Here is a 113,101-nt window from a genome sequence, read left to right on the forward strand (position 1 = left end):
TTAAGAAACAAAAAAGGCAGGACTCTAGTGTTGTGTGTGTGTGTGTGTGTGTGTGTGTGTGTGTTTTAATCCCCACCCAAAGACATGATGTGTGTGTGTTTAATTGATTTGAGAAAGAGAGGAAGAGGGAAAGAGAGAAACATCAATGGGAGACATGTCCATCAGAAACATCCATGGGTTGCCTCCCTGGTAAGCGCCCTGACCAGAGATGAATCCACAACCTAGGTATGCTCCCTGAATGAGTATTGAACCTGCAACCTTTTTGATGAACCACAACAGCCAACTGAATCACCCAGCCAAGGCTGGTCCGTTTTTATATTTCATAGTATTCCCTGGATTTGGCACACCATGACACTCATATATGGCTAAATGATAGAGGGATGGTGAATAAACTACAGTATATCCATACTATGGAATACTATCAAGAGTTAGAATGATGTAGAACTACAAATTCTAATGAAAAGATCTCCAAGATACAATTAGTGGAAAAAGCCAAATAATGACAGTACTGTAAAGTAATATAAAAGTGTAGATTTCCCCGGGTGTATGTGTAAATGCTCAAGAACTTTGAAGTAGAATCTGTAATAGTGATAGTTAGTGGTTACCTGTTTAACCTGTATGGAGAGAGGAGGGAGCCTTCCCAGAGAGTGAAGGAACCTGGTTTGGGAGTGGTAGTCAAAAGAGAGCTTTATCTGTACTTTAAAAATCCACTTTATTAAGCCCTGCCAGCATGGCCCAGTGGTTGACCTATGATACAGGAAGTCACGGTTTGATTCCCGGTCGGGGCATATGCCTGGGTTGCAGGCTCGATCCCCAGTGTGGGGCCTGCAGGAGGCAGTTGGTCAATGATTCTCTCATCATTGATGTTTCTATCTCTCTCCCTTCCTCTCTGAAATCAATACAGATTAAAAAATAAAAGTGGGTACTTTTTAAAAATCTCTATAAAATTTACATGCAATGAAGTTCACCTATTTTAAATATACAATTTGATAAACTTTAACAAATGTATATAGTAGTGTAGCCAACACCAGAATCATATCAATCATATCTATTGTCCCCAAAAGTCCCTTCATACTCCTTTGTAAGTCATCCTCACAGCCCCTAGCCCACCATTGATCTGCTAACACTATAGCTTTGCCCTTTCCAAAATTTCATATAAATGAAATCATATGGTATGTAGTCTTTTGTGTGTGGCTTTTCTCCTAGCATAATGATTTTGAGATTAATCCAAGTTATATCATGCATCAATAGTTTTTTCTTTTTTATTGCTGAGTAGTATTCCATTGTGTGGAGATACCAAATTTTTCTATTCATTCACCAGTTGATGAGCGTTGGATTGTTTAAAGTTTTGGGCTTTTGTGAATAAAACTTTTTGGACATTTTGGTACAGTGTTTATGCATCTATTTAAACTTGTTTTTATAAGATGAATTTATCCATGCACTACATATATAATGTAAAAAGTAATCTTCAAATTTGATGAATGAGTTAATCAGTGTTTGACATATATTCTTCCAGATTTTCCTCTCTGAAATACTAACATCTTTATATAAATGTTAATGGGATTTTACAGTATGAAGTAACTCCTTTTTCGATTTAATAATATACTGTGGACATTTAAAAATATCAATACTTTACATTTAACTCATTATTTTTAAGGGCTGCATTCCATTATGCCTGTAAGGTAACTTATTTAAGTTATCTGTGAAATTGTGAAACATGTATACTCTTTGATTCAAAAATTCCACTTCCAGGAATTTGTCATAATGAAAATTTCCCTCAAGTTTGCTATGTGTTACTTGTAAGAAGTTCATTACAGAATTGTTTGTAATGAAGAAAACTGGAAACATCAATCTTTTTTAAAAAGAAATATTTAAATCTCCCTTTGTTTCCCTCACTGATCACTAGCCCAGTTAGTCCAATTTTACTTTTGCTTTGCTACATTTTATAAATTCACAATGATAAATTAGGAGAGAAATTAGACCCATTGCCAGGATAAAGATTTAATCTTTTTTCCTAATAGTGCCATCCTAGGTGTTCTGTAGTTGCTTGTTCAAACTGGTGCATTCTGCAAAATGGGGTTGAATAAGAAAAACCTGCAAAGTTCAAAAAGAGTACACTGTTTTGTATTGTTGACAGACTGTTGAGTAAAGCTCCATTTGGTAGGACTACCCTTCAGAAACTCATTTCTCAGTAGTGACCCTGGGCAGTCCAGAGCAAAAACTTCTTTATTCAGGTGCATAAGGTAAAGCTATTTGGACTCTACAATGAGTTTATCCTGCCTTTTAAAAAACTTTTCAAAAATTAAATGTAATTAAATATACAACATTTAAAGAACACCACCAAGAAAATTCAAAGGGAAAGCAATTTGTTTTCTGCACTCATACTTTTAAACTGTTTAAGCAACTTAACAGAAATGTTTATTAATTTCTGGGGTGAAGCAAAATACTATTTTAATTTTGTAGTAACTTAAAGTCTTGCAATTACCTGAGAGAACCACACATTTCCCTAGTTAATCTTTTTTTTTTTTTTTTAACTTAAATGCAATTAAAGACTGTCTCCCTTGAGAAGAACCTTCCTTTGTACTGGAGATACATGTGAAGAGTTGCTTAACAGCTGAGTAACTTAAAATTGCATTTTGGAACCTTGCTAGATTTAAAAATAAATATGTAGTCTTTAAGTAGCCTTTATGTTTTCAGTTTTATATAGAAGTCCTTAAAATAATTTTTTCAGTTTTATATAGAATTCTTTAAAACAATTTCAAACTGACTCTACTTTTCTCAAGACAAATGAAAATGAATCTCCTTCTTCTAAATTTTAATTTGTTTTCTCTTTACTTAAGTAAAATAGATGGAAAAAACTCTGATCTCCACCTCTAGCCTCCAAATTCTAAACCAAAAATAAAAAGAAGATAAAATAATTTTTCAGATTTCCATTTAAAAGGTGCTACTTATCAAGTGGCCAATGTAAGTTATAAGACAGGATGTTAATGGCCAACTAAAATGTCTCTACGGTAAAGTAAACATAGGGAAAGTCAGGGTCAGAGAGGTTAAGTAACCTGCCCAAGGTCTCAGATAATAAGCAGAACTGAGATGGGAAATCATATCTTCTGATGTGAATACTCTTAACCATTATACTTAATAATGCTTTCTTATTTTTTAAAATAAGAAAATTGAGCCCCAGCCCTAACCGGTTTGGCTCAGTGGATGGAGCGTCGGCGTTCGGACTGAAGGGTCCCAGGTTCGATTCCAGTCAAGGGCATGTACCTTGGTTGCGGGCACATCCGCAGTGGGGAGTGTGCAGGAGGCAGTTGATCGATGTTTCTCTCTCATCGATGTTTCTAACTCTCTATCCCTCTCCCTTCCTCTCTGTAAAAAATCAATAAATATATTTTTTTTAAAAAGAAAGTTGAGCCACAGAAGGAGGAAAATGCTATTGTTTATAAATCACTTATCATGTACCAAGTCCTATACTTCATTTAATCCTAACAAATTTGAGGAAAATGTTATGTTAAGGCATGTCCTCATAAATAACACACTACACTAGGGATGTTTTCATCATCCAATTTTTTAAATCTTTGTTGAAAGTGTAACAGATGTTCCCTCTCTTCCCCCATTAACCCCTCCCCCACACACACCCAGCCTCTACCACACTATTGTCGTGTCCATGGGTTATGCATATATGTATATATAAGTTCTTTGGTTAATCTCTTCCCACTGCCCCTCTACCCCCTGATCTCTGAGATTTGTCAGTCTGTTCCATGTCTCTGGATCTATTTTATATATCAGTTCATTTTGTTAATTAGATTCCACATACTCTCCAGCTCCGTCCATGCTGTCTCAAAGGGTAAGAGATCCTTCTTTTTTACATCCGCATAGTATTCCATTGTGTAAATGTACCACATCTTTTGTATATTTATGTTCCAGTCCTTTAAATTTAATAATGTAATATTTTTGTTGATTGTTTATGTCCCATTCAAATTAGACCTTGAGCAGCTTCTTAAGGAAACTGTATAACTTCCTTTGATATTTTCAAAGCACTTGAGAGTATGTGCTCTATAATAGTGCTAATATTTAATAGCAACAATAAACGTTATTGAGCACTTACTATTTGCCAAGCATTGTACTTATATCCCATTTAATCATCTAAACAATTTAATCCATGTCATTTCCTTTGTTCTCTGCAAGAATTACTCAGCTGTTTCTAGTCCACTTGTTGTATAATAGTGTAATTCTTGCCCTTATTCCCCACCCCACCCCAACCTCTGTAAACTCCATTTTTATCTCATTATCTGACAACTCATCACTGAACTTGTTTAAAGTTCACGTTCTCTGGACATTGTTATTTACCTGCAATAGTGAAAGAGTATCTGTGCTTCTATGAAGAGTTTTATCCACCCATTTTCTCTCTCGGGAGGGGAGTGGTATGTGAATTCCCTGAGTCTTCGGTTTTGCCCAATCTGTTAATTTCTCAGCCACTCAAGCCTCTGCCATGAGGTTAAGACCTGCCCCTAGTTTCAGTGCCTTTTACTAGTTCTTTATTTTAAAAGTTTTATTTATTCCATTTGATATTGTGGGAAAGTCTGTATAACTGGATCTATGCCCTTGTCGTTCCTAGGAGTAAGCGTTGTATTTGCTTTTTAATAATTTGGGTAAACACTGCTAACGTGGAAGAGTATAAAGTCTGCCTGACTTGACTAAGTCAACATTCACCTACTTCCCTAATTTAAAATATTCCCCGTTTTGTTTCATAAAGGTGGCATAAATTTTATACATGTCTTAATCTGTTTTAGTTTCTGGCAGGAAACTTTTTAAAAATAAGGAATATAACTCCTTGACTAGTTTCCTTCAAAGGATTCACGGCAATCGCATTCCTAACTTCCAGAAGAACTGGTACTGTTTTTTTCTGAATCCTTTAAAGCAGAATGATTTTATAATGGGAATATATCTTGAGGCCACTAATTCTACTAAGATTTGTGTTTACCATCTAACATTTATAATAGTTTCATGGCTAGAGAAATCATTAGATAGGTTAAAGCTAAAAGACCACTTTGTACCATAGCCATGTTAATGAAATAAGGTTATTTTACAAACTCTTCCTCTCCTTGCCCAAATCTCCATCTGTATACATATTTGAAATGTCTTACAGTAATTGAAATGTTTGACATATTTTCAATGCTACAAAACATAGGAATGAGAATATATGAACAAAAGTGGTTTTTTTTCCTCCAAAAATTAGATTTACTGACTCATATAATCCTGTCTTCATGGCAAATGATTTATAATGTTAGTGAAGAATCACCTAACATTAAATTTATATATCTATATGGTTCTTAAACTTTAACATGTATCAGAATTACGTGGAGGGCTTGTTAAAATCAGATTGCTGGGCTTTTTGCTTCTAGTCAAGATCAAGTTACATTGATCAGATTTACCTTCTCACATAAAATGAAAACAAAACAAAACAAATAAAATAAAAGAAACAATGATTTTTTTTAAGACAGTGAACACCAGGCAGTGCAGGGCAATGATTCCTAAAGACAGAAAACAAATGCATTGAGCCCTTAGCCTGAGATTGCCCGTTTACTGCCCCAAGAAGGTTTCTAGGCCACAGCATAGAAAGAAGGAGCAAGAGGGGGAGCTTGGTAAAGTCTGGGGAAACCAAACTTTAGGAGAGAATTATAAAGAGGAGAATAGCATAGAAAGAAAAAGCCCCTGTACAGAAAGAAATCTGCAGAGGGTTCCCCTAAAATATTCAGCAGAGTACTGGTTAGTACAGGCATATGAGGAAACTACCCAAAGCACAGAACCATAAGAAAGGATCAGATGGAACAGTGCCCAGGCTTGGTTCGGAACAATGCCTATTCCCACCAGCCAGACTGCAAAAAACTCATAATTCATGGGGCAGTGGGTAGAGTACTCAAGAAGATCTTGCCTCAGTAGTAAAGAATAATTAATTCTAGTCTGAGCACTGTTTCGGGCCTGACAAAATTAACTGCAGTCTAGAACAAAGCTCAAGAAGATGTATAAGAATACAAAAATATCCAACATCCAACAAGGTAAAAGTCTGGCATCTAACCTAAGATAAGGCATGCAAAGAGGCAGGAACACATGGCCCATAATAATGAGATAATCAATCGAAACCAACTCAGAACCGACACAGATATTATCTCAAGCAGAAATGTCTGAAATGAAAAATAACAGATGGAATTAATGGCAGACTAGACAATACAGAAGGAAAGATAAATGAACTTAAAGGCATAGCAATAGAAACTCTCGAAAATTAAATAAAAAGAGTAAATAAGAAATATGAAGAGCATCAGTGAGCTGTAGAACCTCAAGCAGCCTAATACATGAGTAACTGAAAGAAGGGACGGAGGAAGAACAGAAAAAATACCTGAAAAAATAATGGCCAAAAAATTTCCAACTTTAATGACAACTATAAAACTTGATCCAAGAAGATCAAGAAACCCAGTTAGTTAAAAGCCTAAGAAACATGAACAAAACTATACCAAAGCATATTATCAAATAACTCAAAATTAGTGATAAAGAGAAAATCTTAAAAGAGCCAGAGAAAAATACGACTTATTAACTACCTAGGAACCAGGATAATATGACATACTTCTTTCTGGAAATATACAAGTAAAAAGACAGTGGAGCAACATTTTAAAATACAGTGGGGCCTTGACTTACGAGTGTCCTGACTAATGAGTTTTTCGAGATACGAGCTGTCTCTCGGCCAATTTTTTGCTTTGAGTTGCGAGCTAAAATTCGGGTTATGAGCCAGCTTCAGATACCCCACCGCTAGTTGGCGCAGCAAACGTCACAGAGAACACCACAACATCAGCCCAGCATCATGTGTCTCACTCATTCGCTTTATGATTTGACATACGAGTAATTTGAGTTACGAGCTCCGTCATGGAACGAATTAAACTCGTAAGTCAAGGCCCCACTGTACAGAAAAAAGGGGGACAGCCTAGAAATCTATACTCAGCAAAAATATATTTGAAAAAGAAGGCAAAATATATTTTCAGACCACAAAAGTTGAAAGAATACATTGACAGCAAATCTGAACTACAAAATATGTTAAAAGGAAGTTCTTCAGCTCTAAGGAAAACTATACCATATTGATCTATGCAGAGAAATATAAAACACTAAAAAGGTTCAACATAAGAGTTTATATGCAAGAATTTTTCTTACTATTTAAAACTTTAAAAAATTGACTAAACAAAATGTATTATGGAATTTATAACATGTAAAATTCATGAACAATAATATAAAGGCTGGAAAGAAACAGAAGTACACTATTGTACATTCTTATTCTATACATGAAATGGCATACTATCACTAGAGGTAAACCGGTAAGTTAAAAATGTATACTGTACTACAAACCTTAAAATAATAAAGTGTTATAGCTAATAATCTCACAAAGGAGATATGACATCATAAAAATATTCTATTGATTCAAAATAAGTCAGATAAAAAGGAAAAGGGAAATAAACAGAAGATAGGACAAATAGAAAACATAGCAAGATAATAGATTCAAATCTAACCATATCAATGATATTCATTGTAAATTAAAAGGCAAATTTTGTCTGATTGGATAAGAAAGCAAGAACTATATGCTATCTACAAGAAAAGTTTTTAAATATAAAGACACAAATAGGTTAAGAGTAAAGCAATGAAAAAGCTATACCATGCTAACACTAGTCAAAAGAAAGCTGGAGTTCTATTAATATCACACAAAGTAGATTTCAGAGCAAAGTATATACAAATCTGCAATTATAATCAAGAGATTTTACTAACCTTTAGTTAGAACAAGTAGGCAGAAAATCAGCAAGGGCAGCCTTAGCCAGTTTGGTTCAGTGGATAGTGTGTCAGCCTGCAGATTGAGGGATCCCGGGTTTGATTCCAGTCAAGGGCACAAGGCCCGGGTTGCGGGATCAACCCCCAGTAGGGGGCATGCAGGAGGCAGCCAATCAATGATTCTCTCTCATCATTGATGTTTTATCTCTCTCTCCCTCTCCATTCCTCTCTGAAATAAAAATATATTAAAGAAGAAAAAAAGAAAATCAGCAAGGACATAAGCAATACTGTCAACAAACTTGACCTAACCCTTATAAAACATTCCACCCAACACCAGCAAAATATATATTATTCACAAGTGTACCCAGAATATTTACCAAGATAAACCATACTCTGGGCCATAAAACAAATCTTCATAAATTTACAAGGATTCAAATCATAACAAGTATGTTCTCAAGCCACCAAGTAATAAAATTAGAAATCAATAACAAAAAAATTTTGGCGCCTGGCTGGTGTGGCTCAGTGGTTGAGCACCGACCTATGAACTAAGAGGTCACGGTTCAATTCCTGGTCAGGGCACATGCCTGGGGTTGTGGGCTTGATCCCCAGTGGGTGGTATGCAGGAGGCATTCTCTCTCATCACTGATGTTTCTATCTCTCTTTCCCTCTCCCGTCCTCTTTGAAATCAATAAAAATAAAAATTATTTAAAATGTTTTTTAAAAAATTAAAATATGTACAACTGTTTGGATAAGTAAATAACATTTCTAAATAACCCATGGATCAAGGAAATCCAAAATGAAATAAGGTATTTTGAACTGAATGAAAAGAAATATAAAACATCAGAATTTAAGGCATGCCACTAAAACAGAACTTAGTGGGAAATACTGCAATATACAAGATCAGTATATAAATATCAACTATATACTAGTATTTTGAACTGAATATTTGAATGAAAAATTGAAAGCTGAAGTTTTTAAAAATGGTATCATTTACAGCATCAAAAATATGATAGGCTTAGGGATAAATTTGACAGATGTGAAAGATTTGTATCCTGAAAACTACAAAATATTGCTGAAACTAAAGAAGACTTAAAATAAATGGAGAGACATACTTTGTTCATGCATCAGAGGACAACATTAAGATGTCACCCCAATTTATCTATAGGTTTAATACAATCACAATCAAAAGCCAAGCAGAAATTTGTGCAGAAATTCATAAACTTCTTCAAAAGACACATGAAACTGAAAAAACTCACAAGTGGGAAAAATCTTTGCAAACTATATATCTGAAAAGGAACTTGATACATAGAAAATTCTCTAAACTCAACCTTTAGGAATTAACTCAATTTTTTAAATGAGCAAAATATATTAACACTTTACCAAAGAACATAAACAGGTGACTAATAAGCTCATGCAAAGATGTTCAACATCACAGGTCATTAGAAAAATGCAAATTAAAATCTCAGTGAGATAGCATTATAAGCCTATTAGAATAGTTAAAATTGAAAAGGCTGACCATACCAAGTGTTGGCTAAGATGTACAGAAACTGGAACTTTCTCATACTCAGCTGGTGGAAACAAATTAGTACAAACACTTTGAAAAAATAGTTTGGCAGTTTCTTTAAAAGTTAAACATTTACCTACCATATGATCTAGCCATCCCACTCATATCACTCTAGGGATTTATCCAAGATAAGAGGATATATATGGTCCATACAAAGACTTGTACAAAAGTATTCACAGTAGCTTTATTTGTAAGAGCCAAAAACTAGAAACAACCCAAATATCTATCAACAGGTGAGTTGATTATATATCCTATCTAATAATAGAGAAAATGGTAATTAACTGTAACTTTGCTACCCTTCCCATTGGCTAATCAGCAGGATATGCAAATTAACTGCCAATCAAGATGGCAGCCCGCAGCTACGCAGCTGAAGTGAACAGGAGGCTTGCATGCTCCAGTGATGGAGGAAGCTAAGGTTCCCCGCCTGCTGCACTCAGCTCTGAGCTCCGAGCTCCGGATGCAACAATGTTGCAATTATAAAAGCTAAACAAACTACAGATACCTGCTTTCAGCCAGCAGCGGGCTCAGAGCTTAGAGCGCCAGTGATGGTAACAGAGTTTCAATTATAGAAGCTAAACAAACTCAGATACCTTCTTTCAGCCAGCCGCAGCCTCAAAGCTGGAGCCGGCTCTCAGCTCCAGTGACAGCTATAGAAGGTAAATAAATCCCAGAAAAAAAAGAAAAAGTGGAAAAAAAAGAGGCTGGGAGCTTCAGTCACCTACCAGCCTGAAAACGGCCCTCAGCCCCTCACCCAGACTGGCCAGGCACCCCAGTGGGGACCCCCACACTGAAGGGGGTGTGACCAGCTGCAAACAGCCATCATCCCCTCATCCAGACTGGCCAGGCATACCAGTGGGGACCCCCACCCTGAAGGGCGTGTGACCAGCTGCAAACAGCCATCAGCCCATCATCCAGGCTGGCCAGGCACCCCAGTGGGGACCCCCACCCTGAAGGGGGTGTGACCAGCTGCAAACAGCCATCATCCCCTCATCCAGACTGGCCAGGCATACCAGTGGGGACCCCCACCTTGAAGGGCGTGTGACCAGCTGCAAACAGCCATCATTCCATCATCCAGGCTGGCCAGGCACCCCAGTGGGACCCCCACCCTGAAGGGGGTGTGACCAGCTTCAAACAGCCATCAGCCAGTCATCCAGGCTGGCCAGGCACCCAAGCAGGACCCCCACCCTGATCCGGATCACACTTCAGGGCAAACCAGCCGGCCCCCACCCGTGCACCAGACCTCTATCCTATATAGTAAAAGGGTAATATGCAAACTGACCCTAACAGCAGAAAGACTGGAAATGACTGGTCACTATGACACACACTGACCACCAAGGGGCAGACACTCAATGCAGGAGCTGCCCTCTGGTGGTCAGTCGCTCTCACAGCAGGGAGCTCTGCTCAGCCACAAGCCAGGCTGACAGCTGCCAGTACAGCAGTGGTGGTGGGAGCCTCTCCTGCCTCCTCAGCAGTGCTAAGGATGTCCGACTGCAGCTTAGGTCTGCTCCCTGCTGGCAAGTGGGCATCCCCCAAAGGCTGCTGGGCTGCCAGAGGGATTTCTGATTGCCAACTTAGGCCCAATCTCCCAGGGAGAAGGCCTAAGCCAGCAAGTGGTCACCCCCGAGGGGTCCCAGACTGCGAGAAGACACAGGCTGGGCTGAGGGACCCCCTACCCCCGAGTGCACAAATTTTTGTGCACTGGGCCTCTAGTATATATATGCCTAATATGCTAAGTGTCCAACCGTTCGGTCAACCACTCGACCAGTCTCTATTATGCTCACTGACCACCAGGGGGCAGATGCTCCAATTGGTAGGTTAGCTTGCTGCTGGGGTCTGGCCGATTGGGACTGGGCGAGATGGGCCAGACATGCCCTGGAGCCAACCTCCCACGGTCCCTCCCAGGCCTCTAAAATATTTCTTCTAATCAATTTCCTTTCAATGTGTATGAATTCGTGCACCAGGCCTCTAGTAGCCATATAATAGCAATAAAAAGAATGAATTATTGATATATGCAACATGAATGAATCTCAAAATCATTATGCTGAGTGAAAAAAGACTGCTCTCTGCATTGAGAGCAGCTCTCCTGCCACAGCCCTTCATTCCCTGAAAATGTACTCTGTATCAAATTCATCTCCACCCCATCCCTGGTCAGAAGCACTTCTCAGCTGCTGAGCCAACCACTCTGCAGCAGTGCTGAAATGATCTGAGACACTAATAGATGAGAACCACAGGAGTTTGGCAGCCTCATATCTCCTGACCTCACTTTCCCCACGTATCCCTAGCCATAACTTCCAGACCAGCGGCATTGCAAAGGACCTTGACACAGCAGCCAAGTTCACTAGGACTGCAGCTGCCACAGTAGGAGTGGCAGGCTCTGGGGCTGGGGCTGGAACTGTGTTTGGGAGCCTCATCATTGGTTCTGCCAGGAACTCTTCTCTGGAGCAACAGCTTTTCTCCTACACCATTCTGGGCTTTGTCATCTTCTAGACCAGTGATGGCGAACCTATGACACACGTGTCAGAAGTGACACGCGAACTCATTTTTTTGGTTGATTTTTCTTTGTTAAATGGCATTTAAATATATAAAATAAATATCAAAAATATAAGTCTTTGTTTTACTATGGTTGCAAATATCAAAAAATTTCTATATGTAACAGGGCACCAGACTTAAGTTAGGGTTTCTCAAAATGCTGACACGCTGAGCTCAAAAGGTTCGCCATCACTGTTCTAGACTCTAGAAGACGTAAATGGGGCTGTTTTTCCTGACGGTAGTCTTTTCCATCCTCTTTGCCATGTTAAGAAGCCCTCTGCACCTCCCATAGTTTTTTATCCCAAGTTTCATGTGCCCTGTATGTTCCTTTTCCTATCATCCCATAGGCAGCATAGGAAAAACAGATGGCTCTGGATTTGACAGAAGGAAAAAATGAAATATTGTATTATCAAGAAGGGGGAGGAAGCCATAGCTGGTTTGGCTTAGTGGATAGAGCATTTGCCTGTGGACCAAAGGGTCCTGAGTTTGATTCCGCTCAAGGGCATTTACCTTGATTGCAGGCTCCTCCCCAGCCCAGGCCCTGGTCAGGGCACATGCAGGAGGCAACCAATCAATGTTTCTCTCTCACATCAATGTTTCTGTCTTTCCCTCTTTCTTCCACTCTCCCTGAAAAAAAAAAAATCAATGGAAAAATATTCTCAGGTGAGGATTAATCAAACAAAACAAAGTGGGAGGAAGAGCCAGACCAAAAAAGAAGTACTGCATGATTCCATTTATGTGAAACTCTAGAAATGACAAACTAATCTAGAGAAACAGAACGTAGATCAGTGGTTTTGGAGGGAATTTTTGAGGGGTGACAAATATGTTCTTATCTTGACTGTGGTGATGGTTTTATGGGTGTATTTAAAAGTTAAAACATCAAATTGTGCACTTGAAGTATGTTCAGTTTATTGTATGTCAATTATACTTCAATAAAACTAGTTTTTAAAAACACAAATTTCTGGGTTCTACCACCAGAGCCTCTAGCTAAAAAATATTTACCCAGCCCTAACCAGCTTGGCTCAGTGGACAGAGCGTCAGCCTGCGGACTCAAGGGTCCCAGGTTCGATTCCAGTCAAGGGCATGTCCCTTGGTTGCGAGCACATCCCCATAAGGTAGTGTGCAGGAGGCAGCTGATCGATGTTTCTCTCTCATCGATGTTTCTAACTCTCTATCCCTTTCCCTTCCTCTCTGTAAAAAAATCAATAAAACATATTTAAAAAAATATTTACCCATTACATTAGATCAAAACCAATCATTTCAATAGCTTCCTAATGAAGTCTAAAATTAAATTCACTTAATAGTAAGTATGACAACTCTGGAATATAAAGTTATTATTTTTCAAAAAGTATCTCAATCAATCTGAAGCAATTTATATTACAATGTATTCAGACTGATGGCTATGAAAAAACATGAGACAGGAAATAAGATGAAGGATTCACAAAGTTTAGCTTTCTAATGGCTAAGCTGAAATGGTATCATGACCAAAAAAAAATGAGAAGGCAATAAACAGAAGAACCAAGCCTAGTGATGACACTAGTAAAATGGAATGAAACCTATGATTACTAGACAACACTAACCTTAATTTGGAGAAAGTCATTCAAGTAATGGGTAGCAGAGAAATGTTGCTATTCAAAGAAAATAGCACTGGAAAATAGGATACATCAGAATTCTACTGCCATCTTTTCTCCCCCTCAATATTTGTGTATCCCTTAAGAAGCCCGTGATAGGCAATGTTATCACTGCAAAATAAATGTCATAAACCTATTTTATTAACCAATCATCGAGTTAAAACTTGCTTTTCTAAAATTGGTTAAATTTTAGGCATCATGCCCAGGTAGCATGACTCAGCGGTTGACGTCCACCTATGAACCAGGAGGTCACGGTTCGATTCCTGGTTAGGGCACATACCCAGGTTGCAGGCTTGATTGATCCCCAGTGTGGGCGTGCAGGAGGCAGCCAATCAATGATTCTCTCTCATCACTGATGTTTCTTTATCTCTCTCCCTCTCCCTTCTTCTCTGCAATCAATAAAAATATTTTTTAAGAAAATTTTAGGAATCATGATTCTGTATCTTGTATCAAATAGCTTTAGCTATTTCAAACAAACAGGAAAGTGTAATTAGAAAATTTTTCTAGATGTTGTTTTATTAACAAATGCTAATTTCTATTTGTATAATAAATACCAAAATTCAACCAAGTTGTAAATGGCATATAAATATTATATCTTAGATATATGAAGCATTATCAAATTACTCAAAATTTAGTCATTATTGAGTTAATATATTTTGTTATTTAAATAACAGTTATTCATACTTAGAGAAGCTTTCTGTCTTCCTCAACTGTTTTTAGAGGACTAATATCTGCAAGTTAGTAAAATTTTGGTGTATAAAAACAAATGAATTGGTATGAGCAAGAGAAAACTAAAGGACAATATTTTAATGACATCTCTTCTAAATATACGAAAACATTTTATAGTATCCTTTGAAGGATATTACCCAGTAACTTAAAAAGGAGTGATATCCAATATATTTTATTATTTTTAAATATGTTTTTATTGATTTTTAGAGAGAGGAAGGGAGAAGGATAGAGACATGGGAACTTTGAAGAAAGAGGAGCATCATCATTGGGCTATCTCCTGCAAAAGCCCCACTGGGGATCGAGCTCACAACCTGGGCATGTGCCCTGACTGGGAATTAAACTGGCAACCTCCTGGTTCCTGGGACAACATTCAGCTGCTGAGCCACATCGGCCATGACAATATATTTTATTATTAATAAATAAATTAAAATCCAAAGAACAGTATCATGTACTTGCAACTTTTAGAAAGGAAGAAATAAAAGTAATTTGAGATTTAAAGTTAGAAAAGAAAAGGTGGCAAACAAAGGACAATCTAATAATACCTAGATTATTAAGCTAAAAGTTTTTCATCAGGACATTTCATAATCAATACATTGATAAGAAGACTCTGAGATCACTTAGTTGATCTGTTTGTTATTAAACTGGACTATTCACCTGTTCATAGTGAAGTGAACAAAAAGAAGGTTTTCATTTGAATTTAAACAAGTACTTTAGAAAGTAAAAGGAATCACATAATACACATTGCATTTACAGTGCATTTTTTCAAGCATTCCAACCTTACTCAGAAATAACACAAGATATTCAAGTGTTTTAAAATCAAAGGCCTTTAATTCAGTTTTCAGTAATGACCATAAATGCCTTCACAAAACATTTTTATCACTGAAAACAGAAGGCACTAGGCATTACTTAACACCCTGAAGCAGTGATTTCTTCTGATGCTGGTGGAGATAAACATTAAATGGCAGATTTTAGATCTTAACAGTGTCTCCTAAAAAAAACAAAAAACGGGGGGGGGGGGGGGGGGGGGCGGGGAGGCAACTCTGAAAACCACACAAAAAATGAAATTACCAGTCAGTCTTTCTCAGGTTCCCAATGCAATTTTAAATTGTTTTTTACAAGTAATTTGAAATTAATAGATAAACCAGGTTAAGTATCATAGGATTTTCAACATTTGTTTGGTTTTAGTTAAATACAGTAAATATAAAGATAATTATTATGCTAACTGGCAGCCTTTGATACTCTTTCGCTATGCAAATTAAACTTGAAATGATACATCTGTAGTGGTATAATTTAAAAGATCCTTGATATGACACTAACAACTTTCAAATTCTAGTCACAAACTGCATATAAATTGTGAAATTATTAAAATACACTTTTTGAAAAATAAGATGACCATTTATACCTAAATAAGGTTTCCCAGAAAGATATGAAATTTAAAAGTAGTTGCCTTTTCCATAAGGATAACTGTTGTTTCACAAAATAACTCACATGATCTGAGCCAAATGATTTCAAATGCTATATTCTCTCTATGACTTTGAGGTATGCTTCAAGAGACTGTATAAGACCACAGTTACAAACACAAAGAGCCTTTCTTGGATGGGGAGTGCACTTAATAGTTATAGTAACAGAAAAGGATAGCTTCTGAAGCCATTTCTTCTACAAACACAGTTTGGATACTTAGAAGGTAATTCAAGATGCAGCTATTTACATATGTGCTATGTCATGTGTGCCTTAAAATAGTGGCTTTTGCAGAACACTCCTATTCAAACACAAACCAAACAAATTTGGTAGAGTAAACCAAACCATGATCTTCTATTTTTGGCAAGGTAGTATAAACAAAACAGAACAGAAACAAACAACAACAAAATAGCTATAACAGTGATTCAGGCAAAAGTTCCCATGTGAGACACAGTAGAGAAAGTGTTCTGAGAAATATAAATTCAAGGGGGAAAAACCTTAACAAACAAATAATGCTGAAAAATCAATCTTATAGTCACTCAATTAACTACCACATAAAAGGTTTTTGAATGCCTTTAAAATAAGCTCAGTTTAAAAAACAGCTGATTATGAGGTTTATTATTAGAATGTCTTTGAAAAACACCCAAGCTAATTAACTTAAACAGAAACCAATTAGTAAAGGATAAGAGGAAATGAACTCTTCCATAATTAATATTAAATGCCTTCTTGCCTTTGGAGAAACTAATAAAATTAAGTTGGAAAACATATAGAAAGTAATGAAACGATACCTATATGACAATGGGGGGTGGGGGGAAGAGGAAGGATACCATGCCACTACTAAACATGATGGGAGGCAAGAAACATGTTTTTAAGCAATTATTATGCAAAAGTATGTCTTATATAATTACATATCATAATTAAGTTAAGAAAAAGCTTCAAGACTAGCAGCCGGGTTTTGTGAAACATGTAGGACAACGGAAGGCACTACAAAAGCATTAGTTACTTCTAACTACAGTCAGACAGTTCAGTCCTTTCCTTCTTCTTAAGAAGGTAACCAGTGTGAATGTTATTTTTATATCCCCCTGAGTTTTAACATGATTGGGCAAAACAGCACCAATTTAAAAAAAATATCTGCAATGCCAGCACTGCAGTTTAGAATCACTTATACTGATGGTCCCACAGGTCTCTCATAAGAGCACTTTAGAACATGATTAAAAATATAGAAATGCCTTTCGGTGTTTCAGTATTAAAGTGGAACCATCACAGATATCCATTTTTTAAAATAATGCACTAAAAAAGTCAGTACAGTCTTTCTACCCTGTAGCTAGCATTTACGGCTATTTTCCACTCCAGGAGATCTCCTTTGTGAGTCCAGTTGAAATGTCAGTAATGCTTCATGATGCACACACAGTCCTTTCTGGTTGGAAAATCCTGGCAAATATCATGTCATGCTCGTTTTGAGCAGGATGCTTTGTAGGTCCTCTGGCAATGCTAAGATAATTGCGTCTATGTGTCCCCGTAACTTTTCCATAGTTTCAGGTTTCACAGGTAAATGCTCTCGATCAGCCTGCAACTATATAAGAAACATTTGGAAGCATTTAAGTTATCCTCTGAGTCTGTATTAATACATTATATTTTCTAAATAAACATTTTAATGGTCTAATGATTTGTACACTTCAATCAGAATTTACAGAAACTGTAAAAAAAAAGCAAAGAATGTGCCATTTAAACAATATATTGTTTGAGCTTAATAAAAAACTCCCATGTAATTTGATAATACTTAATGCATATCATGTGGTATTAAATATAAGTGGCAATGATTTTGTAGAGCACATTAGACTCCATGTAAATACTTTTAAAATATAGGTGACAGTCCATGATGTGTCACAGATGTAACCTTTTTATTTTTTATTTTAAATTTATTTATTTACTTTAGAGAAACAGCAATTTGTTGTTCCACTTATTTATGCTTTCCTTGGTTGATTCTTTTCATTTTTTTCCCCATATGTTTTTATTGGTTTCAGAGAGAGGAAGGAAGAGAGAGATAGAAACATCAAAGATGAGAGAGAACCATCTCAGGCAGAAGGGTATCATTATGATCTGCTTGAGAGACAAAGTATTTTCAATCAGGTCTACTATCAATCTCAAGTCCTCTCATTTAAAAAGATTACGTCTGTGCTCTGGCCAGGCAGCTCAGGTGGTTAGAGCATCATCCTGATACATAAAGGTTGCAGGTTTGATTTCCGATCAGGGCACATTCAAGAATCAACCAATCGCATGGCTGGTGTGGCTCAGTGGCTGAGTGTCTAGTCATAAACCAGGATGTCACAGTTCGATTCTGGGTCAGGGCACATACCCAGGTTGTGGGCTTGATTCCCAGTAGGGGGTGTGCAGGAGGCAACCAATGGATGATTCTCTCTCATCATTGATGTTTCTATATCTCTCTCCCTCTTCCTTCCTCTTTCTGAAATCAGTCCTATATAATAAAGAGGCAATATGCCAATTGACCCTCACACCATCACAAGAAGGCAGCGTGCACAGCGGGGCCAGGGGTGGTGGCTGCTCTGCGCAGCTTCCACTGGGGTTCCTACAGCCCTGCGGGGGTACAGGGGTCCCAGCGTCCACTTTGCACGGCTTCTGCCAGGGTTTCCGCGGCCCCGCATGCGCACCACAGGGGCAGGGCCCAACAGCCGCTGTGTGGGGCCCGGAGGCAGGGCACCAGGGCGGCACTCCAGGACTCAGGGCCATCCCATGGCACACCGGCCATGTGGGGCGGGACTCTGGGACTCAGGGCGGTCCCATGGCATGGGGGAGGGGGGGGCGGTCCCAGGCCTCACGTGATTTTGCGCAACGGGTCACTAGTAAAAACATATGGGGGGAAAATTTAAAAGAATCAACCAATGAAAGCATAAATAAGTGGGACAACAAGTCTATGTTTGTCTAAAGTAAATAAATTAATTAAAAATTAAAAATAAATAAAAAGGTTACATCTGTGATGCATCATGGACTGTCACCTCAAATGAGAAGAAAATATCTTCACAGATCTTTGGCTGTTTTGGCTACATACCAGCTTACTTTTTAGCTTCAATACAAGGTCTACTGTTTCTACTTCTGTGTGTTTCTGGGTCCAGAGAAGTAAGTCCTAGAACAAACAAATCCCAAATCAGTTAAGTGCTCAAAATCATTTTCAAATTGCTCTATTTCAAAAGATAAAACTCCTGAGAAGGACAAAAACAAAAAGGAGAACAGGGTATTTAACCAAGATACAGCATGACAGCACAAAAATAATTCTGTACATGATATTCTAACAACGTTAATTAGATAATTTTCAACATTAGCCAGAACAATTATTGAATATTTGTCAGTAAAAGAAAATGTAAGAACCTTCTTTCTAAGGTAGCCCTTTTAGATCAATCACGAAAAAACAAAATTGCAATTCAAAGTACAATCAGTACTACCTACCCCCACTAAGTAGTGAGTATTTTAATTTATGAGGAACATTGGCTAACAAATGAAGATAACTGTGAACATGAATATAATACTGGATGTAAACTTTGCATCTTCAAATAAGCTCTTACTGGACTTATTTGTGGTTGTCTTCATCGTACTCCTTCTCTTAATCACAATCACTGTGAGTTTATGATTAGAAAGTTAACACTGAGGCTAGCCCACCTCAAACTAAATACAAATGAAAATGAGACTATCCTTTGTATTTTCACTTAACTTAAAATAGTCTGGTAACATATTGTAGAATATAAAAACGTCAGTCCAAATACAGGGAAAAATTATTAATAGTAACTCCAAGAGGTTAATAAGGCATGCTGGAAAAAATCTGAGTTAGACTATTTGAATCTGAATTCTGACTCCATCCAGTGGTATGCTGGAAAATATTTAACAACCAGAAAAAGTCTCTGGTTTGTAGCATTTGCCAATTTCTGTGGTGTAATGCTCCCACTGTAGCCAATTTTAAACTACTAACCTAAGATCACTGAATGCAGAGCAGGGAAGAGATGTATAGTCAGCTCTTATGAGCCAAAGCAAGTGGGCCCTGGCTCCCTACTAGCTCCCCTACTTAGCAGTAATGTGGTCTGAAGCAAGTCACTTAACTTACAATCCTCAGGTGTCCCATATTGCAGATCATAACACACCTACTTCAATGAACTGTTGTAAAATTAAAAGAGATTTTCCACATAGAGCACCTTGCACAGTCCTTGGCATATAGCACATGATCTAGAAGAGTTAGCTATTACTAGTTTTATCCTTCCAGCCTCTACGGATAACTTTTACCTTTTCCCCCCAATAAATGTTAAGATCACACAAACATGCAGTTCTCTAACCTCTTTACAAAGAGCTTCTAGATGGAGTGCCTCCAATTTCTGGGTCATTTCCTTCCGCCGGGTCTTGAACCAACCATCAAAATTTGGGGATTTTAGAAAATGCCTATAAAAATCAATTTTAAAACAGCAAAGTTTGATTATGACTTACTTCCTCTCCTCAATACCTTTCCTACCTATAGCTGGAAGAACCATGTGAAACAATGCAATTTTGAATAAAAGATTATAAGTTCAAGTCCAGCTTTTTTTTTTTTTCCTTCTCAAAAACAAAGCTGTACAGATGGGTAAAAAAGAAAGAAAGCTAACCGGTAAAGTCCAATCCAATCGCCTTTTATTCTAGAGGTCAACTGAGGTCCTGTTTTCTCAAGTGTTTTCATAAATTCTTCTGGAAGGAATTGTCTTAATTGGGGTGAACTCTATAAAAAAAGGACATACTATATTTAAAAATTAGAAATGCATGTGTTCAAAGAAATTAATTACAGTGAGAGAACTCAAATAGGAATTTAATTTAATATATTTATACCTTCCATGGAGAAATACTTTTCTGCAAAGGCATTAAGCTTGCCACATATCTTTCCTAAAACCAAGAAAAAAAATGTCAATCAAGTTAGTTTTTCCAGAGAGTCTTCAAAAACGTTTATTAAATAGATCAACTTAAAAGAAATGGGTTTCCAAGTTTTTCATCATATAGTCTTTCAATGGCTATCAACAACACCATCATTCCCCATAGTGGTAAAGTTCAGAATGAATTAAGAAGTCAGGCTTTCAATAAAAATGTAAATTTTAGATAATCCAAGGAACTACACTTTTTTAAAAAACATTTTTTATTGATAGATTTAGAGAGAGGAAGAGGAAGAGAAAAGAGAGGGAAAGTGAAACATTGATTTGTTGTTACACTTATTTATGCATTTACTGGTGGCTTCTTATATGTGCCTTGAATGGGGATCGAACCCACACTCTTGGTATATTGGGATGATGGTCTAATAAACTCAGCTACCCTACTTGCCCAGGCCAGGACTACACTTTTAATGATAATAATTAATCTTATTCAATAACTATGTTCTGAAAAATACACTCAACATTTTAAATGTATAATCTCTTTCCATCCTTGCAACCCTATTATGTGGCAGGTATTATTGGGAATCTATGGCTTCAAAGACCTGCCCAAGTGGAATTAACCACATTTTACAAATTAAATAATTGAGGGTAAAAAAAAAAGAAAGTGATTTCCCAAAGTTACACAGTTATAACAAGAATAGAGAATCCAGGTTTTTTGTAAAGGGCTCAATTTTTTAAATATGTTTTTTATTGATTTTAGAGAGAGAGGAAGGGAGAAGAATAGAGAGAGAGAGAGAAACATCAATTGGCTGCCTCCTGCATGCCCCCTACCAGGGATCAAGGCTGTAACCTGGGCATGTGCCCTGAATCAGTGACTTCTTGGTTCACAGGTTGATGCTCAACCACTGAACAACACTGGCTGGGCTAAAGGTCTCTTTGTTTTTTATTATTAAATTTATTGGGGTAACATTGGTCAACATGAACATATAGGTTTCAGGTGTGGGTTTCTGTGTTATAAGATATGTATATTACACTGTGTACCCACCACCCAAGTCACATTTTCTCATCACCATATATTAGGACCTCTTTCTCCCCCCACCCCCTTCCCTCTGGCAACCACCATGCTGCTGTTTATGTTCACAAGTTTCAGTTTTATATCCCACATATGAGTGAAATCACACGGTTCTTACCTTTTTCTTTTCTTTTAATTGTTGACAGGATTACAGGTATTTCCCATTCCCCCACCCCCTTTGTCCCATTCCTCCCAGGTTCTTAGCTTTTTCTGACTTATTTCATTTAGCATAATGTTCTCAAGGTCCATCCATGTTGTTGCAAATGGCACTATTTCACCCCTTCTTATGGCTGAGTAGTACTCCATTGTGTATATGTACCAAATCTTCTTTATCCATTCCTCTATCACAGGGCACTTTGGTTGTTTTCATGTCTTGGCCACCGTGAATAATGCTGGAATGAATATAAGGGTGCATATATCTTTGAAAATACATGATATTGAGGTTTTTGGGAGGGAAACCCAGGAGAGGGATTGCTGGGTCATATGGTAGCTCTATTCTCAATTTTTTGAGGAATTGCCAGACGGCTTTCTATAGTGGTTGTGCCAGTCTACGTTCCCACCAGCAGTGAATGAGGGTTCCCTTTTTCCCACAATCTCTCCAATACTTGTTATTGCTTGTCTTGTTGATACTGGCCCCTCTAATAGCTGTGAGGTGGTATCTCATTGTAGTTTTGATTTGCATTTCCCTAATTGCCAGTGAGGTTGAACAGCTTTTCATATATCTATTGGCTGCTCATACGTCGTCTTGGGAGAGGTGTGTTTTCAGGTCCTATGCCTACTTTTTGATTGGGTTGTTTGATGTTGAGTTTTATGAGTTCTTTATATATTTTGGAAATTACTAGTAAACCTTTGTCGGAGCTATTGTTTGCAAATATCATCTCCCATCTGGTTGGCTGCTTCTTTGTTTTTTTGTCAGTTTCTTTTGCTGTGCAGAAGCTTTTTAGTTTGATATAGTTCCATTCATTTATTTTGCCTTTACTTCCCTTGCCTTTGGGGTCAAATTCATAAAATGTTCTCTATGACGAAGGTCCATAAATTTGGTACTTATATTTTCTTTTATGTAACTTACTGTTTTGGGTCTTATATTTAGTTATTTGGTCCATTTTAAATTAATTTTTGTACATGGGGACAAACTATAATCCAGTTTCATTCGTTTGCATGTGGCTTTCCAGTTGTCCCAGCACCATTTATTGAAGAGCCTATCTTTACTCCATTGTGTTTTTGGCTCCTTTGTAAAAAATTATCTGTCCATGTACCTGTGGTTTTATAGCTGGACTTTCTATTCTGTTCCATTGATCTGTGTGTCTATTTCTCTGCCAATACCATGCTGTTTTGATTATTGTAGCTCTGTAGTATAATCTGAAGTCAGGTAGCATGATACCTATAGCTTCGTTCTTTTTTCTCAGGATTGCTTTGGCTATTCAGGGTCTTTTGTGGTTTCATACAAATCTGATGATTTCTTGTTTTATTTCTTTAAAAATTGACATTGGGATTTTGATGGGGATTGCATTAAATCTGTATATAGCTTTGGGTAATATGGCCATTTTAACTATGATGATTCTTCCAATCCATGAACACGAAATATTTTTCCATTTTGTTGTGTCTTTTTCATCCTCTTTTAATAAGGCTTTGTAATTTTCAGTATATAGGTCTTTCACATTCTTTGTTAAGTTTATTCCTAAGTATTTTATTCTTTTGGTTGCAATTGCAAAAGGAGTTTTGTTTTTTTTTCATTTCTTTTTCTGATGTTTTGTTGTTAGTATACAGAAAGGCAACGGATTATTGCACATTGATTTTGTATCCTACAACTTGACTATTTATCGTTTTGAATAGTTTTTTTGGTGGAGTCTTTAGGGTTTTCTATATACAGAATCGTGTTGTCTTCAAAGAGTGACAGTTTGACTTCTTCCTTTCCTATTGGAATGCCTTTTATTTTTCTCTCTTGCCTTACTGCTCTGGCTATGATTTCCAGCACTATGTTGAATAAGAGTGGTAAAAGTAGACATCCTTGTCTTATCCCTGTTCTTAGAGGAAAAGCATTGAGTGTGCTATTAACTGAGGGTTTATAATACATGGCCTTTATCATGTTGAGGTACTTTCCTTCTATTCCTATTTTGTGTATTTTAATCATAAATGGATGCTGTATCTCATCAAATGCTTTTTCTGCATCTACTGATAAGATCATATGATCTTTATTCTTCCTTTTGTTAATATGGTGTATTACACTGATAGATTTGCATTATGCTGAACCATCCTTGTGCCCCTGGAATGAACCCCACTTGATGGTGATATATTATTTTTTGGATGTACTATTGTATTCCATTTGCTAGTATTTTGTTTAGAATTGTTGCATCTGTGTTCATCAGAGATATTGGTCTGTATTTTTCTTTTTTTGTGTTATCTTTGTCAGGTTTTGGTACCAGGGTCATAGTAGTCTCACAAAATGTGTTAGGAAATATTGCTTCTTCAGTTTTTTAGAAGAGTTTTAGAAGGATAGCTTTTAAATCTTCTTTGATCGTTTGGTAGAATTCACTGGTGAAGCCATCTGGTTGTGGACTTTTATTTTGGGGGCGGTTTTTAATGGTTGTTTCAATTTCCTCACTACTGATTGGTCTATTTAGATTTTCCAATTCTTCATGATTTAATCTAGGAAGGTTATATAATTCTAGGAACATATCCATTTCTCTTAGGTTATTGAATTTGGTGGCATATACTCTTTCACAATATTCTAGTATGATCCTTTGTACTAGTATATCTATGATGTCTGTAGTGACTTCTTCTCTCTCATTTCTCATTTTGTTTATATTGGTCTTTTTCTTTTTTTTTCCTTAGTGAGTCTAGCCAGGGGACTGTCAATTTTATTAATCTTTTCAAAGAACCAGCTCTTTATTTTACTAATTTTTTGTATAATCTTTGTTCTTTATTTCATTCAATTTTGTTCTAATTTTTATTTCCTTTCTTCTGCTGACTTTGGGTTGCTTTGTTCTTCTTTTTCTAGTTCTTTAAGATGTAATGTTAGGTTGTTTAAGATTTCTCTTGTTTATTGAGAAACGCCTATAACAATATAAACTTCCCTCTTATTACTGCTTTTGCTTTATCCCAGAAGTTTTGATATGTTGTAATGTCATTCTCATTTGTCTCTATATATCTTTTGATCTCTTTCTTCTTTGACACAGTCATTTTTTAGTAGTATGTTATTTAATCTCCACGAATTTGTAGGTTTCTTTACTTCCTCTTTGCAGTTTATTTCTAATTTCAAGACATCATGGTCAAAGAATATGCTTGATATAATTTCAATCTCCTTAAATTTGTTGATGCTAGTTTTGTGACCCAACATATGGTCTATCCTTGAGAATGGTTCATGTACACTGGAGAAGAATGTAGAGTCTGATATTCTGGGATGAAAGGTTCTGTAAATGTCAATATGTCCATTTGGTCTACTGTTTTATTTAAGGCTGATATTTCTTTATTGATTTTCTGTTTGGTTGATCTGTTTAGAGCTTTCAGTGGAAAGTTAAGATCCCCAACAATGACTGTGTTTTGATCTGTTTCGTCCTTTAGTTCTGTGAGGAGTTGTTTTAAATATTTTGGTGCTCCCTGGCTGGGGGAATATATTATGTTTTCTTGATGTAGAGTCTCCTTTATCATTATAAAGTGTCCATCTTTGTCTCTCGTTATCTTGAAATCTATTTTGTCAGATATAAGTAGCTTGTCTGTGGATGTTATTTACTTGGAGAATCATTTTCCACCTAAAGGGCTCTATTTTTTTAAAAATAATCTTTATTGTTGAGATTATTACAGATGTCCCTCTTTTTCCCCCCATAGCTCCCTTCCACAAAGGGCTCTATTTTTAATCACTAAACACATGAGCAGACAAAGCACAAACCTTAAGATAAGGTTTTGGTGGATGGGAAAATCATTTATATCCCCTTCAACAAATCATTAAATTAAGCAAATGTATTTATTAACTTACTAATGGAATGATGAAGCTTTGTGTCAGCTCCAAGAAATAACGTCGCAGAATAACACTCTGAGCCTCAGAAGGACGTTTCTGTTGTACACCCTTAAAAGAGAAAACAATAAGAACCTATAGTTTGGTATCAGAGAATATAAAATAATGGATATAGAGTTCAACTAATGCATGAAAAAATATACATATATATGGTATCTATATATATAAAAGCCCGGCAACTGGAACGACCAAAACAACCGGTGGCTACGACGCACACTATGGCAGCCAACTGGCCTGATCTGGACTCTGATCACCCCTCTCCTGGTCAGCCTGGCCCCCAACACCCCAATTAGGGGCAGGGCCGGCCGGGCAACTGCCTGCAACCCCTCTCCCTGGTTGGCCCCACCCCCAATCAGCCCCCCTTACCCCAATTGGGGGCGGGGCTGGCTAGCCAACTAACCGCAGATCCCCCACCCCCCTCCAGCCCAGCCCAATGGGACCCCATTGGGGCAGGCTGGCTGGACCCCAACCATGCACGAATTCGTGCACTGGGCCTCTAGTGTATATGTATATATATATATATATATATATATATATATATATATATATATATATATATAACAAACCCTATAACTTCACCTTGAAGTAATTTAATCTGAAATTCATTATACAATATACTGTGAAAAAAATCCTTAGAAAAAAACATGAACTATTCACCCCATACTTAAAAATATCAGTTCACAACAAAGACTGTATTTATTTCATAATTGCTGTATCAATATTATTTACATTTTCCAAAAAAGGCTAACTATAGTGCATTAGATGCTAAGCTACCTCATGGCACAATCCACTTTTTCACTATAACTTCCAAGTATCTGGCACTAGTTTGTAGCTGCACCTCCCTATTTTAAGCCCATTAATTGCTGCTACTTTCGTCTCCTGATTTTTAGGACGCATTGGTTCAAAAGAGAGAGCTCATTTCACATTATTATACATAAAGCACACATTGCCTAGTTATATATTGCATAACTGAATAAGGAAATTTAGTAATATGAGCAAATAATTACCTTCTGTAATTGCTTTATGATCTCTTCATCTCTATTTAGATATGGCTTATAAGAAGTATAAACTCCTAAGAAGTAAAGAAAACAAGGTAAGCAGTAAGTTTTTATTTTTTAACAAGTGCCCAATATGCATATATTTTTAAATTAATAAAAGTTAATACCAGGTTTAGAATCCAGAGTCTTTAGGTTCTTCAATTTTTTCACTTTAACCTGCTTAGGAATTTCACCTGAAAGATACATTAGAAAGATTCTTAGAATTATTCAAATTTCACATCACAAAACTGGAATTTTATAAGATTAATAATCTGCTGACTATTCTTAGTCAGGGATATTATAGCTAATATATTCTTCCTAACATCAATTAATATTCAAAAGTTTGCCCTCGCTGGTTTGGCTCAGTGGCTAGACCGTCAGCCCATGGACTGCAGGGTCATGGGTTCAATTCTAGTCAAGAGCACATACTTCAGTTGCAGGCTTGACCCCTGGCACCTTTTGGGGCATGTGCAGAAGGCAACCAATTGATGTGTCTCTCTCACATAGATATTTCTCTCTTTGTCTCTCCCCCTCCCTTCTACTCTCTCTAAAAAAAAAAAATCAATGGAAAAATATCCTCAGGTAAGATTTAATAACAACAAAATATATATATTCAAGAGTTTATTACTGGTACTTTAAAACTGGCTAAAAACAATACTGGATTATTACAGCATTACAGAAACAATTTGTGTAAATTACATATAATAGGTACTTGATCTTTCATTAATATCTTTCATTAATATCTATAAAGGGAATAAAATGTTCCCTTTTTGTCATTCAACTTGTAATTGAAAATATTTGTATGAAGTACATAATATTGAAAATTCACTTTATTTTTTGCACTGATTGTACCTTTATTATTTATGTGCCAAATACACATAAGATACCCTTTAAGAGTAAATGGAATTAAAATAACTCCTAAATTAGAATGCAAAGTATTTAAAGGTTCCCCCACTCCCCACCCCAACACACACACCTCTGCTTTTGCATTGCAGGAACTTACACTGCCACCAGGTGGTGATAGCATATGCCACAACCCCAGGTCTGATTCACAGGTGAACAGGACTCCTGAGCAGGGCTGCTGTGAACAAACTACTCCTGCAGCATATGCAGAGGGGTTCTAGTTTTGAGGTCTAGAGAAGCTACAATCTAAAGCACCCTTTTAACTGGCAAAAAAATACCTCAAGATAAACACTTAAGTGTCATATGCATATGAAACAGAACAGGCTTTCTTTCTCTTTTCCTTTCTCTAGCCTTTCGTCCCCCGGCTCCCCCCGACTTAGTCCTAGGTCTTTTAAATTGGCAACTTCACCTGCCTGAAAAGATTTCTCAGATCAGCAAGAATATTAGCTGGCAAGGTATCATAACAAAATGAAAAATCCAGGAATGTCCAATGAGGAATGTCAGAGGTACCATTAAGTTATCTAAAGTTATAAAACTTCCAACCTCAGAATTCATGTATTCACTTAAAAACACCTTTAAAACAGCTACCCTGGCTCCTTCCACCATCTTAGACTGGCGGAGACCTGCTGGGAACCGGACTTCTAAAACGACAAGTATGTCTGGAAGGCTGTGGTCCAAGGCCATTACTGCTGGATATAAGCAGGCTCTCTGGAACCAGAGAGAGCATACTGTTTTCTTAAAATTAAAGGTTTTATGCTCAAAATGAAACTGAATTCTATCTAGGCAAGAGATATGTTTTTACATGTACAAAACCAAGAACAACATAGTGACTCCTGGTGGCAAACTGAGTAATCTGGGGAAAGGTAACTCGGGCTTATGGAAATAGTGGCATGGTTCGTGCCAAATTTGGAAGCAATCTTCTTGCTAAGGCCACTAGACACAGAATCTATGTAATGCTGTACTCCTAGAGGATTTAAATTTATTGAAAAGAAACAAGTAGGTAGGGGAGGCCAGGGGATTGTCAAGGGCGGGGGGGAAAAAAGGACACATATGTAATACCCTTTGTAATACTTTAAGCAATAAAACAATAAAAAAAAAAACAAGTGGATTTGTTATCTTATTTAAAAAAAAAAAAAAGCCACCATGAGCAAGGTAGATATATCTTATTTCTTAAGGAAAGCACACCTTTTGATTACTTCTTTAATCAATACCAGCATCACAGAAATGTATAATACTTAGTCAAGTGTTGGAAATCCCTTTTTAATTGGGCTATTTACAAAAAGTAGCTCGTTTTTGAGGTTTCATTTAGCTATAATTCATTCCATGTTTATAACACTAAGTATGTTTTTTGGTAGGAGGAATGATGGGTTATACCTGCATATTTTAGTGAGAAGTTATGCTCTTCTCCAAAGGCCCTTATTCAGGTTGCCTCAAAGAAGACTGCCATTAACATAATTAAAAAGTAACCAAAAAGTAAAAACAAAGGGGAAGAAATAAACCTGCTCAGCCACATTATACACTAAAAAGCAGAACACCAAGTTTATACTTTACCTGCTGGCTTAAGGTCTCCTATTCGAATAATGTGTGGCCAGTGCTGAAGTGTTTTTGCAAAAAAGGGGTTGGTTACTCCTAATATGACTGAGGGCCTACATAAAAACAAAACAAAAATGAGGTGAGAGAAAGATGAATGTTCCATCAGTGAAGAATAGTTTACAATTTCTTTTGAGTGAACCATAAATAGATTATGTTTTCCTTCATTCAATGGATTCCATATAAAGTATATGCCAGACACCATGTTTAGCACTAAGCATATAAAGATGAAAAGACATAGTCCTTCTAAAGCACACAGTTAAAAGGGATACATACTGAATTATGATGCCAGAAATGATAAAACAGTGAAAGTGGTATAAAATGTACAATAAATTACAAAGGAGACACTATGTCTACCATGGGATCAAAGAGATGACATTTGCACAAAGATATGAAAGATGAGTAAGAGTTCTCTGCCAAATAGATAAGAGTGGTAAAGGTGATGCAGGAGAATGAATAGTATGTGCAAAGCAATGAAGTGAGATCATGATCTGTTTGTGGAACTACAAATAGTTCAGCATTTCTAGAGCACAAAGTACAAATAAAAATAGTTGGGCAGATGCTGGCCAGATCATTAAGTACCAAGTTAATATGCTAAGAAGTTTAGATGTTATCTTGTAGGCAAATGAAAGCTTCTAGAAAACTGAGTAGAGCAATGTCACATGAATGAAAATGTACTTATTAGAAAGGCTACTCTACGGAAAATTTAGAAGATATCCTATAAGGAGGGGAAGAGGTTTGAGAAAAAGCAACAGCCCATATGAAAAGAGACAGGAGGACTGGGAAGAGAGCTTTGGAAAGATTAGGACAGTGATGGCGAACCTTTTGAGCTCGGCGTGTCAGCATGTTGAAAAACCCTAACTTAACTCTGGTGCCGTGTCACATATAGAAATTTTTTGATATGTGCAACCATAGTAAAACAAAGATTTATATTTTTGATATTTATTTTATATATTTAAATGCCATTTAACAAAGAAAAATCAACCAAAAAAATGAGTTCGCGTGTCACCTCTGACACGCGTGTCATAGGTTCGCCATCACTGGATTAGGATGTTGAATTGACAGAATTTGGTAAAACTTGATGTGCACCCTATTAAGGAGAAATTTACGACAATTTAGGTTTTGATAACTAAGCAAAAAGTAATAGCATTCATGAAAATACTAAGAGGCTTGGGATAAGGGGGGAAAAAAGAGGAACCAAAAAGAATTAAGTTTGAACATGTTTTGTTTTAGGTGACATTAGATGTCCAAGTAGCAAACATGGTTAAAAAAAATAATAAATTTGGATATATAGGTCTGGACCTTATAAAGATTTTGACTAGGAAGATAAACTTCAGTCACCAGTATACAGGTGTTAACAGAAGTCGTGAGTACAGATAAGATTGTACAGAAAGAATTATCAGTATGAAATCAGAATCAAGAACACAACACTGAAGAATACCAACATCTAAGGGGTTGGCAGAGAAAGAAAAGTCTGCACAGGAGAGTGAGATGCACCACCAGCCAGCCAGGTAAGAGCGGTATCAAGGATTAAAATATTTTCAAGGTCAACAGCTCAAATGTTATAAGAAAGGGAAAATGGGGCAATATAGTACCCACTGGGTCAAGCAGTGAGAAGGGCCTTACTGACTTGGGCAAGAACAACTTCAGTTGAGATGGAGAAATCAACATGCAATGAACTGAGAAGCAGCCAGGAAACCAAGAAAAGGAGATAGTAAGTAGAGGTTTTTATTGTTATTCTAGAAACTTAGCTATGAAAGGAAGATGAGTAATAGAGCAGGAGCTAAAAGGGAAAGCATAAGATAATTTTCCCCCTTTTACAGACTAGAAAGAATTTTCATGTTTATATGCAAATTCAATGAAGAGGAAGAAGAAAAAGGAAATTATAGAGCAAGAAGAGATAACTGATACTACAAGAGGTCCTGAAGTATGAAAAGAAGATAGAACTGACAGTACAGTTGGGATGGCTATTAATGACAGTATAGCTCCCACTAATAAAATGAATCATTCAAAGAAAATAAGATGCTGACTCTGGAAATGTGAACCAGCAGCTCCTTAAACCTTACTTTATAAAATCAATCTGCCAATAAGTTCAAAATTTAAACTTTTAAATTATTACCAAAAATGATTCTGCAGTTTATAAAGGTAATAATTGGTTAATAAAAGTTGCTTTGTTTACTTACGGGGCTTGCGTACGAGTAGTATATTCTTTGAATTCACTATCATGAATAGTGAAATAAGGTCGGAAATCACTGAAGTACTTCAATGGAGAAATACAGCTGTGGAGCGAGAACATGTAAAACAAAGGACACAGAAATTAAAGGCCCTGCTCAATAAGCATAAAACATCCATATACACAGTATACCCCTAATGGGATAATGTATCTATTTCAATAAATGGCAAACTCATTTCAGGAAACTAGAAATCAAATGGAAATACATAATGTGAAAGGGCATATTGAAAGAACATTGGACTTGGGGCAGAAAATAAGGTGAAATTCTGATTCTGTCAGATGCCTTTTAATGACACTGATCATTCACATACCTAATATTTTTCAGGTGTCAACTTTGTGTATGTCAGGGATTTTTCAACCTTTTTCATCTCATGCACACATAAACTAATTACTAAAATTCCACGGCATACCAAAAAAATATATTTTTGCTGCTCTGACAAAAATAAAAAGGTACATATTTTTTTCAAGTTATAAGAGAAAGTTTATTTAGAAGGTTACAGAGGTAGCAGAAGTGAGCCAGCTGGGCTGCAGAGGCTCAGGAAACAAGTTACAGAGGCAAATAAGGGACCTTGAAGGTTAGGAGAGGGAAAGGCAAAGGTAACGCACCTGGGGGGAAGGGGAGAGGAATGGGTGGGCGTGCTCCTGAAAGGAAGAGGACTGGTATAATTTTGATTCATTCACATCGAAAGGCTATAGGTGTGTTGGCTGTTGTCATTTTTTAATTTGACAATCTAAGGGTAAAGCGGTCAGTGCCCCTGACTAAACAGTCAGGTACTGCCTGTTTTGGCACACAGGTTGGAAATCACTGGTGTAAGTAAATGAATGTGCTTGTTGCTCAGAAAAACAAGAACATGGTTCCAGCCTTCATGAAGCCTGATTAATTTTGTCATCCATAAATTGGTGGTATAATGAGCACTAACTTCTTTGTGTGGATCAATGCAATGAGTGTACAAGCAAATAACAGATGGGAAAGTGCTGCAACTATCACCATTATGAACGAATGTACTCACTTAACAAGTGCCAATACAGTCTCCGAAGACTCTGAAGGTGATGGTGCCATGACCACAAGGGGCTCCCCCAACAGCACCAGTTCCCAAAGCATCTGACTATGAAAGAAAACTGGGAAAAAACACCTGAAAGGTGTTTACATAGTAGGAACATTGTTATTTATCCAACTTGTTAAGTTCCCATGTAATCATTCTAAACACTTCGCATTGAGTCCTGGCTGGTGTGGCTCGGTTGGTTGGGTGTGTCCCTGCACTGAAAGGTTGCCAATTTGATTGGGTTGCGGGCTAGATTGGGCACATGCTTGGGTTGCAGGTTAGATCCCCAGTAGTGGGCATGCAGGAGGCAGCCGATCAATATTAGGCTCTCACGTCAATATTTCACTCTCTCCTCCCTCTCCCTTTCTCTCTCTCTCAAAATAAAATCAATCAAATCTTTTAAAAAAAGGCCTGATTTTTATAGTTTTTCCTTTTCCAGAATATTATATAAATGGAATCATTCAGTAAGTAGCTCTTTATACTAAATCTAGCTCATTTCACTAAATATAATGCTTCTGAAAGTCATCCATAATATATCGATAGTTCATTCTTAATCGCTGGGTAGTATTCCATGCACATATCTCATTTTGTTTATCCATTTACCAGTTGATGGACATTTGCATTATTTCCAGTGTTAGGCTAGTATGTAAAGCTGCTATAAACATGTGCATACAGGTCTTTGTGTAGGTATGTTTTCATTTTTATTGCATAAATACCTAAAAGTAGGGTTAGTGGGCTGTGCCAGGTCCAGTACATAAAACAAATCTAGCATATAAAACTAATAATCTTTGAAGCAGTATGCCATGCAGGTCACACACACACACACAAAACCCATATACACATAAAAAAAAAAGCAAACCAAAACTCACTGTCTTTCACATGACTTCTGATTATATGTATTAATATTTAGTAATTGTTCATTTATAACAATGGTTTCTCAAGCTAAGCTCCACATGAGAACCACCAGGGAGATGGAACTTAGGCACCAATTCAAAGATTCTTACTTAGCTGCTCTGTGTAAAGTACACTGGTACTTTTTCCTTCTTTCTTTTTTAAGTGCTAGATTATCTGCACTTAATTTTTAGTTTTGCATTTTAAAAAGTTTCAAACATACAGAGAAATAAAGATAATAGTGTAAGAACTCCCTTATATATATTATCTAGTGTTAACAATATTTTTCTATTTTTGCTTCATTTACTTTTTTTTATTGAAGTATTTTAAAATAAAACACAAACCTCATGACATTTCACCTCAAAATACTTAAAAGTGCATCGCTAAAAAAATAAGTGCATTTAAAAAAATTTAATCCTCATTGGGGGATATGTTTGAGTTTAGAGAGAGGGAAGGGGGGGAAGGAAGGAAAGTGAGAGAGGAAGATTGATCGGTTGCCTCCTGTACATGCCCCAAATGGGGATCAAACCCCGCAACCTAGATATGCGCTCTGACCAGGAGTCCAACCCACAACCTTTTGGTGTAAGGATGATGCTCCAACCAACTGAGCCACACAGGCCAGGGAATGAGTGCATTTTTTTTAATATCATTACAATACCAAAGCTTGTAACATGCAGTCAAGATGAAGCATAATGATTATTTTCCAGTATTTTTCTAAATTTCATATACAAACATTCATTTTCTAAAGAAATTCAACATCAAAAAGCAAAAGCAGTTAAAATTTTTTACTCTATACCTGAAAAGATCCACTTCATGAACAGTAGATAAAACAACAGATATGTGTGTGTCTGCCTAAGAGATAGAAAAGAAACAGAGATGTCATTAAAATGTACAGAAATTGATTTTTTAAATATACCTATTTATCTCATGATCAAAAAACATATTGCTCTGTCTATCTTTAAGTTTCTCTTCATCTAGGGAAAGCTACAGAAAATGGGTCTGACCCATCTCCCCTAAACAGCAGAAGATCAAGGAAACATTACATGGTTAAAGCATTAATTTAATAGCCAGATGAATTCACGACTGTATGAAATACTACCATAATACTATATGATATATATAACAGACAAAATTAGCTTTCCGACTGCTCTACATTTTTATTCAATTCAAAGAACAATGGAAGTGCTAAGATACTAGTTAAAATGTCTCAGATGAAAAAATTCAACTCCACCCTAGAACAGATGTAGCTTTGAGAAAAATGAAAGCCAATCATAACTACAGAATCCTTTTGCTTGAGTTTGCTAAAACCAGAAGTCTGTTGACCACTCTATAAGAGGCTTTTTAGAATTAAATCTTGCTGAAAAAAATATTTACTTTCCCCTTGTCCTCACAATTACAGTATAAATTCTGAGTTCTCAACAGTATCTACCAGAGAAAGAACAAGAAAAATATCTGAGAAACATTAGAAAGTTTACTATCAATTCATTAACATATTATTTCATATGATATTTCAGTACTATTCAGAATTGTATCATAAACCCAAGACTGCATTTGCTAGTTTAAAATGCCTGTTAAAGAGACTCTCTGTGCTGGTTTATTCTACCACAGTACCACACTACCTGCACTATTTGAGTTGTCCCAGGTTTGTCATGACATGTGGGAATCCGTACCTTAAAGAGAAAGGAGAAATTAACTTTGGTAACAAAAGAATGTCCTTTATATAATTTGCCAGTCCCACCACAGAGGGATCAGAAATGCTCTATCCTGCTGCTAAAAAGGTACACTTAGCACTACCTAAAAAGCCATAAAAACAAAGTATTTATGTCAGATTAAAAAACTGAGGTCATATTTATTTTCAGTCACAGCAAAAGGTAAATGCACCAAGGTCTCCATATTCCCACACACACAGAAATCACTAAACCAATGAGAAGCAAATGTGCTGAAAAACAGAAAAGGGACATCAACTTCATACTGCTTCCAGTTTATTGTTCCAATCTTTGCTTCATTAATATACACACACCCAAACACACCCTTCCAAGCTTGCCAAACTATGGGATAAATCCCATAGGAAACCATGAAAACTCTCAACCCAGGACTACAAGTACTACTTTTGATGATTTCCCAGGGAAAAAAACAAAACACAGAAAAGAACACATTTAAGAGAGCATTGCCAAAAATAAATCCAACAAGAAAATTAAATGCAAAAGCACTTAGAGCCCACTCAAACAAAGCCTAAGAGCAAAATGCAAATTTATTTTAGAAAATGAAGGAAAGAAAATTTAATAGAGAACAATACCCTAGAATGGACATGTTTGGTCTGACATTACATATTAAGATCATTTAAGACTAAAAAACAATGGCTTTCCTAATTTCTTTTAATTTTTAGTAATTCATACTTGATCCTACAAGTATGTTGCAATACCACCCATCTCTGGAGAGCCATAAAGAAGCAGAATTCTAGGTGGCATTTACATGCACATGTATTATATAAAAACTAGAGGCTCGATGCATGAATTAGTGCACTGGTAGGGTCCCTCAGCCTGGCCTGTGCCTTCTCGCAATCCAGGACCTCTCAGGGGATTGTCAGACTGCTGGTTTCAGCCCGGTCCCCGCAGGTAAGGCTGAGGGACCTCACCAGTGCATGAATCCATGCACTGGGCCTCTAGTATGCATATATAAGATCTTTGGTTAATCTCATCCTGCCCTCCCCCCTCCCTCCTTCCCTCTGAGATTCATCAGTCTGCTCCATGTTTCCATGCCTGTGCATTGAGCGTCTGCCCTCTGGTGGTCAGTGTGCGTCATAACTACTGGTCAAATGGTCACTTAGGCCTTTATATATATAGATCACCCCCCTCATGCAAACTTTACAGGAAGATGGGACTGGTGTCCCTGGAGTTGTATGACTAATGGTTTTGTGCAGCAGCATGAACTGGTATATCTGTAACTCCTCACATAAAATAAAATAATAAAATAAAAAAACAAGTGAAGGCAATAACAAGATTGGATGTTATTAGGAAGTTAAAAAGCAAAACTCGTGTATGAACGCTTACAGGTCTTTTAAAAAGGAGACAAATGAAATATAAGTTATTACCTTCATTACCACCCCCATAATAGGCAGGTATAATGTTTTCCCTGGCACTGGGGCAGGCCATCGATCAACATCATTACAAGCTGTAAAAACATAATAAAATTCTTCCTTAGTATAAATGGAAATATTAAAATATGAAAAATAGCGTATTAGATTTTAGAACTCTACTTTCTATAGGGCAGGACAAATATACTGGGAAGGTTGGAAAAGAGGTAAAAAAAAATAAAAGCAGTGAAAATATCTTACATTTCACCAGAAATACACCTCTACTAGGATAAAATTGGTTAATATATTTTTTAAAGCAACCAAATAACAGGTTTAAAGGAGTTTTTCTATTCATTTATTACTACTAAAATTAGCTACAAAAGCACACCACTTGGCAGAGGCCTTCTCTCTGTATCAAGCAACATAAGGATTTCTGTTTAACAGTACTAAGTATCAGAAATGTCAACTCAATATTTGTTTATTATTGTACTATGGTGCAAATGGAGATAATAAATGATACAGTTTTTGGTGTTTCTAGGTAAAGATGCCAGAGAGTAGTTTTACATCTCTCTCCCACCATAAAATTCTTAACTAAATTTTTAAAAGGTCAACTTCATTATTATCAGACCATTTCCAGTAAAATTTTTAAAACTCCTCCATAAAGCTACTTAAGTCACACAATGTTTAACTTACCTGCTTCCAAATAAGGTTTGCTCTTTTCAAAATACTCTGGTGCTATCTGTTTGAGTACAGTGTGAAAAAAATGAATATAAGGTAGTTTGCTGATCAAAACCAAGGACTGGAGGGAAAAAAGAAACAAGGTGTTGTTGTTTTTTAATTTTCTAATGATTATAATTCAAATTTGTCATTTCTTACATCAGCAATTACTAACAATCTAAATTCAGCAAAAAGTGTGGATTTTGAAATAAAAAGGTTTTTACAGTATATGGTTAAAAGGAAATATAAAACTATAATTGCAGAATACAAGTAGTTTTAACCTTATTACTACACTTTAAGAACATAAAAAGCATACTGACAGATTTTCCTTCTTTCCAGGAAAAAGAATTTCCTGTAAACAGACTAACATCATGGATAATTTCTAAAGGCTAGCTACTACTATCATTATCAAAACAATATCAGGAATTAGCTAGATAAATTATTCCTAATAAGGAAAGAGCAAACTGTGATGCTTTTTCAAACTAAGACCTGTAACTGTTATTATTTTATTTTTTATTGAATTCATTGGGATGACATTGGTTAATCAAATTAAGTGAGTTTCAGGGATACAATTCCATAAACACATCATCTGTATATTGTATTGTGTGCTCACCACCCCAAGTTTCCTTCCATTACCACTTATTCACCCTTATCCTCTCCTATCTCCCAATACTTTAGAGTTCAATGGTCATAGCCACATACTTAGAAATTGTGGCTTTACAGTTTAATCACTTCAGATACAGATTATGCTGATCTTATTTTTTAAATCTATTTTTCTTTAAATTTATTTTTTACTTTTCAGTCCAGCATCAATTACTGGTCAGGGCATACTCCAGTTACAAAAGGTAAAGGTGTGTTTCATTAGTTGGGACTGACTTGAAATCAACTGATTTTTTTTTAAAGAAAGTAAAAGATTGTACATTTATAGTAAAAACTATGCCTAGATGTTGCTAAAGTATATTTACTGACTCTTCAAAAAAAGTACTAGTTGTAACTATATTATAATCTGTTTATTCTTTCCCTTATTCTAAAATGTAACAATTAAGTAGATTCTGCCCTGACTTGTGTGGCTCAATTGGTTGGGTGTCATCCCATGCACCAGGAGGTTGTCAGTCATGGGCACTTGCCCAGGTTACAGCTTGATCCCCCATAGGGGGGCTTACAGGAGGCAGCTGATCAATATTGTGCTCTCACATCGATGTTTCTCTCTCTCCCTTTCCCTTCCTATCTCTAAAAAAATAAAAAAACTCTTCTTAAAAACTAAGCAGATTCTTCTGGCTTTTGACAGTTTCATAAAAAACTGTAAGTTATTGTCATGAATATACTACAGATGCAGCAGAAAGGTAAGATTTAGTAGCAGATAAAAATCTAGGAACAGATGTTTATAATCTAAAAAAATACAAAGATAAAATATAAATTCTAGTAAGTTTAAAAATAAAATATCAAAGACTTTAAAGACTATTCATTCTGATAGTTTCTATCTTTCTAACCATATTATAAAAATATTTTTTCTATTATAGTGTATCTGAAAATTACCTTTTGAAAATAGCCTCTTTTTAGAGTTTTGTCTCGAACTTGTCGGAAATACACATATCCATAAAAATAAGCAGGATCCTTCTACGAAAGAAGTGACAAATGAAAAATATAATTATGTGTAGCCATCCTTTATTATTAACATTAAGTTCCTTTATAAACCCGAATGGAGTCATGAAGTATACACAAAGAGGTAGTTATGCTTTTCCACCAACACAAACAACAATCATGACAGTCACAGCCAGATAAAAACCTAACTTGCCCAAAGATGAAATAATCATTAATAAGGTCATATTTCCCCCTGTAACTTACTCTGTTTATGTTCTTTATTCATAGCTGTACTAGTTAAAGGGAGTTATGAACAATTAAATTGTTTTTCCCCAATGCTTTGTATAATTTTTTAAATCCTGCCTATACTTTTGCATTAGGGGACAGTCTTAGTAAAATGAAGTGTCCTAATGTAAAATTTCGAGAGAGAAACAAAAGGAGTTAAATGCCAATTTGAATCTTATGTAGCCAGTAATGTTTTTACCCAATAATAATGAAACATTGGAATATTTATCAACATACAATTTGAAAGGAATTACATTCCAAAAAACTTAAGTTTTAACATCCTAATGGAATAAATTTTGGCCTGGTTCCTCATTTGATATTTTTTAAACAAATGCTTATCGACCGACCACCTACTCTGAACAAGGCTTTGTGTTAGAGAAGATAGAAAGATGCATCAGACACAGTTCCTAAAGGAGATCACAATCTAAGAGGAATAAGAAAAGTACAAAAATGACCATTATGGAATAGGAGGGCAGGTACAAAGCACTAAGTGTTACAAAGAGGTCAAGGGGGAAGAGATTATCTCTGTCTATGTAGATCAGTAAAGATTTCATGGAGACACCTAGTTTTAAATTGGGCAATGAAGGATGGATATATTTAAACAAAGACAAAGACATTCCAGGTTTAGGAGTTTCAGCAAAAAACACACAGAAAAATACAAGCTATCCCGGAAAAAAAGCAAGATAAAAGTAGTTTATTTCGGCTAAAATATGGCACATGTATAGGAAGGGTAAAAAGTTGGAAACTGGAAAGGTAAAGGCCTTATTTTGGAAGGCCCAGAAAGTGAGCACAAGGAAACAGTACTATCATTAGCTCTTTGTTCATGAAACAATCCGTAGTCATTTTAGATTTTACTTATTTTTAGATAATACATATGTACATTTTAGCTGGGAACACTGTGCAAGATATATTGCGTTGGAATATCTTTGGGCAAGTTTCAATCCTCAATAACCCTTAATTCCCACATCTGCAAAAGGAATGCTCTCAGAACACTACAGAGATTAATGAGATAATATATGCTTATTGATACAGTGAACCTAGAACATAAAAAGGTCTAATAAATGTAGTGATTATTATAATCAATTGAAAGAATATGTTAATAGTGAAAGCAAAAAGTCATGGAAAGGAACAGATGCCCAAAGAGACATTTCTTTGGCTAACTGGGAGAGGGTTCCTGTCATTAGCGAAACCAGTTAGGTATACTGTAAATGCTGATTGTAGGCAAACTAAAGTTCATATTGGATGTGCTAATAGCACATATAGATGGAAATGTTCCTCACACAGTTAGAAATGTAAGTGTGGGTACAAAACAAAAATGTATGCTCTGGAATAATCAGAATTATTAAAATTATTTTTAATAAATAATAATTTAAAAATAAAGCTCATAAAAAATACCAAAAAGAGAATTCTAATTCTATCATAAAGTAGGTAGGGATTAATTACCACAGGGAATCTTCGACTCTGGGTGATATTTACTGGTATAATACTACCCTATCTCTACATCTAAACAAGGAGTTATTTCCCATCTGGTGTGGCTCAGTGGTTGAATGTCAACCTTTAAACCAGGAGGTCACAGTTCGATTCCTGGTTAGGGCACATGTCAGGGTTGCAGGCTTGATCCCCAGTGTGGAGTGTGCAGGAGGTAGCCAATCAATGATTCTCTCTCATAACTGATGTCTGTCTGTCTGTCTCTCTCTCCCTTCCTAAAATCAGTAAGAATAAAACTTAAAAAAAAAAAAAAAATTTAAACAAGGAGTTATTGCCCAGGCCGGGTGGCTCAGTTGGTTGGAGTGTCATTTCATGCACCAAAAAGGTTGCAGGTTTTTGGTCAGCACATATACCTACATTGTGGGTTCAATCAATCCCTAGTTGGGGGCAATATGGGAAGCAACTGATCGACGTTTCTCTCTCACATCAGTTTCTCTCTCTCTTTCCTTCCTCTCTCTAAAATTAATGAACATATCCTCGAGTGAGGATTAAATATAATAAAATAAACAAGGAGTTATTAACAAATGAAAGAAAATTACTTCAGCATTCTAATCAATTTCTCTAACTCCCAATGGGCATTACATTTCAAGAACAGTAACTTTATAAAGTTTCCTTCACTCACATATTGAATCTATATGAATCAGATTTAGGAAATTCAGCAGTGTGATATAATAACAAAACAAAAGCAAAATGTTTCTGAATGCTATAAGAAGTAACTGAGTTTTAAAGTTTCCGCTCACATAGACATTCTTTTATTACTACTTTCCCAACCTTTAAGTAAACTGGTAAATCTTTGTCAAATTGATCCAGGAAACAATGCAGTGACACCCTCCTCCCAGAAGACTGTCGAAATCTAAAACAGAACTGGGTATCTCCAAGACAACCTAATGAAAACAAAAATGAAATAAATTTAGGATAGCACAGTATAACACTTACTTATCCAGTTTCATTAAATGTTAGAGTGGCAAGGGTCCTAGCATCATTCAAATCCATTCCATCATGTTTTAGAGGAGAAAAAAGAGATCCTGACAGTTCAAGTGACTTGCTCAACACTATCTTCACTGGTTAGAGGCAAAGCCATTAGTAAAACATGCATCCTAAGTCCTGCATTATTTTTCCTATTCCATTTTCCCCATGTAATTAAAATTACTTATAATTGTTTGCATGTAATGCAGACTCACAAGTATAATAATGAGCAAAAGAAGCCAAATACAAAATAATACATAGTTCAAATCCATTTATATAATTGTTTAAAAAAAAAAAAAAAAGCAGGCAAGCCTGGCCAGCGTGACTCAGTGGCTGAGCCGTCGACCCATGAACCAGGAGGTCATGGTTTGATTCCTGGTCAATCCTCATGCCCAGGCTCAATCCTCAGTGTGGGGCGTGCAGGAGGCAGCCAATCAATGATTCTCTCTCATCACTGATGTTTCTCTCTCTACCCTCTCTCCCTTCCTCTCTGAAATCAATAAAAGAATATATTTTTAAAAAGCAGGCAAAAGTACAGACTTTAGAGATGCTTGGTTGAGTGATAAAACTATAAACAAGCAAGAAAGTTATTACTGTAAGAATCAGGGTAGTGGTTACATTGGAAAGGGGAGGGAAACAGTGTTTGGAGGAGACATATGGGACTTTTGAAGTACTGTATTTCTTGACCTTGTATGTGTTTTATATTTCACAATGAGAATTTTTTTTAAAAAGGCATAATATAGCCGAGTCAGGAAGAGCTCAAGTAATAAACTTTCTATTTTAACTAAAAATAACTTTTTAACCTTTAATCATTTTAGTAAACCTCTTAAAACATGTAAACTTTACAACTAAACTGTCAGGCAATAATTACAAAAAACTGAATATCCTAAAAAGACAGATGAAAGTAACTTGTCACTCAAATTTTCCCCAGTTACTATATTTAAAATAGGATTATATTAAATATAAAATGTGCTCAAGATTTTATTATTACTTATTATGCACAGAAGTACTTTAGCACATGAAGTTCTTAACAAAGGAAACAGAAACTTAATATGTTTTTCTTTTTAAAGAAAATACACTTTATTATAATTCCTTACGAAGTTAAAAACAGAGGCAGACCCCTCTAAATAAAGGATTGTAAAACAAAGGGCCATTCCATTAAAAATCAAATAATCTCAAACACTGAAAATTTAACATAACAAATAGGATCCTCAGATGGCATTCCCGCTTCTAACATGTAGTCCTCCTACAGTCACAGTTATAGGGATTACATTTAGCTTCTGAATTCTCAGATGGAGAAAGATAAGCCATGTGATTTTTTGAGTAGCAAAAACTGATCATTGCTCTTAACTTTCTATACATTGATCTTCTTTCCAATGTATAAATTTGCTATTCCTGATCGTTGGGGTTGGGGAGAGCACCTTGTTTATTTGCATTATTTCCATACTTATTCTTACAGGAGCTGGATAGTGGGGACAACACAGAGCACAGGTATTGAAATTTCAAGAGTGGAGAACAATGACATAAAGATGATTTCAGACATAAAAAGGAGACGATCCCCTGAACCTCAACCCTAATGTTACAATCAGAAGGATGATACTGAAACTTGGTATTATGAAAATCAGAGGTTACAAGACACTGGTCTCCCAGAAACATTACTTCAAGGGCCATAAGTAGATCATTATCAATTGCAATTGACTTGACACTGGCCAGGAACAAAGAGGGGCTACATTATACATAAATTGGTGTTCTCCAAAGCAAGTCCAAATCAAAGAAAAAAGGAAGTACAGCCCTCCTAACACCAGAAAAACCTTCATCTGGCCAGAGCACCAATATGTTTTTTAAAAAGCAACTCAGTGCCCTGGCCAGTGTGGCTCAGTTGGTTGGAGTGTCATCCCATACATTAAAAGGTTGTGGGTTCAATTCCCAGACAAGGCAAATACCTAGGTTGCAGGTACACTGAGAAGTACACACTAATTTCTCTGAGACCGTTATAAGATAGAACAGGAAAATGCAATGGATTTTAAGGAAGAGATACGATAGCATCTGGAAAATGTAAGAAATGCTAAGCTTTGTGGAAGGGAAGTAATGAATCTCCCATAGCCTTAAATTCCTACCCACCTGGTTCCATTCCCAAATCATGCTGTGAGAACTTTCCAGTGACCAGCTGCACCCAAAAGCTATACAGAATTGGTCAGGAGGCAAGTTTACCAGGTCAAAAAGGCTTTCATAGTGCCCTTGTGAACTGAGGTAAATGTTTCCTATTTTATTTTCAGAGATCTGTCCATTCACATATGAAAGATTACTAAAGAAATATCAACTACTGCCCTAGCCAGTTTGGCTCAGTGGATAGAGCATCAGCCTGCAGAATGAAGGGTCCTGGGTTCTATTCCAGTTGAGTGCACATACTTTGGTTGCAGGATCAATCCCCAGCCCTGGTTGGGGGCCTGTGAGGAAGCAACCAATCGATGTGTCTCTTTCACATTGATGTTTCTCTTTCTCTCTCTCCATCTCTCTCCTCCTCCCTTCCACTCTCTCTAAAAATCAATGGAAAAATATCCTCAAGTGAGGATTAACTAACTAACTAAATAAATAAATATCAACTCCTGCCATACCAGTGTGGTTCAGTGGTTGAGCGTCAACCCATGAACCAAGAGGTAACTGGTTTGATTCCAGTTGCAGGCTTGATCCCCAGTATGGGGCATGCAGGAAGCAGCTGATTGATGATGTATTTCTCTGATTGATGTTTCTATCTATCTATCCCTCTTCCTTCCTTCCTCTCTAAAAATCAATAAAAAAATATTTTAAAAAAAGAAGAAGAAATATCAACTCCTTGTCTGGCTTTGTTGAGAACCTTTGTTCTCCATCCTGACCTACCATCATCATAGGAAAAGGGGCATTACAGATTGGCAACCAGGTTTTTTCACTTTTGCATTGCAGAAAATGATACCTTAGAAAGGGTAGAGCAATTCTGATACCCTACAACCTCATCAAAAGTATATTTATGGCCCTAGACAGTTTGGCTCAATGGATAGAGCATTAGCCTGAAGATTGAAGGGTCCCAAGTTCGATTCCAGTCAAGGGCACATGCCTGGGTTGCAGGCTCCATCCCCAGTAGGGGGTATGCAGGAGGAAGCCGGTCAATGATTCTCTCTCATCACTGATGTTTCTCTCTCTCCCTCTCCCTTTCTCTCTGAAATAAAAAATGTATGTATATTTTTTTAATTAAAAAAATTTATCCCTGGCCAGCGTGGGTCAGTGTTGAGCATCAACCTATGAACTAGGAGGTCACGGTTTGATTCCCTGATGGGACACGTGCCCAGGTTGTGGGCTCAACCCCCAGTGGAAAACATGCGGGAGGCGGTTGATCGATGATTCTCTCTCATCATTGATGTTTCTCTCTCCCTCTGTCTTACTCTCTAAAATCAATAAAAATTAAAACAAGAATCTATTTTGTCAGTATGACCTGTTCAGTTTGTCTATATAACAAGAGACTGCAGTTCTACATAAGCAACCTAATGATTACATGTAAAAGATGGTTAATGAGTGTGATCATGAGGAAAAAGTTATAATCCGAGGAAAAAGAAGCCACAATCAATGGGATCTAGTCACAGGTCTGTCAATAATTAGCCTTCTAGAAGTTGCTTAACCTAAGGTTCTCAATTTCCTTAACAAAAGTAAGAAGTATCAGAAGATAATCACTTAAAGTCACTTTCAGCAGTTATATTCAATGATTTAAAATAAAAGTTGCCCTGGCCAGTTTGGCTCAGTGGATTGAGCATCAGCCTGCAGACTGAGGGTCTCGGGTTCAATTCCAGTCAAGGGCACATGCCGGGGTTGCATACTTGATCCCCGGGCATGTACCTCAGTTGCAGGCTTGATCCCCGGCCCCAGTGGGTATGCATATGGGAGGCAACCAGTCGATATGTCTCTCTCACATTTATGTTTTATTTTTCTCTGTCTCTCCCCGTCCCTTCCTCTCTCTCTAAAAATCAATGGAAAAAATATCCTCTGGTGAGGATTAACAACAGTAAAAGAGAGCTAGCCCTATCCTTGGCATTCAGTTCTTTATAGCCACTCTCCCTGTGATTAAAGTGGTTAAGTTGGAATTGCTGAGAAGTGGAACTTTGGACCAGGGCTTCTCAAAGTGTAGTCCATAGACTGATGCCAGTATACAAATCTTGCTACTGATCCATGATGAAATGAATATCCAAACTGAGAATAAGATTTAGGAACTCTTACAGAAATTTGATATTATCATGACAAATCTGGACTTCATCTTTCTAAAAATTTCTTTTAACTGTATTTTATAAAAACATTGGTCCACTAGATTGGAAATTTTTAAAAAACCCAACTGGCTGCCCTAGCTGGTTTGGCTCAGTGGACAGAGTGTCAGGCCATGAACTGAAGGCTCATGGGTTTAATTCCAGTCAAGGTCACGTACCTCAGTTGCAGGCCAGTTGGGGCGTGTGCGGGAGGCAACCAATCCAAAATTCTCTTTCACACCGATGTTTCTCTCTCTGTGTCTCTACCCTTCCCTTTCACTCTCTCTCTAAAAAAAAAAAAAACCCACAAAAAAACACCCTGAGACAGAACCAAGATGGCGGTATAGGTAAACACCAATACTCACTGCCTCCAACATCAAAATTACAACTAAGATACAAAACAACCTATCATTCAGAACCTCCTGAAATCTGGCTGAATGGAAGTCCTACAACTACATAAGTAAAGAAAGCACATTGAGAAAGGCAGGAGGAGCAGAGGTGCAGAACAGGCTGGTCCAGCACCCACATGTGTAATTTTTTTAATTGGGAGGTATATCGTGGCTGTGGGGGCCTCCCGTGAGAAGAGATCCCAGCCCTATATCAGACCCACAGCCCAGGGTTCCAGAGCTGGGGAGAGAAGTCCCCGTATCTTCCGGCTGTAAAAACAAGCAGGGATTGTGGCTGAGTAATACAGAGGCTGCTGGAAACCCAGGCAGTTCCTCTTAAAATGCTGGCACACCAACTTACACACACTCACTTCCTCTGAGGTCCAGTGCTGGGGCAGCAGTTTGGGGGGATCCAGGGATATATGGGAGGACTGGATTGTCTGGCATCAGAGCAAGAACTAGGCGGTGGCTTTCTCCCAGACAGAGGTGCTCACAGGGGTCATTGTTCCTATGCTGAGACCTTCCTCGTCACAGATCTGACTGGCAGCCATATCTGAGTTTCCATCAAGCTGGCTCAAATTGTTTATTTCTCCCTGGTGATTCCCTGAGACCCCACCCCATCCAATCTGCACCCCACCCAAGTTTTGCAGCCATTTTTCCATATGTATGGTCTGTCCTGGCTCAGGCTTCAAACTTTCCTAAAATATCTCAAACAAGCAGCAGCAAAGTCAGGGTGCCCCATACCTCTCAAAAAGAGACCCAAGATAAGGCACTAGCGCCAGCCTGCCTTGCTTCACTCTCCTGGGCACTTCCAAGGCCATACAAGTAGCAGCAATCTGTAGATAGCTCTGTAGCTCCTGCTGGATGACCCCAGGCAGTGGCTGACTTTGTACCTCCCAGGAGGCCCCAAGCCAGTGCACCTGGTGGACAGCTTCAGACCATACCAGATTACAATTCTACACATCCATAAGCAACACACTCAAGGAGCAGACTCAGTGAGCACCAAAGCCCCCTTGAAGCAAGTCCTGCTCCATAGGGTGTCTCCTGCACAGCAGCTCTTCCATTGTAGTCACAGCTGGTCCTCAGAGCCAATTGGCCTGGGGGTCAATTCCTCCCAGTGAAACCAACAGCAATCAAGGTTCAACTACAACAAGACTGTGCAGACAGACGACACAGGAGTGCACCTAGAATGCCCAGCTCAGGTAACTGGGGAGGCTGAGTCACTGGGCCCCACAGGACACCTACTACACAAAGCACTCTACTCATTCCAGGAAATGTAACAGCTCTACCTAATGCATAGAAACAAATACAGGGAAGCAGCCAAAATGCAGAGACAAAGAAACATGTCACAAATGAAAGAACAGAAGAAATCTCCAGAACAAGAACTAAATGAAATGGAAACAAGCAGATACTAAATACAGAGTTCAAAACAATGGTTATAAGGTTTCTCAATGATCTTAATGAGAGCTTCAAGGGACTTAGTAAGAATTTTAAGGATCTTAGTGAGAACATCAAAGACGTGAAAAAGGACTAGTCAGAAATTAAGCATATACTAACTGAAATAAAGAATAATTTACAGGAATTCAACAGTAGAGAATCAAATCAACGATTTGGAATATGAGAAAGCAAAAACCACCCAATTAGAAGAGTAAAAAGAAAAAAGTATCCAAAAATATGAAGACAGTGTAAGGAGCCTCTGGGACAACTTCAAGTGTACCAATATCCCTATTATAAGGGTGCCAGAGGAGAAGAGAGACAGCAAGAATTAAAAACCTATTTGAAGAAATAATGACAGAAAACTTCCCCTACCTAGTGAAAGAAATAGACTTACAAGTCCAGGAAGCACAGAGAGTCTCAAACAAGAGGAACCTAAAGAGGCCCACACAAAAACACATCATAATTAAAGTGCCAAGGGTTAAAAACAAAGAGAGAATCTTAAAAGCAGCAAGAGAAAAGCTGTTAGTTACCTCCAAGGGAGCACCCATATCACTGTCAGTTGATTTCTCAACAGAAACTTTGCAGGCCAGAAGGGAATGGCAAGAAATATTCAAAGTGATGAGTAGCAAGGACCTACAACCAAGATTACATTACCCATCAAAGTTCTCATTTTAGAATTGAGGGTCAGATAAAAAGCTTCACAGACAAGAAAATGCTGAAGGAGTTCATCACTACCAAACCAGTATTACATGAAATGTTGAAGGGTATTCTTTAAGAAAAGGATGATGATAAAGAAGAGGAGGAGGAGGAGGAGGTGAAGGAGAAGAAGATAAAAAATATGAACAATAAAATGGCAATGAATACATATCTATCAACAATTGAATCTAAAAATCGAAATAAACAAAAAAGGAATCTAATAAACAAAGTAAACTGATGAATAAAATAGAACCAGAGACATGGAAACATGAAACAGACCAACGAATCTCAGAAGAAAAAGGGGAGGGTGCAGGAAGAGATTAACCAAAGGTGTTATATGCACACTAGAGGTCCAGTGCACGGCATTCATGCACTGGGGGAGGGGGGCTCTCTCAGTCTGGCCTGCACCCTCTTGCAGTCTGGGACCCCTCAGTGGACATCCCCCGAGGGGTCCTTAGCGCTGCCGTGGAGATGGGAGAGGCTCCCACGTGAGCCCCACTTCTGGCTGAGCAGCGCTCCCCCTGTGGGAGTGCACTGACCACCAGGGGGCAGCTCCTGCATTGAGCTTCTGCACCCTGGTGGTCAGTGCGCATCATAGCAACCGGTTGTTCCGCCATTTGGTCGATTTGCATATTGGGGTTTTATTATATAGGATATGCATTACCTATGGACATAGACAATAAGGGTGGTAAAGGCCTGAGGCTGGGCAGGAACCGGGTGGAGGGGGGCAATCGGAGAAAAAAAGGGGGACATCTTAATTCTCTCAACAATAAAGATTTTTTTAAAAAAGAAAATCCAACTGGCCTTTTAACACAGATAGTGTGAGAAGCATTACTTTCAGCACTAGGAACTGTAAAGCACATGACAATGTCCCTGCTATTTATAGAGAAAAAATCTGCTGAGACAACAAATATTGTCTGCACATTTAATCCATCCAGAGCAAGGATTAATCCTTCCCTTGAATTCATAATTATTTGAAACTTTCTCTACTAATGCTGACTTTTCTCTCTGGACATGTTTAAATTATAGTGGTATAGACCTTGGCTACCCATTACAGCTTAAGCCTTAGGAACACTTGTATCTAGACAATGTTAATGATAAACAATAAGGAGGAAAAATAAATCTGACAAATATTTATCAAAGAGTAGGCATACTTCAAATGTAGGCTCCTAAAGATAAAAACCATTCAAATGGAACAAGAAATCAAAACCTAAAAACAAACCAATTTCTAAAGACACGAAATCTAGGGTGTGTGTGGGGGGGTATGGGGTGGAGGAAGTGAAGGATTGGCAAATCATTCTATTGGGAATTCCCAAAGCATTCTTTTTTACCTATTCAGCATACCAAAGTCTAAATGTTTTACTTTTTAAAGTGTGCACCCTGGAGCCCTGACCAGGTGGCTCAGTTGGTTGGAGTGTATTCCCATACACCAAAAAGTTGAGGCTTTGATTTCCAATCAGGGCACATAACCTAGATTGCGGGTTCTATCCCCGGTCGGGGTGCATTTGAGAGACAACCAATCAATATTTCTTTCTCTCTCTCGCTCTCCCTTCTCTAAAATCTATAAAAACGAAAGTGTGCATCATAGAAACGAACCCTAGACTTTCCTAAAGACTGCTCTACTGTGCCTAGATTTCCTTTCATAACAATAAAAGCTATTTTGGGAAAAATTAAATCCATTTCAAAGTTGGCACAGTAATCCCAACTTCCATTTAATAAAACACTTAATTGAAATAAACTTTTTGGATAATCACAACTGTGAACAGTGATCTTAAATACACACAAAACTTATAATCTTTTGGTGTCTAGAATAATATTCATCTGTTAAGAGGGCAAGGTGTCTGTTTTTATGATCTTTTGTCAATTTTACTTCTAAGTGCCAATCATACTTTGAATAAAATAAACCACATTTCATTTGATGTAGATTTTATTAAAAGGCATTACAAAACATTGGTAGATCATTCAAATGCCTGAAATACTGATCAAATTCTGATTTACACTCAGTTTAACTTCCAGTAAGAAAATGATGTATGGAAAGACTAATTACAAAATTAGAAATGAAAAGGCTATCTGAACACCATATAATAACTTGATGCTCATGTGGAGATATGAAAAAAGAAAGAAAGCCATGAAAACCAACTATTAACTGAAAGAGAAGAATGTGCAGTAGAATCTGCTGGAACTCCAAACACATAATCAGCTCATCCTGCAATCCATACAGCTCAGCTTACCCTGAGTCCAGGAAGTCCAATCCAACATTTACTACATTCAAAACTGCATGTATGGACTTTGTAGGCAAAACTTAATAAAATATTCCAATAATTCCAAGTCAGAACAAATGCCCTACAGGGATCTCTCAAAGGCATCTTTTAATTTTATTTTTACAAAATAGCACTTCTCTTTTACATATGTCATGAAAGCTCAGTTCCAAGCCCTCACCGGTTTGGCTCAGTGGATAGAATGTCGGCCTGCGGACTGAAGGGCCCTGGGTTTGATTCCGGTCAAGGGCATCTACCTTGGTTGAGGGCACATCCCCAGTAGGGGGTGTGCAGGAGGCAGCTGATCGATGTTTCTCTCTCATTGATGTGTCTAGCTCTCTATCCCTCTCCCTTCCTCTCTGTAAAATATCAATAAAATATATTAAAAAAAAAAAAAAAAAGCTCAGTTCCAAATATATAGAAAAAACTCTGGAAGCATTTATAAGAAAAGAAAAAAAATTTAAATGTCAAATCTCCCAAATCAGATTAATTAAACTAAATTAGTAGAATATTAGAAATAACCTCAAAAGGAAAGGGAACTGGAGTGTCTTTGCTTCAAAAGGTTCTAACTGTGTGTGGTCTAAGAAGTTGAAAGCTCTGGTCATTATACCACGCCTGAAAAGCTGTTTTAAAAGTGAAACACGAGAGGTAACCTGAAAGATTTCAACAATTAGGGAGAGTTTGAGAGACAGCAAAATCAAGTTAAAATAATAGCAAACACTTATATGGTGTTTTCTACACACCAGACACTATTCCAAGTACTTTCCATATATTAACTCACATAAATTATTGGGTGAAAATAATTGATGGTCATGCTTTATAACCAGATTCACCTGTTGTGTTTTTGTGTGTGTGTGTGTTTTTAACTTAGTGCTTTTACAGAGTTCTTGGCAAGCTCTCAAACCCTAAACTAAAAGTAAACTACTTATTATAAATCCCCAAACAAAACAAAAAAAATCCCCAAACATACCAATGTTGCTGATTTTCAATCTCTTCACTATTTCAACAGTTTATTTTTCCTGGATGTTTTACCTCATTATAGTTATTTTAAACGTTGAACCAACTATAATCAATAAGACATGACTAAACATCATAAAGCTAGGAATCTAAATCACTGACCTGTTAGGCTGAAACAGTTGGCATTCTAATATGCGGTTTCAATCAATTTTCACATATTAAAGTAAAATCAGTATTCTTAGTAAAAATTCAACAGAAACACCACATGAAAAATAGTTACCTGAATTTGAATCTGGAAAAGACAAATAGCAAATATTGGTTTTCTGAAAAAGAAAACAAAAGCTATATATGTTGACACACACACACACACCAATAAAAATAAACAAATACAACAGTAAACTATACAGAGCAATATTTTTACTTACTTCTTTATCAGTAAGTTTGGAATGTTGAGGATAAATTACCTAGGAGAAGAAGAGTTAAATTTTATACATAAATATATTGAGTGTATATTATAAACATTAGTAGGTACTTTTAAAATACTATATGGCTACCGTTAAATAGTTTCAAGAAATAGTTCACAAACTTTAACAATGAAATATGTGAGAAGTTGGGAGAATTGAGAATTTATATTAGACCAAAAAAAAAAATCTTTTTGACTCAAAGTTATCTCTAAAAGATTGGTGAAATCTTGAGTTATCAAGAATAATTTACTGAGTTACCAATAACTCAAAGCTTAATGAGTCTTTTCTTTGGAAGCCTAAAATCTAAAGAGAAATTGATCTATCAGCTGGTATATACTTCAAGCAAGAATAGTTTCCAATTGATTCCAAGAAGTAGCATAAATTACTAACTTCTTATTAAAAGAAAAATGAAAAAATAATTATCTGCAGTTTAAGAAATTTCAAAGGCCATCTCCCACCATAAAACCTATCACACTTCTAATTTCTTTAAATAATTATTGCATTTTTCTAGATAGGTCGGTTTAGTGTCTGCAGTAATCAAAGCCACCTTCTGAGGGAAAATCCTGCCCCATAGCCCCAGCAAAGGAAGGAAGACTAGGCCGAAATAGCTACTGTGGAACAAACACTAGTAAACACCAGATCCAAGGGCACCCACTCTACAAGCCAATCATCTGCCTGTATCTGGCTGGGTGTGAAACTACTGCCCACAAGAATATCAGTGCTCCAGTGGGCCAATCCAGATTCTCTTGGGAATGTGAAGAAGAAATGAGCAGGTTAGCTTGAGGCCGACAACAAAAAGGAGAGAAAACAATACAAAGAGTAGCTAAATTATGTTAATGTTGGGTTGCTAATGTGGGGATCCATGACTTCCACTTCTGGAAAATCCATGAGTTCTTCCAGTCCCCAAGCTGCTGAGAGCCTGAAAATCTTCCCTTTCTAGAAATAACATATAGTAATATCATATTATAAACCATATTAAAGTAGATTCACATATTTATTTCATTTATTTAGTTCTTACTATCATAGACAAGGCCAGTAGTGGTATCCCCATTTTACATATAAGAAAACTAAGGTTAAAAAAAAGATGGGGAGAATTAATACTTAATGAGCATCTTCTGGAGTGTTTAATTTTCACAACCCTGTCAATTCTCCCCATCTTTACCAAAGAGGGAACAAGTTCACAGTAGCTAAATAACTCTCCCAAAACTTATTTATGTAGTAAGTGCCAGAGCTAGGACTTGAATTTAAGTTTGATTCCAAAGTATGCCAGCCACCATTCCTCACTGCACTTACAGTAGTGATCATTAACATGCAATCACAGCCCTCAATCCAGGTCTATGGGGAGGGTCTACAGAGCTAGGAGGTTACATGAAAACCACTCACCATTCCTGAAACACAGAACGACACCAAAGCATATTCTCTCTACTTACCCTGCTTTGTATCCCATGTACTAACCAACCTCTCTTAATCTCTGTCTCCACAATTCATGAAGGCAAGAACTGGTCTTTTTTGTTCACCACTCTATCTTGACGCCCAGGACAATCTCTGCTACACAGTAGACACTAAAATATACCGTATGCCTTCAATCAGTGGATATACCTTCAAATTAAGTCCATTCAACAACTAAGTATTTTATATGTAATTCGTTATGTGTAGATACATTTCCCTTGAGATTATTTTACCTTGTTCCCTTTAAAGCGGAAATGGGATGCTTAAAACCTATTTAGCCATATTTTATGAAAATCTCATTGCATTTAAGTTACCCTGGAGTTTGCTGGTCTAAAACATATTGGTAAGCTTAGTGATCTGTAATAGCTTAATCTTAGCCTCTAAAATAAGTTTTATGTAAGTGCCCTTCAGATTTCTATTTCCTGCGATTAAAATATCCACTCAAAAGTAAATTCAGTTTCTTTTTAAGTTTCTTTTTCCTTTCTTTTACATAATCACAGTGACTCTTTTGGACTTTGGTTTCCTATGGTTTAAATATCAGCATGACAATATAGAAAAGATGTCGGTATGTTTTACCTATATAAGAGTACCTTAAATATATACAACATGTGTATATATGTCTGTGTATGTGTATATGATAAGAAGTTTATATAGCTATATATATTTAAGTAAGCTAGAAGGATATAAAAACTACATAACCTATCAAAAACTGGTTGTACCTTTTAAAAACTGGTTGTACTAGACTGTCAAACAGAATTCCAGAAATTCATTTCAATGTACTCTTTTAGGGCTATCCAGTATTTTATTTTGGAACAGATATAATATTCAAAAAGTAACAGTGTATTATTATATGCTATAGAATTCTAAACGTCCACTCTGTACTTAATAGAAAAGTTCATACTTGATTTTAAAAACCTCAATTAAACTATCTAAAAAAAAAAGTCACCATTGTCAAGTAGCTTGAACTGCACAGATGTCAGTTACTAGAATTATTTTCTACATATATACTTTATTTCGTGGGGGGGGGGGAGTTTAAATATAAGTTTGGGCAATCACTGTTAGTTTAGTCAGTTAGCTCCTGACACCTATAAGGAAATTAATCAATTATTGTTTGGCCCCAGTATCTGGAGTTTTCTTTCTCGCTTGAAGTTTACTTTCTCCACAGCTCAAGCCCAGGCATCTCTGTCCCCCAAGCCACTTGCATTCCTGGGAGGCATCAAAGGGGGACACAGAGCATCAGCTAATGTCATCCTTGTTTTGTTACCTATGATAAGACATTCCATGTTATAACAAATAAGAGAGAGGTGGCCAGGTAATAAGAAAAAAGTTTTATTTCATAGAATTATTAAGGCCTGAAAATGACATAGTATATATATTTTACATTATGATAAAATAAGAAAACATATGCCCCAGAAAAATATGTATATGTACTGAAAAACAGTATTATAAAATGTTTTAAATGGGGCTATTCTCTTTAAAGATATGTCTATTTGCCACTTGCCCTGGATACCCTAACATTTCCACCTCAGCAGGGGAGTAATTGTGGTCACAGGAAAAGGAAAATTAGGAAGACAAGTTAATTTACTGCTAGTATTACTTGGACAAGGGGAAAATTCATGCCTGCAGGCACCCTAGTTGTTTGTGAATGGGTATCTATTACCACGTGGCTGAGTATCTGTCTCCTGAGTATCTGTCTCCATTGCACAACCCCACCAAGCATCCCAAGCTTGGAAGAGACTACATTTCCCCAGAAACACCTGCCTTGATCTCTAACATTAACTCCTGCCCTGGCTGGCGTGGCTCAGTTGGTTGGAGTGTTGTCCTGTACTGAAATCTTGTGTGTTCGATTCCCAGTCAGGGCACATCCCTGGGTTGTGGGTTCAATTCCCAGTCGGGGTGTATTTTTGAGAGGGGAGGGGGGGAGAGAGAGAGAGAGAAAGAGAGAGAGAGAGAAAGAAACATGGATGTGAGAGACACATCTATTGGTTGCCTGCTGCACATGCTCCAACCAGGGCCAGGGGTCGAACTTACAACCCAGGTACGTGCTCTTGACTGGGAATTGAACCCGAGACCCTTTGGTGCACAGGTCGATGCTCTAACCACTTAACAACACTGGCCAAGACAGGAATAAATCTTTATGACCATGCATTAGGCAACGGTTTCTTAGATATGATATAAAAATCACAAGCAATCAAAGAAAACATAAATATACTAGACTTCATCAAAATTTAATACTTTTGTACTTCAAAATACACTACCCAGAAAGTGAAGACATCTCACAGAATGAGAGAAAATATCTGCATATCATATATCTGATAAGGGTCTAATATACAGAATATATAAAGAATACATTTTGCCCGGCCAACGTGACTCAGTGATTGAGCATCGACCTATGAACCAGGAGGTCATGCTTCGATTCCTGATCAGGGCACATGCCTGGATTACAGGCTCCATCCCCAGTAGGGGGCGTGCAGGAAGCAGCCAACCAGTGATTCCCTCTCATCATTGATGTTTCTATCTCTCTCCCTCTCCCTTCCTCTCTGAAATCAATAAAAATTTATTTTTTAAAAAGATATACAAATGGCCAATAAACACATGAAGAGACAGTCAGCATCATTAGTCATTAGGGAAATGCAAATAAACTTATAAGATACCACCTAATACTAGAATGGCTGTAATCAAAAGGACAGACAATAACAAGTGCTGACAGAATATGGACAAATTAGAACCTTCATATATTGTTGATGAAAATGTGAAAATGCAGCCATAGTGGATAACAATTTAGTAAACATAGTTATCATATGACCCAACAATTTCACTCTTAGGTATATATCCAAGAGAAGTGAAAACATGTTCATACAAAAACTTGTGAATGAATGTTCAAAACAGCATTATTCATAATAGCCAAAAAAGTAGAAATAATCCTTATTTCCATTGAATGATAAACAAAATGTGATATAGTACATCCATTCTCACTATTAAATGGTCTACCCTCCCTGCTAGATTGATATAAAATTCAACCATAGAAAGGAATGAAGTACTAAATACACACAATATGAATGAACCCTGAAAACCTTATACTAAGTGAAAGAAGCCAGACACAAAATGCACAATATCCATTCTTATGAAATGTACAGAATAACCGAATCTGAAACAGAAAGTGAATTAGTGGTTGCCAGGGGCTGAAGGGGAAAAGGGAATGGGTCATAACTGAAAGAAGGGAAATTTCTGGGGCAGCAATAATATCCAGGGTATTTTTAAACTCATGGTAGTGTCATGGTATGTTCACTTTATAAAAATTCATTGAACTACAGACGTAGGATTTGTGTACTTTTTTCTATGTATGTTATACTTAAATGAAAATATTTATTTACTTATGTTTAAAGTAGAAAAAATGACTTGACATCACAGTATTAGGACAGGCTGGGCCTCAGTCTAAGATTCCAGCTCTCTCAAGATCAAAGGTAAATTATGCCACAGGAAAAGCTTGATCAATTTGAATATGAAATGGACAGTGAAGCATTGCTCTCAAAAAAGAATAGTCCTAACCAGTTTGGCTCAGTGGATAGAGCGTCAGCCTGCGGACTGAAAGGTCCCAGGTTCGATTCCAGTCAAGGGCATGTACCTTGGTTGCGGGCACATCCCCAGTAGGTGTGCAGGAGGCAGCTGATCGATGTTTCTCTCTCATCGATGTTTCTAAATCTCTATTCTCCCTTCCTCTATGTAAAAAATCAATAAAATATATTTTTAAAAAAGAATAAAGTTTATATATAATTGTCCATGTTTTACATCAGGCATCTTAGTAAATACAAAAATATAAAGTACTTGTGACAGGACTAACTGGACATGAGAATGCCCTAGATTATCTCCAGATTGGGATTATACAATTTCATAACAGAATTAAAGATTAGTAACACCAAAGAAGCCTTTGTAAAATCTGGGAGCCTAAGAAGCTCAAGAGGACACTAAAGCTTTAATTCTCAAATCACAGAACTATGAAGTTCTACTAGTTCACAAGGGAATTTAAAGGCTATTATGAGGACCTTGAATATCCTACCAAAGCACTCACTGTTAAATAGCCTACCTTCCCTGCTCAATTGCCACCTGATGATGAGGGAATGATCAAGGCTTTATCTCTAGAACATACCAGTGCCCAATAAATACCTGCTGAACAGATGATTCAATGAGACAGTACAGCAACATACAATTACACATAACATCCATTTGAATTAAAAGAGTAAACTTGCTGATGATCAAATACTGGGGCTACAGATCACTCAGTTAAAGAGTGAAAGAAACAACCCTTCACATAACTGTCTTTATCCTTCTCAGAAAAATAAACAGAAACTGCTAAGATAAAGAAAATTGGTGACTACTCCAGGCTCCACCCTGCTTAGAGGATAAGGGGGAACAGGCAATGACTCAAAAAAACAGAAGTTGCTCAGCTGGCATGACTCAGTGATTGAGCGGCAACCTATGAACCAAGAAGTCACCAATTCTTGTCAGGGCACATGCCTGGATTGTGGGCTTGATCCCCAGTGTGGGGCGTGCAGGAGGCAGCCAATCAATGATTCTCTCTCATCACTGATGTTTCTATCTCTCTCCCTCTCCCTTCCTTTCTTAAATCAATAAAAAAAATATTTTTTAAAAAAGGAAACTACTAAATATCCAAATTAAGGAAAATGGTTTAATAAATTATGGTCCATAAAATTATATTTATGAAGACTCTTCAATGATCTGGCAAATTGTTTATAAGAACGTTTATCAATAAAAGCAGACTTTTACAGCCCATGCTTTGAAAGTGTCTCCTTCCTGCCTTCTGCAGCAGTGAGTTTAAGTAGCCATTACTGTTACTGAGACCCTGTCTCCTGATTACAGCTCACTGAACAAAACAGAGGACTTAACCCATTCTGAGCCAATCGGATATTCCACTACTTGAGTTACACTTCAGTCTGATTCCAGAATAAGAGTAGAGTGGCTAAAATCAGTACCAGGGTAACCCAAAGTCAAGTAGAACCTGGGAGCTGAAACTGAGACACTTGCAGAGGAAACCACCCTCGGCATGGAGAATGGAACAAGACATGCAAAGAAAAGCAGAGACAAAAGACCACACAGCTCCAGAAACAAAGGCAAAAAAGCCTGGGGCTTTCCAAATTCCATAAGGTTCATTCCTGTTTCCTGTAACTGTGTCCCAAGAGACTCCTCACAATCAATCTTTTTGCTTAAATTTATTCTGCAGGGTTTCTGTTACTAACAATCAAATTAATCCTTGACAGATACAAAATTATGTAAAGGAAAAAAAAAGCATTAACAAAAATGCCAAATACTGATAGCAGTTGTTTCTTAATATGAGTGATGTTTTCTAGTGTTTATAATTTTTTTTCTTGCCAAGTTTTCAACAATGAGCATATTATTACTCAATGGGGGGGAGGGGAACTTGAGTAAATAAGGCAATTCTGTAATGAGATAATTAAGGCTTTTCTAGATAATCAGGTAATTTCAGATCTAGAAGTAACAGAGACTATTTTAAATCCAGAGACTTTCAAACCTATTCCACAGGACACTTGGATTCTCTGATGATGTTTCAGGGCCACTTCAGAGGGGAAAAAAGAAGCTAAGTACACCTCCTGCAGTCTGTACCTTTTGCTGGCTCTTCTACATCCAAAGATACCCTGCCCCCAACTGTCTCCTTCACTCAGACAGGGTCCCCCCCACCCTGACATTTTGTGCAACAAGGTCTTCAGCTGATTGTATCAGAGTGATAATCTGCCCCCAACCACCTAGGTCTTCAGTTGACTGTATCAGTGTGATAATCTGCCCCAAACCAGGCCTGAGTACCTTCCTCTAGTGTTTGGAAGGAGAGTGAAATTCACTCTCCATTGAAGTGGCTGAAAAGGGCAACTTCACTACCATAAGTATCACAGAAGTAGAGGCAGTCAGTTTGCAGGGAGCATAAAGCATGAACAAAATCCATAAAACAAGAGCATAAATAAGATGTGTGCTTGGTTCTGGGCTCTAGCCATTTTCTAAAGCCCCACTAGGTTTGTGCGTTGGATTATCTTAAAACACCTTTATAGCCTTACAGCAAGTTCCCCTTTTCTGCTTGAGCTGTAGCTTAGTTTCTGCTGCTTATAACCAAATATACACACACAGGCAACATTTCAACCAGATTAGCCAGGTCTTTATGTACACAGGGGAAAATATTCCCCTACTTAAAAAAAAAGGAAGAAAAAAGTACTGATTCTAGTAACTCAACTTCATCTTACAAGTAAGAAAACTGAAGTCCAAAGGCTTCATTTTCACAAAGCAAAAAGTGAGAGGTTCTCCCCATCAAAAATGAAAAGGGGACTCTCGCCCAGCCAGTGTGGCTCAGTGGTTGAGCAAAGACTTATGAACCAGGAGGTCACGGTTCCATTCCCAGTGGAGAGTCGTGCAAGAGGCAGCTGATCAATGATTTTCTCATTGACGTTTCTATCTCTCTCTCCCTCTTACTTCCTCTCCAAAATCAATAAAAATATAATTTAAAAAAGAAAAAAGGACTCTAAATGCTTACATAAGCCTTACTGGGTCCCAAATGCTATTTCAAATGCTTTGCAAACATTAACTTACCTAATTCTCACAACGCCACGACAAATGTACTGTTAACCTGTTACAGAGGAGCAGCACCAGGCTCAGACAAGCAAAGTAGTGTACCCAAAGTCACACAGATTAAAACCAGCTCTAGAATCTAGAGTTCCTGATCAATATTCTATAGTCACTTTAGTAGGGATTTAAACTTAAATAAGTGGCACTGTTCATGCATTTGTTTAAAATCTGCAAATGGTATTTTCTGTCTTGGCAGAACAGATTCTTAAGTCTCTCAGGCCTAAGATTCAATGACTGTGTTTTTTTATAGCACAGGTAGGTAATCTAGGATATTATTGTCCAAGCTTAGTTTTTACCTATTCTTCAACTAATTTTCCTTTTGAGTCCCCATGGCTGTGCTTTATAGGAAGTAGAGATGGGCTACTATATGTCACTTCTCCAACACAATTCTACACTCACCTTTTTAAAAAATATGTATTTTTATTTGTTTCAGAGAGGAAGTAAGAGGGAGAGATGTAGAAACATCATTGAGAGAAAATCATTAACTGCCTGCCTCCTGAATGCCCCTACTGGGGATTGAGCCTACAACCTGGGCATGTGCCTAACCTGGAATTGAACCATGACCTCCTGGTTCATAGATCTGAGCCACACCAGCCAGGCTACACACACCTTCTTATCCCATTATAGCCACTCCTCCTGTCCATTTTTGGCCTGGGTATGGCCATAATACAAAGGTAAAATACTATGTGTTTTTCAACTATTTTGTTGTATTAGTTTCTAATCTGTGTTCCTTTTTCTTTAAAAGTGGCAAAATGCAATGTTCTATGTTTCTTAGGAAAACAAAACAAAATTGTTGTGTTGCATCTCACTTAATGTGTTTATCTGTCTTTGGATCCTTCATTAGGGAATCTTCCCCACTCTCATCCTACACCTTCTAAAGTCAATGGTTCTTAATTAATCTAGAGACAATGGACTATAAGGTCCATTGATAACCCCCAGAAAGTACATAGAAACAAATACATAATTTTGCATTAGTAAGCATTTTCCTAATGGAGAGAGTTCATGAAGTTCATCATATATTTTTTTAAAGTTTCAGAATGCAAAAAAATTATGAATAACTGACCTAAAGAAAATTCTGCAATAGCACATACTATGGAAAATGAAATTCAAAATAAGACCTTTAATGATCCACATTTTTGTAGCACCTAAATTATGCTAAGTATTCTTTATTTGGTCAGAAAAACATACTGTTAAAAAGAATGTCCCAAATGATCTCCTATAGCTATATAAAAATGCAATAAACTGCGACAACCCAAACCATTGTTTTCTGGTTAAATTGTAGTTTGCTACACATATAATTTCAGGTTAATGTGTCAATATAGTCAATAGATGGTTTATAAATGTCTTCTTCAAATTCTTTGGGAACCAGTTGTTTCTATCTCAATAAGATAAAGAATTGTTCCTGTACTCACTCGTTCTATCAGCAAGTACTTATTGAACACCATATGTGCCAGGCACCACATTTGGCCCTATCTGCTACTGTGATTAATTCTTGGTTTTTCCCTATATTGTAGTCTCAATCCACAAATATAGTTTAGGGCATGTAGTTCATATTTGTATGCCCAGCAACCAGCATAATGCCTAGATCTTTGTGGAAACCGTGTATGGGACTACATAATGATAAAACATAGAGAAGACAGGCTGAATACAAAAGCAGTATTTTCGAATTAAGAAACACCTCCCTGGCCAATTTTCCTAGCCAACTCATGTCACTGAAGTAAAAATGAGATGGTGCACTACAATGGCATCACTACCAAAAAAAGAAAATCTCAAACCTACAACCTTCTGATAAAGTTTTTCTTGGACACATAAAGACAAGCAATCTCCTATGCTACATAAAGTACCCTAAACAATGTCAAGAACAGATTAAGATTCAAAGGCCTTTCAGTAAGATGCCATACAGATAGGAAATTTGACAGATTCACAAGCAAAAGATATTCCCTATGTCCTTCTTCGTATTAGCCTTCAGGCCGACTGCTTCAGAAGCAACATCAAGAAATAACAGAAGTGAGGAACAAAAGGAGGAAAATGAGAACATGCATGCTATGCCTTTCGGCTCAGGCTCACTAAAATGCTCTAAGAGTTACTACTGTGAATAACCAAAACAATCTCTTAGTCTAAAAGAAGTATGTTGTAAGAAGCTTGGCTATTATATTTCACCATATGTCAAGGGCATTGTTTACTTCTTGAAAGAGTCCCAAACATCCCGCCTGCAGCCTCCTCCAGGTGCCGCTAACCATGTCAGTTATTCTGGTGACACCGGGTTAAAAAAACAAAAACAAAACAAAAACACACACAAAAAACAGCAAGTGTTTGGGAGGGGCCTTGAGAGAACTTTTCACCCCCAGCCGCAGCCCAGGATGCTCCCAGGGGAACTGCCAATAGACCGCAGCCCGCCCCGAAAGGCGGAGGGGCGGCCAGCCACGCCCAGATGCGCGGCGGCCGGGGTCCAGGCCGGCACAGGACACACACTCTGCAAAGGCCGCCCGGGCGCGAACCCGGACAGGGCGGAGGGACACCGCTGCGGCCGGGCCTCACCTCCACGGCCTGGCCCAGCTCCAGGTCGAAGCCCACCACGCACACGCAGTGCAGCCAGGCCGAGAAGCCGTCCCAGCGCAGCAGGCCGCGGCCATCGTCCTCCTCATCGTCCAGCGGCGCGGCTGCCGCCGCCGCCGCCTCAGCCGGCGCTTCGCGCTCCTCGGCGGCCGCCCCCGCCTCCTCCACCGGCCCGCGGGAGCTGGGCCCCGCGCTCTCCGGGCCCCGCAGAGCCATCCACCGGCCCCAGGCTGTTCGCGCCGCCTCACCGCGGAGCGAGCCGCAGAGCGCGCTCGGTTCTGCGCAGGCGCAGCCGCCACAGCTGCAGCCGCGGGGGACGGGCTCCGCCGGGGCGAGACCGGAACCCACGTGACCCTGGGAGCCCCGCTCCGCGCGGTCCCGCCCCTGCACCTCGAGGACGTGGGGACGTCACGCCGGCGCTTGACTTGGATTATGAATCAGGCGCCGGCCGCCTTGTCTTAAAGCTCTTCGAGGCTGAACGGTGGCTTATGAGTCCTGGCACCCTCCTTCGCAGTCCAGCGACTAAGGAATGAGTTATGCTTGGAATGATCCCGGTCCATAATTATAAGGTATTATTAAATTAAATGAAAACATTGGGAATGGTAACAAACATTGAACACTTATTCTGTGCCAGTTGATGTGCCAAGCAAGTACTTTACAAAGGTCACCTCACTGAGTCTTCGCATCATGGCTAGTACGTAGACCTCATTATTTATTTCTTTACAGATAAGGAAACGGGTTCTGAGAGGTTGCATGACTAGCTTAACAGTTGACTCAAAACAGTCTGCTGATGTAAGAGTTCTGAGCCCTCACTCAGCTTTTTCTCTCTATTAAGGCCCCTCTCACCTGTCTTGGCTTGGATCCCTGTGAGTCACTCAATACGCACAACAACATCTCCAGACCTTTCTGGAACGGCAGGTCGCCTCCACAGCAACCTGTGCATCGCTGTTAGCAAGGGCCCAATTTCAGGCAGCGTTGTATTCTCAGGGACTAGTACTGGGCGGGGCACCCAGGAAGCTCTTGACTTGCTCAGTTGAATTGTTACTGATTGTTGGTCCAGCATGGTATTGCTGACTAGGATTTATTCAGCACCTACTATGCTAAGTATAAACTGCACAGTGAAAGTAAATAGGAAACACACAATAAAACCCCAATTTTAAAAAATGCGTAATAAACTGGATATTAACCCACAATAAATGTAATTTTTACAAACAGCACCGTGTTCGTGCCTTTACACACATTATTCTATCTAATCCTCCCAACAACCAAAAAAGGCAAAACCTATTATTATTATTCCCATTGTACTGATAGGGACCCTGAGGCTTCCTGAGATGACCGTGATTTCTCAGGCAGTAGGTGGCAGAACAAAAATTTTAAACCCAGGTCTCTGACAGCCAGAGGGCCTAAGCATTTTGCCACACTGTCCGGTCAAATCTACCCTATTTAGCAAACATTGTTCTGTCCACATCCTTAGGATTTTTATTTGAAGTAACTGTTAGCATCCCTGTTTTCAAGAAGAGAGTCGAGTACGAGTATCCTCAGCCATCAATGGTAATGTTTGCTATAGACTTTCTTTAGGACATAAGATGGACTAGTGCAGTTTATTCTTAGCATACTAGATGCTGAATAAAATAGGAATAATTATTTCCAGCCTGCTTACTTCACCGATTGTCGGGAAGGGCCAAACTATCCCAATGCACACATTTTTCTGTATGCTACCTCGTTATTAACGGTTAATGAACTTTAAACACCAGCTGTTCCACAACAGAGCTGGTTGTTTGACATGTGAATACAGATTGCTATTCCCCAAAATGCTGCTTTATAATTTTGGATTAAGAGTAATCTTATCAAAATATAGTGTCCTGCAAACAAACAACATATTAAGAGGAGCATAGTCCTAGCCGGTTTGACTCAGTGGATAAAGCATCGGCCTGTTTTCATTCAGTTAGAACAAACAAACAAACACTACTAAAACAAAATTCACAACCATCAGGGAAAACAGAAAAGTTCCTATGGATTTTTTGCTTTCCAACTTCATAACTGGTATTTGCCCTTAGCATCAATTTTAACATAATTTCTGTGGTTAATGCTTGTATGTGGTCTAAGAGAAAAAGCAGTAATTTTTGTTTTGTTTTTTTTTTACTTCTTAATGTTTCCTTGTTAGAACCTTTGACTGTGAAAGAAGCTTGGATCAGGTCATCTTTCCAAACCTCCCATCCTATTCATGAATGGTCTGAAGTTCAGTCAGCCGGCCACCGTCCTAACACCCCTTAGTAAGGTATAGTCACTACCTTACAGAGCTGCTATTTTCTGGATGTTCATAAGGGCTAGAAAATTCTTCCTTTTATGGGGACAAGATCAGCCACTTTGTAATGTACACCCACTGGCCTAAGTTGTGTTTGCTGAGATTTCACAGAGGAGTCCAACTCTTCTATATGATAGCCCTGCGAATATTTGAAAATGGTTATCCCACATCCTCATGCCTTCTAGTTTCCAGGGGAAACTACTTCAGTTTCTCCAACTGTTCCTCAAAGGATATAGTTTCTAGGCCATTCATCATCCTGTTGCCCAACTTGGGCATACTCCAACTTGTCCACATCACTCTTAAAATGCAGTGCCCAGGAGGAAACACCATCTTCCAGGTGTGATCTGACCACTGCAGAGTGTACTCTGGGACTATTACCTTACTTGTCCCAGCCACCAGCCTTCTATTAATGCTGGTTCAGATCACATTTGCTTGTTCTGGCAGCCAGGTCACATCACTGGCTCAGGTTGCATTTACTGTCAACTAAAGCCCTGGGTCTTTTTTCATTTGAGAAGCGCTTAAGTCAGGGTAGGCTGCTGTAGCCAAGAGCATAACTGGATTCATGGCTCCGCTGCTCTTCTAATATTACCAACAACATTGAGCACAGGATTAAAGACATGCCAAACTTCCCTACTCATTTCTAACCAAACTCCTGGCATTTCAGCAATTTTTGTAGTTTAAAAAAAGAAGAAAGAAAGAAGGTAAAAGAGTGTGAGCCTTAGATAATGCTGTGAATTGCCACGCCAAATCTCTGGACTAAGTTTAACCAAAAGGACCTGAAGGGAGTCCAAATACCTGAGATATCCACCTACTTGGGTAGCCAGAGGGCTTCCCTTTTGCTCTAAAGCTAAATGCTACTGCAGCTGCTGGGCTATAACCACACTTGTAATGGAGAGAAAATAACAGAGAAATGTGCAGAGGCTCAAGTACCAATGTGTTATCAACAGACGACTAAATTTACTGCCACATGCCTCAAAGACAAAATGCTCAAATGCAGATTTTAAAGGGAGGATCCAGGCAAAGAAGACAATAAAATACACTGTTTGGTGCTTCCTTAATAGTGCTTGTGAGAGCTCAAAAAAAAAAAGAAGGCAAAGAGCATATATATATACTATATTTTAACCGTTTTAGGGAGAAAGGGAGAGGAAGAGAGAGAGAGAAACATCAATGATGAAAGAGATCATTGATTAGCTGCCTCCTGCACGCCCTCCACTGGGGATTGAGCCGGCAACCCAAGCGTGTGCCATAACTGGGAATCGAATCATGACCTCCTGGTTCAAATGTTGACACTCAACCACTGAGCCATACTGGCCGGGCAAGAGCTTTTTTTTTTTTATATTTACAGTCCTAATATCTATATAGTGCCTGGCACATGGCAGACACTTAGTAAATAGTTAATGAATGAATCAATACACTGAAATAAAATCTCTAATTGCTGTTCTCTATTAGATAGAATTTTTCTTTCATGGTCAGTTGTATGAATACGTGAAAAGTTAACAGAAATGTTTCTTAAATGTACTTTACTCTTAGCTTATGAAAAGTAAAGATAACAACACCTCAATTATTTGAAGGTTACTTTTCCAACTATCTGACTCTGGGAGTGCCAGGGGGCAGTTTTAATAGGCCTACTAGCAGTCGAAATGCAAAACAGAAAAGGTAACCAGTGAAATGTATGCTCTTTAATCAGAGAGATGTGAGGGCTTTGCTCAGAAGTTATTTTGTCTGAATTTACACATAATTCTAACAGATATGCTTGTCAGGTTTCCCAGACTAACCAGCAAATAAGAGTAAAGAGGCTGCTTAAATCTGAGCATGAAAAGAGCAGAAAACAGAAGGCTATAGGTTAATAGAATAGAAGGAAAGAAAAAAAGGAGTCAGGAAATAAAAGCATTCAGAAGAGTACACAGTAAACTATTAACAGTGGTTGCCCCATGGGGAATTGAAATGCTGGGAAATAAAAGTGCTGATAAATAGAAATAGGGAACTTTGCTTTTTATTTTACACAATTCTATATTGTATTATTATTTAGAAAGAGCATATATTGCTTTTGTAACTAAACATTAAGAGATAAGAAGGGTGCCCTGGCTGGGTGACTCAGTTGACAAAAGCATACACTGAAAAGGTTTCAGGTTCAATTTCTGGTCAGGGTATATACCTTGGTTACAGTTTCAAAACCCAGTCAGGGGGTATATGGGAGCCAACTAATTGAAGTTTCTCTCTCACAACAAGGTTCCTCTCTCTCTCTCTCTCCCCCCGTCCCTTCCTCTCTCTTTAAAATAAATAAAAACATGTCCTTGGGTCAGGATTTTAAAAAAGAGATAACAAGGGTGTAATAGAGTTGCATAGCTTGTGAAAAATTGGAAACCACCTAAGTATCTAACAATAAAGGATTGACTGAAAAATATCATGTATCCATTCAATAGACTGTTATGCAATCACTAAAAATGTCATAGAAGACCATTTTATAGCAGAAAAAATGAAATGTTTAAAGTATATAATTCAAGTAGAGAAAGGTAGGTCATAAAATAAAATATAATAAATGATTCTGTTTTTAGAAATTATTTGCAAAATAAAAAACACTGGAGTTGATAAAAAATATCTTGACAAAGGAGACATTTTTTGTTTGGAATCAAACATTTATTTTATCCTTAATATCTATGTAACTCAGGGGTCCTCAAACTATGGCCGGCAGGCCACATGCAAATACAAATATTGTATTTGTTCCCATTTTGTTTTTTTACTTCAAAATAAGATATGTGCAGTGTGCATTGGAACTTGTTCATAGTTTTTTTTTTTAACTATAGTCCGGCCCTCCAACGGTCTGAGGGACAGTGAACTGGCCCCCTGTTTAAAAAGCTTGAGGACCCCTGATGTAACTAGCTGGACACCTGGGTAATTGGGAGCCGGGGCTCTGCCGCCATCACCACCATGAATGATCAGCAGCTGGACTGTGCCTTGGACTTAATGAGGCACCTGCCTCTACAGCAAATCGAGATTGACCTGATTGACCTGGTCCCAGTCTAAGTGAAAATCTGTCTTTTGTTAACCAGACACTGAAAATCGTCCAAGAAGATGGTGGGAAAGGATTACCTTTTGTGTGACTACAACAGAGATGGGGACTCCTATAGGTCACCATCTATAGGAGATGGAAGATGGGGCATGCATTCTGCTCAGGTGAGAAAGCTGGAGGTGGAAGCCAACAATGCCTTTGACCAGTATCAAGATCTGTATTTCAAAGGCGGCATCTCATCTGTCTATCTATGGGATCTGGATCATGGCTTTGCTGGGGTGATCCTCATAAGAAAGCTGGAGATTGCCCTAACCGGTTTGGCTCAGTGGATAGAGCGTCAGCCTGTGGACTCAGGGGCCCCAGGTTCGATTCCAGTCAAGGGCATGTACCTTGGTTGCGGGCACATCCCCAGTGGGGAGTGTGCAGGAGGCAGCTGATCTCTCTCATCGATGTTTCTAACTCTATCCCTCTCCCTTCCTCTCTGTAAAAAAATCAATAAAATATATTTAAAAAAAAATAAAAGAAGGCTGGAGATGGATAAAAGAAGATCAGAGGCTGCTGGGATTCCATCCAATGTGGTGGAAGTGCAGGAGAAACCAATGGCTGCACTACCCATCAGAAGCTGACCATCCTCAGCAATGCCGTGGCTACAAACCAACAAATCTGGCTCTGGCACCATGAACCTTGGAGGCAGCCTTACAGATGGAGAAAGATGAAACTGAGTCACTGCTCACCACACATAACCAATATCGGGCGCTTGTAGAGGATATGGGAAACAAAATCCGAAGTGTGCTGAATGAGATCGGCTTTGGAAAAACAAAGGACATCATCAATGGGCTGAGGTCTGTGCAGACTTTACAGACAAATCAGAACAAGAAGCTCTTAAGAATGACTTGGATGCTTTGAAGAGAAAGCAGCAATTGTAAAACCTCTGCTTCACCCTAACCGGACATGCTATGCACTCCTTCGATTCCTTTCTTACACAACTCTGCTCCCTTCCCTTGTCCCTCCCCCCCACCACCCACTCCCACACACACAGATCACACAGTAATTTGTGTCACCGACCTGTATGGGGCCATCAAACCCTGAGAACAAAGCTGATAAACACCTGTCTCTGTCTCCAAGGCCTGCTTTCCCCACCACGTTTTGCTATCAAAACTCAGTGTTTCAAAAAACAAAAAAACAAAAAAAAACAAAACCAAAAAAACCTCAATGTTTCCGCCTAGCCAGTTTAGCTCAGTGGTTGAGTGTGGACCCAGGAACGAAGAGGCTACTGGTTCAATTCCTGGTCAGGGCTGCGGGCTCAGCCCACTGTGGGGGCGGGGAGGGGGGCGCAGGAGGCAGCCAATCAATGATGTTTTTCTCGCTCAGATATTTCTATCTCTCTAACCTCTCCCTTCCTCTCTCTCTCAAAAAAAAAAAAAAGAAAGACAGTTTTTTTAAAAAAACACACACTTGCTACACCACTGTGATTAAACATTATACATATGCTTCCTGATAATACTGATCATACTTCTTTAAAAAAACAACACAAAACCTTGATGTTTCCATATCGACTGTATGTATTCTGTTTGCCCAGCCCCATGTCCCCACCACCACCCATTTATAGGCATAAAATACACTGTCTGCCTCCCCTTCCCTCCCACCTTTTAGTTACATTGGTATAAAAAAATTAAAACAAAAAAATTATGAAATAACTGTGGTGCGTGAAAGATAAAAGAAAAACTAGAAATCTGATTCCACATGTATTTGGGAGTTGCTTGGAGTTGGGGGTGGGAGGACAGGGGACAGCTCTGGGAGAAAGGAGAGGTGACCCTCAGCATTGTCCCACACCGACTATCCCCTGTCCCACCAAGAGGATGTTATGGGGTGTGCAGGATGGGGCCTTCAGACCGATCTGCTCTTCTGGCTAGGTGCTTTTCTGTCAATTTTTGTGGAATGTAAAAGGGGTTTTTTGTTTTATTCTGTTTTTGTTTTTTTCTGTAAAGCTTTAAAATAAAAATGTACATCTTATACTTGAGCTTCCATACTTAAAAAAAAAAGGAAAACAACAAAAAAGAAATAAAAAGAAACTGGGATGCAGTTAAAAAATATATGTAGCCGAAACCGGTTTGGCTCAGTGGATGGGGCGTCGGCCTGCAGGCTGAAGGGTCCCAGGTTCGATTCCGGTCAGGGGCATGTGCCTGGGTTGCGGGCACATCCCCAGTGGGGGATGTGCAGGAGGCAGCTGATCGATGTTTCTCTCTCGTCGATGTTTCTGGCTCTCTATCTCTCTCCCTTCCTCTCTGTGAAAAATCAATAAAAGATATTAAAAAATATATATGTAAATGTATATGTATATATATGTGTGTGTGTGTGTGTATAAAACAAAACAGCTGAAACTCAAGAGAAAGAAATTAAAATGTTTTCACTAATATCTTTGTGGCAGAAACTGCAGTGTCACTGTTATGGTTAATTTTATGTGTCACCTTGATTGGGCAATGGTGTACCTAGATATTTGGTTAATTATTATTCTGGCTGAGCCTATGAGAGTGTTTTTAGGTGAGATTAACATTTGTATTGGTAGACTTGAGTAAAGCAAATTGCCCTCCCCAGTGTGGGTAGGCCTCATGCAATCCATGGAAGCCTGAATAGAACTAAAAGGCTGAGTAAGGGAGAATAAGCTCTCTGCTTAGTGTCTTTGAGTTGGGACATTGGTCTTCTGCCATTGGACTCAGACTCAAACTCAGGTTTCCTGCTTCTCAGACCTTTAGACTTGGACAGGAACTATATACCATTGGCTCTTCTGTCTCCAGCTTGCTGCTTGTAGACCATGGGACTTCTCAGCCTATACATCTTCTTATTTATTTTAAAACAATTTTTTATTTATTGATTTCAGAGAGAGAGAGAGAGAGAGAGAGAGAGAGAGACATCAATTTGTTGTTCCACCCACTTATGCATTCGCTGTTTGATTCTTGTATGTGCCCTGACCAGGGATCAAACTTGTAACCTTAGTGTGCTGGGACAACGCTCTAATTGAGCTACCTGGCTAGGGCCTATACATCTTTTTAGAAACTACATAAATAATCGTCAATAGAATGTTAGTGGAAATAGGGGCAGTAAAAGCCATTCCGGTGAACTCTCCATGTTATTGGACAGTGGATAAAAAGGTGATCTTTGTTAAAAAGTGACCAGAGAACTTGGCTGAACTATATTTTAGTGTTTTGTAGAAAGTAAACTTGCAAACTATAAAATTAGTTAGTTAGCTCAGGTGATTTCTACTCAAAGTGTTGCAGGAGCAGTTGGATTCTTCCTGACTGTTTACAGTAAAACACAGGAAGAGAGAAATGAATTGAAGAAGGAATTGTTAAGTGAAAGTGAACCAGAACTTAAAGATTTGTAATAGTCTCACTCTGTTCATACTGCAAGAAATAAGAAAGGTTGTTCTGAAGAGAACATTAAGGGTGTGACCTAACAGGTTGATAAGGAGGTTAGTATGGGTGTGAACCATAGACCTTATCATCCACCCCAGCAGAAAATGAAGGAAGGTTGTCAGACTTCTTAGATCTTACAGGACTGGACTACAGAACTACACAGCTGAAAATGTGTGCTATTCTTTAAGAAGAAGGAAAAATGACCACAAAGGTGATTTATAGATCATCAGGGCTGCCTCCTCAGTTTAAAGGAGGGGAAGGGTGTGTGTGTGTGTGTGTGTGTGTGTGTGTGTGTGTGTCTGCGCGTGCGCACATGCCCACACGCATGTGTGCTCTGTGTGTTTTGTAGCTGTTCATTCAGATTCAACCATCCAGACAGTAGCCACCTTCATACAGCCTTGGGGGCTGGGGTGGTGGACGACAGGCTTTGGGAGTACAACCCTACCTTGCAGAGCTGTAGAAGCAAGTCCACTCCCCTCCTCCCCCAGTAGGTCTGGAAAACAGAGCACTGAACCAAAAAGGATTTTTCTGAAGCCTCAAGATCTAATATTATTCGTCTTACCAGGTTTTGGAATTACTTGTGCAATCTGACAGCTTTTTCTTCCTTCCAATTTCTCCATTTTGGAATGAGAATGTCTATCCTTTGCCTGTCCCACCATTGTATTTTGGAAACACATAATTTATCTGGTTTCATAGAATCACAGCTGGAGAGGAATTTTGCCTCAGGATGAATCATACCTCCCTGTAGCACCCATATCTGATTTAGATATTTAGATGAGATTTGAACTTTAGACCTTTGAGTTAAAGTTAAGTTTTTTGAACTATTAGGATTGAATGAATGTATTTTGCATGCAAGAAGGACAGGAATTTGGGGGGGCCAGGGATAGAATGTTGTAGACTGATTTTATATGTCACCTGCAAATTTGTATGTTGAAGCTCTAACACCTAATGTGATGGTATGTGGAGCTATAATATAATTAGGTTTAAATGAGGTCATGAGGGTGGGGCCCATGATGTGATGAGTTTCTTTATAAGAGAAACCCTCTTTCTCTCTCTGCCATGTAAGGACATAGCCAGAAGGTGCCCATTTGCAAGCCAAGGAAGAATGCACTCACCAGGGAACCAAATCAGCCAGCATCTTGATCTTGGGCTTCCTAGTCCCAAGAACTGTGAGAAATAAATATCTATTTAAACCACCCAGTTTTTGGTATTTTGTTATAGCAGCTCAAACTGACCAGTCACCCAATATCCACTTAACTCCTTTTTCCTACCATTACAGACACACACACACACACACACACACACACACACGCACACACGCACACACGCACACACACCCTTCCACTACCTGGGTGGTACTGAGGTAAACTAAAACACTGTATTTCTCAGCCTCCACAGAAGAAATATGTGGCCATATGATGAATAAGATATACTAGTATGTAGAAGTGTTGGTTATACTCTTTAAAACACACACAGAAAGCCCAGCTGGTGTGTCTCAGTGGTTGATTGTCGACCTATGAACTAGGAGGTCACGGCTAAATTCCAGTCAGGGCACATGCCCAGGTTGCAGGCTTGCTCCCCAGTAGGGGGCGTGCAAGAGGAAGCTGATTAAGGATTCTCTCTCATCATTTATGTTTCTCTCTTTTCCCTTCCTCTCTGAAATCAATAAAAATATGTTTTTAAAAAACATACAGAAAAAAATAAATACACCAAGCAGTTCTTATCCTTTTGTATTTATCTGTTTCCTTCTAATGCAAACCTGAACATAAAGGCCAAAATTAAAGCAGCCATTTGAGACCAGAAAAAAAAATATCAGGAGACTTAGCATTCATAAAGCACCAAACCAATGCTAGCAACAACCTGCCTCTGGACTTCTTAAATATTAACCCTTATCTGTTTAAGCCACTGTAGTTAGATCTGTCATTTGCAGCCAAATGTAAATCATAACTGACATGAGTTTGCTTTTTCATTAAGATGTTTACCATATTCGAAGCTATATCATAAAGCTCAAATGGTAGTAGACATTAAAAATGAATTTGTGTTTAAAGTTGATTTCTTAGTTAATCTTCCTATATAATAAAAGATTAATATGCAAATTGTCTCTTCAACTGGGAGTTCAATCGGGGTGGGACTGGCTGGCCAACAGCCCGAGGCCCCTCCCTGCAACCAGCCCCATGCTCAGTCGCCCCCCCCCCCCCCCCCGCCATTGGGGTGGGCCCGCCAGACCCCACCCATGCACAAATCCATGCACCAGGCCTCTAGTTTGTATATAAACAGACTTAAGATAGTTTTGTTTTGCATAACTAGGACTTCTTTTTTGTTAATTTTGTTGTGGATTCCCACTGTTCTTTCTTGCCCATTATCCATTGTACCTTTTTCTGCTTCATAGTCCTAAGTTTTCCAACAGGGAGCCACCCTACCATCTTTCTAAGTCAAAGAGGTTCAGGAGGAGATACGGTACATGCTACCTGTGGACACCAATCTGGGCATATAACCCAGTCCTAGCGAATCAGTGTATACTATATTCCTAGAATAATGATAAGTGTAGGCACATCCCCACACACGACCCAATCAAACAATAAAACTCAACTCTGGAAGTCATTAGAACTGTTCAGAAAGAGACACTGTCCTAACACCAATATTAGAGGATAGAATATAAGCTTGGAGCTGTTAGTGAGTAGCCATAAGTGAAGAGCTGGCCTTAGATTTAAGTCAACGGAGAAAAAACAAGCAAAAGAAATGGAAAGAGTTAAGACTAAGTCCTAATGACGTCATTCAGCTCTGGATTCAGCCAAGCCTGAACTTTTCAGATATGTGAGTCAAATAGATTTTCCATTTTGGATAAACAAGTTTGAGCTAGATCTTTTGACATTTGCAACTATAGAAGTCCTAACTAGTAATGCTAAGTAGTCCTGATTCGTTACATTAGCCTTTTACCATGCCAAGTGTTCATAGAAAATCTTCCCTGAAAGTTATTTACCAAAAAGCAGTATAATAGAATACTAACATAATGCTTTCTGGGTTTTTATGTTATAAAATAAACCATAAATCATTTTATAAAATAGGGGGGAATATCATTACTGTAATATAATTATTATCACCTAGCTAAAGGATATTTATCTCACCAAAAAGCAAAACAATTATTGGAAAATAATCTGCAAAGCAAAACAAAAAATATTTCAACACATTCTCCATTCCTTCAAATATTTATTTAACTTGTAGCAGTTGCAGTGTTAAATTGTGAGGAATAGCAGACTGAATATGAAATGTTTTTAGGACCTTACAATTTAGCACAGCAGACAAAACATGAATGCTCATAACAGTTATATACCATTTTCTAAGAATTAGAGAATAATAAGAGAAATAGCTAGGGAAAATATGAAAATTTCTGTAATATTATTAGAACTGGTAAAGAGATTAGAAATCCAACAATTCTTTGAACACATAGTTGAGGAAATTGTAACTCAGAGAGCCAGTGACTTAGTTCCCATAGCAAGTTAGTGGCAATGTCCCACTGGAAGCCAGAACTCCTTAGACACAGTCCAACATTCTTTCTTACTACCCCACCCTACCTCTGCTAGGAGAAGAGCAAAATACCGAGAAGTTTTTCAAACTATAATTTTTCTTCCACACAACCTAACATGGAGACTCTCAGAGACCACACTAAAATAAGCTTGATTCTCTCCTTATCATTTAGAGGCAAAACAGCAAGGCTCTGCGTCATTTTGAGAGTTTGCCTGCAAGTTTCTGTCATGGTTTTTCTCTCACTGACTTTTGTTTTTATTAGTCTAACCTTGAAAGTGCAGCAACACTGCCTGAGAAAAATCCAAAACATCTTGTTTTAAACATGTTTGTTCTCTTCTGTATTCTGGGCAAGCTGATGGAGTCTGATAGCCCAAATTAAGAGTTACCTAACTAAGTTAAATTTAATCCAGAAAGTCTTCCTTGGTTGATATCCCATGTGGGCAGTGCTGGCCTGCACACAAGAGTAGGCCACTGCAAATTCTATTTTAAGACTTTTGGCTAAGGAAAGTAAAGGGAATATATTGATTCCAAACTAGGACTGCTGTCAGGTGGCCGAGTGGTTAAGGCGATGGACTGCAAACTAGGACTGCTGTCTTTAGGCTCCTTATTGTCAAGAATTTCCGAAGAAGACTAATTCTTTTTAGAAATACTTGCCATATTTTTTTCAGTGTTGCCAAGATGGCAGCCACCTATGAATAATTTGAGAAAGTGGATTAAAAATTTGGTTTCAAAGAAGGACAAAGTCAGAGAACTTATATTCCCTCATTACAACCCTTACTACAAAGCTACAATTATCAAATCAGTGAGACAGTGCCACACAGATATATAAACCAATGGGATAGAATAGAGAGCCTAGAAATAAATCATTGTAATAAATCATTGAATGGTTTTCAACAAGGGTGCCAAAACCATTCAATGGGGAATGAATAGTTTTTTCCAAAAAATGGTGCTAGAAAAACTGGAAACCCACATGAAAAGAGTGAAGTTGGATCCTTACCTTACACCATGTATAAAAATAACTCAAAATGAATCAAAGACCTAAACCTATAAAGTTACTAGAAGAAAACAAAAAATAAGCTTCATGACATGAGATTTGGCAGTGATTTTTTTGGATATGACATCAAAATCACAGGCAACAAAAGAAAAAATAGGTAAAGTGAACTTTATCAAAATTAAAACTGTGCATTAAAGGTCACCATCATCAGTGTGAAAAAGCAACCTACAGAACGGGGGAAAATATTTTAAAATTATTTATCTGCAAAAGGATTAATATCCAGAATATACAAAGAACTCCTACGACGCTCAACAAAAAACAAACAACTCAATTCAAAATTGGGCAAAAGACTTGAATAGACATTTCTCCAAAGAAGATACAGATGGCCAATGAGCCCATGAAAAGATGATCTATATCACTAATCATTTAGGAAATGCAAATCAAACCCGCAGTGAGAAACCACTTCACACTCATTAGGCTATCTATTACCAAAACAAACACACAAAACCAGAAAATAACAAGTGTTAGTGAGGATGTAGAGAAATTGGAACTCTTGTCATTTCTGGAATGTAAAATGATACAGTCACTGTGGAAGACAGTATAGAAGTTTCTCAAAAAAGTAAAGATAGAATTGCCACATAACTCAGCAATCTCACTTCTCGATATATACTCAAAATAATTGAAAGCAGGGAATCAAACAAATAGCTATACATCAGTGTTATAACAGCACTATTCACAATAGCCAAAAGGTGGGAACAACACAAATGTCCATCTACAGGGGAATGGATAAACAAAATGTGGTATGTACATACAATGAGATATTATTGACCCTTAAAAAGGAATAAAATTCTGATGCATATTATAACATGGATGAACCTTGAAGACATCCTAAGTAAAATAAGGTAGACACAAAAAGTCAAATATTGTGTGATTCCACTTATATTAAGTGCATAGAGTAGTCAGACTCATATAGACAGAAAGTTGAATGGTGGTTGCCAAAGGCTGGGAGGAAGGAATGGGAAGTTTGCTTGTTTGCTTTTAGGGGTCATTTTTCACCAATTTCAAATTTTTTATTCTCTGCTTTTATTTTCATCATAATTATACTGATCTTGTAATACTTGCAACACATTTTCTACATTTGCACTTTTGATGATGTAGGATTAGAGGTGCTACACTTAGCACATACATTTTTTTTGGTCTCATCAATTCTTTTTTTATTATTATTAAAGTATATGTGAGAGGATAGTTAGAAGCTAGGAAAATTCTTGGGGTGGTGAAATAGGAAACTGAGATAAGAAAATTAAGGACCAACAGTTTGGGCAGTTTGCAGCCAGCTTGCAGTAAGACCTTACCTTCCCCAACCTAGGACACTTGAGAGAAAATAGTTAATACCTCTCCTCCTATTCAGAGAATACATAGCTTAAATCACTCTGGAACAGCTAAGGCAGGAGGTGGGAAGGCGGAAGGAAAATATGGGAGTTTATCTCACTCACTGAACAAAGAAGTCAGCCTCCTTGGGACTTGCCAAACAAGATGACCAGGTGTGTATACAAACATTCCAAGAGAAGCCACAGTAAAGTAAAAGGGTGACTTTGAAACCTAATCTGCTACCCAAGATTTCAGCAGAGGAACCTTGAAAACTATAGGACAAAGGGAATAACACCCCTTGAACCTGCACCAGCATGCACTCAGATTAGCTGAGTGGCCCACTTGTGCTATATGCCAAGTTTATTAATAAATTAGCTCGTCTTGCTTCCTTAATAAATTCACTTGCTTTGTTTCAATGCTGCTGTATGGTGTCACTTGTTTGGAATCTTTCTTAAGAGACAACAAGAACCAAGGAGGAGACAGGTCTCTACTTCCAACTCAGGGGGCTGTCCAATAACATCTTTTCTGGTGCTGATAACAGTATAGTTGGTATACAATATTATATTCGTTTCAGGTGTACAACATAGTGATTTGACATTTATATACTTAAAATGTGATCACCACTATAAGTCCAATAGCCATCTGTCACCATGCAAAGTTATTATAGTATTATTGACTGTGTTATACACTACACCCACCATGGCTTATTTATTTTATAACTGGAAGTTTGTGCTTCTTATTTCCCTTCACCCTTTTCACTCATTCTCCCTCCTCTTTCCCTCAACCATCAGTTTATTCTCTTTATGAATCTGTTTCTATTTTGTTTTGTTTGTTTAGATTCCACATGTAAGTGAAATCACATGATATTTGTCTTTCTTTGTCTAATTTACTTTACTTAGCCTAATACCCTCTAGATCAGCCGTGGGCAAACTACGGCCCGCGGGCCGGATCTGGCCCGTTTGAAATGAATAAAACTAAAAAAAAAAAAAAGACCGTACCCTTTTATGTAATGATGTTTACTTTGAATTTATATTGGTTCACACAAACACTCCATCCATGCTTTTGTTCCGGCCCTCCGGTCCAGTTTAAGAACCCATTGTGGCCCTCGAGTCAAAAAGTTTGCCCACCCCTGCTCTAGATCCATCTGTGTTGTTGCAAATAACAAGATTTCATTCCTTTTTATCACTAATACTAGAGGCCCGGTGCACAAAATTTGTGCACTCGGGAGTGGGGGGGGTCCCTCAGCCCAGCCTGTGCCCTCTCACAGTCTGGGACCCCTCAGGGGATAACCACCTGCTGGCTTAGGCCTGCTCCCTGGGGGGATTGGGCCTAAGCTGGCAGTCAGACATCCCTCTGGCAGCCCGGGAGCCCTCGGGGGATGTCCACTTGCCAGTGGGGAGCAGGCCTAAGCTGCAGTTGAACATCCTTAGCACTGCTGAGGAGGCAGGAAAGGCTCCCACCACCACCACTGTACTGGCAGCTGGCAGCATGGCTTGTGGCTGAGCAGAGCCCCCCCTGTGGGAGCACACTGACCACCAGGGGGCAGCTCCTGAATTGAGCATCTGTCCCCTGGTGGTCAGTGTGTGTCATAGTGACCAGTCATTCCCAGTCGTTCTGCTGTTAGGGTCAATTTGCATATTACCCTTTTATTATATAGGAGTGCCTGGCTAGCCTGGGTGAGGGGCTAATGGCTGTTTGCCAGGTAGGGGTGCCCCTGGGGTGCCTGGCCAGCCTGGGTGAGGGGCTGATGGCTGTTTGCAGGCTGGCCACAGCCCCTTCAGGTTGGGGGATCCTGCTGGGGTGCCTGGCCAGTCTGGTGAGGGGCTGATGGCTGTTTGCAGGTTGGCCACGGCCCCCAGCCACCCAAGCTCCCAGTGGAGGTTGGCTGGAAGCAGGTATCTGGGATTTATTTGTCTTCTATAATTGAAACTTTGTTGCCATGGGTGGAGGCCACAGCCGGCTCAGGGCAGGCGGAAGCTTGGCTTCCTCCATTGCCCGGGCAACCAAGCCTCCTGCTTGCTCCAGCTCCATGGCTGCCGGCTGCCATCTTGGTTAGGTTAATTTGCATATAGTTCCTCTGATTGGCTGGTGGGCATGGCTTTAGGGGGTAGCGAAGGTACCGTCAATTAGCATCTTTGTCTTTTATTAATGTAGATTCCATTGTACATATACACTCACTGCTTGTTTATCTATTGACGCACATCTGGATTTCTTCCATATCTTTGCCATTATAAATAATGCTGCAATCAACCTAGAGGGGTGCATATATTTTTTCAAATTAGTGTTTTCATTTTCTTTGAACAAATACCCAGAAGTGGAATTGCTAAATTGTAGGGTAGTTCTATTTTTAATTTTTTGAGGAACCTCCATACTGTTTTTCATAGTGGCTGCACCCATTTGCAATCCTACCAACAGTGCCCTGGCTGGTTTGGCTCAGTGGATAGAGCGTCAGCCCTCGGACTAAAGGGTCCCAGGTTTGATTCTAGGCCAGGGGTGGGCAAACTTTTTGACTCGAGGGCCACAATGGGTTCTTAAACTGGACCGGAGGGCCGGAACAAAAGCATGGATGGAGTGTTTGTGTGAACTAATATAAATTCAAAGTAAACATCATTACATAAAAGGGTACGGTCTTTTTATTTTAGTTTTATTCATTTCAAACAGGCCGGATCTGGCCCGCGGGCTGTAGTTTGCCCATGGCTGTTCTAGGCACATACTTTGGTTGCAGGCTTGATCCCCAACCCTTGTCACGGTGCACGTGGGAGACAACCAATCAATGTGTCTCTCTCACATCGGTGTTTCTCTCTGTCTCTTCCCCTCCCTTTCACTCTCTCTTAAAAAAGAAAAAGAAAAAGAAAAACTATCTTTGGATGAGGATTAACAAAAAGTAAAACAAACCAATCCTACCAACAGTACACTGAGAGCTCCCTTTTCTCCACAACCTCGCCAACACTTGTTATTTGTTGACTTTTTGATAATTGTTATAGTAATAGGTGTGAGGTGATATCTCACTATCATTTTGATTTGCATTTCTCTGATGATTAGTGATGTTGATTGGTGGATGTTAAGCATCTTTCATGTGTCTGTTGGCCACCTGTTGTCTTTTTTGTAGAAATGTCTATTCAGGTCCTGTGCCCATTTTTAAATCACATTGTGTGTGTGTGTGTGTGTGTATGTACGTGTGTGTGTGTGTGTGTCTATGTGTGTTGGGTTATATGAGTTCCTTGTATATTTTGAGTATTAACTTTTATGAGACATATTATTTGCAAATATCTTCTCCCATTCACTAGGTTGTCTTTTAGTTTTGCTGATGGTTTCCTTTACTGTGCAAAGCTTTTTAGTTTACTATAGTCTTATTTGTTTATTTTTGCTTTTGTTTCCCTTGTTCAATGGGACATACCTAAAAAGATACGGCTAAGAGCAATGTCAAAGAATTTACTGCCTATGTTTTCTTCTAGGACTTATATGTGAGAGTCACATCAATTGATTGGCTCCCACACATGCCCTGACTGGGGCTCGGTTCGAACCTGCCACCCACGTACATGCCCTAGATGGGTAACTAAATCAGAGATCCTTGGTGGGTGGGCCAACGCTCTAACCACTAAGTCGCAAAGGTTATGCTGGCCTCAGAATGAATTTGGAAGCATTCCTTCTGTTTTAATTTTTGGAATAGTTTGAGAGAGAAGTTATTGTTTAATGGGTATTAAGTTTCAGTTTGGGATGATGAAGAAGTTCTAGAGATGGGTAACAGTGATAGTTTGTACAACAATGTGAATGGACTTAATGCCACTGAATTGTATACTTAAAAATGATTAAGATGGTAAATTTTATTTTACATGTATTTTACCACAAAACATTTTTTGGCTTCAGGCACATAGGTACACTGAAAATCATTTTCAAGAGCCAGGCTTACTGATTTATGAGATTTTTTTCAAACGCTAATATATACTTTGGGCTTTTCATTCATAAATATGCATTGACAACTTGCTGAGGCTACAAAATTGAGCAAAACATAGTAGAGCATCTAGTTTTTGGTGGAAACAGGTAAAAAGAAAGTAAACAAGCAAATAACAAATAATGATAAATTATGGAAAGCATGAAGAAGTAAACATTATGATAAGATGAAGATTAATGGGTGTGGTGAAGACCTACTTTAGATGGATCTGATAGATGGTGTATTAGTCTTCTAAGGCTGAGTAATATAATAAAGATAAACATTTGGTTTTTGTCCCAGGTTCCTAGAATACAGCCACTAAAAGCTTTGGAATCTCTGGAGAGATGCTGAGTGTCTTTTGAATGCTAATGAGATAACTGGTTGCTGGGAGCCCCTTGATAATTTCTAGATGGGGGTTGGTTGCCAGAAAGACCTAGCCATGATTAGAGGGTTGGAACTTTCAGCCGTACTTCCTGGTATCAAGGAGAGAAAAGAGGCTGGAAATTGAGCTGATCACCAATGGCCAATGATTTAATCAATCATGCCTATGTAATGAAACCTTCATAAAAACCCCTAAATGATTGGGCTTGGAAAGCTTCTGGGTTGGTGGACACATGGAGATGCTGGGAGGGTGACATGCCTGGAGAGGCCATGGAAGTTCCTCAACTTTTCCCCAATACCTTGACCTATGCTACTCTTTCCTTTGGCTGTTTCTCTGCTATATCTATTATAATAAACTAGTAATTGTAAGTAAAGTGTTTTCCTAAGTCCTGTGAACTGTTCAAGCAAATTATCAAACCTGAGAAGGGAGTTGTAGGAACTCTTGTTTTATAGGTGGGTGGTCAGAGTACAGTTGGCAACCTGGGACTTGTGACTGGCATTTGTAGTGGGGACAGTCTTGTGGGACTGAACCCTTTAACTTGTGGGATCCGGTGCTAACTCCAGGTAGATAGTGTCAGAATTGAATTGAATTGTTCAACAGCCAGTTGGTATCTGGAGAGTTGGAGAATTGGTTGTTAGCAGGAAATGTCCACACTTCAGTGATAGAGGTATTGTGAGTAAAAATAGTTCAGAGGTTGCCACCACAAAATAAGCAACAGAAATTTATTTTCTTACAGTTCTGGGGGCCAGAAGTCCAAGATCAAGGTGCTATCAGGGGTGGTTTCTGGTGAGGCCTCCCTTCCTAGCTTGTAGACTTCTGGCTTTTTGCTGTGTACTCACATACCTTTCCTTTTTTTTTTTTTAGATCCCTGTAAAGTAGAAAAGGGGATAGAGAGATCTGGTGTTTCTTCCTCTTCTTATAAGGATAACTTTTATGACCTCATTTAACCTCCCTAAAGGCCCTATAAATTTGTGGTCAGGGGTACATATTTAATTCTATAGCAGGTGGGTGATCAGAGAAAGCCTTTCAGAGGAGGTGACATTTCCACTGAGATCTAAAAGCTATAGGATCTTGTTATGGGCTAAGCCAGTGGAAGATCACTATACAAAGAAGAAATATGTACAGAGGTATAATGTACATTTGTTATACTGGGAATATTGAGTTATGCTGCAGAAGAAAAGAAAAAAATAAGTGAGATAAATGAAACTCATAAGATGTAGAGATAAGTATAGACAAGTAGTAGTGAGTAGAGCACATGTATGTTAAACATAAATAGAAAGGAATTAAAGGACCAAGACTAATATTCGAGAGGCACTAAATATTCACGACAAATTACATACATATGAGGATACACTAAATATATATGATCACTTAATATTTATGAGGTCTTAATCCAGTCACTCATTGGTAATAACTATTCTGGACCATGTGTCCTCTGCCCCAAACACATAAACTCATAGCCCAAATAAAGCCCATAGCTGTACAGCAAGTTAATTGGCAAGCTACAAATATTAGCCATGTATATATTTGTCTCTGTGTCTTTCTGATAGAACAAATGTATGTTACTGGTCCAAGCCATCTTCTGTCTGTGGGCTCCCTTTCTTAACCCTCAACTCTGTTCCATCGACAGAGAAGACTGATGTAGCAGAGAGATTTATAGACAAACAATATATAACCCAGGATTTAAGTAGTGTGATCCTTCCACCTCTCTTGTACCCTTACCTAATAATATACCTGTCTCATTCCCTTTGCCTTGTGCTGTGGGTTTTTTTGTTGTGGTGGTGGTGGTTTGTTTTGTTTTTTTGGTTTTTTTTTGGTTTGTTTGTCTTATTTTGGTTAATCCTCACCCGAGAATATATTTCCATTGATTTTTAGAGACAGTGGAAGGGAAGGGGGGGGGGGGAGACAGAGAGAAAGAAACATCAATGTGAGAGAGAGACATTGATTGGTTGCCTTCCCCATGTGCCCTGACCAGGGCCAGGATCCAGCCTGCAACGAGGTATGTGCCCTTGGCCGGAATCGAACCCGGGACCCTTCAGCCCATGGGCTGATACTCTATCCACTGAGCCAAAATGGCTAGGGCTGTTTTAAGTTAACTTAATAAGCAGTTTAAGCATTTTAATTTGATGTGAGCCCTTCTGTTCTGTGACCTTTGGGATAGCCTGCCTGATAGTATAATTGATGTTTACAAGGTAATTTCCCATACAACAGAAGGCCTTAACATGGGAAAATCTCAATGTGTTCTAGAACTGCACTGTCCAACAGGGTAGCCATTTGACACATGTGGCTATTTAAATTTAAATTAATTAAAATTAAAAAATCATTTCCTCAGTTGCACTGATCATATGTCAGGTGCTCAATAGCTATGTGTGCTTGGTAGACACCATCAGACAACTGGACAGTGTAGAAGAACATTTCCATTATCATGGAAAGTTCTGTTGGACCGTGATATTTTAGAAACTTAGAGGCGGCCAATATGGCTGGAGGGTGACTCTGAGGAAAGTGGCAAGAGATGAATTTGGAGGGAAGATGTCAACATCACAAAGGGACTTCCTCTTTTTTCTCCTTATCACTTTCTAACTCGTTCACTCTCCATTTTATTCATAAAGTCTTCCCTGACTGACCATGCCCCGACAATACTCCTTAGTCCCTCTCAACCAAAACATTTAGTTTGTTTATTTTTTTTCATTAGATTCCACATATAAGTGAAATCATATGGTATTTGTCTTTCTCTGACTGGCTTATTTCACTTAGCATGAAACTCTCCAGGTCTATCCAGGCTGTCACAAAAGGTAAGATGTCCTTTTTTACAGCTGAGCAGTATTCCATTGTGTAAATGTACCATAGCTTTTTTATCCACTCATCTACTGATGGGCACTTAGGCTGCTTCCAAATCCTGGCTATTGTAAATAATGCTGCAATGAACATAAGGGTGCATACCATATGATTTCACTTATATGTGGAATCTAATGAACAAAATAAACAAAATATTAACAGACTCATAGATACAGAGAACAGACTAACAGCTGTCAAAGGGGAGGGGGTTTGGTGCTGTGTGAAAAAGGTGAAGGGATTAAGCAAAACAAAAACAAAAAAACTCATAGACACAGACAACAGTATGATGATTACCAAAGGGGGTCATGGGGAGGTAGAAGAAGGTAAAAGGGGATTAAATAGTGATGGAAGGAGGCTTGACTTTGGGTGGTGAACACACTATAATATGCAGATGATATATCATAGAATTGTACACTTGAAGCCTATATAATTTTATTAACCAATGTCACTCCAATAAATTCAATAAAAATTTTAAAAAAGAAAACAAAAGGGGCAAAGAAATAAACATTTAGAGTAGGTGCCATATAATTTAGAGTATATATATACATACACACATATATATATACACACACACACATACATATATATATACATATACATATATCAGGACTCTTTTGGTTGCAAGTGACAGAAAACTCAACTCAAGTGAATTATTTTTTAAATCCTCACTTGAGGATATGTTTTCACTGGTATTTTTTAGAGAGAGAGGAAGGGAGATCAAATTCGCAACCTAGCTATGTGCTCCGACTGTAAATCGAACCCACAACCTTTTGGTGTATGAGACGCCACTCCAACTAACTGAGACACCTGGCCAGGGCTCAAGTGAATTTATTAAACAATAAAAGGAAATTTTGTGTTTGGTGTAATTTAAAATTTTAGGGTGTATCTTCTTTTATTGAGGCTCTATTCAAAGCCTTCAATAATGTCATCAGGATTTGGTTGCTTTTCATTTCTAGGTTCTACCTTTCACTGAACTGGCTTTATTCTCAAGCTCTAGCTATGTGATTTCTCCTCTCTCTCCAAACAAGGTTACAACTTTACATTCTTTCAAGTTCAAAGCCAATGAAAAAATAGAATTTCTTCCTGGAAATTTTCAAGTAATTCTTGGAATTCACCCTTTTGATCTTGAATTGGTCATACCCATTCCAGGACCAACACTGTGGTGAGCAGGATTCTGGATGCTGGCTGGTCAGATCTGGGTCACATGCTGCAACACCAGAACTGGGAGTAGAGTCCTGTCTGAATCAAGTGGACTCAGAATGGAGGAAGGAGAGTTCCTAAAGGAAAACTGAGATAGGGTTTATCAGGAAGAACACTGGTAGGTAAAAACAATCTATGACTACCATATAATTTAAGTGACCTTATGAACTGCTTCGTAACATGCAGATATTTCATCTATCTTTATTTTTCTAAATAAAGTTAAATTTGGTACTGGCTTCACCTGACGGGCTAACATTAATGACCAACTTTCAGGTATTCCTCCCCACGTTGAAGCATAAATAAAGTATGGAATCCAGCCCTAGCTGGTTTGGCTCAGTAGATAGAGCATTGGCCCTCAACTGACAGGCCCCAGGTTCGATGCCAGTCAAGAGCACATACCTCAGTTGTAGGTTCCCCTGCCCTGGTTGGGGTGCATGTAGGAGGCAACCAATCGGTGTGTCTTGCTCACATCAATGTTTCTCTCTGTTCCTTCCTCTCCCTTCTACTCTCTCTAAAAATCAATGGGAAAATATCCTCAGGTGAGGATTAACCAAATAAATAAATAAATAAATAAATAAATAAATAAATAAAGGAATCCAGGGAAACTGAACCAAGAGCTTTGGCCTTGTTTCATCATGATAGCTTGGAGATATTCACTGCCCTCTTTTTCCATTTGAACATGAGCAGATCGACTGAGGGCATCTACTCTCTCTAAACTACTGGGATTTTACTGCAGATCTCAAGGCTAAATGGCTTAATGTTGAGAGAGCAGGCATCTGTACTGATCTTCAGTAGTGGTTTTGCATCTCCCAGGACAGAACATATGGGATCAAAGCTCATGTCTCTATTAGTATATACTTATATACTCTTTTATAAAAATTGCTACAGTTTTACATGGGTAGGATTTTTCTTCCAAGTTAAAATATGTTTCATAATTTATTCTTTCATATGCCTTACATTGCTGAGCATAGAAAATACAATAGCCGAAACCGGTTTGGCTCAGTGGATAGAGCGTCGGCCTGTGGACTGAAAGGTCCCAGGTTCGATTCCGGTCAAGGGCATGTACCTGGGTTGCAGGCACATCCCCAGTAGGAGATGTGCAGGAGGCAGCTGATCGATGTTTCCCTCTCATCGATGTTTCTAACTCTCTATCTCTCTCCCTTCCTCTCTGTAAAAAAATCAATAAAATATATTAGAAAAAAGAAAATACAATAAATATTTTATAGATACAAAAAAATACACAGTTTCTATCTGGAAAAATTTACAACTGGCCAAGGGTACAACCAAGGAGAGGCCCAGGTATAACCACAAATCAAGAAAGAGTAAGAGAACAGAAATGAGAAAAGGAAGCACTCTAGGGGATCTAAAAGCACAAGATATGATGTTACTAAGAGTTCTGAAAAGAATACATAAATATAGGCTTACTAAAGAATGCCCTGGAATATTTTTTTAAAAATACGTTTTTATTGATTTTTTAAGGACGAAGAGAGAGGGAGAGGGAGAGAGAAACATGGATGTGAGAGACAAACATCCATCAGCTTCCTCCTGCACACCCCCTACTGGGGATGGAGCCCAGAGCCTGAGCACGTGCCCTTTCCGGAAATCAAACTGATGACCTTTTGGTGTATGGGATGGTGCTCAACCTACTGAGCTACATTGGCCAGGGCATGCCCTTGAGTCTTAAACCTTTTTGAGAAAGATAAGGAAAATTTCATTTTTGATTTTCTAATCTTTTTATAAACAGGATGTTAAAATCTAAAACAACACTGTTGGGATGGATGAAGAAGCCTGGAATACATTTTATTCTCTCTTGATACCCTCTTTATTCAGATTCAGATTTAAACTGTGGAATTCAATTTAATAATAGTTTTATATTCAACTGGGGCTGCCATTCTTGCACTCATTCTGCTCAACTTTCATGTCAATGATAGGAGCCCTGGATGTAGTCGGTAGCAATACAAAAGTAGACCAGCAAACTGCAGGCACAAAGAACCTGTTTCAGTACTTGTTCCTACCCCCCAACTCCCAGGCTCTAGAGAATGGAATAATAAAGTCATGTTTAGCTATGTAATATCACAAGTTGATGAATATTTTACCTGCTATTTCCCCCTCCATCTTCCCAGGTGCTTTTCAAATAGCATTGACTATGAAACTTGCTGGTCTGATACAAGATTTTGGTGATGAGGAACACACTGACTTAAAGAAAGCATCAGACATAAGAAAAGCATTCTCTTTTATTACATAAGAATACTAAGAAGCAGAGAAATAAGCATTAAATTATTTGATAGAAGCATTTACATTTCATTTGTTTATTAGTGACTGATAACTAATAAAAAATGAAGTTCTAGAATACTATGTGCATATTTTTGAAAAAGAGGTCCCAAACAGCACTTATGTGAGATCTCTTACAAAAAATAGCACTTACAATAGGGTCATACTAAATTACTGTATTTCAAATAACCCACTGCAGGCTGGTTGAGGGAGTGAGGTCAAAGCTGGAAAGAGAATTCAGTCCTGAGAAAGGGGAGCTAGGAAAGTCAGAAACTGCCTTTGTTTCTGCAGCCAGGAGTTCTCTGATGGTTTGTTGATGGTTGGTGTGTATCCAGATTATAGCTGAATAAGTGGTTTGCAGTGCTCTTCCTCTAAAGCAGTGGTTCTCAACCTTCTGGCCCTTTAAATACAGTTCCTTATGTTGTGACCCATAAAATTATTTTCGTTGCTATTTCATAACTGTAATGTTGCTACTGTTATGAATCATAATGTAAATATCTGATATGCAGGATGGTCTTAGGCGACCCCTGTGAAAGGGTGATTCGACTGCCAAAGGGGTCGCGACCCACAGGTTGAGAACCGCTGCTCTAAAGAGTCAGATTTAGTAGATATAAGATGGAGGCCAAGAAATCTGCCTAGTTATTCAGATGCAGATGATCTGAGGATTGTACCCTGAGGAACACTGCACATTCAGAGCAGTCAATGCTTCATATTTTCTATATAGAAGGTAGGGTGTGGAAAATTCTCTAGTGGGGAGGATTGCTAAGGGGACTTGTCCAGAAAGTTTGTTTAGAAAGTGCACACCCTGTATCTTATTTGAAGTGATGTGTGGCTCCTGAAGGACACTGGTGCAGCCATTGGTTAAAGGGTGCTTAAGAGTAGTGCTTCTTAAACTTTAATGTTCACACAAATCACAAAGGAGCTTGTTAAAATGCAGATTTTAATTCAGTGGAGCTGAGGGGGGCATGGGGGGGTCCTGAGAGTTCTGTATTTCTAACAAGATCCCAGCGGATACTAATACTGCTGGTCCCAGGAATAGCAAGATTTTAATTGAAAGTGGAGTTATGTAATGGAATGAGCTATGGTCAGAAATTGCATGTGAAGTGAAAAACCAAAACATGAAACATAGCCAAAGTCTGAAGAAAACGTAATCCAAAGGTTAAACAAATTAGAGTCATGAAAGGGGATATAGCTGACTACTCAGACTTGCTAAGGGTGAATCCCCAAGGCTCTGGCTCTCAGCCTTTTATTTTCCCCCCACATGGAGCGCGTTTGATGTCAGCATGAAAAGAGGGGGTCATAGATAAAGGTCACAGTCTGGGTTCTGAAAAAATCCAGCAAAATTTCTTAAAGAAACATTGTTTTCTCTGATTAACAAACCTACCTCCCACAAGCTAGAAAATGCAACTTTGCAATACAGGGTAACTGATAATCACCACAGAAGTTCCAAAAACCAAGATCTTATCTTCCTCTGCTGGAAATTCTGGATGGTTCTCTTACTAGACAAACTCAGACTTCTGAGCTTTGACTTTAATTTCCTTCACATTTTGACCACTCTGTACATTTACAACTCTATCTCTTATCAATATTCACTTACTTTTAAGGCAGGTCAGACCTGTCTATAGGGTATTCCCTACTGTAGGCCTTTCTACTCTAGTCCGTTCTTTGCTGGAATGCCCTTTTTAAAATATACTCTTCAAAGACTAATTTAAACATAATAACAATGATGATGAAACACAAATCTATATTTATATAGTTCATACTATTTGGTAAGCCAAAAAATTTATCAGAATGAATCCTCACTCCAACTCTGAACAATATGATTATTATGATTGGCCATTCGTTCATTCAGAAAATATTTATTGTGTGCCTAATGTGTACTCTAGGCACTGAAAAACTAAACAGACAAGTTTCTTCCTTCAACAGGCTAACATTCCAGTTTTAAGAGAAAAATAATAAATAAACATACAATATGTTAGTGATAAGTGCTGGAAAAAATGAAGCACAGAGGGGATACTGATAGAGATCATTGTTGAAGCAAATACCTGAATCGAGAAAGCTATAATTCTTGAGAATAGCTGGATGCAGAGAAAAAAGCAAAAGGCATACCTGACCTGTTTTGGCAAGGGGAGAGTGACTGAAAAAGAGGATGATTGGAGTTGAGGTTAGAGAAGTGGAGGAGGTGGGGCTAAATCATATAGGAGGTCTTTGTAATTTAGTCTAAAAATTTTGCCTTTTCTTCTAAGTTAAATGTAAAGCCATGGTCCTTTTTTATTTCCATCACCGTTTATCCCCCTATACCCTCTTCCACCTCCATCCACTCCCCCACCCCCACAATCACCACACTGTTGTCTGTGTCCATGAGTTCTTTCTCTTTTTTTAATTTTTTACTCAATCCCTCCACCACCACCCCACTCCTACCCCCGAGCTATCAGCCTGCTCTCTATCTATGAGTCTATCTCTACTTTGCTTATTAGTTCAGTTTGTTCATTAGATTCTACATATGAGTGAGCCATGGTCCTTTTAAAAGACTCATGGACTATTGCCTTGAAAATTGATCACAGGGGAACAAGGACAGAATCAGGGACACCTAGTAATAGGCTATTGCAAAGGTCCAGGTGTGACATGATGGAAGCTTAGCCCAAGGTAGAAGCAGTAGGGGTGGAGAGAAGTGGTCAAATTCTGGATCTATTTGGAAGGTTCAGGAGGTAGAAGATAAGTGGGATTGAGAGAATGAGAGGAGCTAAAGACAACTAAGTTTTTGGCCTCTACAATGGGCAGGATGGAGTTGCTAATTGCTGCTATCTTATAGATAAAGAATTTGAGGTTTAAAGAAATTAAGTAATTCCTCCAAAGTCAACCATTCAGTTGTCTGTTACAGGTTTATCTGGAAAGACTGAGTGATAGTTCTCCTTTTTCCCATCTCATCCAGAAAATAGCTTTTGCTAAGGTAAAGACAGCACTGAGGGTGGGGATTTCCATGCGTCTTCCTCTCTTGGAGCATCCAACAGAGGACATGACTCAGGTTGGGGTGGCTGCAGGATGCCTGGGGGACAGGTCTAAGCACTGAGACCCTGGAAACAATCCTAAGAGTCCTGGGCTGCTTTGCTCCAGAGAATGGAGAAGACTACTGGAGAGGCCTGTCTTTGGCCAAAGGAGGAGGATCAACAGTATAACCCCAATCCAGTTTCCCATGATCACTCCTAGCCTAGAGGTCTTGTAAAGTTCACTTCAATGAGGAAAAGAATCCTAGAACTACCTCTTGTCCACCTTGATGAGTGAGGGCTCTGAGCCATGTTTTACTTAAATGAATGAATGAATGAATGAATGAATGAAGAAAAATGACAGGGATATGCACCATTGCATTGGTAATTAAAGGAAAACATTGGGGATGACCTAAACGACAACACGGGAATGGTTGATTAAATATGCTATTTATATGCATCTGTTTAGAAAGCTGGAACAGATCTGTACATATAGAAGTAGAAAGGTCCACACACGTTGCAAACTGAAAAGATCAGTTTACAGAACAGTATGTAGAGTATGATTCTGTGTCAGTCAAACCATGTGCACACATATATATGCACAAATATATGTATGAAGGGACGGTTGGAAGCAAGTTCACAGGATGTTAATAATGCTTACCCATGGCCAGTGAGGTTTATGTAACTTATTTCCTGCTTTTCTGCATTAACTGAATTTTTAAAAATGAGCATGTCTCAATTATGTAATCAGAAAAAAAAGTCTTCTTCTTAGAAAAAACATCTGCCTAGAATTGTACAACTTTACTTTTATGCTGTAAAATTGTTTTATCTAAAGCTAAATTTAAAATATTCATCAGATATTTGCACCTTAGAAATTTTTATTGAGCCTCCATTTTCATCAATTAAATGTTGAAAAAGTTAAGTACATTATGTGGTGCCTGTGCCATTTACTCATTTTTAACATTCCTTGGACTTTCTTGCTAACAAAAATTAAGTGGTTCTTTATTAAAACCACAGTTATTTCCACAAATAAGAAGACATGAATTCCATTGATGCTACTTTTTTTCCTGAGGCAGAAATAGTTTTGAAACAACCAAAGGAAAAGGTACCGTTCAATGTCTGGGACTTTATTGGTTTATCACAATGATTATTCTTCCCAACTTGATTATAAAACTATATGATCTGCAGGTTACTTTTTTTTAATCCTTGAAATGCTAATTCTATAGGCACTGTACTTATTTATGTATATAATATTTCTAAATATGTAGTTCTAGATAAGTAGATCCGTTCAAATTGGTTGAATTCCAATTCTTAGAGTGTTGAGTTCTAGCTATACTTAGGTGTTAGAAATGAAAATCACCATATTAGTTGAAAAACAATTTCAAAGAATTAGATGACTATTGACAATGAAATCAAGAAGTGTTCCATGCCTATAAAATACTCAATAAGGAAATCAAGATCTCTGCCACACCTGTTCAATAAAAGAAGAGGTTTTATTTTCTATTGTTCACAAAAAGCAGGAAGAGGAAAAAGGGGGAGAGGAGGAAGTAGAAGATCATGAAACTGATACAAATATACTGGAAAACAAACAAAAGCAAAATTTAATTTGAAAAAAATGTAGAATAGTAATACAGAAATAGAGTGTACTAGATGAGATATATTAGCGACAATAAAACAAGTTGATCTAAAAAGGAAACATTTTGGGGTGGGTAAGTAATTTTTAGGCTTTGCCCTGTCTTTACACCTTTTTATCTACTTAGTCATCAGGTTCTTCCAATGGGTGAATCCTCAGCAAAACTGGAAGATATTAAAAAATGGTCTTCAAGTTACTCTCACTACCTTACCAGGTTCTAATTCATTCCTCTAATCCTATCCCAAGTTCTTACTATAAATTTTGTTTCTCAATGAATTTGCTATCAGTGAAAGATAAATCTAAAACTCTAAATCGTATTTAGATTTCATTCCACCCATGGAATTGTTTATATTTTAATAAGGGATGCTTGCATGAAAAAGCCTTCAAAACTTAACTGTCCAACTTTAGCTTGACTTTGCTCCCTCTTGGGTTTCATGCCAGGCCAGGGTTTCTAGTTGCCCACTGTACATGTTTATCTGAATGTCCCACAGATCACTCAAACTCACCCCCTCAAAACTTGCTCCTCTTCCTGGAACCCACATCTTCCCTTTCCCTTATCCCTCACATTTAAAAAATTATACCTCCTAAAAGCCTTCTGAATCCATTCCCCCTTCTCTATTCACCCTACTAAGTCCTTAGGCCTTAGTCCGGTCACTAAACATCTGGACTTGCAGTAGCTTCTAAATTGTCTTTCTGCCTCCAATCCATCTTCCATTTGGTCATCATTCTAAAATATACAATTGATCATGTCAGCTGCCTGCTTAAAATTTCTTCAGTGGCTCCTCATTTTTAAAAAAAAAATATATTTAATTGGTTTTTTACAGAGAGGAAGGGAGAGGGATAGAGAGTTTGAAACATCGATGAGAGAGAAACATCTATCAGCTGCCTCCTGCACAACCCCCCAGTGGGGATGTGCCCGCAACCAAGGTACATGCCCTTGACTGGAATCGAACCCGGGACCCTTCAGTCTGTAGGCCGACGCTCTATCCACTGAGCCAAACCGGTCAGGGCCTCCTCATTGCTGTCAGGATAAAAAAACAATTACAGCCCTAGCTGATTTGGCTCAATGGATAGAGCCTCAGCCTGTGGACTGATGAAGGGTCCTGGGTTCGATTCCGGCCAAGGGCACATGCCTGGGTTGCAGGCTCAATCCCCAGTAGGGGGCGTGCAGGAGGCAGCCAATCAATGATTCTCTCTCATCATTGATGTTTCTATCTCTCTCTCCCTCTCCCTTCCTCTCTAAAATCAATAAAATATATTTAAAAAACAAAACAAAACAAAAAACAAATACATGCACATGGCATATAAGGTGCTTTGTGAGCTGGTTTCTGGCTACTCTTCTAATCTCTCTCTACCTCATTCTTTAAACATACGGCATCTAGTCATGCTGAACTAATTGCTGTTTTTCAAACAAGTCATGCTCTCTTATTTCTGGCCTTGTGTACAAGCTGTTCCTTCAGCCTGAAATGACGCCCCTTTCTCTACCTTACATCCACCTGCACTCTCCTACTCATCTTGAAGACTTAGTTCATGTCCCTTTTTTTTCTGAAGATTTTTTTCGGACCAATTTAGGCAATAGTGTCATATAAACATTTATTCTATATAATTTATGGTATAGTGTTTAACTTATTGCTGCATAATAAATTATTCTAAAATGTAGTGGCTTACAACAAAAATAAACATTAACTTCTCATAGTTTTTATGTGTCAGGAATATGGAACCACTTGTCTGGGAAGTTCTGGCGAGGGGTTTCTCATGAGGTACAGTCAAATGTCCGCTGGGCTTGAATGGGGTTGGAAGACCCACTTCCGATGGCTCACTCACATGATTGGCAAACTGGTGCTGGATGGGCCTTTCCACAGAGCTACTTAAGAGTCTTCAAGAGATGACTGACCTCCCCCAAAACAAGCAATCCAAGAGATCGAAGCAGAAGTTACGAATCCTTTACTACTCTTGGAAGTCACCTCCTCTAACCTCCACCATACTCTTGTTCACATAGATTAGCCATGATTCATTTCAGAAGAAGACTAAATAAGGACATGAATACAAAATGTGAGGGTCATTGGAAGCCATCCTGAGATTGACAGTGACATGCAGAGTAACAAAAATATATATCTTACTAGCTTACTTTTAATGTTGACATAAGTCCTCCCAGCCCATTTCCTAGAAATAGCAACCTCTTCTTCTTTGTATTTCCAATGTAGCTCTTATGTTCTCAGGATCAGTTTCTCCTGTTCTGTCCCAATTGTCTGGATCTGTTACAGCCCTGCTGAGGATATAGCTTCACTTTCTCCCTATGAGGATATAGCTTCACTGGTCACCACTGTCTTGCACAGATGACTGTCACCATTGCTTCTACCACTGACTTTGAGAAATGTGTGATATTTCTTCAAGAATGTGAATGTGTGATATTTCTCCAAGCTCAAGAGCACAACTGAGTACACACTGTGATTGTTAGCAAGTTGTTTCAGATGGCCTGGGAAATACCAGAAAATAAATGTAATGGATAGGGTAAGTTACACTGTTATTAGCAGTGCCTACTCTGAGAGATCCACAATCTAAACTTACCCTCAGAATGGCTCAAAAAAGGTCCTCTGGAAACTCTACTACAATCAGATGATGTTATCTTGTCCTATGTCCTACAAAAGACAAAGTGCAACACAATCTATCATCAGTGCAGCTCATAAGGTCTGGGATTTCAGTTTTTAAATAACACCACAGGTGGAACTCAACCATCCATACCAGGGCATGCTGGGCCAAGCACTCTCCATGTCCAGTTCACAGCCTCTCTTCCAGCACTGGTGGAAGAAAATGAGCCTGTGCACTCTCCCGGCATTCCTTTCCACCAGTTCCATGACCCTCACAAACAACTGCCGAAAGAATAGTATTAGATATCTAGTAATGCATAAGCCTAGGACAGTCTAAACCCACACTTAGGGAAAAACATTTCCATATAGAAATCATAGGGGCAGAAAACTACCGAAGGACATCTTATTAACAGCTTGAAGCATCTACACTTGCTTTAACTTAATTATTTCAAGTCTTTCCCAAGAACTACACACGAGTGATTGTTTTATATTTACATAGTCCAAGAGACCACTTCAAGGTGTTTCCCAGGACTAAGGAAGAGTTAATACCAAAGGGAAATTGGATTCTTTGCTTTTAGGTGATAGAGTTTCCAGCTGCTTGACTCAAGGTTAAAAAATAAAATCGGGGCTTCAGCCAGCCTGATTATATCACCTGCTGTAATTACTTCTTGGAAAGCATGTCTCCTCGTCATTAGAGAGCCTGGAGGTCAGACAGTAAAAATGGGAACTGAAGGAGATATTAAAGGAGTAAATGATTCTTAGAGATAGAAAATGTAATGCCAAGCACATGTCATGTGGAAGCAGTGGGCTGCAGTAAAATGACAAGAGATTTTTTGAGTCAGGCAAATGTAGGTCCACTACGTAGTGGGTGCTTTTCCTGTGGTGAGTGAGGTAACTCAGACTTAACTTCTCTGAGCCTTGCTTTCTTCACCTGTAAAATGATGGTAACACACTCTACCTCACAGGGTGGAGGGTCAAATGAGAAAATACATAATCAACCTCTAGCAAGCAGGAGAGGCAGGTCGTGCTCCAGGTACAGCACTGGGTACTGGGAACAGATTGGTGAACAGATAAAAATGAGTCACTGTTTCACTGAGATTCCAGTCCAGAGGGAAGGCAGGCATTAAACAAAGAACTACCTAATTACAGTGGTAATGAATGTGATAAAGAAGCAGCCTAGGGTATCACAAAAGGAGACCTGACCTAATTTAAGGTGGTAGAAAATGTGGCCTTGAGGTAGTGACACCAAAGGTGGGGAGCCTGGATTAGGGGAAAGCATGTCAGGTTTCAGTTGGAACATTCTAGGCTCCTGGACGGTGCTCAATAAATGGAACCTGCTATTTATTATTATTATTTATTGAATAAATATTTATTGAGTATCTACCATGTGTACTATTACTAGGCATACTGAGGATATAATAAATATGTGAACTTGAGCAAATATCTTAACTTTTTGAGCGTCAGTATGTTCATATGTAAAATAGGAATATTAATAGTACCTACCTCTTCACTACTTTTTTGAGGATTCAATGAGATGATGTACGTAAAATTTTTAACAATGTTTCACATAGGGAGAAGATAATATGTGCTAGTAATATTATTGTTGTTCCTTAGTCAGGACTGGCAATATAATTTTTAGGGCCCAGTGCAAAGTTAAAATGAAGGGCCTCTTGTTAAAAAATTATTAAGTGTAGGGCCCCGTGTAATTGCCAACACTCATGAAGATAGCCCTATCACTAATTATGTCATATGCATGTATTTATATAGCTTACCAATCCAAAAAGATTGAATTTTTCTGGGAGGCAAATTCCAAAACTCAGTCCATTGAATTTAGTTTGTAAAAATAAAATATAAACATATTCAATATACCAATAGGTGATTGGTGCTTATATATTTCTCAACATTTTATTATGAAAAAATTTTAAATAACAAAATTATAAGAATTTTATAGTGAACACAGGTATATATACCATTTAGATTCTATAATTAATATTTTTAAATTGTTGACAGTATTATAGATGTGTCCCATTTTCCCCCTCTTTGTCCCTCCCCACCCAGCCCTTGTCCCACCCCAGGCCTACACTATTGTCTGTGTCCATGGGCTATGCATATATGTATATGTTATTTGTTAATCTCTTTGTGTCTCCCCACTTCTCTCACCTCTAAAATCTGTCAGCCTGTTCCATGCATCCATGCCTCTGGACCTATTTGTTATATTATCCTCAAATCATCCATTAATCTATCTTGTTTTTGGTGCACTTCAGAGTAAATTTCAGACATCAATATCACTACGTAAGGTCCAATTTGTTTGTTTTTTCTTTAGATGTAAAATTGACATAGAATAATGCACAAATCTTAAGAGTAAATTTGCTGAGTTTTGACAAATATATATGTCTCTGTAACCCAAACTTTTAAAGCATTACCATCACCCTAAAATGTTCCTTCATACTTCTTCACAATCAATCTCCATCACAACCTCCCCCAAAGACAACAACTATTCTGATTTCTTTTTTCTTTTTGTGCTTAAATTTTTCAAAAGGAGCCTTTATAAGTGCTTAGCTTCTGCTTGCTAACTTTTATAAGTGTTTTCTTACATGGGTATATAGACTATCCCACAGACTCTAAATGAGGAAAGATAAGTCTAGGATACTCTGGTACAATCAACAAATACTTATTGAGTCAAAGAGTGAAACTAGGAAAATCATTTTATTGTTTTTTTAAAAATAATTTCAATGTGTACTCCAGAAAAATGTAAATAATATGAAAAAATACAAGAGGAAATTAAAAATCATCCATCATGGAGAAATAAACATTTTAAATTTTTGATGAAATTTCTCCCAGATGTCTATTTATATATACATATAGTGACCTATGTATAAAATTTGATAAAAATAGCAAACACATGTATAATCTGTTTCTATCACTTAACAATATGAAATAGATGTTTTCCTCATGAATAAGTATAGAGTGGAATCATCATTTTAATGGCCACACTAGATGGGCATACCATTCTTCAATGAACCAGTTACCTACCCATGAACATTTAAGATTGTTTGCAAATTTTCAATATTATCTGCAATACTGAGATGAACTTCTTTGTACATACATCTTTCTCTGAAATGTATAATTACTTCCTTAGGATAAATTGTTAGGGTTAAGTTTACTGGGTTACAACCTCAGTACATTTTACATGCTGCTTTATGACACCAACATGCCCTACAAAAAGGTGGCACCAATTTATATCCTTAAGTTTAAAATTTTTAAGAATAGAAAATAAATGTTTGCTTCATCTTTTTTTCCCCCTTTAAGATAAAAAAGGGAGAAACACACCAAGGGCTAATATGCCTAGATTTAAACCAGCAAGCATGAATGTATATAGATGTGCCCCTAAAAGCAAATCAATCCAGTTGAACTCCATTCCATAAACAATTATTAAGCACCTACTATATGCAAAAATAAGGCTAGCTGCTGAGAACAGAAAGATGAGAAGCTATGGACTCAATATTCAGAATATTCACTTTCTTATAGGACAATTTCCTTGGCTACAGTGATTTATTTTTACCTAAGCCTACATAATGAGAATTTACTCTTAAAGGGGCACTGACTCCTACATTAAATTTGGTATTACTCAAAAGATATAAATGAAAAATCTTTCTCCCATCCTTATTCCCCAATCCATACCCCCCACCTATTGTTTCCCTCTCCAGAGGTTATCACTGTTTCTGATTTCTTGTATATTTTCCAAGAAAATGCTCTGCATATACATAGACAGGCATGTGCTTGAGCATGTGAAAACATTAATTGCCCACTCATTGCTTATTCATTCAAGCTGTTTTAAAAATACAATAGCATTATACTTACAAATGATTACCTTGGAGATTGTTACATTATCCATTCATATAGAATAGCTTCTTTATTTTTAACTTGGAGATTGTTCATAACCCACTCTTAGGGAGCTGCTTCGTTCTTTTTTTAATCATCTACACAAGTTTCCATTGCATGAATATGTTTAACCAGTACTCTATTGATTGACCCCTAGGTTGGTCCCACTGTTTTGCAAATACAATCCTGCAATGAATACCCTTTTAATTTAATTTTTAAATATATTTTTATTGATTTCAGAGAGGAAGGGAGAGGGAGAGAGAGATAGAAACTTCAATAATAGAGAATCATTGATCGGCTGCCTTCTGCTGGGGATCGAGCCTGCAACCCAGGCATGTGCCCTTGACCGGAATCGAACCTGGGACCCTTCAGTCCACAGGCCGATGATCTATCCATTGAGCCAAACCAGCTAGGGCATGAATACCCTTTTAGATAGTAAAATCATTTTGAAATAAGAAGTGACATTGTGAAGGTAGTAATGGTTGGCTTCTAATCAAATTAGTAAGCACTTCATAGAGACATTTCCTGGGTTATAGATGAAAATTAAAAGTACAAAGCATTCAATATTATATGCTGTGTCTGAAATATGTTCCTCCAAATGAAAGAAAACCATAAAAGCCAACAGGAAATTTCCACCCACTTAGACTCCTTAGGAGGAGTAAACAGATAGGCCTTATCCAGTGTTCTCCAGGTCCACAGTAGAGCTTTGTCACATTAATAGTGAAAAGTTTTTTGTATAGTCCATGCCTTGGCACTAAGAACTTCCCCTAGAGAGTTTGGATCTACCAATATAGACATACAAATATTCATTTGTCACACAAATAATTCATCAAAAGGTCTTTGGACATGCAAGCGGAGGAGCATGTTTCCTTTTGCCCTTCCCATTGACTTTTTTTTTTAAACTTCATTTTGAAATAATTACACTTAGAAAAAAGTTTCAAGAATAGTACAGCGAACTCCCACACACTCCTTATTCAAATTCACTAATTTTTTTAACATTTGTCGATCTCTCTCTCTCTCTTTCTCTCTCTCTGTTTTCCCCCTGAATTATTTGAGAGTAGGTAGCATAAGAATGCTCCTTTACTCCTTGATATTTCAGGTGTGTTTCCCCAAAACAAGGATATCCCATTGGTTGGGGGGGAGGGAGGAGAGACTGACCTGGCTGCTTCCAACTGACCTTTTAGAGAATCGTGGACTTTAAGAGTTAGAACAGCGGTTCTCAACCTGTGGGTCACGACCCCTTTGGCGGTCGAAAGACCCTTTCACAGGGGTCGCCTAAGACCATCCTGCATATCAGATATTTACATTATGATTCATAACAGTAGCAACATTACAGTTATTAAGTAGCAACGAAAATAATTTTATGGTTGGGTCACAACATGAGGAACTGTATTTAAAGGGCCAGAAGGTTGAGAACCACTGAGTTAGAAGGAACCTGAAGGTGTCTAGTTCAATCTTTCTTTTACACACAGGGAAACACAGAATTAGCAAATGAGTCAGCCACGGTCACATTGCCAGTATCCGGGAGAAGATCTTCTGGCTCTACACTCTACAAGGCATTAGGGAACATCTGGTCCAAACTATTCAATAAATTTTATAAATGAGGAAACTATGGTTCAGAGAAAGTTTATGATTTGTCTAAGGTTACATAGGAAGTTACCTGCCTGGATTCCATTGGCAGCTATACCTCTTTGCTAAGAGGCTTAAGGAGAAGACTAATTTTCCTAAATGCATACTCAGTGAATAAGCTAAGTGAATATCTAATATTTTTGTCTGCCCAGCAGCCCTTCCCCCTCCTTCTGGCAAGAGCTTTGGGAAACCATCCCTCTTCTATTGGATACAGAGTTAGTGAGACTGTCCTTCAAAGGACCTTGCCCTTTTGGCCATGAAATGGGCATGTAACCCAACTTAGGTCAATGGTCTCTGAGGTATTGAATTTTGAGGAGAGGGTCTCAAGGATTGAAATCCTGATTCTTCTTAAAGGTGGTGCCTGAAGAGGCTGTTACTGGCTTTTTTACTCAGCCACTCTGCTTCCCATCCCACCCGAGACTTGCTTCTTTAGTATTTATTTTCATTTTCCCAGGTACCCCAATGTGCTTCCAACAATTTCCACAGGCTAAAATTGGCCAGGCCCAGATTCTGTTGCTTGCTAGACCAGGACCCTAAACAATGACAGCAGACTAGGAAAAAAATTGCGGAAACATTTGTCCAAACAAAACTGTGACTTGGGTTGCATAGAAAAAAGTTGGGCCTGAGTATACCCTTCCTCCAAGCTTAGTGTGGAAATGCTTTTCAGGCTCATCACTCTGCTGTTCAGTGTACTTTCACACTCTACTTTCACACTCCAAGAAGTGACTGTTCCTGGAAAAACAGAGCAACCTTTCTGTTAACTGTAGCTCTTAGAAATGTCTCCAGCATGGGGACACCACTTAGTCAGCGGTTATTTTAAATCCATTTTCCCCAAACTGCCCCATCTGGACTGTTAAGAGTGTTGAAACACAATCTGACTTGAGCACAAAGGCACCGGGTGGGCTCCCTGCCTGATTGACTCCAGGGCCTGTTGCCAGCAGGAAGTGAAGACACCGCTCATTGTCTTTCCTGACCTCCTGAGAAGGCTTTTGGAAGGAAGTCACACACATGCAAGAATGGCATTCAGACAGGGTAGTCTGAATCTGCATCCAGGAAAAAAATCTTCATAAAAGCATAATCATCTGCAGAGGTTCCCAAGCTCATGCTGAAAACAGCTTTTCCTCTTTAAAAAATTATTTTAGTATTATTTAAAATAATCTAACCATATATTATCTATATTATTTATAATTTAATATTTTAAAAATATGATTACACAGCAGTTTAGCTTCTCATTAGCCACTCATGAACCAGATCTTTGCATAGCCAAAAATTCGATTATTTAACAAATTTTTGTGCCTACTATGTGTCAGACTGTATTAAGTTCTGGAGAAATAATAGGAAGGAAAATCAGACAGGGTCCTTACTCTTACAATGCTTACAGTGCAGAGGGAAAACAAACATTAATGAAGATGTTATCCTCATACCCTATTACAAATTATTACTAGTGCTATGAATAAGAATAGTAAATTACTTTCCTCAAAACAAATAGTTTCCATAATTCTAATGAATTTCTTAAAAGGACTTCCTCTATTCCATTAGCCTATAAATGGTCTGTAAATATACATATCTCCACAGCCCTGGTAATAAAGGAAACAACAAAAACTATAGATCTAGTGCCCCTTTTAGAACAAAATGTAGGGATTCTGCCTTTATTTTCTCATTGCATTAATTATGAATGTGTTCAAAGGCAAATAGAAAAGGAAAATCACTCAGACAAAATGTCCTAATGAATAAAAGACCACCATTTGAAAGGCAAATACAAATGGGGAGATGTATGTATTTTCTATTGTTGCTGTAATAAAATACCACAAATTTAGTGGTGTAAAACAACACAAATGTATTATCTTAAAGTTTTATAGTCAGAAGTTTGACAGTGTCTCACTAAGCTAAAATCAAGGTATTGGCAGAACTGAATTCCTTGCTGGAGACTCTAGGACAGCCGTGGGCAAACTACGGCCCAGTGGCTGGATCCGGCCCATTTGAAATGAATAAAACTAAAAAAAAAAAGACCGTACCCTTTTATGTAATGATGTTTACTTTGAATTTATATTAGTTCACACAAACAGTCCATCCATGGTTTTGTTCCGGCCCTCCGGTCCAGTTTAAGAACCCATTGTGGCCCTCGAGTCAAAAAGTTTGCCCACCCTGCTCTAGGAGAATACTTACTTTGCCTTTTTCCAAGGCTTCCTTCATTCCTTAGTTCTTTGCCCCCTCCTTCTATCTTTAAAGTCAGCAACATATTGAGTCCTCATATCCCATTTCTCTGCTCTGACTTCTGCCTCCCTCTTCCACTTTTAAGGACTCCTGCAATTAAAAGTAGCTTCACTCAGATAATCCAGGATTATTTCCCCAGCTCAAATTCTGTATCTTTAATCATACCTGCAGAGTCTCCTTTGCTTAACATTCATAGGTGCTGGGGATTAGAACATGGGTATCTATGATGTATCTCATTCTGCCTACCACAGAAGGCATGGAAATGTTCTTGTTAAGAGTGAAGAAAAGCAGAGATACTTCATTCTGTGGGGATAAAGCAATAGGTACAAGGTGGTAGCATTTTTCTCCATAGCGCCAAACTACTTACAGTGGTAATCTCCAGGCAGTGGAACTATGGGGTGATTTTTCTTTATGTTTTTCCATTTTCCACGTTTTATACATTAAAAATAAAATAATTAAAAAAGAAACACTGTGGCCTAGCCAGCGTGGCTCAGTGGTTGAGCGTCGACTTATGAACCAGTTGGAGGGGGGGAAGGGAAGGGGGGGAAATAGGGGGACATCTGTAATACTATCAACAATAAAGATTTAGCCGAAACCGGTTTGGCTCAGTGGATAGAGCGTCGGCCTGCGGACTGAAGGGTCCCAGGTTCGATTCCGGTCAAGGGCATGTACCTGGGTTGCGGGCACATCCCCAGTAGGAGATGTGCAGGAGGCAGCTGATCGATGTTTCTCTCTCATCGATGTTTCTAACTCTCTATCTCTCTCCCTTCCTCTCTGTAAAAAATCAATAAAATATATTAAAAAAAAAAAACAAAAAAAAAAAACAATAAAGATTTAAAAAATCCACAACTTTGAATCAAGGAGGGATATATATATATGCTCATTTTTATTTTATTTCCATTTTCCTATACATTTGAAAATTTTTATAATAATAAGTTATAAAGTGCATAATTTTATATTATTCTCATTGTTTTCAAGCATAACTTCAGCATCTAACTAGAGGGGATGGATAAGTTACAAAATCAAGGCAAGTTTTTGCCCTGGTGGTGTTGCTAAGTGGTTAGAGTGTTAGCCCACAAACCGAAGGGTCTCAGGTTTGATTCCCGGTAAAGGGCACATACCTGGGTTGCAGGTTCAACCTCTGGCCCTGGTTGGGGCAAGTGTGAGAGGCAGCAGATCCATGTGTCTCTCTAACATCAATGTTTCTCCTTCCCCCGCCCTCCTACTCTCTCTAAAAATCAATGGGAAAAATATCCTCGGGTGAAGATTAACAGAAAATAAAATAAAATAAAATGCCTTCCCAGAATTTTAAAAAAAAAATCAAGGCAACTGTCTTTGTCACTGATACTAAGTCATATAATTAGATCCCAGGAAATGGAGAGATGAACCCATCTGGTTTTACTTAAAAAGTCTCAAAGATTTCTGAGAAAGTTTCCAAAGTATAGCCATTTGGTCAGATGCTGTTGACCATTATCAATGACAGTGTTGTACCAGAGTAGCAACAATGCCTTTCTCTAAAACAAAAGCTCTAATGGAACTTATTACAGGGAAACAATAATTATATTAAAAAACAATGATTCAAAATGTCATAGTTTTCCCAGAACAAAGAATACACTTAAAATATATTTTAAAAATCACTAAATGAATAAAACCACCATATAAACAGTCTCTGATATTGTAATTGGTTATTTAACCATGTTATGTAAAAATAAACCCAGATATACCAATAAAAATTCAGAAAGAAAATGCCTCAGGTGGCTTTCTGACCCATCCTTGTTTTATTTAACATTTGCTGCATTCCAAGTAACATTCTTAAACTGATTATTAAAAGCAAGAGAATACTTTCAGTAATCAAAAAGGATCTTATAAAAGTGACAAAAATAAACATAATTTCTTTCTTTCTTCCCCTTCCCTTCCAGTGCTGGTTTTTTGCTATTGATGTAAAGTATTTGTCACTTTTAGGAATAAGGTTGCTACTGTTCATTTTTCCATTTCTAATAAATAATATGACTTTTTTCAAAAAAGAGCAGTTCTCATGTGGATTAGAAAAACATCGGGAAGGATATAGCTCACAAACTGATAACACTGGTTAGCTCTGGACTGAGGATTTGTGATGAAGCAAGAGAGGACTTTTACTTTTCTTACTTTGCTTATTTGAATATATGCAACGAATATGCATTAGTTTAATCAATTACCCCCAAAAAATTCAGTAAATTTTTTTTTAAAGAAAACAAACACCTGCATGTACTTTAGATTTAGCGTGATGATTTAGGATCCATCACTTAATCTCTTTGGGTCTCAGTTTCCCTACTTATAAAATGGGATTAATATCACTCAGAAATGTCATGAGAAGAATGCCTTAGCACATGGCAAATACACATTCAATAAAGGTTCCTTCTCTGAGCCTCGGGTTCTTTGCCTGCAAAATGAGGGAACTAGATTAGTTGTCTGTCATCCTTTTGAGAATGAGTATTCTGATACCCTCTTTTTATGTTCACAGAAAAAGATTGCTAATTGAAAAATAAGTGTCTTTACTTGTCTTCAGGTAATTATTTTTCTTTTATTTCCTGTAGAACCAGGAAACCAAAAACAGATGAGCAGTAACTCTGGAATGTTTGGGCCACTCCACCCTGGGCACCTGGGAAATGACAGGGTATTTCCACTCATTAGAATCTCCCTGATGAGGAGAGCCTTCCTGATTGGGAAAAGGATCAAACTTAGTTTTAGTAAGCCAGTGTGCGCCATTAAAAATATTATATACTCTCAATTTTAATCTTTGACTATTCAAGGCCTCCTTTTTAATTAGTTTGCTTACCTATGTTTGCAATCCAGATACTCTGCGTAAGCAGTTATGCAAGTGTTCCATAATTCATTACATCAAATGTCATTGTTTAAAGTCCAATTAGATCATTATCACTTAAGGAAGGGTTGCATTTTCAATGAGTTTAAAGATTTGTCTCCTACACAACTGAAATGCTAATAATTGTCTGTCTTTCATGGTATAAGGGAAATAATTTCACAATAATTCTCTTTGCTTTCCTAAGATTGAAAAGTAGCATGGTTCATAGCAGTAGTACTTTTTATTTGCCTATTAAAAAAAGATAAAAATAGAAAAGGGAGAGAAAGCTACAACATTGAGGAATACTACCATTCCAAATTTCTCGAAACATGGTATGTTTTTTATTTAATTAAAATCTTGTATGGATATAGAATCATAAAGAGGAACACCCACATGGCTTAGAATTCTAAATATCTCTTGTATGAGATTTCTTAATTTAAGCCTTTTCTGTGCTTGCCGAATACCAGTGGGTGAAGAACGCCTTCAATGTCGTTTTTGGCATTTCCAGCTCCCTGCATAGCTTGGTAGGATTCTTTACCCTTCCAGGTTATAGCAATCCCAACTTTTCTTTCTTTCTTTTTTTTAAAGGTTGAAGTCCAACTTGCAACAGAAAGATTTTCTAGCCCCCCACCAAGGCTTCCCCAAATCCTACATCCAAGGGCTCCAAACCCCAGTGCCCTTGGGGTCACAGCAGGAGTCCTGGTCTGGGCGGTACATGAGCACTGAGTGTGGTAGAACTGTAACCAGGAAAGGAAATGCTTGACCACATAGGTATACTCTCTTGACAGGTCATGTCTTTCTTCTGGATCCCGATCAATATAAAAAAGCCAGAGGGTCTTGATGGGTGGGTCTGATGAGGGAATCTCAGAAACAATGAATTGAGACGATGGAGGGAACCAATGACCACAGCCTGGGTAACCCGTGAGGAGTTTCCAGTTTCTGTGTCTAATTGCAGCATGGACAGATGTGTTGGAGGCTGGATATTCTAGCAGAGAAGAGTCACCCTTTGCTGAAGCCATGCTGTTCCCAGGACCCTGGGGGTACTTCCAAAGGTAGCCAGACTATCCACCCATCTTAAGTTTTCTTGCAGAAAAAATGCCTATTCTGTTTGTTTAATTTTAAGAGGTATTATAGTAGAACTGATTATAAAGAGACACTTTTGTTTCCATATTTATGAACAAGTTTCTATATATACAAATTAGGGATAATACAACTTGCTCCTTACTATATGTGGAAGGCTGAGAGAATTCTTACTATCCTATGTAATATAAGCCCAATATGCAAATTGACCCCTTGACTGGGAGTTCAACCACTCACTATGATGTGTGCTGACCTCCATGGGGTGGTGAGGAACATGGAGGCGTAGGTGATGCAGCATTGGCCCCAATGGGCCCCAATGAGAGTGGGGTCGCAGCAGGATGGTGGAGCAGGTGAGCAGGCAGAGCCAGGTCAAGGCAGGTGCCAGTGAGGCCTGGGGCTGAGGGAGCCGGGCGGGAGCCAGACTGCCCTGCAGATCACCCCGCAGACGGCGACCAGTGTCCATTACAGAGAAAGGGCAAATAGCAATATTAAAATATTTCTTCTAATTATTTTCCTTTCAATGTGCACGAATCCATGCACTGGGCCACTAGGTTAATAATAATAATAATAATAAAAACTAACATTCATCGAATACCTACTATTTTTTTGGCATCATGGTAGGCACTTTGTCTTTCATGATCTTATATAATCCTAATAAGACTCTGTGAGGTGTTATCTACTTTTTCAAATGAGAAATATGAGACTTAGAAAAGCTAAATAATTGACCATTTACAGTGCTGGTAAATGGTGATGTAATATTTGATTCTGAAACTTTGATTTTCACTACTCTACTTTGACCTTCTAGGAGAAAGATGGAAATGTTCTGAAATCCATTGGGTTGCCTCCAAGTCCTTCAGCAATTGAAATCACACTTTCGTGCACCTCTCCTTGACCCCCATACTTCATGCTCCAGTAACACAGACTACTTGTAATAACTCTAAAGTCCTGTCATCTCAAGTTTCTGGGTTTTGTTTATGTTTTCTTGGCCTAAAATTTAGTTATCCCACTACTACCAGTCTAGCTGGCCTACTCCTACTAACTTTTCAAGTCTCTATTTAACCTATTCTATCATGCTCCCATTACTCTTTTTTAAAATGCTTTTTTAAATTTTTTAATTATAGTTGACATACAGTATTATATTAGTTTCAAGTGTACACCCCAGTGATTAGACATTATATAACTAAGTAATCATCCCACTATATCTCGTACCCATCTGACACCATACATAGTTATTAGAGTATTATTGACTATATTCTCTATGATGTACTTTGTATCCCCATGACTATTCTGTAACAACCAATTTGGAGTTCTTTTTTTTTAATTTATATTTTTTATTGATTTTTTACAGAGAGGAAGGGAGAGGGATAGAAAGTTAGAAACATCGATGAGAGAGAAACATCGATCAGCTGCCTCCTGCACACTCCCCACGGGGGATGTGCCCGCAACCAAGGTACATGCCCTTGACCGGAATCGAACCTGGGACCCTTGAGTCCGCAGGCCGTTGCTCTATCCACTGAGCTAAACTGGTTAGGGCCAATTTGGAGTTCTTAATCCTTTCACCTTTTTCACCCAAACCTCCTCCCATCTGGCAATTGTCAAAATGTTCTCTGTATCAGTGAGTCTGTTTTTGTCTACACCTTCATTTATTTTGATTTTAAGATTCGATTGTTGATGGATATGTATTTATTGCCATGTTACTGTTCATATATATATATTTTAAATCCTCACCCAAGGATATTTTTTTCATTGATTTTTAGAGAGAGGGAAAGACAGAGAGAAATATTGATGTGAGAGAAACACTTCCATTGATTGCCTCCTGCACGAGCCCCTGCCAGGGCCCAGGCCGGGCAGGAGCCTTCAACCAAGGTACATGCCCATGACTGGAATCGAACCTGTGACCCTTCAGTCTGTAGGCCAACACTCTATCCACTGAGCCAAACTGGCTAGGGCTTATTGTTCGTCTTTTCTTTTCTTTTCTTTTCTTTTCTTTTCTTTTCTTTTCTTTTCTTTTCTTTTCTTTTCTTTTCTTTTTTCTTTTCTTTTTCTCCTCTTCCTCCTCCTCCTCCTCCTCCTCCTCCTCCTCCCCCTCCTCCTCCCCCTCCTCCTCCCCCTCCCTCTCCCCCTCCCCTCCCCCCTCCCCCTCCCCCTCCCCCTCCCCCTCCATCCTTCTTCTCCTTCTTCTTCTTCTTCTTCTTCTTCTTCTTCTTCTTCTTCTTCTTCTTCTCCTCCTCCTCCTCCTCCTCCTCCTCCTCCTCCTTCTTCTTCTTCTCCTTCTTCTTCTTCTCCTCCTCCTCCTCCTCCCTTTAACATTTCATGTAATACTGGTTTGGTGGTGATGAACTTTTGCTTTTCCTTGTCTGGGTAGCTCTTTATATATCCTTTTATTCTAAATGATAGCTCTGCTGGGTAGGGTAATCTTGGTCGTAGGTCCTTACTTTTCATCTCTTTGAATATTTCTTGCATGCAAAGTTTCTGTTGAGAAATCAGCTGACAGCCCTATGGGAGCTCTCTCTTGCTGCTTTTAAGATTCTCTCTTTGGCTTTAACCTTTGGCATTTTAATTATGATGTGTCTTGGTGTGGGCCTCTTTTGGGTTCATCTTGTTTGGGACTGTCTTCACTTTCTGGTCTTGTATATCTATTTCCTTCACCAGGAAGTTTTCTGTCATTATATTTTCAAATAGGTTTTCAATTTCTTGCCCTCTCTTTTCCTTCTAGCACCCACATGATGCGAATGTTGGTATGCTTGAAATTGTCCCAAAGGCTCCTTACACTATCTTCATTTTTTTAAGATTATTTTTGCTATTCTGATTGGATGTTTTTTGCTTCCTCATATTCTAAATTGCTGATTTGATTGTCAGTTTCATCTACTGTTGATACTCTATAAAATATTCACTTCAGTTAATGCATCCTTCATTTCTGACTGGTTCTTTTTATGGTTTCCATGCCCTCTTTTATTCTGTTGAAGTTTTCATTAAGTGCATTGAGCATCCTCATAACTAGTGTTTTGAACTCTGCATCTAGCAGATTTCTTATCTCCATTTTGTTTAGTTCTCTTTTTCTGGAGTTTTGTTCTGTTCTTTCATTTGGGATATGTTTGTCTCCTCATTTTGGCAGCCTCCCTGTGTTTGTTTATATGTATTAGGTGGAACTACTGCATATCCCAGGCTTGGTAGAATGTCCTAATGTAGTAGGGCGAGTGGCACAGCCTCCCAGATCACCCAAGCTGGGCACTCCTGTTGTAGTTAATCCTGGATTGCTGTTGGCACATCAGTGGGAGGGATTTACCCCCATTGGCTGCAAGGACTGGCTGCAACCACCTACTACTGTGTAATATCAGCTGGGCAGGGGCCCACCCACATAGCAGGACTTACTTCATTGCACCTCTGGTGCTCGCTGAGTCTGCCCCTTGAGTGAGTTACTGGTTGGGTGGTGCTTCAACATGGTCTAACCAGTGGTTCTCAACCTGAGGATCGCAAACAATGAAAATACATCCTGCATATCAGATATTTACATTACGATTCATAACAGTAGCAAAATTACAGTTATGAAGTAGCAACGAAAATAATTTTATGGTTGGGGGTCACCACAACATGAAGAACTGTATTAAAGGGTCAAGGCATTAGGAAGGTTGAGAACCACTGGCAGCTGTCCCCCAGGTGTGTTGGCTCTGGTGGTCTCCCAGAAGGTGCAGGCAAAGGTCAGTCACCACTTGTGTCCTGCTTGAGACCCACTGGCTTAAGCTACAAAGCAATCTTGAGATGGCTGCTGTTTGTGCTGGGTTTAGAGGTGCCCAGGAGAGGCCAAGCTGTGAAGGTTGGCTAGTGCCAGGCCTGGGCCACTTAACAAGAGGTACAGATCATGCCGAGTCCAGATGCTGCTTGTTTTAGAGATTTTTTTGTTAGGTTGGTTGTGTGTGTGTGTGTGTGTGTGTGTGTGTGTTTAGAGATTTTAGAAAAGTCTGAAGCATTAGCCAAGAAAGGCCATTCTTCTGGAAAAGCCACTGGAAACCAAGCTTGGGTGGGCACAGGAGTTTGGTGGGGCAGGGTCTCAGGGAATCACCAGGGTAGGGTGATCCATGATAATCAGGTTGATGGAGACTCAGATATTTCTCCCAACTGCCAGCTCTGGGCTGGGAGGGCTAATTAAAATAATAATGGCCTCTGTCAGTACTTTTGTCTGGGGGAAAGGTGCCCCCATCTCTCACCCTGATGTCAGGTAATTCAGTTCCTCCCCATATACCTCTGGTGCCTTTCCAGCTGCTATCATAGAGCTGGAGCTCAGAGGGAGTGAGTCAGAGTAAGTCTGTGCACAGGCCTTTTGAGAGGAACTGCTTGGGACTCCAGCAGACCTCCATTTCACTCAGCTTCAATCCCTGCTGGATTTTATAGCCAGAAGTTATGAAGACTTCTCTTCTTGGCACTGGAACCATGGGCTTGGGGGCCTTGCTCGCAGGGGGGACCTCTGCAGCTGAAATATCCCTCCCAATTTGTATCTGCCACATGTGGGTGTGGGACCAGCCTGTTCCTTGTCTCTGTCCCTCCTACCAGTATTGATGTGGCTTCATCTTTAAATCCCCTTTGTATGACTTCTATTCATGTAGATTTCAGGTGGTTCTGAATGATGGTTGTTCTGTAGTTTAGTTGTAATTTTGATGTGGTTTTGAGAGGATGTGAGTACTGTATTTACATAGGCCACCATCTTGACCAGAAGTCCCATTACTCTTGATATACTCATTATGGCAATGATCTTTTTGTGTCATCATCTAAATTGTGAACAACTCAAGGGAGTCTTTTTCTTTTTTTTCTTCATTGTTGTATTTCCAGGGCCTTTCAAAGTATCTGTTTCCCAGTAGACATTCAATGAAATATTTATAGAATGAATGAAAGAATGCATAAATGACTTATAAATTGATCTGGAGTACTCTTTAGAAATGTGTGCAGGAACCTGTATTACTTTATTGCACATAAGCCTAAAAGTTATCTGAAATGAAAACATTTCATCCTCTTATTTTATTCTTTCCTTTATTTATTTTTATTTTTTTAAAAATTATCTTTATTGTTGAAAGTATTACAGATGTTCCCTTTGTTTGTTTGTGTGTTGTTTTTTCCCATTGACCCCCTCCACCCTGTACCTGCTCCTCCCAGGCCTTCACCACTCTATTGTCTGTGTTCATGGGTTATGCATATATGCATATAAGTTCCCTGGTTAATCACTCCCCTCACCCCCCTTTAACCCCCTCTTTCCCTCTGAAATTTGTCAGTCTGTTCCATGTTATCCTCTTATTTTAAAACTTTTCAACATATCCTTATTTTTCTCTAGAATAAAGTAAGTTGAACACAGTTCAATACATATTTGCTGAATTAATGATGTCTTTAAAAAAATACAAGTTCTTTATAATCTAGTGCATATTATTTTCTCCAGACACACTTTGTGCCACCTCTACTTTATCCTGTAATAATGAGTAACAGTATATAATTTTCATTCAAGTATTAAATATTAGGAGCTGGGCATATTGATCCACTGTTTCAAATAGCCTTATTCCTTTTCTTGATAGTCCCTCATTCTTGGAATTTATGAAGCCATTCATCAAATAGCATATTTATTGTGGTTTTCCACTCTCTTTCCTTCCCCTAGAAGGCTGCCCCTCACCCCTTTTTTGTGCTTGCCTTGTTTTTAGCCCTGGTCATATCAAAGTAGTTATTTCTGTTTGTCATCCACCTCTATCCCCACCCCTATTCCATAATATCCATATTCCCCCTCAGAGGGCAGGAGTTGAGGTTTTGTTCCCCTATGTGTCCCCAGGGTCCAGCACACAGTTTAGGACAGGGCCAAACCCTATATGTAAGTACTGAAACGAAGAATAGTTACTCTTTACTGAGTAACATGGATCGTCACCTTGAATTCTCACAATTAATAGGTGAGTTATGAATTATCTCCCCATTTTATAGATGAGAAAACCAGGCTCGAAAAAATTTGGGAAGTTGCTCAAGGTCACAGTGGCGGAGTCTGTTGTCAGTGGAATAGGGTAAAGCCACCACTGATTCTAAATGAGTGAGGTTCCTTCCCACCATCTTTTCTTGAAAATTTTAAGGCTTTGCAATTTTTCCTTCTTGAGATCAATCATCTATCTCAGCGGTTCTTAACCTGTGGGTCGCGACCCCTTGGGGGGGGGTCAAACGACCCTTTCACAGGGGTGGCCTAAGACCATCGGAAAAACACATATATAATCACATATTGTTTTTGTGATTAATCATGATGCTTTAATTATGTTCAATTTGTAACAATGAAATTGGGGGTCACCACAATGTGAGGAACTGTACTAAAGGGTCGCGGCATTAGGAAGGTTGAGAACCACTGATCTACCTTAATATTATGAGTGCGGGAAATAACCCCCCTCCCTTTTTTTT

General features: G+C 38.3%; 1 protein-coding gene and 1 pseudogene across 3 annotated transcripts; one reads left to right on the forward strand and one right to left on the reverse strand.

The window, feature by feature from the left end:
* Window positions 1-15,062: 15,062 nt before the first annotated feature.
* Window positions 15,063-62,840, reverse strand: DENND6A (DENN domain containing 6A). 3 transcript variants are annotated; one of them, XM_070390858.1, is made up of 20 exons: window positions 62,593-62,840; window positions 51,922-51,960; window positions 51,777-51,819; window positions 41,303-41,415; window positions 38,714-38,791; window positions 37,154-37,259; window positions 36,479-36,558; window positions 35,007-35,057; window positions 34,184-34,239; window positions 32,464-32,586; window positions 31,404-31,499; window positions 29,182-29,276; window positions 26,856-26,921; window positions 26,698-26,762; window positions 25,652-25,741; window positions 20,572-20,625; window positions 20,355-20,464; window positions 20,052-20,154; window positions 18,782-18,856; window positions 15,063-17,287 (listed from the first exon to the last, which is right to left on the reverse strand). In XM_070390858.1, the coding sequence occupies exons 1-20, from the start codon at window positions 62,824-62,826 to the stop codon at window positions 17,156-17,158; spliced, it is 1,809 nt and encodes a 602-aa protein (XP_070246959.1). In that variant the 5' UTR covers window positions 62,827-62,840; the 3' UTR covers window positions 15,063-17,155. The 3 variants fall into 3 exon arrangements, with proteins under 3 accessions (XP_070246959.1, XP_070246958.1, XP_070246960.1); XM_070390857.1 differs by having other exon boundaries at window positions 38,714-38,794; XM_070390859.1 differs by having other exon boundaries at window positions 17,196-17,287; window positions 18,790-18,856; window positions 38,714-38,794.
* A 4,899-nt stretch (window positions 62,841-67,739) lies between these two features.
* On the forward strand, window positions 67,740-69,938 carry LOC138992716 (F-actin-capping protein subunit beta-like; annotated as a pseudogene).
* Window positions 69,939-113,101: the final 43,163 nt, after the last annotated feature.

This window comes from Myotis yumanensis, unplaced genomic scaffold (genome assembly GCF_028538775.1).
Source record: "Myotis yumanensis isolate MYYU_CA2020_CCGP unplaced genomic scaffold, mMyoYum1.0.hap1 SCAF_14, whole genome shotgun sequence".
NCBI classification, from domain to species: Eukaryota; Metazoa; Chordata; class Mammalia; order Chiroptera; family Vespertilionidae; genus Myotis; species Myotis yumanensis.

Coding starts and splice junctions, on each gene's coding strand:
- DENND6A (XM_070390857.1), bottom strand. CDS start 62,826: ATGGCTCTGCGGGGCCCGGAGAGCGCGGGGCCCAGCTCCCGCGGGCCG. Junction 32,587..34,183: donor CATGAAGTGGATCTTTTCAG/GTATAGAGTAAA, acceptor AACACCTTTCAG/GTGTTTTTTCCCAGTTTTCT. Junction 29,277..31,403: donor ACTACTCGTACGCAAGCCCC/GTAAGTAAACAA, acceptor GTTTTTATGTAG/GCCCTCAGTCATATTAGGAG.